Source organism: Hyla sarda, chromosome 10, assembly GCF_029499605.1.
Source record: "Hyla sarda isolate aHylSar1 chromosome 10, aHylSar1.hap1, whole genome shotgun sequence".
Taxonomy (NCBI): Eukaryota; Metazoa; Chordata; class Amphibia; order Anura; family Hylidae; genus Hyla; species Hyla sarda.
Genome location: NC_079198.1, coordinates 84,200,894 through 84,334,618, shown reverse-complemented (window position 1 = coordinate 84,334,618; position 133,725 = coordinate 84,200,894). Strand labels below are relative to the sequence as shown.

The following is a 133,725-nucleotide window of genomic DNA, read 5'->3' as shown; positions in this document are numbered from 1 at the left end:
CATCTCCTCATCAGGGTAACTAGGTAAAGAGATTGGGGTGAACCAGAGAGCTGGCAATGGACCAGCTGAGGTGAGTAAAATATAGTTTATTATTTTTCTGTTCTAACATGCAGCAGGTCTTATTTTACTGAACACCTCTTCAAAATAAGTTACCCAAGATATTAACTTCACCTTTTATTTTCCACTGCCAGGACAGTCAATCATTTGCCACGCATGTGAACAATTTACCAACGTTACAGAGTGTGACCTGCAACCTCCAGTAAACTGCACTACAGAAGAACCTTACTGTAAAATAACACAGGAAAAAACAGGCATTCCCGGAATAGAAATGTGTAAGCATGAAATGTTCTATCTGAACAGTCATAGAGTACTGTCAAGGATACATTCACTGCTGCAGCATGACCTCCAATACAGTCAATGTTAAGGTTTCATTGTTAAAATACTAGGTATCCTGAAAAAGATCCTTACATTGGCCCTAATATACTTTGTATTTTCCATTAAAAACCAAGCAAAAATATAAAAGCACATGCAAAAAGTAGAAAGTTAACAAAATGCTCATGGGTATGGGTACAGTATGTGCAGGTTATGCTTCCATACACAATAACAGAGTTTTAACCCCTTAATGATCCGGCCTGAAAAGGTCTTTACATTTGCCTGTCGTTTTATAAGATTTTTAAAGGGAATCTGAGCGCTGGATCACCCACATTGTTTTAATAAGGGTCACCTGCAGATTAATACTGCAGCTCATCCTGATTAAAACAATGTATACAGGCTAACATGCAAATTCTGCTTTCTGTGCAATGGAGGCGGAAGCTAGCATTTCTTCTCCTTTCTGTGTGTTCAGAGAATCCCTCCCTCTTGGACATATTAATGAAAGCTTTACTTTCATGATGGGAGCCATTCCCCATGTGACCGCCCTGCGTCCAGGTCACGTGAGGACTGACATTTACATCATGCAGGGGATGAAGGAAGGGATGCTAGGAATGCCACTTCCCACCTCTATTGTGCAGAATTTGCATATTAGCCATACTAATGATATCTCTGGAACAGCTGGACTAATCGTAGTAAGTTATACATTGTTTTAATCGGGATCACCCACATTATTAACCTTTATAGTCTGGGTGATTCATCTGTCAGATTCCCTTCAAAACAAAATACAAAAATAGCAAAGCATGTAAAGTTAATAGTAAAGTGAAAGGTGTCATTACAAAGTACTATTGGTCACACAAAAAAACAAGCCCTAATATGGCCTCAAAAGGCAAGGAGGCAAAAAACAAAAACACAAAAATTAAAATAGCTTGTGTCCTCAAGTCCAAAATGGACTGTACCCTTTATGCTAGGTTTCCGCTTGTTTTTATTTAGTTTTTTTTCTTTAGCAAAATGACAATAAAAACGCCCATTCTGCCGCACAGTGTTTTTTCTGTGAAAAAAAACGTGGCGGCCAGATGTTAGCTACAAAAAGGCCATGTGGGTTTTAATATTGTTTTTTTGGGGGCGGTTTTTATTCTTTCTTTTTACTTTCGTGATCAAAAAAGGGATGGAGTTAGCTTTTTTTTATTACATTTTGTAGGTTACAATTTAAAAAAAAAAAAAAAGATACAGCGGGGATGGAGAAAATTTTAAGGAACAAAATGTATATTTTTTAGTACAAAAATTGTATTAATTTTCAATCAGGGACTAATTTATGTGAGTGGGCAGGGACATAAAAATGTAACCGGCAATATTAAAAATGGATAAAGGGATCATGTAATTGTAAAAATTTATATATTTATTAATTTTGGGAAACTTTTTATTAATAATGTATTTTAATATGTTTTATGAAGTGTGTTTTATTTTTACTACTTTTCAACTTTATTTTCAACATTGTTTAGATACTACTATTACTCCCAGGATGGAACAGACTGTTCCATGCTGGGAGCTGTAGTACCTGCACTAATAGGCAGATCGCAGTGGGTGTCACTCCTGACACCCATTGCGATCGTCCTTTATAATCTGGAGAAGTGGCTGAAGTTGACGCTGAGAGTTGTGATTGGCAAGATGGTGCTGGCCAATCACAACTCTCAGCGGCATACATATGAATCTGTGATGTGAAGAGAACTTCACATCACAGCCAAGAAAAGTGCTGGGCAATCGCAACGGGTGTCAGGAGTGACACCCGGGGCGATCTGTCCTTAGTGCATGTACTACAGCTCCCAGCGTGAAACAGTCTGTTCCATGCTGGGAGAAGTAGTAGTAGTACCTAAATTATGTTTAGTAGTAAAAATCACACACACTTTATAAAACACATTATTAATAAAAAGTTTTACAAAATGAATTAAAAAAATATATATTATTTTTACAATTACTTGGCCCCTTTATTCATTTTTAATATTGACGGCCACATTTTTATGTCTCTGCCCACTTACATAAATTTGTCCCTGAAATTAATAAAAATGTTATTCTAAAAAATATAAATACATTTCATTCCCTACAATTTTTTTCATCCCTACTGCATTTTTTTTTCTTTTGGGTACCCAACAAAATTCTTAAAAAACACCGGCAAGGAAACTGCCAAAGGGGCAAAAAATGCAATTTCCACACAAAGTTAAAAATGCAGGGAAAATCAGTGGCAGTTTTTCTGGTGTTTTTTCAGGTGTAAAAGAAACCAAGTGGAAACCTAGCCTAAGAGTATAAAAACCTGCATGGTAACTGCCCTTTCTTTAGTTCTCTGGCAAGTAAAAGCAAAGCAACTACTTTATGCCATGACATAATGCTTTTAAAAGTGCTATATGAGAAAGTGAGAAATGAACCAGCAGCATCACAGTAAGAAAGGGGCTTTACTAAGCACTAAGCTGCTGCAGAAGACACGCTTGCACAGCAAGAAAGGGGTTACACTAAACACTGCTGCTGAGATAAGAGGAAAGCCTTGTTCTACCTTTCAGGGGCAGTGTAGATTCTCTGGAGTACTGACACAGCTTGCAGGTAAATAGTCTCTCTCTCTCTCCTGCCCACAGCACATACTAAGCCCCATCCAAATCTGTGTTTTATGTCTTGATCTAACACAGGCAATGAACAGCAAATTGCAGGGAAGGGAGACACCTATTGGACAATACTACAGATTTTGTTCCTAGAATAGGCCGTAATTTTTGGTAAATTAAATGATTTATAGAAATGTTAAGAATTAAAGTTGTTTGAAATGACAGTGTCAGTGAAGTGACAGTGTTTTTATGAAAGTTTTTTTTTTTTATAAATTAAGTTTTATAAATTATTTGCATGCATTTTAAGCTGTAATTAGAAAAAAAATGGCTGCAAATAAATAAATAGAAATCCAATAAATAGAAATTTTTCAAAATTCTGATTTTTGCACAGTAAAACTCCTTATGAGGGTACTCTTAACCCCTTAACGACGAGCACCATAAATGTACGTCCTGGTGACGTGGTACATTTACGTCCTAAGCATAACCGCGGGCATCGGAGCGATGCCCAGATCATGCACGGCAGGTCCCGGCTGTTGATCGCAGCCAGGGACCCGCCGGTAATGGCGGACATCCGCAATCCCGCGGATGTCCGCCATTAACCCCTCAGATGCCGTGATCAATACAGATCACGGCATCTGCAGCATCGCGGTCACTTAATTGGATGATCGGATCGCCCGCAGCGCTGCCACGGCGATCCGATCATCCAGCACGGCAGCAGGAGGTCCCCTCACCTGCCTCCGCTGTCTTCCGGGAGTCTTCTGCTCTGATCTGCCTTCCCGCAGACCAGAGCAGAAGATGACCGATAACCCTGATCAGTGCTATGTCCTATACATAGCACTGAACAGGATTAGCAATTGAATGGTTGCTTTAAATAGTCCCCTATGGGGACTATTAAAGTGTAAAAATAAAAGTAAAAAAGTAAAAAAATTAAGTAAAAAAAAAATGTGAAAAACCCCATCCCCCAATAAAAAAAACGTAAATTGCCCCATTTTCCCTATTTCACCCCCAAAAAGTGTTAAAAAAATATTTTATATACATATTTGGTATCGCCGCGTGCGTAAATATCTGAACTATTAAAATAAAATGTTAATGATACCGTACGGTGAATGGCGTGAACGTAAAAAAAAAAAGTACAAAATAGTTGCTTTTTTTTAGAACATTTTATTCCAAAAAAAAATTTATAAAAAATGTATTAAAAGTTTTATATAAGCAAATATGGTATCAATAAAAAGTACAGATCACAGCGCAAAAAATAAGCCCTCATACTGCTGCTTATACGGAAAAATGAAAAAGTTATAGGTCTTCAAAATAGGGGGATCTTAAACGTACTAATTTGGTTAAAAAGTTTGTGATTTTTTTTAAGCGCAACAGTAATAGAAAAGTAGGTTATCAAGGGTATCATTTTAATCGTATTGACCCAAAGAATAAAGAACACATATCTTTTTTACCATATATTGTACGGCGTGAAAACGAAACCTTCCAAAATTAGCAAATTTGCGGTTTTCTTTTTAATTTCCCCACACAAATAGTATTTTTTGGTTGCACCATACATTTTATGGTAAAGGAAGTGATGGAATTACAACGGACAACTGGTCACGCAAAAAACAAGCCCTCATACTAGTCTGTGGATGAAAATATAAAAGAGTTATGATTTTTTGAAGGCGAGGAGGAAAAAAATGAAACGTAAAAATACAATTTTCTGCGTCCTTAAGGCCAAAATGGGTTTCGTCCTTAACCCCTTAACGACGCAGGACGTATATTTACGTCCTGCGCCGGCTCCCGCGATATGAAGCGGGATCGCGCCGCGATCCCGCATCATATCGCGTGGGTCCCGGCGCTAATCAACGGCCGGGACCCGCGGCTAATACCACACATCGCCGATCGCGGCGATGTGCGGTATTAACCCTTTAGAAGCGGCGGTGAAAGCTGACCGCCGCTTCTAAAGTGAAACTGAAAGTATCCCGGCTGCTCAGTCGGGCTGTTCGGGACCGCCGCGGTGAAATCGCGGCGTCCCGAACAGCTGATCGGACACCTGGAGGGCTCTTACCTGCCTCCTCGGTGTCCGATCGACGAATGACTGCTCCGTGCCTGAGATCCAGGCAGGAGCAGTCAAGCGCCGATAATGCTGATCACAGGCGTGTTAATACACGCCTGTGTTCAGGATGAGAGATCAGTGTGTGCAGTGTTATAGGTCCCTATGGGACCTATAACACTGCAAAAAAAAAAGTAAAAAAAAAAGTGTTAATAAAGGTCATTTAACCCCTTCCCTAATATAAGTTTGAATCACCCCCCTTTTCCCATAAAAAAAATAAAACAGTGTAAAAAAAAAATAAAATAAACATATGTGGTATCGCCGCGTGCGTAAATGTCCGAACTATAAAAATATATCATTAATTAAGCCGTACGGTCAATGGCGTACGCGCAAAAAAATTCCAAAGTCCAAAAAAGCGTATTTTGGTAACTTTTTATAACATTAAAAAATGAATAAAAAGTGATCAAAAAGTCAGATCAAAACAAAAATCATACCAATAAAAACTTCAGATCACGGCGCAAAAAATGAGTCCTCATACCACCCCATACGTGGAAAAATAAAAAAGTTATAGGGGTCAGAAGATGACATTTTTAAACGTATAAATTTTCCTGCATGTAGTTATGATTTTTTCCAGAAGTGCGACAAAATCAAACCTATATAAGTAGGGTATCATTTTAACCGTATGGACCTACAGAATAATGATAAGGTGTAATTTTTACCGAAATATGCACTGCGTAGAAACGGAAGCTCCCAAAAGTTACAAAATGGCGGTTTTTTTCGATTTTGTCGCACAATGATTTTTTTTTCCGTTTCGCCGTGCATTTTTGGGTAAAATGACTAATGTCACTGCAAAGTAGAATTGGCGACGCAAAAAATAAGCCATAATATGGATTTTTAGGTGGAAAATTGAAAGGGTTATGATTTTTAAAAGGTAAGGAGGAAAAAACGAAAGTGCAAAAACGGAAAAACCCTGAGTCCTAGTTAAGGGGTTAAAGGGGTGCTTCGGTGGAAACCTTTTTTTTTTTTTTTTTTTTTTTTAATGAACTGGTGCCAGAAAGTTAAACAGATTTGTAATTGACTTCTATTTAAAAATCTCAATCCTTTTAGTAATTATCAGCAGCTGTATGCTACAGAGAAAATTATTTTCTTTTTGAATTTATTTTTTGTCTTGTCCACAGTCCTCTCTGCTGACACCTCTATCTGTGTCAGGAACTATCCAGAGCAGCATAGGTTTGCTATGGGGATTTTCTCCTGCTCTGAACAGTTCCTGATACGGGCATTAGGTGTCAGCAGAGAGCACTGTGGACAAGACAAAAAAGAATTCCCTCTGTTTGCAGCTGCTAATAAGTGCTGGAAGGGTAAAGATTTTTTTTAATAGAAGTTAGTTATCTTTCTGGCACCAGTTGATTAAAAAAAAAAATAATGTTTTCCACCGGAGCACCCCTTTAAGGTTGCACTAAAGCCCAGATGTATATGTTTTACATTTACTTGTTTATTTTGCTGTTTCAGACTCCAAAGTAACAACCACTAAAGGATGCGCCAGTGCAGCAGAATGCAATGGAGAAGATGTTAGTATATGGACAACGTCAAACGAAAAAATATGGTGCTGCAATTATGACTTGTGCAACATATTTGAAAACGTTGGGAAGGCGCGATTCATCAGCCCAAATTCACATGCACAGAGGAGTGACCCATTACCGATCTTCCACACTATAGCTATAGCGATATATCTTTTATGTGATGCTTAGAAATATATTACATTAAAAGGAGATTCCTTTCCACATATGGAAATAGGCTCATTTCAGCTGTTGTTCTTTCATTGAGCCTAAGATAATGGTCCACATTTACAAATACTGTTTAATAGTTAGACAGTGCAAACAATTTTTGCACATAAGCCACGCCCTCTCTCACAAAGCCCCACCTACTTCCCAAGAAGAAACACACCTTATTGAGCAGGGCAGTACAGAATTCTGGCCCCAGTGTATAAAGAAAATCTTTAACCCCTTAAGGACGCAGCCCTTTTTCACCTTAAGGACTGAGCCCTTTTTTTGCAATTCTGACCACCGTCACTTTACGAATTAATAACGCGAAAAAACTTTTACCGAATATTCTGATTCTGAGATTGTTTTTTCCGTGACATATTCTACTTTATTTTGGTGGTAAATTTTCAGCGTTACTTGCATCCTTTTTTGGTGAAAAATCCCCAAATTTCATGCGAATTTTGAAAATTTAGCATTTTTCTAACTTTGAAGCTCTCTACTTGTAAGGAAAATGGATATTCCATATAAATTTTATTTTTCTTCACAAATACAATATGTCTACTTTATGTTGGCATCATAAAATGAACATATTTTTGCTTTTTGAAAAAATTAGAGGGCTTCAAAGTAGAGCAGCAATTTTCAAAAATGTCATGAAAATTGCTAAATCTGAAGGGACAGATGTTACAGAACTACAACTCCCAGCATGCCTGGGCAGTCAAGGCATGCTGAGAGTTGTAGTTTGGCAACATCTGGAGGGCTACCGTTTGGGCACCACTGTAACAGTGGTCTCCAAACTGTGACCCTCCAGATGTTGCAAAACTACAACTCCAAGCATGCCCAGACAGCCTATGGCCTTCCTAGTGGTTGCTACAGTAAAGATCGTTTTAATTTCACTTTCAATCCCCCCCCCCCCCCCCTCCACCGTCGATTCCCTACCTGAGCAAGTATCCAGCAAAGATCCCGGGTCCCCAGGCATCTTCTCCTGCAGGTACGGCCTCCATCTTCTTCCCAGATCCCCTCGACATCCAGGGGCGGGCAGAAGGGGGGGTTGCCATGGCAACCCCCTGTCCTGCGCTGCCATTGGTCAGAACTCCGTTCTGACTAATGGCAGGGGTAAGAGGAGATCGCAGCTCTGCGACCTCACTCCTATCCCTTAGGCTGATCGGGGCTGTTGCTGTCAACTCCGATCAGCCCTATTTTCCGGGTGATCGGGTCACCAGAGACCCGATCAGCCCGGAATTGGAGAAAATCGCATGTCTGAATTGACATGCGATTTTCTCCGGTCACCGACATGGGGGGGGGGGGGGGGGTCCTGAGCGATGTGCCGGGGTGCCTGCTGAATGATTTCAGCAGGCATCCGGCTCCGGTCCCCAAACGGCTAGCGGTGGGGACCTGATTTCCCACGGGTGTATGGATACGCCCTGTGTCCTTAAGGACTCGGAATGCAGGGCGTATCCATACGCCCTGTGTCTTGAAGAGGTTAAGCTGTATTTGCTGCTAAAAGCTGCAGACACTGTTGGATAACTGTTAGGGTCTAAATGTAAACTGTACCTTTCCAGGAGCTGATCGGGGTCACTAAACGTATAAGAATTGTCTTTTTATTTCTCATCTAAGTGTCAAGGAGGTGGGTTCGAGCTGCTCAAGTGCAAGAGCTTGGCACGCCTCCTTGCTTGTCCTCACCTTCAAAATTTATATACAGAGCCCTGCACATCAATCAAGGGAAGAGCTGGAAAGTTAGTGCACTTGAGCAGCTGGGCCCCACCTCCTTGACACCTGACTGAGAAATAAAAAAGATAACCTCCAGGAAAGGTACAGTTTGTTTTATATCCTAAAAGCTATCCAACGGTGTCTGCAGCTCTTAGCTCTACTTTACTCAGGTGCCCCCTTTGTTTGCTCCCAAAATGAAGGAAGTTTCAATGTTCTGTTTTTGTTTTTTTGTTATTAAATTCAGAAGATCTTTGGTTGAGCTCAAAAAAGCAGTACTAGAAATTGTTACGGTCTAATAAAATTTCAAATTTAAAAGGTGTGTTTAAGGTGTTATTATTAGGGTACGTTTACACGTGCATATTTGAGCTGCAGATCTACTGCATATTTGCTACCCATTGACTTTAATGGGTAGCAAAATCTGCTAGAGCAAATCTGTAGCAGATCTACAGCAGAAAATATGTGTGAACATACCCTTATTATTATAATAATCATGTGAACACATAAGGCAAGCAAAAAAATAAAGAAATTGGTCCTCCAACTGTTCAACCAACAAAATGATGGTATGTTTTTATAGTAAGTGGGATGATTTATGCAGTCTTTCTTTAGGACATGCATGAGGCCTGCTGTGGTGGTACATCACATTACCAATCTTTATTAAAAAAAAACTTAATGGGGGCATTTATCATTGTTCCACAAGCAAGAGCACACCAGCTCACCCCTGAGATATGCCCCACTGCAGCACAGACTGGAGCGGACCCACTCCTAACGTTCACACAATGGAAATAGATAATTGTCCAGCGCAGAAGCTCGGTAAAATCCTTATTTCTTTATTGGAATCTGAACATAGACATACAGGAGTAACAGGTGACGCATTTCGGCTACCTTATGTAGCCTTAGTCGTACAAAGACCTAACACAAGTGAAACTCATATATTTAGTGGGTGAATCAACCCATTTTCACACCAGCCTAATTAAAGATTAACCCTTCAACCACCACATTCACATTGTACTCATCATACACATAAAGAACACAGCTTATATATATATATATATATATATATATATATATATTTTTTTTTTTTTTTTGCTTATATGCGACACATTTATCATACTATCAAGTGAGTTGATAAATTTGGTGCACATAAGCAAAAAACAATAAATTACTTCAGAACAACATTTTGTATGTTTCCTCCTATCATCTGCGACTTTTATGCACAAAAAGTGAGACTGTTTAAAAGTGCTCTCCAAAGAGACATTTTGGAGGGGTTTGCTACTTTCTGCTTACCCAAAAAGTCTAAAAAAAAAAAAAAAAGTGCTTAGGTGCACATGCAACAGTTTGTGTGCCTGGAGTAAGCAAAAAAAAAAAAAAAAAAGCTCTAAATGCAATAATAAATCATCCCCATAGTATGTGTGTTTGTTCCAGCATCACTTCCAAATGGCTGAAGATATTCCGATGAAACTTGGTACACGTTACTTATATGTCAACTCTAAATATAGGATAGATAAATTAACCCTAACCCACCCTCATTTGCAAGGGTCTGGGTTTTTGTTTAAAGTCCCATAGAGCTTCCTGTACCTTACTCCACAAGCTCCGCTCTATATCTCCTGTTGAGTGTGTTGGTCTAGCTTGGAAGCCCGCTCCCACAAACCATACCCTTTCTATTTTCAGCCTTTTTTGGCTCAAGGCCGAAAACACCATTTTCGCCCGATACGCCCACATCACAGGTCTTTCAATCACACAGGTCTTTCAACCACAATCTCTTCATCACAGATAAGCCCCACCTTGTGAGAGAACCAAGTGTTGGTTCAAGCGGCCATGATGTTCATCTTCAGCCATAATTGAATACATCTGTTAGCAACCTTAGATAAGACTTTCCTGGAAGGAATTCAAGGGGCCCCACAGGAAGGGGCCTAATAGCGTGTGGAAAGACATCTTGTATGAATTAAGTATTGTACCATGTATATGACATCACCTTGTTTTTTCTGCTTGTAACATATATAAGGAAGGGGCTCGTAACACACACACACACACACATATATATATATATATATATATATATATATTAAATAGAAACTCTGAGCCATCGCATTGAAGTCCCCTTGAAGACTTCCCCGACAAACCTGGTACCTGAACGTGTGGCCAGAAGCTGACATTGGGAGCAGAGCAGCCACTTCATCCCCCTTGACTGAGCGTAAGGCAGGAGACCCCCGGAACCACAGAAATAAAGGAACAAGCGCTTGTCAAGGTAAGACCAATCTTATCTGTGTTTCCTTTGCTTTCTGTCCCGAGGGTAGGTGTGTGCATGCTTTCTTGATACATATATGCTTCTGGCCTGTAAGAACACACAATGAGAAAGAGCCCTGTCATATGGGCTAGACATTGTAACTGCCTGTATCTGTCTGTGATTGTTCTTTCTGCTTATGGGTTATCTTATCTGGAAAATAGCACAGAAAGCTAGAAAAGGGGAAACTAAACCACTGAACCCCCTAACTGCTCTCTGGTAAAGGAATTACACTACTCAGGAATTTGGGTCAAGTCAGGAATATTAAGACTCACAGGGTGGAATTTGCACTAGTGCAGTCAGGAATAAAAGACAGTGAAGTAAGCGGGGATAGATAGCAGAAGAAAATGGGTAACTTCTTCAGCAAAAAGATACCAGTTAAGTGGAAGCAGATAGTACAGGAAAGGAAAGGACTCCAGTGGGAAAGCTTGTAAAAAGTTACTGGAGAAAGTGGGATGTGATCCAAATGGGGTCCTGGACCTGGACCTCTGGTCCAAGTTCAGGCAGCAGTATGAGGGATGGTTAAAATATGAAGGCTTAACAGATATGTCAATAGCATGGGAAGATGTAAATAAGGATGTGCAGGAAGGAAGATATCAAGTCAGAAAGGGGAAGCGTGTAGTTTACTATGCAGTCCCCGAAGAAGGGAGTAAGCAGCCCCCTCCTTACAAGACAGACAGCCTCAGGACATACTTCCTCTGCACCAAGCATTCAGTATCACCCCCAAGGATGGATCTGTGTGATCTGTGACCAACAGAATCCAGACTGGAGGATACTTGTTCCAACTGTGGAGCATTGCACCCACGTGCAAAGGGAATTTATCCTGTGCTACGGAGAGAGACTTATGTACCAGGGCAAATACAATCGATGCCACAACTAGATTGACATGAAGGAGAAGAAGCAACTAGAGTTGATACTACTAATACAATGTCTCCCCTGCAAATATCCCCAATCAGGCAAACCCCTGGAAATTTTACCATTCGAGAGATTTATAAACCTTGGACACCCCGAGAACATCTGTCTATAGTGCAACAGCTCCCTGACCCCGTAGAACGCCCTATGCCATTTGCGAGGGCAATGAAGCAGATCCAGGTAACTTTTTCAGCCACATGGAAGGATCTGCAACCTCTTTTAATCTTAAAGTGGTTATCCAGGAAAAAACTTTTTTTTTATATATCAAATGGCTCCAGAAAGTTAAACAGATTTGTAAATTACTTCTATTAAAAAAATATACACATTTCTACTGAGGAAGGGGTCAGAGGACTACAATTCCCAGTACCCCGAAATGCGTCTAGGTGTCTGGCACTGTTCACACAGTCCTTACTAGTGTCTGCCTGCAAACTCACAGGTCCCGGTAACAGAGGAGTTAACCCAGCCGTATTCCGCCCTGCCTGGCGGCAACCCTACCTTTAACTATCTCCCACAGCCTACACTTCCTGCAGCTCAGGTCTCCACGTGGGACGCCATTCCTGGATCACCCGCCGCTCCCGAGCGCACCATTGCCGCCGGACTTACTGCCGCTCCCGTGCTGACTGACACTCTTGCCGGAGAGTCAGAACAATACCATCAACAGACAGCCGGTGAGCGAGTGCAATCTACAGTACAGAACATCACATCACGCTCCCCTGCCATCGGAGCCTGCGGCATGTAACACCATACTGCGCCCCCCTGCCATCGGGGCTGCAAGGGAGACGGGAGACTGCAGTGCCCCCCTACTATCAGGGCACGAGAGGAGTGCAGGGCTGTAACCCACAGCAAAGGACTATCAAGCTGCCAGGAGCAGTGGTGAGAGATACTTTTAATATCATTTGTATCTTTTTACTGGAGATTGACTTTATGTTACAAGTAAACTCACTCTGCTACAAAACAGGACTTCAATTCTTGTTTGCGGATTAAAACTGACTTTTTTTCATCCACACCGGAGCACTAGTAAATTGGACATCTTTCTTACATCCATTCGTATTAGTTTGATATCCCACGGGGCCCAGTGGGATTATCATATGGTAGTGCCAGTCAAATGTGTTAATTCAATATTTTATCCTTATTCTATATATATTTAATTAAAAACAATTTTATAAGTAACGCTGATATATCTTAATTTATCTCCACCTTTATCATTATGCACCAAGATTGGTGAGGTCCTAGAGGTATAAGCTATTATTTTTAATTTACAAATCTGTTTAACTTTCTGGAGCCAGTTGATATATAAAAACATTTTTTTCCTGGATAACCCCTTTAAAAGCAGGAGAAGCTACGGGACAAATGCTTTTACATAGTAAAAGTAGGTCAACCTAGAGAATATAGAATGAAAGTGTTAGATTCAGGGAGAGAGTTCTGCAAGGGATTGCAGGATTGGGCAGAAGAAAAATTTAAATCTATTATATTTATAATTATATATATATTAATTAGAAACTCTGTGACATCGCATTGAAGTCCCCTTGAAGACTTCCCCGACAACCTTACTCCACAAGCTCCACATCAGTTCAGCTTACAAGTTTCGCCTCCTCCCACAAGTCACACACCCACAAAGCCACACCCCCTTCTATCATGTGATATGAGGATGAAATATGAGGTCGGGACATAAGAACGGGATACGAGAAAAGAATATGAGGTTGGGTTATGGGTGGGGATGGAAAATGAGGTCTGAATTTATTAATATATGAGGTTGGGGTATAAGGATGGGATATGAGGACAAGGGCATCATTTTTACCTTTTCTCTCCCACAAAGTTTAGATAGAAAGACCGGGTGAAGACGAGTGCTCTGCTAGTACAATAAAGACAAGGAATACAGTATTACTTGAAATAATGATTTATCCAGACTGCAATAAATGGATAAAAATAAAGCATAACAATGAGCCAGGACTCCACTGCTTGTAATGGAACTGATTAAAGGAAAACTGTCAGCTCCCCCCCCGCACTAACCAGTGCTGATCAGTTTGATACTCACCGTGCCCGGATCCGCCGAACCGTTCGGCTGTAATTCTCTATTTTCGGTATATGCTAATGAGGTGCTGACTGGCATCGGCCGGGCTAATTGGCACTCGGACGTCAGTGCCACCTGCCGCAGCGCCGCTCAGCAATATTCCTCCCCTCCCTCTTCTCCCTGCTCTGTAACGAAGAGAGGGGGGAGGAATATTGATGAGCTGGGCGGCGCTGCGGCACGTGGCACTGACGTCAGAGTGCCAGTTATCACTTCATTAGCATATACTGAAAATAGAAGATTACGGTCTAACGGCGCGGCGGATCCAGGCACGGTTAGCATCAAACTGATCAGCGCCCCCTGCACTACCAGCCAGTACCGCTGGTTAGTGCGGGGAGAGAAAGCTGACAGTTTTGCTTTAAGAACAAGGCACTATGGCACCGGCTTGATTCCCACAAAAAACAACAGGATCAGTCGACATGGATCCAGCCAAACTCCACTTCGACAGTCGTGCTGAGTATAAAAAGTCACAAATCCTCCGACCACATTTAAAAGGGATTGTGGGTGGGAAAAAAAAAAAACAGAAATACACCGTTCTAGAAAAAGCACCACCCTTGTCTATGGATCGTGTTCAACATGGCAGCTCATTCACCTTTAAAAGGTGTACTCCGGAGGAAAACATTTTTTTTTTTTTTAAATCAACTGGTGCCAGGAAGTTAAACAGATTTGTAAAACTTCTATTTAAAAATATCACCTGCTATGCTCCACAGGAAGTTCTTTTCTTTTTTAATTTCTTTTCTGTCTGACCACAGTGCTCTCTGCTGACACCTCTGCCCATGTCAGGAACTGTCCAGAGCAGGAGCAAATCACCATAGCAAACCTATCCTGCTCTGAAAAGAACTTCATCTGGAGCATACAGCAGCTGATAAGTACTGAAAGGATTAATATTTTTAAATAGAAGTAATTTACAAATCTGTTTAACTTTCTGGCACCAGTTTATTTAAAAAGAAAAAAAAAAAAAAAAAACTTCCACCAGAGTACCCCTTTAATTATGCTGATCTGCAATGCTAGACATAACGCATGGGGCAAGAGTCGTTTCTGGAAGAAACAGTCATGGTTTTACATATCATAAACCCCTTTAACACCCAATAGAGCAGTCAGTATACTAGCCTAATAGGTTATAACCTATACTTACAGAAGTTGTTAGGTTAAAAATACATTTATAATAACTTATTCACTATCCACAGGATAAATATCTGAAGATCCCATCAGAGGTCCTATCGGTCAGACCAGATGTGATCAGACTTATCCTGTTTCCTGTGGATGAGTTATTAAGTTATTATAAGTTATTTTTAACCAGACATCCCCTTTAAGATCACCATAGCACTGCATATCTAGTATTTATAAAAGATTAAGAACTTGATAGTTGTCTATACAATTCACAGTTTTAAGAATTAGCTGCAGTGATTAAAGTATTATCCAACATAAGGAATTCTTCAAGTCTTCCTTGAACCTATATTTAGGTCCTTTGAGGTACAAAAATACCATGAAACCCATACGGTATCTGTACAGGTGCTTCAGCTCTGGCAATTTCAGTAAAATCTTTGGCGTCCAAAATGAGAAGAAAGATATTTTTATTCTAAAAGAAAAAAAAAAAGGTTGAATGTTATTAAGTTACCCCAGCTCATAACATGATAAATACATGACTATCCATCGTGTACACTAAAAATAGTAAACAAATGCAAAAGATAAGTCAATATGTCCTAATACAATAGTTTTAGAATTCTTCAGGACGAGATCTCTGTCCAGCCACATTCAGAAAGACGGGGCATTGTGTGTGTGTGTGGGGGGGGGGGGGGGTTGCAGATGCTGCAGATGCTAACTATTTAGGCATTTGTAAGTTAGTTAATATTTTACCCCAATATTTTAGGGGAAAAAATATTTAATGTGGCCATCCCATTTAACAGACCAAACAGAGTCTACGATTGGTCCATTTACCAAACGTTCTTTTATTTTTAGGACCTCAAATGTAATCTACTGCATTAGTAAGCTCAGTAAAATAAAAGTATATGTTCGGGAAATGAACGATAGTCACTATTGTCGGCTCATTAAATAAAATGGCTCTGCCAAGGATGAGCTGTGGTACCTTATTGCTTGTATGCCAACCTATACTTTGGACTTTAACAAATGTTATATTTTAACTGGCAGGGAGCACATGGTAGGTGTTCCGGTGGTGCTCTGTGGCGAACATTGTTACTGTGTGGGGGGGTTTGGTCGGGCAGCAGTGGGGCTGCCTGGCCACTGGGTCATTCCCCCTGTGGGCTTAGTGTTGCCACGGCAGTGGTCGCCACCTGGTGCTACACCAGTGTCAGGTTTGGGACCCACTCTGAATAGGTGGCCTTGACATGGCAAGTGGGCTTGTACTTTTTGATCAAAATGTATACTAACAACCTGTTAGTTTTTGAAATTATGCTGTGAAGCAAGTAGATCAAAATACAAATGGTGGATGTGCGGCTAGGTTCTCTATTATTGTTGTACATAAATCAGATAGTGATCCTGGTCCCATACCTCATGAGGAGTAAGAACAGCTGAAAGAATGACGCCATCATCTTCCTCAACAGAATTTGGATAAGGCACAAATATTGGCTCTGAGGGATAATACCCATCCTCTTTCCACACCTGAAGGAAAAAAAGGTTACTAAGCTTTTTAAGCACTTAACTATAACGTATGAAGATAAGATTGAAGGTATTCTAGTGGTCACTGATAAGTGGCAGAACAGTTGTTAGCTGGTCTTTGTATGTTCAGGAAACTGTCTATATAAATATTATAGGAAGATTAATATAAGCTAAGGAAAAATTCAATTTGTCATGTATGGCAACAGTAAGGCTCATATGACTGTGACACACAAAGTTCAGTTATTTTACAAAATATAAATACACATTTCAATCCAGTCCATAAAGAATTTGTCTCAACGGGACAGAATTGCACGGCCTACAAATGGCCCCGCATGTTGTACATTCAACTTATTTTTTTACCTTTGCTTTCTTTGTCTCCACATCGACTTTAACTAAAGAATCCCCAACAAAATGCTGGAAGCCACAGCCATAGAAGAATCTATATTTCTTTGTGTTATATTTGGCATAATTTATTTGTGGGAATTCTAATCCACATGAGTCCAGTGTGTGGTCATGGAGGTTTTCATGAGTACAGAAAATCTATAAAAAATAAAAAATAAAATAAAAGTTATATATTTACACCATCGGCATGTATTCACCTAGTTTATCATCATATTCATCGGATGCCAAACATACACTGAATTTCAGCAGTAGGAAAGAGTGTCTTTTCTCTGCTTAGATCCAATATCATTTGAGGTAACAATAATAAAAAATAAACAATAAGATAAACACTTTAAAAGGGGTACTCCGGTAAAAAACTATTTTTTTTAAAACAACTGGTGTCAGAATGTTAAACAGATTTGTAAATTACTTCTATTTAAAAATCTTAATCCTTCCAGTACTTATCAGCTTCTGTATACTCCAGAGAAAGTCTTTTCTTTTTAAATTTCTTTCCAGTCTGACCACAGTGCTCTCTGCTGACACCTCTGTCCATGTCAGGAACTGTCCAGAGCAGGATAGGTTTGCTATGGCGTAGAGCTGGGCGGTATGACCAAAAATGTGTATCGCGGTATTTTTGTAAGTTATGGCGGTTCCACGGTACTTAACAGTATCCCCCCCCCCCAAATCATATGTGACCTCTGAGCGCTCCTTCTCTACCCCCCCCCAAACATATATGACCCGAGAGCGCTACTTCTCTACCCCCCAATCATGTGACCCGCGAGCGCTCCTTCTCTACCCCCAATCATATATGACCCGCGAGTGCTCCTTCTCTACCCCCCCAATCATATGTCACCCGCGAGCGCTCCTTCTCCCCCTCCCCCAATGAATATCAGCCGCTGCACTGTACTGTACTCTGTATTCCTGTGCCTGGACTGCAAATATTAAAAAACAAACTTTAACACACCTTCTTCCTACATTCCCCGGTTGCTCTGGTACCGGCCTCACGGTCCTCTGCTGCAATCCTCTTGCTGCTTTCTGGGGATGGGAACATCACAGAGCCGTCAGCCTATCACCGGCCGCAGCTCCTTACATGACAGTGTGCTCAGCCTGTCACCGGCCGAGGCAGGACATCGCTGCGGCCGGTGATAGGCTGACGGCTCTGTGATGTTCCCATCCCCAGGAAGCAGCAAGAGGCTGTTACCAGAGCAACGGAGGAACGGAGGTGAAGGGGTGTTAAAGTTTGTTTTTTAATATTTGCAGCCAGGGCACAGGAATACAGAGTACAGTACAGCACAGCGGCTGATAATTCATTGGGGGAGGGGGAGAAGGAGCGCTCGCGGGTCACATATGATTAGTTCCCCGATGTGGGTACAGCACGTTGCGACTGATAATTAATCCATTTGAGGGGGGGGGGGGGGGGGAGGGTTCTAACCGGTATTGTGGTTGGTATGGGAAAAGTTCATATCGTGCAGTAAAAAAATTTCGGTATTCGGTATGAACCGGTATACTGCCCAGCACTACTATGGCGATTTGCTTCTACTCTTGACAGTTCCTTAGACAGAGGTGTCAACAGAGAGCACTGTGGTCAGACAGAAAATAAATTCAAAAAGAATTTGGAGCATACAGCAGCTGATAAATACTGGAAGGATTAAGATTTTTAAATAGAAGTAATTTACAAATCTGTTTAACGTTCTGGCAACAGTTGATTTAAAAAAAAAAAAGAAAAGAAGTTTTTCACCGGAGTACCCCTTTAATGAAAACACAAAGAAGAGCTGAAATGAACTTTAAAGAAAATCTGTCATCAATGTCACCCATACTAACCTGTTGGTACAGGTTTGTAGTGCGGGTGACATTGATAAAAAGCTTACGGTTCCTCGTTCTGAAATTCTGCTTTTCTGTAATCCCCAGTCTTCTATATATCCTAATGTGAAGCTTGGAGCATGAATGTGGGGGCGCGTTCCTAAGCTGCTCCTGGTTCCTGGATATTCTTGGTGACACTTCATTCCTTGTGCTTTCCTTTCTCCACTGCAGACTGAATCTTCACTATGCAGAGGCACAGAGGGAAGAAGGTGTTACTATGAATATCCAGGAGGAATGTTTCCGTGCTCCACATTAGCATATACTGAAGATCAGGGATTATGGACGACCGGAGGCATGGAGCGAGAAGTGGTCAGTATGGTTGTCATCAGTTTCACCTGCACTACAAGACTGTACCAACAAGTTAGTATGGGCGATACTGATGACAGATTCCCTTTAAAGGAGTACTCCAGGATCTGAAAACTTATCCCCTATCTCCCAAATGGGACCCCGGCAGTCTACACAAAGGGAGTCCGACACGCCCCCTCGATGCAGCACTATGGCAGAGCCGGAGAGTGCCGAATGCAGCGCTCCAGTTCTCCCATAGCATCCATGCAGTGGTCGACACACCCCCTTTCTGCAGACTGCCGGGACCCCATACGGGAGATTGTGGGGGTCCCAGCGGTCTAACCCCTGAGATCTGACACTTATCACCCGTAGTCCTGTGCCCCAGTGTTCAGAACATTTTGTTTAGAACCCTTGGAGCGGGCGGCTGTGATCGTGACATCATGGTCACGCCCCTCATGACGTCACGCCACGTCCCTCCATCACAACGTCACGACCACTGCCACCAGAACCAATCGTTTGTTTAGAACGTTGGGTACTGGGGGAGATCGCAGGGGCCCCAGCGGTTGGCCCCCCGTGATCAGACCCTTATCCCCTATCTTTTGGACAGGGGATAAGATGTCTTGCAGCGGAGTACCCCTTTAAGAGTTGTTCTTCCAATAACCAATAAAGCTTCACTTTACTGTTTCACTTATAGACATCACAAAATGATGCTCCAGATTTATTCACTTCCTGTGCAGTAGTTTGTACAATAAAGAAAGATTCACATGTTTAGACTATGCAGTCTTAGTGGTTTTTGTTCGGCACATTTACACATACATGATTTTTACATGAATAGTGCAGTTAATACTCTCTTTTTAGTAGTTGTGGTGTTCCAAAGTGACATAAAATGTACAGTACATGATATTGTGTGATATAAACTACAAGTGTTTCTATTCAATACTTTAGATTGCGGGTAAAGCTGTGTATTGGGGCAAAGGAAAAATGGAGCCATAATGATAGCAACCAAGCTAATCCTAGGTCAAATCTTTTAAAGACCATCCTGAATATCAAGGAAGCAATCTGGTGGACTGCTAGTCTTTTTTTTTACATCAGCTTCAGGCCTCTGTTAATGTTTGTGTTTTGGAGGTTCTAACATATAGAAAGATTCCATCATATCTGAAAAGAATAGTAGCGCTACATTAATAAAGGTGGGCATTAGAGGCATCCATCATAAAACGGAAAAAATAAATAAATCTGACCTTGTTTTTTTTTAATTTGTTCAGATCAGTCGTTGTGCAAATAAAAATACTCAAATTAATTATTCTTAATTATTTTAATAATTATTTTAATATTAATAACTTAACATTGTTAGTAAACAAGCCTCAGTACAAAGCACATTTTGCATAAGTGTAACGTATCTGATGAGTTACCTACCTTCCCATCACCCTTCTTTGCAGCTGTGGCAGTCGAGTAGTTTAAAGGCTGAATGGCCACATTATCTTGGAGACTGCTTTCCAGGGGGAGAACAAACCTACGAGGATAAGCCTTGGCCACCTTTCTGAAGATCTACAAGGCACAACATTTTTTTTCTATTAACAAACTAATAATGGTCTAATAGCAGTATATGCGTAAAGGTAAAGTGATAGCCGACCCAAAGGAATCTATACTGATGGTCTCTTAGTAAATGATGTTCTAGACCAGTGGTCACCAAACTGTGGCCCTCCAGCTTTTGCAAAACTATAACTTCCAGCATGCCTGGACAGCCATGTTGGAAGTTGTAGTTTTGCAACAGCTGGAAGTCACAGTTTGGAGACCACTGTTCTGGACATACAAAAAGTGGTGACTTTATCATCGATATAATTCAAACAAAGCAACCAGTAAGGCTGTTTTGTAATTTAAGCACAAGTGGACGTCAGCACCTGGTACCAACTCATCAAGCGGCTGCAGACGTCACTTTGAGATCTGGTTTGTGCAGTGTGTGAATTTAGCCTTAAAGCTATGTTCACGCAGCAGAATGTTCGCACAGAAACTTTCCGTGCAGACAACATTCTGCAAACTGCGGACGCTGGCAATAACATGCCGGCGCTAGGACCGCAAGGCAATGCGCCGTCTCATAGACAGCAATGCATTCTGTGCAAAGCCCGCAGAAAGAATGGGCATGTTTATTTTTTCTGTGGACACGGAAATCGGAAACTCCGCCACGTGCACCATGCAGCAGATTCCCATTGAATTTCTGCCATGTGAGCATAGCCTCAGTCAACTAGAGCTTTTAGGACAGGTTAAAAACATCTGCTGACTTTATTATCAGCATCACCATACAAAATCAATTGAATACATCAAGATTGGTGTGGGTGAACATTTTTTTATTTTATTTACACCTTTAGTGTATGTTCCCACCTGGCGTATTTGCTGCTGCATATTTTATTTTCCCATTGAAGTCATTGGGTAGGAAAATACGCAGCAGCAAATACGCAGCAAAATAGGCCAGGTGGGAATGCACCCTTAAAGGAGATGTCCGGCGCAGACTTTTTCCATTCCGTCCTGCCCGGGCTGCAAAAAAAGACAAAACAAACTTTCACTTACCTCCATATGTTCCCCCAGAGCTCCTCAACAGCTGATTGGTCGGCCGGGCTGTTTAGTTCCTACTTCCTTTAGCCCGGTACATCACATGGCACTTCAGCCTATCAACCGTCCGAGGCAGGACATCACTGCAACCGGTGATAGGCTGAAGCGCCGCGTCACGTAACGGGCTAAAGGAAGTAGGAACTAAACAGCCCGGCCGACCAATCAGCTGTTGAGGAGCTCTGGGGGAACATATGGAGGTAAGTGAAAGTTTATTTTGTCTTTTTTTGCAGCCCGGGCAGGACGGAATAGGAAAAGCCTGCGCCAGACATCTGCTTTAACTTGTGTGGCGGAAAACGTGTATGTGCACCAAATTTATTAAATGGCACAAGGCATGTGATAAATCTGGTGCTGGTACTTATTTCTCACTTCAATCCTCCACTTCGTATGGTGCCTCTTCGGCAACTTTGTCTGTTACTTTAACTGCCAAAATGTCTGTGAATTTTAAGTGCAAAAATGTGCGACATTTTAAACATGCCCAGTATAGAAGAAACTCCCATCAGACTGAGGTCTTTCAATAGTCTTTATTCAGCTATTCTGTTAAACCCGTTGAGGCTCACAGCTGAGCATTTGTTAAAGGAGTTATCCACCATAAGGTGATTTTAATACGTACCTACCAAACAGTAAGGCTGTTCCACTGAGGTTTTTTCCCCACCAGCAAAAACGCCAGGAAAACTGCCACAGATTCTCCCTGCTTTTTGGCAGTTTTTCTGGTGTTTTTCCTGTTGTGTGGAAGCAGCCAGTTTTGTCCCCTGTGGCAGTTTTCTCACTGTCTTCAGGTACCACTCAGGGGGTCGGATGCTGAGCGCCCGGTCCACAGAGTGTAGAGAGATGAGGAGTGATGTATAGCATCAATACTCACCTCCCCTGGCCGTATAGTATACAGGGGGCATAGTGTACCTGTGCATACTATACAGGATCAGGGAATCCTGTCACTATAATGACAGGACTCCCTGCTCCTATAGCCCCTTTGGGCGGTATACAGTATATACAGCTATCTATAGATAGCTGGATATAGTGTATACAGAAGACGAGGTCCTCTTACCTTCCTTGCTCCCTGCCCCCGCTGGGTCTGTGTAGCCCCTCCCTCTAGTGATGGCATCATTAGGGGCGGAGCTACAGACAGGAGCCAGGCTGGTAATGGTGTGAGGCGCTGTTCACATTGTCCGTTTTGTATAATGTGAACAGACCCTTCTGGCAGTGTCCTCCCAAACTCCAGCTGTTGCTAAACTACAACTCACAGAATGCCCAGACAGCCAAAGGCTGTCTTCTGCATGCTGGGAGTTGTAGATTTGCCCCAATTGGAGGCTCCCTGTTTGGGAAGACATTGCATTATGGGCACTCTCCCCAGCGCAGTTCCAAAAATTTCCTAACCTATTTTTTTTGTGCATTTTTTTCTTCTCATTTCAGATCCGTGTATGCAGAGGATTGCGGCGGATTCGATGAATTACGAAGGATGAACTGGATTTTTTTTCCTTTTAATAAAATGGTTAACAAGGGCTGTGGGGGAGTGTTTTTTAAATAAAATAATTTTCCAATGTGTCGTGTTTTTTTTTATATTGAATTTTCAGGCTTAGTAGTGGAAGAAGTCTTATTGCCGGGGCTTAGCGTTAGCCCCAAAAACAGCTAGCACTAACCCCCAATTATTACCCTGGTACTCACCGCCACAGGGGTGCCGGGAAGAGCTGGTACCAACAGGCCCGGAGCATCAAAAATGTCGCTCCTGGGCCTAGGTGGTCACAGGCTAGCATTATTTAGGCTGGGGAGGGCCAGTAACAATGGTCCTCGCCCACCCTTGTACCGTCAGGCTGTTGCTGCTTGGTTGGTATCTGGCTGTGAATAAAAATACGGGGAACCCTGGAAAACACTGCCAGAAGGGTCTGTTCACATTATACAAAACAGACAATGTGAACAGAGCCTCAGACTTACCAGCCTGGCTCCAGTTTGAATCTCCGCCTCCTAATGACATCATCATTAGGGGGCGGAGCTACAATGACCCAGCCAGTACTGGAGGGAGGTAAGGGGACTTCATCTTCTGTATACACTATATGCAACTATCTATAGATAGCTGTATATATATATTGTATACTGCCCAAAGGGTTAACCTACACTAAGTTAACTCTTTCCTTGCCGGGCTTGCGCATAGCGCACAGCTCAGCAAGGGGTTAAGTGAGCCAGCAATGTATATACTGTATACACATTGCAGGTACACTAAGTTCTTGCTGGGCAGTAGATATAGGACATATATCTACTGCTCAGCATCAGCTGTTCTCCCGGATCTGTAGCCGTGAGCACAGCTGAGTCCCGAAATTTGCATCAGGACGATCGCAACGGTTGTCAGGAGTGACAATTGCTGTGATCTGTCTATTAATGCAGGTACTACTGCTCCCAACATGGAGAACACTCTGCTTCACGCTGGAAGCTGTAGTACCTACATTAATAGACAGATCGCAGCAAGTGCCACTCTTGACACCCATTGTGATCGTCCTGTATAATGTACAGTACAGACCAAAAGTTTGGACACACCTTCTCATTCAGAGTTTTCTTTATTTTCATGACTATAAAAATTGTAGATTCACATTGAAGGCATTAAAACTATGAATTAACACATGTGGAATTATACACATAACAAAAAAGTGTGAAACAACTGAAAATATGTCATATTCTAGGTTCTTCAAAGTAGCCACCTTTTGCTTTGATTACTGCTTTGCACACTCTTGGCATTCTCTTGTTGAGATTCAAGAGGTAGTGACCTGAAATGGTTTTCACTTCACAGGTGTGCTGGTGTGGAGGAGGAGGTTTGATGGTGTGGGGGTGCTGTGCTGGTGACACTGTTGGGGATTTATTCAAAATTGAAGGCATACTGAACCAGCATGGCTACCACAGCATCTTGCAGCGGCACGCTATTCCATCCGGTTTGCGTTTAGTTGGAGTTCATCCTCAAACTACAAATCCCATAATTCCTTGCTTGTAAGTGTGAAGTCACTTTTTTCCCTCCCACACATCAGCCACCCCACCGATTGAAACACACCTGTACTACCTTCAATGGAATAGACCAGTGTTTCTTTTCTAATTGGGGTGCCTCCAGCTGTTGCAAATTCTAGCAGAATGATCTACCACCCAGCACCCATTAAAGCAAAGACAGGCTCCCCAACTGACTAGTGATGTAATGTCTCGGCACGCACTGCAATCTGAGAAAACCTGAGACGACACTTTGTATGCTGTTAAAAATAAATGTTGGAGCAAAAATTACATAATAATTGCGAGACTACCATGAAACACAAGTACAGACTCTATATTATGAACTACACTAACTTTACAGCCCCTGTAGCATAGTCAAATAAAATTTAAAAAAAAATCACGGAATAGCCCTTTAACAGGTGTGAGACGCAACGCATTTAGCAATATAGTTGAATAAAGCTTGTTGAAAGACATCAGTGTGCTGGAAGTTTCTTCTATATTGGTTTTGTCTTCATCCACGTGCACCTCATCTGTACTGAGTGCCCACCGATTCTATATTGTATCCTTTTTTAACAATGCTGTCCACTGCCAGACTTGTAAGCCAGGTCAGGGCTGGTGTAGATTTGCAACAAATTGAGGCCTTTGCGACAAATCGTGGGACAAATCACTTGACCACTGCAATAAGTTAACCAGACTATGGCATAGCTCCACAATTTTTGAAAAAGTCTCTAAACTGTAACAGACAAATTGTGTGACAAATCTACACCACAAAAACAGAGTAAAAGCCAATGATAAAATCCCCCCTAAGGGTACATTCACACATACAGTATTTGGTGCATATTTTGTGCCACTGATTTTGCTACCCATTAACTTGAATGGGTAGCAAAATCGGCTACACAAAATATGCAGCAGATCCTGTATGTGTGAACGTGGCCTTAACGTGTACACGAAATAAAAAAAGAAAACTTTTCACATGTCAAGAGTGCAGAGACCCCAGAAGAATTAGTGGGGAGAGGTGTGCAGTAGCCCAGGTCACTCCTTGGCCCACGCAGATATCCATCCGGCTTCTCTCGACATCCCCAGCATTCGGCACTCAAACCTTTTGACAAGTTTCATATACAGTGTGCCAAGCCATTATTTCAGTGTAGTGAAATATGTTTAATAGAGTAGACTTAAAATATTTTCATTTGCTGATCTAGAATGTTGTATGGCTAATCTATGGGTTATATGATATTTCTATCTCCAGATACATTATTCTGTATTTTCTGTACATAGCTCCCAAGTGAGAGGCCTTTATTTAGGTAGCTAGCTTTCCACTCACAATTCCATTCAACCCACATTTCTCTTTTGGCCAAATCTGACCAGACAATAAAGTGCTTACTCCCCACCTCAGCATCCTGTATTGTAAGGCTGAACTTTACCAAGCATCAGTTTACTCCCTCTTTACCTCATTCAGATCATCTCCCGATTTGCGCAGATTCTGTAGCTTGAATAATTCCACAGCTCCTCCATCATCCTGGCAACAAAGATCAACCACAATGCAGCCCTGGTCCTCAAAGGCATTGATTTGATGAAATGTTGAAAAAGCCTTCGCGTCAAAAGTAGCAGAATGTTTCTAAACAAAACATTGTAAGTACCATGAAGGAACAATGGAATGAGATTTAGGTCAAATTACTCTAATACAGTATTGGAACTATCAAAACTTAACTTCCAGAGGCTAACATCAGGGTCTGTACGACCAGGAACTGGTGCAGATCCATAATATGGAGATGTATATGAGGCTTATCTATTTTCTATTGCTGCTCTGCATTCCCTTATCCCCTCCTTCTCCTAGCTAAGATGCAATGAACCATAACCAATGAATATGTAGAGATTCTGGGTGTACGGACAGTACCTTTCCTGTATGTTTATTAATAACATGGAATACAGTATTTTGTTCAGGTTCCCAGCTCATGCTTCCTGAGAAGGCCTTTCCTTGTATCTGACTGAACAATAACTTCATGATGTTCAGTTTAAGGGGTTGTTCAACAAACACCACATAATTTTCACTCATTCCTATAGAAAAAAAATTGGAAAAAAAAAAATCACATATGTAATATTTATACTACAGAAATTCCAACTAAATAATACATTGTTAGGCTAGGTCAATAATGCATTTTGAATCTTCATCATAGGTATTCGTCAGCACCCTGTCAAGAACAGGATGCTGACATCTGCGGACACATTGATATATGCTCAGTACAGACAGGGACAGACACAAATGCTGAGTAAAGACAGGAACAGACACTCCTGTACACTAAGTACAGGCAAAAATGGACATGTATGTTCAGTACAAGCAGTGACAAACACACTCATTTACGCCCAGTACAGGCAGTGACAAAACACACTCATGTATGCTCAGTACAGGCAGTGACAAACACACTCATGTATGCTCAGTACAGACAGGGACAAACACACTCATGTATGCTCAGTACAGGCAGTGACAAACACACTCATGTATGCTCAGTACAGGCAGTGACAAACACACTCATGTATGCTCAGTACAGACAGGGACAAACACACTCATGTATGCTCAGTACAGGCAGTGACAAACACACTCATGTATGCTCAGTACAGGCAGTGACAAACACACTCATGTATGCTCAGTACAGGCAGTGACAAACACACTCATGTATGCTCAGTACAGGCAGTGACAAACACACTCATGTATGCTCAGTACAGGCAGGGACAAACACACTCATGTATGCTCAGTACAGGCAGTGACAAACACACTCATGTATGCTCAGTACAGGCAGGGACAAACACACTCATGTATGCTCAGTACAGACAGGGACAAAACAAACTCATGTATGCTCAGTACAGGCAGGGACAAACACACTCATGTATGCCCAGTACAGACAGTGACAAACACACTCATGTATGCCCAGTACAGACAGGGACAAACACTCATGCGTTCTCAGTACAGGCAGTGACAAACACACTCATGTATGCTCAGTATAGGCAGGGACAAACACACTCATGTATGCTCAGTATAGGAAGTGACAAACACACTTATGTATGCTCAGTACAGACAGGGACAAACACACTCATGTATGCTCAGTACAGACAGTGACAGACACACTCATGTATGCCCAGTACAGACAGGGACAAACACTCATGCGTTCTCAGTACAGGCAGTGACAAACACACTCATGTATGCTCAGTATAGGCAGGGACAAACACACTCATGTATGCTCAGTATAGGCAGTGACAAACGCACTCATGTATGCTCAGTATAGGCAGTGACAAACACACTCATATATGCTCAGTACAGACAGGGACAAACACACTCATGTATGCTCAGTACAGACAGGGACAAACACACTCATGTATGCTCAGTACAGACAGGGACAAACACACTCATGTATGCTCAGTACAGACAGGGACAAACACACTCATGTATGCTCAGTACAGACTGGGACAAACACACTCATGCGTTCTCAGTACAGGCAGGGACAAACACACTCATGTATGCTCAGTACAGACAGAGACAAACACACATGTATGCTCAGTACAAACAGGGACAAACACACATGTATGCTCAGTACAGACAGGGACAGACGCATGTATGCCTTGTACAGGCATGGGTGGAAACTCATGCACAATTGCTATAGGCAGGGACGAACACACATTAATGTACGCTTGGTACAAGCAGGGACTGAGAAACTCATAAGTACCCCTACTATATATAGAGTCATGGCCGTAAATGTTGGCACCCCTGAAATTTTTCTAGAAAATAAAATTTTTCTCACAGAAAAGGATTGCAGTAACACATGTTTTGCTATACACATATTTATTCCCTTTGTGTGGAACTAAACCAAAAAAAGGAGGAAAAAAAGCATATTGGACATAATGTCACACCAAACGCCAAAAATGGGATGGGCAAAATTATTGGCACCCTTAACTAAATATTTGGTTGCGCACCCTTTAAAAAAAATAACTGAAATCAGTCACTTCCCATAACCATCAATAAGCTTCTTACACCTCTTAGCCGCAATGTTGGACCACTCTTCCCTTGCAAACTGCTCCAGGTCTCTCTTAGGGTGCATGCACACTACGTTTCTTAAGATACGGGACCGTATACGGCTGGGGAGAGGGGGGGCGGAGAGTCGGGGGCGGGGCAACCGCATGCTGCCGTATGCGGTCCCGTATCTAATGTATTTCAATGAGCGACCGGAGGGATACGCTGCCTCCGGTTGGCTCCGTTTTGCCCCGTATATGGTTTCCCGACCGGACCTAAAAACGCTGTTGACTAAGTTTTTAGGTCCGGTTGGGAAACCGTATACGGGCCAAAACGGAGCCCACCGGAGGTAGCGTTTTACTCCGGTCGCTCATTGAAATACATTAGATACGGGACGCATATGGCAGCGTGCAGTTGCCCCGCCCCTGACTCTCCACCCCCCTCTCCCCAGCCGTATACGGTCCCGTATCTTAAGAAACGTAGTGTGCATGCACCCTTATTGGAAGGGCGCCTTTTCCCAACAGCAAGTTTAAGATCTCTCCACAGGTGTTCAATGGGATTTCATGATGCCTTGCACACATCCAAGGCACCCAGTGCCAGAGGCAGCAAAACAACCCCAAAACATATATGAACCTCCCCCATATTTCACTGTAGGTACTGTGTTCTTTTCTTTGTAGGCCTCATTCCATTTTCAGTAAACAGTAGAATGATGTGCTTTACCAAAAAGCTCAATCTTGGTCTCATCTGTCCACAAGACGTTTTCCCAGAAGGATTTTGACTTACTCAAGTTCACTTTGGCAAAATGTAGTCTTGCTTTTTTATGTCTCTGTGTCAGCAGTGGGGTCCTCCCGGGTCTCCTGCCATAGGGTTTCATTTCATTTAAATGTCAACGCATAGTTCGTGCAGACACTGATGTTCCCTGAGCCTGCAGGACAGCTTGAATATCATTGGAACTTGTTTGGGGCTGCTTATCCACCATCCGGACTATACTGCGTTGACACCTTTCATCAATTTTTTTCTTCCGTCCATGCCCAGGGAGATTAGCTACAGTGCCATGAGTTGCAAACTTCTTGATAATGTTGCGCACTGTGGACAAAGGCAAATCTAGATCTCTGGAGATGGACTTGTAACCATGAGATTGTTGATATTTTTCCACAATTATGGTTCTCAAATCCTCAAACGGTTCTCTTCTCCTCTTTCTGTTGTCCATGCTTAGTGTGGCACACACAGACACACAAGGCAAATACTAATTGAACTTCTCTCCTTTTTGTCTGCTTTCAGGTGTGATTTTTATATTGCCCACAGCGGTTACTTTCCCCAGGTGAGTTAAAAGGAGCATTACATGCTTGAAACAATCTTATTTTTCCACAATTTTGAAAGGTTGCCAATAAATTTGTCCAGCTTATTTTTGGAGTTTGGTGTGACATTATGTCCAATTTGCTTTTTTCCTCCCTTCTTTATAATCACCAGCTGACCATTACCAGTGAAAGAGGTGCCTAAAAATTACCTTTTATTTCCATTCTTAAAATTAATAAAAGCAACATATATGTGAATATTGTGCTTGTATTATGTCAGAAAGTACCAAAATAAGGAAAAGAGAGCTGTTAAGATATATCAAGGGAGTGCTATATTGCTGAGACATAAGCACTTCCCCTTCTTTTATTTGAGTATGATAGTTACAACTCAAATAATAGGAATTACTCCCTTAGTCATCCATTACTGGTGACTAGTTCACCCAACGCGTTTCTGTCGCCTATTTAAACAACGTCATCAGGGGAGTTTAACAGAACATCAAGAGTTACTTAAAAATAATGTATATGCCAGAGTCCAATGACCCATCAGACAGTCAGAGATTATTTATAATTCTTCTCCACTACTGCCACATATGCTCTCAATACAGGGGATATGATAAACCAAATGGGTATGCCCCTTTAAGAATTGAAGTCCTCAGCCAGCGGGGGTTTAACTTATAACCCTCCAGCTGGTATCCAGTTCTGAGTCTTCATATAAAATATGTCGGCAGCGCGCACTCTCGCAGTCTCTTCGCCACTGCGAGAGTGCGCTCTGCCGACATATTTTATATGAAGACTCAGAACTGGATACCAGCTGGAGGGTTATAAGTTAAACCCCCGCTGGCTGAGGACTTCAATTCTTAAGGGGGCATACCCATTTGGTTTATCATATCCCCTGTATTGAGAGCATATGTGGCAGTAGTGGAGAAGAATTATAAATAATCTCTGACTGTCTGATGGGTCATTGGACTCTGGCATATACATTATTTTTAAGTAACTCTTGATGTTCTGTTAAACTTACCTGATGACGTCGTTTAAATAGGCGACAGAAACGCGTTGGGTGAACTAGTCACCAGTAATGGATGACTAAGGGAGTAATTCCTATTATTTGAGTTGTAACTATCATACTCAAATAAAAGAAGGGGAGGTGCTTATGTCTCAGCAATATAGCACTCCCTTGATATATCTTAACAGCTCTCTTTTCCTTATTTTGGTACTTTCTGACATAATACAAGCACAATATTCACATATATGTTGCTTTTATTAATTTTAATAATGGAAATAAAAGGTAATTTTTAGGCACCTCTTTCACTGGTAATGGTCAGCTGGTGATTATATTGTTTTGTTGCAAAGAGGATTTATGAATATTTCGGTCGTGTACAGGACCATACCTGTTGTGTACAATAGGATTCCTCCCTTCTTTGGTTTAGTTACAATACACACAAAGGGAATAAACATGTGTATAGCAAAACATGTGTTACTGCAATCCTTTTCTGTGAGAAATACTTCATTTTCCTGAAAAATTTCAGGGGTGCCAAAATTTATGGTCATGACTGTATACACACTTGCCCTTATTTTCAAATGTTTAGAGTCAGAGTCTGGTGTTTGAATCCTGTTGTTCTGCTTTTATTGCACTATATAGATAGAAGCCAGCAGACCTACTAACCCTTCTGATGGCAGCCCCCCCCCCCCCCCCCATCATCATCACAAGAGTTGAGGGTATATGGGTAAAGGATTATGTCATTCCTGTAAGTGAAGGACCAGTTCAAGTCCTCTCAGACTGCTGAAATACTTGCGGGCATGGGACGAATTAAGTATGTTGCAGGAGGTTACATGCTATTACTGCAGGTCCTCCTAATCCCACGCACTCTCGCACAGCAGTAAACACTGTTATATGTCAAGCCACTGTCCCTTATTTTACCTCTCCCTGCATCCAGAGTGAAGCAAAACTAGAGTCATGCTGTGTGCAACCTCTAGTGTCTGACATTTTGGATACGCTGCTGACTTATCCTGTCATAAGAGTGCAATGCATATTGCATAGTATAGCTGCAGGTACACAGTCTTCATTTCAGCTGGTGGCACAACAGGGCCCTCTAGAGAATCTGAAAATGTAGAGCCCAGGGGGCAAAACTTAAAGGGGTACTCCACCCCTAGACATCTGATGACTGAGATGTCTGATCGCGGGGGTCCCACCGCTAAGGACCCCCGCAATCTCTCCTGCAGCACCCACTTGTCATCAGCTGCACGGAGCAAAGATTGCTCCATGTCTGATGACGAGCGATACAGGGGCTGGAGTATAGTGACGCAGGGGTGTGGAAATTTGAAAAAAAACTACTTGTCCAAGGGACTAAAGAGGAACACAATCTACTTGTCCCTCAAGAAAATCCACTTGTTCTGGTAGATGAAATAATTTCAACCAAAATAGTACGATCCCCCCCACTAGACCACCAGGGATGGTTACAAGATCCCTTTAGACACTGCTGTCAACTCAGACAGCGGTGATCTAAAGGTTAAATAGCCGGCCATGGTGATCGCAGCATGCTGGGCTATTAGCGGCGGGAGAGCTGTAGCTAGCTCCTTCTACACGCAAGCCCCCCCCCCCCCCCCCCATCTGACCCCTATAACTCCAATTTCTCCATATACAGGGATGTATGAGGTTAATCTTATGTGCCGTGATCTGTAGTTTTTATCGGAACCATTTATTATCAGAACTTTTATTAGGAAAGGGGCTTATTCACATTTATACGCACTTTTTAAAATATTTTAATCACTATTTTTCAGTCTTCATAGGGACTTATATATGGAGTCTTTTGATTAGATAACAGTGAACGCCGCTGTGTTACGGGGCAGGGGTGTGTGTGTGTGGGGGGGGGGGGGGGTGTTCTGCTTCTCCAGTTTGTGTGGTGCATTTTATTTACTCTAATTTATGTGTCAGAAAATGCTGGAAGTTGCATTTAGTTAGTAGATAACTACAACTCCCAGCATGCCCTGATACAGCCTATGGTTGTGTGGGTGTTGCAGCATGTTGCTCTGTATAGTAGTACAGTTAAGGTTATTGTGTAACATGCTGGGAGTTGTAGTTTTGGTTCGTGTCAGCTGCAGAGTGTCAGCTGCAGAGCCATAGTCAAGGCCGTGTCAGCCGTGTCAGCTGCAGAGCCATAGTCAAGGAATGCTGGGAATTACAGTTAGTAACTACAACACCCAGCATGCCCTGATGCAGCCTATGGCTCTGCAGCTGACCCGAACAAAAACTACAACTCCCAGCATGTTACACTTTATAGTTCTACAGTTTAGGTCATAGCGCAACATGCTGAAAGTGGTAGTTTTGGTTCGGGCAAGTTTGCGTCCATCCGTGGGGCTCTTGGTCGGCGGGTGAGTATGAAGGGTGGGATTCTAGTGGTGCAATTTAGTGCGGGTGGCCAGAAGCACTTGTCAGTCCGCCCCTGTACAAAACATACATGCATACACATATCATACATACACCGGCCACTATATTATACAGTATATACATACATCATACATACACCGGCCACTGCCCCCTATATTATACAGTATATACTTATAAAGACACATGATACATACATCGGCCACTGTCCCTATATTATACATAACACACACCATACATAGACATACATCAGCCACTGCCCCCTATATTATACATTACAAACATACATCCATACATAATACAGACACATCATACATACACCCGCCGCTGCTTCCCCATCATACATTACATACACAGACATCATACACACATCATACATACACAGACATCATACACACATCACACATACTCAAACCATACATATACACCATGCACATACACCATACATATGAACACATCATACATACAGCCGCCTCTGATACACCCCCCCCCCCCAAATTATACATTGCATACATATACAACCACCCTTCCCGCCGCCTCCATGCTCGGCCTCCTCATCTGAGCTTCACACTCACTTGCTTCTACATTACACAAGAAGCAGGGGGAGACACAGCTCCATCCCCTTCCCCCTCCTCTGTCTCCTCAGGACCTCATCTACCACGGAGAGGCTGCAAGTTTGCACGGGGAAAACACAGAGAGGGGGGGGGGGGGGGAAAGAGTATGTCTGTGCACAGCTACTGACCTCCATAATGACTGCTGTGTGTGAGGAGGACAGACTGCACTGTGAGGATTTCTGTGTGTGAAGGAGGACAGACTGGGGCACGGGGTGTGTTCTCTGAGCAGCGGCCCCGGGCTACTGAAATCAGCTGGGGGCCGCCGCCCCCTCCATACACCCTGAGCGCGGGTGTGAGGTGAGATTTCTGAAGTCAGTCCGGCCCTGCTAGCCCGATACAGGGCTAAATCTATGAAAAATTCACCTGCCCGGTGCCCAAAACTACTTGTCCCGGGCGTCGGGCGATAGGATTCCCACATCCCTGGTGACGTCATGGCCCTGCTCCCTCATGATGTCACACCCTGCCCCCTCAATGCAAGTCTATGGGAGGGGGGCGTGGCGGACGTTAAATAATTTTAGTGGTTTTTATTATCAATTTTATATTTTCTACTGTTGTATAGGTATATATATTTTAATATGAATATCTCTTAGTGTTGTATGTTTTTCTCATTTGTGCAGTTGTCACTCCTTGCTTGATTGACCTGCAACCAGTTATAATGTGTAGAATATATTGTGAAGTTGCTTGTAAAGGGTACATTTTTTATCCCATTTAGGGGTTACAAATCCTCCCTATATAACCTCTGTGTTTAGTCTAATCCTGTATGCCTGAGGAAGCGGATTTTCCACGAAATGCTTTGCATTGTTGGTAATAAAATTCCCTCATCTTACCTTGGTCTCAGCGTCTGATTGATCCCGCCGTGTGTTACCTTGGTCTTGCCTGGTACCATGACATACCTCAAATGGAGATTTTGCTGCACATCAGTGAGTGTCAGCTACTGTTAATAGCCAGGCACTCACCTCTAATGATGGGGCGTTTTTATGTTTCACCTGTGCTTGTTCATACATGACCGCACTGTCTGAACAGTGCAGCCCACGTACTGAAGTCCACAAGTGTACTGAAGTCCCCATCATTAGAGGTGAGTATCCGGTTACTGACAGTAGCTGACACTCACTGATGTGAATCAAAATCTCCATTCGAGGTATGTCGTAGTATTAGGCAAGGCTGTCTTTGTCCCAGTTATGATTTAGTTTAGCCTTAAATCCCCTTCTTTGAGTACTGGACAGTTTACCCAGATTCAGGGGCTTTAAAGGTTGGCCATTCTCAGTTGAAGACTCTCGATTTCATGGAAAACATTTTATTGTTAATGGCCAACCTCAAGGAAGCTATACTGGTTGTCCTAGAGGTGATAGATGAATTCCATCAGGTTTCAGGGTTTCTCATCAATTATGCTAAATCTTAGGCCCTCTCTATTTATAAAATGACCCGGGGGGATGGACTGCAAGGTTCCCGTTTAAGTGACAGGCTGCTGCTCCTACTTATTTAGGTGTGCAACTTCCTTCTCATCCTCACAATTTTTACAAATTCAATATCAACCCTCACTAGGCTCAATTTCCCAGAATTTAAACTGGTGGAGATCACTGCCGCCAATCATCGTACGGAAGGTAATTTATATGGGGGCCTACTTGGGGAAACCACATTAGCCTTCTACTCCCATTATGTTTGTTTGATAGAGAGCGCCACTGTTCCTTATTTGCTTTGTCAGCTGTTATCTGTGTTCATATTCTGTTATTTGTTATCTGTGCTCATATTATATTCCTGACTTATTGTCTGTATTTCTTTGTTAATGGTAAATAGAAAACAAAAATATACAGCCCATTTTTAAAACCTTTTTACTGCAGTTCTCAACTATCAATGACAAGCTTCCAAATGCTGTGCTGTGGTGATATATGGCTTGTACCTTTTCCCTCATCAAAGGGGTTGTCCAGTGGAATGAGTTAATTTACTATTGTCCCCAGGCTGCCTAAAGAAATAATAAACCTTTAACTCACCTTCCACCTCTCCCTTGTAGCTCTGTTATTGGGGCGCCTCATCCATGGTCGGTGACAGCTTTGCCCCCCCCCCCCCCCCCCGAGCTGCAGAGCATAGCGTCTATGGCTGGGGAAACTGACACTGTCGTCCACCCATCATTGTCCGAGGCAGGACACCACTGCAGCCATTGATTAGCAGAACGGCACTGTGACGTCATGTTTACAGCCCCGGCAAGCTCTGATGAAGCAGACTGTCAGCGCAGAACGGCCGGAGATGGGGCGAAGGAGTGGCAGAAGGCGAGTTAAATGGTTTATTATTTTTTGTAGGCAAGCTGAGGACAATAGTACATTAACTCGTTCCACTCAATAACCCGTTTAACGTTAGAATTATCATAGGGATATTGTAAGGATTTACATCAGCACACAGAAGAGAATATAAATAGTGTCACATGACTATTTAACCTTATAATTTGGTGCTTTATTTTTACATTCAAGTGCTGTATGTTGAGTATAATTCTCACCAAAGCTGTGATAGTAAGCAGGCTTCATTTTCTCCTCTGGTTCGATGGAACAAATAACTTGAGCCCCTTCCAGAGTCTCTCCTGCACTGGACTTCTGAGGAGGAACCCGAATAATGTTGTAAAGTGTTCCTGCAAAGCACCAGACATATGGTTAAAGGGACACTGCAGGCAAAATAAATTCACTGTATTATGCCTAGTGCAAGGCCTAAGGGGTGTGGCATTACACAGGTTTCAATAGACAAAATAATCAATGTTAATATCCTACACTTACACCCTAGATCTCAGGAAATCCAGCAATCCATCCAATTTGACCCTAGTGATCCCTCATAAGGACTCTCGACCAAAAATACCATCTTCAGGGTAAATACACACTAGATGAATTATTTGCAGAAAAAAATCCACAACAAATCTAGCTAAAAATTTTGGTGCAGATATTGTTGGGAATTTGCTGTAGATCTGGTGTGGACATGCTGTTGATTTGCTGTGCATTTGGTGCAGATTTTCCCTTCCCCTGTAGGTCAATTTACTTTGCTGGTACTGTACTGCACTTTGCTGAAAATTTGCTGAACGGATTTCCACACAGAAAAAAAATCAGTAAATCCGTCTATTAAGGGTTTTTCCAGAGACATGAAATCTTTTACAAACAAGGGTAAAATACAGAATAAACTAATAACCTTACCAAACCCCTGCTGCTCTACTGTCTGTCTCATAACAAATGCTGCACAATCTAGTCCTGCCTCAATCACTTCTTGTACAGTTTATAGTAAAGCCATACTGAGTCTTAATGGGTCCCCATCCTTCCTCATCAAGGCTTTTATTCATTGTGCACACACAGATTATGTCAAAGAGCAGAACAGCTTACCCTGTTTTCCATATGAATTTCCCATATTGTACACCGTCCCGTCTGGGTCATAATGGGGATGAGCTGTGGCCCCATTTACAGCAATATATTTGCTCCAGTCAACCTGTGTACAAAGACAGTACAAGTCTAGACAAAGTACAAGGTAAGGCTGATGTGACATGCAGCGTTTTATTTTTTTTAAGGAAATATTTTTTTGTTGTTTTCAATGTTTTTTTTTTTTTTTGTTTTTTTTAAAGCTAAAGGCAGAACTGGATCCAAGAAGAAGGTTAAATATAAGTATTTCTTTTATATATCTTATTCCGTGAGAATCCACTCCTATCTATCAGCCTTACCCTGCTTTTGGCACATAGCACTGCAATGTTTTTTTCTCTCCCAAAAATGCAGTGTGTGTGTGTGTGTGTGTGTGTGTGTGTGTGTGTGTGTGTGTGTGTGTGTGTTAAAGCACAAAATATTTGGATGGCAGTTTAAGTAAAATTTTATGTGGGATGTGATAGGGTTAAAATATAAACAGGAAGACAAAGGAGAGAAGCTCTTCTGTTCTTTATGGGCTGTAAATATAGGATCCAGGATCATGTCTGACCATTAGGAAGTGATGCCTTTATCTGATGCATAGTCGGGACATAGGGGTTCAATCCCCTAAATGGGCATCACTGGCATACACATAGAACGTCTGTAGACAAGATATACATACACAGTGAATGCCAGTGACTGTGGACCTACTAGTACCTTTGGCCATCGGCCACTTTATGGACCTGGACAATCTGTCTCCGTAACTCCCAACAGAGTACAATATACAGACAGTCGCCAGAGGGGCTTTTTTCCTAGTTTCTTTATCAGGGCATTGCTTGGATTAGACAGCTCCTACTATCATCTACCCCGTTATTGTTGTAGTGCTGCCTGCCTGGTCTCTTGGTGCAGCCCCTGTTGCTTGTGAATTCGAGGACACTTTCCAAGCACTACACATATCCTTTATATTACGTCTGTGGCGGAAGCCTTACTAACATTTACAACTGGATTGTTTAACCTCTTGTCCACACAATTTCTTACATTGCATCATATTGTATAGGTCATACTTGACCCAAAGAGTGTAATAGACCCCTGATGAGCTGGCTGTTGAACTACAGTGCAGTGAAACACGTTAGACATTTTCATTGAATGATCAGATACTCTGTGGCATCAGTAGGGGGACACCCTCGGATATATCGTTATTTAATTTCAATGTATATTTACCTTGTATGATTTTTACATATCTCATTGTGTGTCTTGAATGAATTGTGGTTATATTACTATCTATAATATCAGTCGATATCAGCCTGCCAATAACCTGGAGTATACTGCTTATCATTACCCAGTCCTACAGAGGGCATAACACGGTTTAATCCTCCTTCTCGTAGTCTAGGAGTAGCGAGGAGGATCCGGTGTAGGCCCAGGTCACAAGAACAGGGGACCTACAGTTGCTAGGCAGGACTATCTAGTGGAGGGCAAGACAGGTCCTTATCAATACATTCCCCAATCACCCCACTTTAACAAACACTACTGTATTTACTTATTCACTGGTCACGGATTGCAATAATTTATTTTGTAATTTTTTTTTGTGATTAATAAATGCTCACGTTTGGAGAGATGTTCTTCTTGATTTTAAAAAAAGGCATAAAGTCGTATTTTTCTAAATTCCTGGCCACTGCAAAAACCTCAAAACACATGTACCAAACACAGGAATGCGCGTATATGAAAAGTCGCAAAAAACACACTGTGCCAAAATATTGAGACAATTTTACCCAACAAAACAAGTGTAAAATGATTCATAAATATTCCTCATAGACTGCTTGTTTAGATAAAAAGGAGATTTTTATGCTTACCGTAAAATATTTTTCTCGGAGGATCCATTGGGGCATACAGATCATGGGTATATGCTGCTGCCACTAGGAGGCTTGACACTAAGTAACAAGAAAAGTCAGCCCCTCCCTGCAGGGTATACCCACCCACAGGCAGCTGGGCAAATCAGTTTAGTCCCAGAGCAGTAGGAGAGGACAGACAGGTCAGGAAAAAAAAACAGAACCGTCCGAGGAACCACAGAATAAAAATTTACTGAAAGCACCCTCGGACAGGCAACGAAACCAGGAAACCAGAACAAATGGGAGGGAGCTGTGTCCCCCAATAGATCCTCTGAGAAACAGATTTTACGATAAGCATAAAAATCTCCTTTTCTCTATCAGCTCCATTGAGGACACAGACCATGGGACATACCAAAGCATACCCCGGGGTGGGTAAATGATTCCCAACTCATGTGGGAGGCTGAGCCACAGCCGCCTGCAACACCTTGTGACCCAGACTAGCATCAGCAGATGCAAAGGTATGTACCTGGTAGAATTTTGTAAAAGTGTGTCAAGATGACCAGGTGGCCGCTTTACAGATTTGCAAGGCAGAAGCCTTGTTGCAGAGAGCCTAGGTGGCTCTGACAGAACGAGTGGAAAGAGCTGAGACCCTGAAAAGAGGAGTCTTCCCTTTGCAGTGGTAAGCTTCCGAGATGGCGAAACAGATCCACTGCGAAATGATGACTTTGAAGCAAGAAGTCCCATACAGATTGAGATCCCAGGGAGGAGCAGGTGACCTGTAAAGCGGGGTAGCATGAGCTACGCCTTGGAGAAAGGTCCAGACATGAGGATTGGATGCCAGGGGACGGTGAAAAAAAATTGAGCCAAAAAACTTGTCTCATAAGGGAACTGAGAGCCAAGTGTTGTTCTAACCCCAACTGTAGGAAGGAAGGAAGTCGTGGGAGAGAGAACACAACTGGAGAAAAGGAGCGAAACTCACACCAATGAAAATAAGAACGCCAAGTATGGTGGTAAATCTTCGCAGAAAAGGGCTTGCGCGCTCTGATCACAGTGCGAATTACTTGGGGAGAGAATCCCCTAGCTCTCAATACCTCGGTCTCAACCAACATGCCGTCAAATGCAGGGACTGTAAATTGGTGTGGCAAGAGGACCCTGAGAGAGCAGATCTCATCGAATTGGAAGGCACGGTGGCACGTTGTCCTCCAGGCGAATCACGTCTGCGTACCACGCCCGCCTGGGCCAGTTTGGAGCCACTAGAATGGCGGAAACGCCCTCTGCTTGAGTTTCCTCAGGACCCTCGAAGAAGGGGAAGAGGAGGGAAAAGATATGGGAGGATGAAGTGGGACCAAATAATCACCAGGGCATCCAAGGCTAGAGCCAGGGGGTCCCGGGAGTTTGCCACAAACCGAGGAACTATGTGGTTGTGGCGAGATGTGAAAAGGTCCACGTCTGAAGTGCCCCAGAGGTTGCAGATTTTACGCAAACACTTCCGGAAGAAGAGACCATTCATTGGGGTCGGCTGAGAAAGTCCACCTCCCAAGATTTCACACCTCTTATGTGAATAGCTGATATGGAGGGGACTCTGAGCTCCGTCCATGGAAGGATCTTGGAGACTTTGGCCATAGCCGCAAAGCTACGTGTGCCGTCCTGACGATTGACATATGCCACAGCTGTGGAGTTGTCCGTCTGTACATGAACAGGGGGTCCTGGAGAAGGCACTCTCAATGGCGGAAACAAAAAGGTAGATTGCTCTGAGCTCCAGAATGTTGATGGGAAGAAGAGCTTCCTGAGTGGACCAATGTCCCTGGACCTTCCGGTCTCTGAAAACTCCTCCCCAACCGCCAGTAGAGGGGCAGAAGGATTTTCCCTGATGAAGAAGAGAGGACCGAAGCCACCATAGGAGGGACTGGCGAGTCTTGGGAGGGAGAAAGATTCTCCAATCGAGGGTCAGTGGAGATTTGTCCCATCGGGACAAAAGAGAATTCTGAAGAGGTCGATAATGAAACTGTGTGTAAGGAAAGCTTCCATAACCGCCACCATTTGACCCAGGACTTGCATGCAGACTCAAATGGAAACGGGAACAGGACATTGGAGACTCCGAACCCCTGATAATAGGGCAAGGCCTTCGTCCGGCAGAAGAAAAATCCGGGCGGACACCAAGCCAAATTGCAGTCCCAGGAAGATTAGGGACTTAGAGGGAATAGATAAGACTTGTCCTGATTGACCAACCAGCCGACAGGGTCTGAAGAAGGAGACGGAGTCTCTCCTGATTCTGGGCCCAGGTTGGTGCCTTGGCCAGGATGTCGTCCAGGTAGGAAATGACCGACACACCCCGTGCTCGCAGAATGGCGATCACTGCTGCAAGGACCTTGGTGAAGACCCTCGGAGCAGTGGCTAGTCTGAAGGAAAGAGTCACAAACTGAAAATGGCCCTCCAGGAGAGCAAAGCGAAGATATCGCCGATGTGCTGGAAAAATAGAAATGTGGAGGTAGGCATCACGGATGTCTACCAAGGAAAGAATCTCCCCTTGATCCATGGACACCACCACTGAACGGAGGGACTCCATACGAAAATGACGGAGAAGTAGGTGGCGGCTGAGGCACTTCAGATCCATGATCGGGCGGACGGAACCGCCATTTTTTTGGGGACCCCAAACAGGTTGGAATAGAAACCTGAAAAATGCTCTGCTGGAGGAGCTGGGATGATAAAAACATCTCGCACCCAAGAGTCCTGCAGTTGAGCAGACCAGACTTCCTGGAAGAGTGAAAAACGTCCTCCCACCCGAGAAAAATCTACGGGTGGGGTGACCCTTCAGGCAGAGGTAGTCTTGTGGACGCATGCCTTGGCTGCGAAACGGCCAGAGCGATTATACAATTTCCAGGAGGGATGGGCTTTAAAAGGAAGGGACCTTCTTGCCCCTAGATTGTGCCGGTCCGGTCATCCTATTGGAGCCATAGGTCCGAAAGGAACGAAAAGAGGTCGACTTACTTCGGGAGTCGGTACTGCGAGATTCATTTAGCGTCAATAAAGAACACTTACTGCCAGTCGCCTCTGAGATAATCTCATCGAGGAGTTTTCCAAACATTCGAGAATCAGTAAAAGGAAGCTCCGTGAAAGATTTCTTAGAAGTGGCACCAGCGTTCCAAGCCTTGAGCCACATTGAATTAGGAAGAGCCACCAGATTACCTGTGGCAAAAGCCGTACCACGGGCCGATTGCATAGAAGCAGAGCACAAGTAGTCCCCAGCATTGGAGAGTTGAAGTACAAGGGCTGCCAATTCCTCCACAGGGGACCCAGATAGAATGTTCTGGCAGAGTTGGGAAGCCTAGACAGAAAGGGCTGTTGATACCCCAGCAGAAGCGAAGGCAGGAAGTAAGGATGAACCTGCTGCTTCAAAGGCAAAATTTTGCTAGATTATTAATCCGCTTATTCGCCGGGTCCTTGAAAGAAGCCGCATCTGCCAAAGGCAGAATAGTTGCTTTAGAGAGGCGGGACACAGGTGGATCCACAGCTGGTGATGTCAACTTTGCAATAAATTCCTGGGAAAAGGGAAATTGAGCTTGAACCGTCTTGGTTCCTTGAAAGTGCTTGTCAGGATGCTTCCATGCCATTTCCAGTAAGGCAACAAATTCAGCGTGAGAGCTGAACACCGTAGGAGAGGGACGAGAGTGGTGAAAGAAGACTCCTGGAGCTGGGTTCGAAGTTCCTGGGTCCTTTAGATGAAATGTGTCCCTTATGGCCGAGACCAAGGTGTCCACCATGCCGGCCATGTCGGTTCAGTCCTCTGAGTCAGAGGCAGAAGCTGAAGCCTCATCTTCCAGTTCCTCAGGAGAGTGGGAGCAGGTGGAGGCAGCCTTGGATGAAGGCGAAACTGACCTAGTACGCAGATCTGGAGACCCAGAGCGGCGACCAGGAGAGCGACCCCTGCTTCGGGGTGCAGAGGAAGAGTGGCGATACCTATGAGGAGAGCGCCTATGCTTGCTTCCAGACTCCAGAAGGAGAAACCCCTAGGACTCTTATGAGAGCGGCCAAAATTGGGGGAACGTCCTGGGCAGATATACCAAGAGGTCCAGGACGCATACTGGTGCAGGCAGAACAATTGGGTTCAGCAGAACCAAAGGGCAGTTTAGTGTTGCACGTTAAACAGGCATAATAGGTGACCAGGGCCATGTCTAGAGGGTGGGTTAGTTCTGTGTTCTGACATAGTGCCAGCCAGACTGTATAGCAGCAAAAACCTAATTTCTCAGAAAGAGGAAGGGGGAAGGCCTCATGAAGGAGAGGGCCAGAGCTGTATGAGCCAAACTCTCATTGGAGGAAAAACAGTCCACAGCTGCGCACAAACCGCTCTGATAGGAGGAGAGGCAGATCCCTCAACCTCTGCAGCTGTAGTGTCCGAAATTCCAGCCAGAGAGGACTGGCCGGGGCTATGCCTCTGAGGAGAAGCCCGCAGCCATAGAAAAACACCCCCCACTGCCCTATAAGTAATACATACAAAAGGAGTATGACCAGAAGGAGTGGAGCTATCGGCGTGCGAAATGAGCGCTGCCGACAGTACAGGCGCTCCTGCGATATATATATATCTGCACCAATATGCGCCGATGCGAAAAGCCTGCACGATGAGCTCAGGCGCCATTACAGAAGTTCTTGCGCTCCGGAGCATCTGAAGAATCATGTTGGCGCGAACATGCACCGATGCGCTCGGAAGCATTACCTGTGCACCAGCCGCATCAGGAGATGCGATGGCGCAAAAACCCGGCACGAACATGAACCTGTACCGGAAAACCTATGCTCAAAAAGGCACATAATGTACAAAAGAAACACTTAAAGTAAGACAAAACCACCAGGGAGAAGACCTGCACCACATAAGTTGCCCCCACACATCAGAATGGCCGAGCAAGGAGCCTATAAATGAGAGTGGGCTCCAAACAGGGGGGCTACAGAGGTTGAAAATTCCTGAGGGAGGATGGGAACCTGAAGGAATAGGGGGGAGATACTCACCTGCCCTTAGCAAACTTACATCATGATGTCTTCAGTCAGCTTTTAGTCACCTGCATCATGCCGGGCTGAGACGAGCAGGGAAAGTAGGGGGACCCGTAACAATGAGGTACAACCCCAAGTGCTGACCATTGGTGAGAAGGGGTTGACAGTACATCCACGATGTCTGTGCCCCTTCAATCGCAAATGGGGAAACAGTGAACACTATCTTCCTGAGTCCCCACCTGAAAATAGAGAAAGAAAGGGAGAGAAAAATCTAACTAAATATCCCTAATATCAAAAATAAGAAAAGAATAGACCAGGTCTGGAGAACACCAGACCAGCATCTGCCTCCTACAGACACTAAGCTAAAACTGATTAGCCCAGCTGCCTGTGGGCGGGTTTATCCTGCTGTGAGGGGCCGACTTTTCTTGTTGCCATAGTGTCAAGCCTCCTAGAGACAGCAGCAATTACCATGTTCTGTGTCCCCCAATGGAGCCGATACAGAAAACCCAAATAACCCATTTTAAGAATCACATTTATTTATTGGAGCATCTTAAAAGAGTTTAAAGGAAACCTGTTATCAGATTTTACCCTATATAACAGATGTAAACAGGTTATATAGAATAAAAGCTTGCTCACCATATCTGAATGTCTTTAGGGCTGGCAAAAATACTCCTGAAGTAGTCATGATGCCTAGGGCTGTAATCACTCCTACTCTGGTGTGATTCACAGCCCGGGCCTCGTTGATGTCACCGTTCTGCACTGAAATCTTGTGCAGGCCCAGAAGCAGTGCTATCCCTCTGCTATTCCAGGGCCTGCATAAGAAGTTAGGCAACAGGGCAGTGGTCAGCAGTGCCTGGGCTGTCAATCACACCAGAGTAGTAGTGATTACAGCCCAAAGCGCAGTTACGACCTCAGGATGAAAAACACCTCAGGGACTACTTATACCTGGTTTACATGCAGCAAAAGCAACTTTCAAACTCCAGTATCACTGCTGGCCCTAAAGACATCCAGATATAGTAAGCAAGCCAATTGTACTCTATATAACACATTTCCAATGGTTACAGAGGGAAAAAATCTGATAACAAGTTCCTTTTAAAAGGGACTTTCCATTAATATGCATTGCTCTGGAGGAAGTCCGGGAATATATCTACTAGAACTAGCTGTTTAAACCAACTTTCAGAAGACATATGCACGTGTATGAAGAGTAAATCATGTCTGTAAATCTATATATATATATAAAACTCAACGTGTGTATGTTCCAGCATCACGTCCAAACGGCTAAAGATATTAACATGAAACTTGGCACACATGTTACTTATATGTCAACAGCAAACACAGGATAGGTGATTTAACCCTTACCCACCCCCATTTGCCAGGGGCGGGATTTATGTATAAAGTCCCATACAAGTCAACGGGAAATAAATGTTACTGCAAAACTTCCAAACGGCTGGATATATTTTGATAATACTTGGTCACATGTTACTTATATGTCCACTTAAAATATAGGATAGTTAATTTAACCCTTAACTACACCCATTTGTGAGGGTCGGGGTTTTTGTTTAAAGTCCCATGCAAATCAATGGGAAATGTATTTTTTTCCACATAACTTCGGTACAGCTGGAGATATTTCAATACATGGTACACATATTACGGGTCGGGATAGGAGGACGGCATAGGAGGACGGGATAGGAGGACGGGATAGGAGGTCGGGATAGGAGGTCGGGATAGGAGGACGGGATATGAGGACGGGATATGAGGACGGGATATGAGGACGGGATATGGGGTTGGGATATGACAACAATATATGAGGACGGGATATGAAGTCAAAAGCTTCCTCCTTTGTTTATTTTCCTCACCAACAAGGATGAGGAAGGAAAAACCGGGCAAGGCCGGGTATTCAGCTAGTAGTTGTATAAAAATAGCCATAGTTTATTTTAATGAGACATGATATGGCCCTTAAGATCTTCTAGTGACTTGTGACAAGAGGATGGAGGTTGTCAAATCCATAAAATAAAGGAAGTACATTTTACAATAGAAATCAAACAGCACTCATAATCTCTTCTGAGGTTACATGTAATTCTTTAATGTCACTGAGCATTACCTTATCCAGAGTGTTCAAGGTTTCAGGATCCACCATACGCATGAAATTGGTTTCAGTGCTGACATAATAGTCACCTTTATAGAGTACATAGTTCACACTGCAGTTATCTGTTGAAACTAAAGAATGAATGAGATAAACACTAGATTAAATGCTAAAACTGTACAAAACAGTTTGATAGGCTGAAAAAAAAACATACACCCATAAATTCTTATAAATACCCCTTCTGGCATCCTCCTATCCCAATCCTACTGTAAAAGTGATAACTCCTGCTGTTTCTTCTTAAATAAAATCGAGGGACCTTGGTTGAGAAACACCAAGTAAAAGCCAAGATATGTTATGTGTATTCTAGCCCAGACAAACATAACCACTGATTTTAAATTGTTTCTAAAATGGAGAAAATATTACAAACTGACAGCAAGATCACCCGCACTGACCTGAATATAGAGGTATATAGTGTGGGTGATCCCCTTTAAAACGCTTTTTATCTGGTTCCGATATGTTCAGGCAGTCTCGAGAAATCTCCCTTGATGCTGGTAAACTAATTTTTAGTTGTGCGCAATGGAGGATTTCAGCAAGCTGTTTCCTGCCCTCTGGGTCTCGCTCTCAGCTGACGTGAAGAAGTGTATAGTCATGAAAGGCAAGGAGAGTGTGAGACCCAGGGGATGGGAAACAGCTTTCTGTAAGTGTAGGAGCCCGCCTCCATTGAGCAGAACAAAAAATTTGCATACCAGAAATGAGGAAGATTTCTCAAGAATGCCTGAATCAGAACCATGTAAAGAGAGTGTTAAAGGGGATCAGCCGCACTATATACCTGTATATTCAGGTAAGTGCGGGTGATCGTGCTGTCAGCTTCCCTTTAAACTTACTGAGTTTGAATTTGGACATAAATCGATCAAACGTAGATTTGCAGGGGTCCGGCATTGCCAAGGTACCGAACTCTGAGACAACAATTCGATTTGCACTCTTATTCTTGGTGTAAGAATCACTTTGAAGGAACTTGCTCATGTAGGTGACAGAGCCATTCTCGATCCTGAAATTGTGCATTAGAGCCATTCCATCGAACCAATGATTGTATCTGAAACACAAGATAATATACTGAAGGAATCTTTTCACCGAGAGAGACGAATATATAAAAATAAAAAATATATATAGACGAACCATACATTAAAAAACAACGCGTTTCGACATTTCTTGACAAAGGAATATCGAAACGTGTCGTTTTTGAATGTATGGTTCGACTATTTATATTTTTTAAAAGGACGTGGATTAAAGGTTAAATTTTTATATATTTTTTCTACACTTGGAGTGCTGGATTTTTGTTTTTCCCAAGAGTCTATCTCGGTGAAAAGATTCCTCCAGGATCATTGCTCACACAATGGCTGTGCTGATTTTAATCTCTCATTTACTTTCTAGAGAGCTATAAAGTTACATGTACAGCAGTTCTGACAGGTTATTTTAACCAGGTTTCTTATTATCCCAAGCTACACATGGCCGGCAGTAGAAGGCCAACACCGTTGTACCAGAATATCAACATGTGCAGCAGAAACCGGTTATGGGTGCCAATTGATTCCCAATGTAGCTATGTGAATGTGACAATAGAGTGGAAAATACAATCTAATTCTCATAAACATAAAGCAAATATATAATTACAAACATTTATGTAACACAAATAAAAAAAAACTGCTGAAAATGTGGGAGACTGGTGACAGTGAAGAAGAGTGTAAGGGAGAGTAAGTGGGAGAGATGGTAGGAAGAGTATGTGAGAGTTTATGAGAGAAAGTGGGAGAAGTGAGTAGGGACTTTAACCCCTTAAGGACTCAGGGTTTTTCCGTTTTTCCACTTTCGTTTTTTCCTCCTTACCTTTTAAAAATCATAACCCTTTCAATTTTCCACCTAAAAATCCATATTATGGCTTATTTTTTGCGTTGCCAATTCTACTTTGCAGTGACATTAGTCATTTTACCCAAAAATGCACGGCGAAACGGAAAAAAAATAATTGTGCGACAAAATTGAAAAAAAAACGCCATTTTGTAACTTTTGGGGGCTTCCGTTTCTACGCAGTGCATATTTTGGTAAAAATGACACCTTATTATTCTGTAGGTCCATACGGTTAAAATGATACCCTACTTATATAGGTTTGATTTTGTCGTACTTCTGGAAAAAATCATAACTACATGCAGGAAAATTTATACGTTTAAAATTGTCATCTTCTGACCCCTATAACTTTTTTATTTTTCCATGTACAGGGCGGTATGGGGACTCATTTTTTGCGCCATGATCTGAAGTTTTTATCGGTATGATTTTTGTTTTGATCGGACTTTTTGATCACTTTTAATTCATTTTTTAATGGTATAAAAAGTGACCAAAATACGCTTTTTTGGACTTTGGAATTTTTTTGCACGTACGCCATTGACCGTACGGTTTAATTAATGATATATTTTTATAGTTCGGACATTTACGCACGCGGCGATACCACATATGTTTATTTTATTTATTTTTTTACACTGTTTTATTTTTATTATGGGAAAAGGGGGGTGATTCAAACTTTTATTGGGGAAGGGGTTAAATGACCTTTATTAACACTTGATTTTTTTATTTTTTTTGCAGTGTTAGAGGTCCCATAGGGACCTATAACACTGCACACACTGATCTCTCATCCTGATCACAGGCGTGTATTAACACGCCTGTGATCAGTGTTATCGGCGCTTGACAGCTCCTACCTGGATCTCAGGCACGGAGCAGTCATTCGCCGATCGGACACCGGGGAGGCAGGTAAGGGCCCTCCCAGTGTCCGGTCAGCTGTTCGGGACGCTGCGATTTCACCGCGGCGGTCCCGAACAGCCTGACTGAGCAGCCGGGTCACTTTCGCTTTAGAAGCGGCGGTCAGCTTTGACCGCCGCTTCTAAAGGGTTAATACTGCACATCGCCGCGATCGGCGATGTGTGGTATTAGCCGCGGGTCCCGGCCGTTGATGAGCGCCGGGACCGACGCGATATGATGCGGGATCGCGTCGGTCGCTTCATATCGCGGGAGCAGGCGCAGGACGGAAATATACGTCCTGTGTCGTTAAGGGGTTAAAGAGTACCTGTCACCAAACTAAACTTTTAACATAATTTGCTTTATGTAATTATTAAGACACTTTGCTATGTACTCAATGTTGAAATTCTCAACCTTTATATGTTTTTAATGTTATTGAAAAACGGCCACTAGGTGGCTCTGTTCTGTTCCCTGACGCAAGTCAGTCAGTTAGTCTGGTCTCCTTAGAGAGTGCATGCGGGGCATGGCGAGGCACATCTCTTGCAGGCTTCAGTTACGTTGCGACTACCGGGGAGCGCTCACTTTCTCCTGCCAGGAGCACACACAATGTAAGCAAGGGGAAAAGGTATAATACACAGCTTTTTGAAGCTCAGAAAAAAAATTTAAGGGCAAAAGGAATGTTAGGAGTAATTAGGGAATATAATCTGATTTAGTTTAGAAAATATGGTTTGATGACAGGTAGTCTTTAAACTGGATACTGGCTCAAATAAGCTGTGGTGCTATGAGAAAGCACATCATGTAAATGTGAATACATATAAAGATTAATATATTCTTACTTGTCATTGCCAAATTCGAACTTGCCCGGCCCATTCCTCAGCAGACTTCCTCTGATCCATGTTGGGATGGACCCTGTGACTTTGGTTGGTATGGGCTGAGGAGTTTCTTGCACAGTTTGGAACAGAGGAGCGATACATTCTACTCCTGCCTGAGTGGAGAAGCTTGTCTTTTTGCAAAACTTCTTTATGGCTGAAATAACAAACAATGTTTTATTTTTTATAAAAAATATAAAAAAAGACAAAGCATCATATTTTTGGACGATAAAATGCACTTTTTTGAATGATTAAACCTTGCTAAAAAGTCTCTATGTCTAATAGTCAGTATGGGTTGGCAGTGCCAGGACACAACAGTGATGAAGAAAAATTACTTAGGTCTAAATTGGGTGCAGAAGTGGCTGCTTGAACTAAGTGCTTGGATGGGGCAGGAGGGTTGGGCTGAGCCCAGTGACATGGACGCAGATGTCACTATTGAACCTTAGACTATAGCATTTTTGAATCCCCTAATCACCAACACCCCAGCTGCCCCTCCAGTGCCCTTTGCAGGCAGGTTTAATGCATAAATAACTGAGGCCAACCCGAGCCTTTTTCAGGTTGCAGCCTACACTGGCCTGAAAACCCTGAGCTTTCCTGAGGCTCTCCACCCAGGGAAGGGTAATCTGGCCTGGGACAGTACACAGTGGCTTTTCCTTAGGCCCGCATCCTCCTGCTGAATTTACTAAAAGGGGTGAGGGGAAGGCTGAGGCCCTTGGGGCACAACAAAGGGAAGGTTGCATAATAAGATAGCGGAGAGGAAGGTGGGAAGCCTTGTGTGGTGTCTACAGTGAGGAGAACAGGAACAACCTGCTACCCTACACCTACAATACAGTATATATTGGGCCCATGGCTACTGCACACCACCTATAACCTTACATATGTCTGTGTGTCAAGTATACAGCTACTGTATAAAGCAGTGGTCTCCAAACTGTGGCCCTCCAGATGTTGCAAAACTACAATTCCCAGCATGCCTGGACAGCCTACTGCTGCCCAGGCATGCTGGGAATTGTAGTTTTGCAACATCTGGAGGGCCACAGTTTGGGGACCACTGGTATAAAGGGTAATCCTTAGAGTATACATGCAGCCAAGCTCTAGTGTGTATATATAAACAATTCATATGCCAGATTACAATAACCTGTAAGGGTAAAGTCGCATGAAATTTGCTGCTAAAAATGAGTGGTGACGTCCAGAACAAAGCAAATGGATAAGATTTTAACAAGTCTCATCTATGTATAAAACTTCTGTGCCGAAACGGATCTGAAGTGCAGATTTTGACAACCATGAAATGTCAACTTCTGTAATGTATTCTAGCAGATGTTGCTGCGGACTACCCACAACCAACGCAAGATCCACAGCAAAATTATCAAGTGCATAGTTTAAGATCTTAAATAGAACTGGTCATCTGTTTCATGCTGCCTGAAGCACAGGATAAAATGTTAACAGGCCCACTCTGTGCAATGATGTAGGATTCACTATGAACACTGCAGCATTTCAGAGGAATCATACCTCCAAAACCTACCAGAAACAGCCTTAAAGGGGTATTCCAGGCAAAACCTTTTTATATATATATTATATATATGTTATATATCAAATTAAACAGATTTGTAAATTACGTCTATTAAAAAATCTTAATCCTTCCAATAGTTATTAGCTTCTGAAGTTTTCTGTCTAAATGCTCAATGATGATGTCACGTCCCGGGAGCTGTGCATGATGGGAGAATATCCCCATAGGAACTGCACAGCTCCCGGGACATGAGTCATCAGAGAGCAGTTAGACAGAAAACAACAACTCAAATTCAGAAGCTAATAACTATTGGAAGGATTAAGATTACTGTCACTGAAGAAAAGGCCCGCAGGCCTTGAAACGTGTCTGACTTGCAAAAGCACCTTATACCACTTCTAAAGAGACTATATCCACACATTTTGGCTAGCAACTGCTGGATGCTCACAGAACTGGGACCACTGCAACACGCGCGCAGCTAGCGCATCATTCAGACACGCAGCTGCTCCCAGATCTCCATTCACAGCCCCGGACGGCAGAGTTCCTGGACACGTTCTCCCTAGGCCGGACGCCTCCCCGTGCCAGCCCAGGATACTTACAGCCTACCGGAGAACCACTCACCTAGGCTACGATCCAGACCGGCAATACAAACAGCTTTTATCACCTACAGGACATTGCGGTCTGCCGAAATCGCTACCTGTGAACATCATTGCTAGCCGAGATCGCTAACAGCCGAGAAGAAGGGTGAGTGGTGCTGTGCACCGATACTCTACAAACTACTGCCATAATTGCTACAACTGTTGCTATTATCGCCACTATTGCTATATTTGGCTACAGTATCATAGGAGTTGATTACTGAACTGTGACTCTTTTAATTGGATATCCTTGGACTTAACTGTGACCAAGACTGACTACTAACCAAAAGAGACACGTTGCTAACCACCGTAGTGGACATTGGTGCATTTCTGCTATATTATTTTTATCTGCATTTTCATTTGCATTTTTATTTATATATTGATTATTTACCAATTCATTCCTGCAAGGGCCCTGCAGAGTGATTGGTGATTTATTTTCATTTACTTACACATATACATATATTAATAAATCCTTATTAGATCCACTATTTTCTTTCCTCTTTATTCTACACATCCCTAGTGTTCTTGAGGACTGGTATATACATATAATTTACAAATCTGTTTAACTTTCCGGAGCCAGTTGATATATAAAAAAAAAGTTTTGGCCTGGAATACCCCTTTAAAGTCAACAGGAAGGACCCCTCGAGATTTTCTTTGAGATCTATCAACCCAGGCCAACAGGATGGGCAGAAGCTCTACACCACTGCACAGAGGGAGACTGACAGTGTTGTATGCTGCCTTTGGATTGGACATTATGAAATTGACGACAGATGCCCTTTAAGATTTTCTAATGCAGTGGTCTTCAAACTTTGGACCTCCAGATGTTGCAAAACTGCAACTTCCAGTATGCCTAGACAGCCAACGGAGGTCTACAGGATGGAGGCCACTGTTCTAATGTGTATGGCCACCTTAAAGGGGTTATCCAGCTTCGAAAAATGTCAAACTGCAGGGGGTCTAAAAGCTGGGACCCCCTGCGATCTCCTGTCTGGCACTCTGGCTTTCCTCCTGCACGGAGTGGAAGTTGGCGCACGCGCCCTCCATTGATCTCTGTGGAAAAGCTGAAGCACTGTACTCGGGTATCTATGGCTCTCCCAGAGAGATGTATGGAAGAGGCTCCTGAAGACCCCGCCCGTGCCAGTTACAGCCACATGTAACTGCATATATAGAAAAACTAAGATTGCGGCCGAACGGATCGGGGCAAGGTAGGGATCATATGAATCAGCGTCCCCCACACTTTCCAATAATCACGATTTTGGGCATTATTGGTATCGGCAGTTACCTTGCCGATAATGCAACGCAACCCCCCCCCCCCCCCGACCCGCGTACGCCCCCCCGACCCACCGCGTCGCACCCCCCACCGTAGTGCTGGGTGGTATACCGTATGAACCGGATACCTTTTTTTTTCTCTCCCACGGTATGGATTTTTGCCCATACCGCTATACCGGTCGGGCCCCACCCCCACCCTCCGAGTCAATAAAAAAAATGTTTACTTACCCGTAATGGGGGTGGTCCGGGCCATCCATCCTTCCTGTAGTGTCCGGCGGCATTCCGGGTGGAGGGTGAACCGGTCCAGGCTGTCCTTCTCCGGGGGGTCCTCTTCTCTCCGGCCTAGTAACAATGCATAGACGCCGCTACGCCGTGACGTCAGGGGCGTCGCTGCGCAGCGGCGTCTATGCAGCGTTACTAGGCCGGAGCCTGCCCAGAGTGGAGAAGAGGACCCCCCCCCCGGAGAAGAAGGACAGCCCGGACCGGTTCACCCTCCACCAGGAATGCCGCCGGTCACTACAGGAAGGATGGATGGCACGGACCACCCTCCCCAGACGGTCCCTGCAGCAACTGCGAAGGTGAGTCAGGGTTCTGGGATGGACAGGGGGTCTGTATAATATACTATACCTACAGTAGGCCCTCCAGCTGTTGCAAAACTACAACTCCCAGCATGTCCTGACTGCCAACGGCTGTCCGGGCATGCTGGGAGTAGTAGTTTTGCAACAGCTGGAGGCACCCCTAGGCGCGGTGCGGCACGGCGGGGGGAGCGGTGATAGGTCTCAGGACCCCCGGACAGGCAGGGGGAGAGAAGCGGGTGGCGGCTGCGGCCTATGGCACCGCAAAAGCCACTGCAGTGCATTGATTTAAAGCGCCCGCTTTAAATCAATGATCTGCAGCGGTGTCGCAGTGGGATAAATAGCCGATAACTTATACCGGAATATCGGTATAAGTTATCGGCTATCGGCCCTAACCTCCCCAGATTATCGGTATTGGCCCTAAAAAACCGATATCGGTCGATCCCTATTCCCCGTGTCCTCAAGAGCAAAATGGACTGTGTCCAAAAATAGTGTTGAATATGTTTTTTTTTTTTTATATATATATTATATTGTTTGCATAGTTTAACATATTATCAAAGATATACCAAAAACAAAAAACGTATACCCCAAAAACGTATGCAACATTGAGCCAACTGGTTGGATGTGTGCGGTAGAGATGTGAACCTACCCTAATGTGCGGCGTAACTATATACAATGTATATAAGGATAGTGCCCAATATATAAGTATACTGCCAGCTTCTCTATATAAAGGTGGGTTCACACCACGATTTTTTATACAGTTTTTGGATACGGTTTAAAAAAAAAAAAAAACACGTATGCAACTGTACAGAAAACCGTGCCCATAGACTTTCCATTCAAAACCGCATACGGTTGTCTCCGTTTTTCACACCACACGTTTTTTTTACTTTTTTTTTTTCTGGACAGAAAACCGTGGCCTACCACGGTTTTTGGTCCAGGTGAAAAAACGTATTAACCCGTATACGTTTTTTTAACATGGGAGTCAATGGGAACCGTACAGAACTGTATGTGTGTACGGTTCCATCCAGTTTTCACCATACGGTTTTTGACTTTGCACAGTTTTTTTCTTGGAATTTCAATCAAACAAGTGAAACTTTATTCATAATAGAGTGAAAAGTTCAAAACAGTAATGATCTAGATATCATTTCCCCCTGGGTAGAGGCAGGGTTGTTTCACTTTGCAGATCTAGTGGACCCGATGAAAAGAACATTCCTAACCTTTCAAGCCCTTAGTGACAAGTTTAATCTCCCTAATGACACACAAAACTTTCTCCAAACCGTCACTTCACATGCAGGGTTAAGCTCACCTGAAGCTGCTTTCCCTAAACCAACATCCTTTGAGTTGTTGTGTAGGGGTGAGACCACCACGAGAGGTTTGATATCCTCCATTTACAATATTTTACATTCTTTCATATATCAAGATGATTGGAAACACCCCTACATGACAAAATGGGAAGAATATTTAGGCTATGAAATTCCAAGAGCCACATGGCAAACTATATGGGATAGAGCAGCGAAGTCTTCTTCCTGCGTAATACATAAAGAAAATCAATACAAAATTCTCTTTCAGTGGTATCACACACCGGAAGTATTAAACAAACTTTATCCACAAAATAATTCTAGTTGCTGGAGGTGTAGTATGGAGTTAGGTACACTACCACACATATTTTGGGATTGTCCCTCCCTGCGTCATTTTTGGTTGGAAGTGCAGTCTTTAATAGGGAAGATACTGAAACTGAAGATACATCTGAACCCAATCAATTATCTCTTAAATGTGCCCCCCCCTGGTATTAGAAAAAATAAACTCAGATTATTCCAATCCATACTCACGGCTGCAAAGTGTTTGATAGCCAAAGAATGGAAAAAACCTACCCCTCCATCCGTACAAGCCCTAACCAATAGGATTCTGGAAGTTAGGCGGATGGAATATCTCTCTGCAATGACAGAAAACAGGCTTTCTCATTTCTACGAAACTTGGAAGGAATGGGATGAATATATAGAAGACGATAACCAACACTGAATGGAGGAGAGTCGGAAGAGGTCGCATAGGCATGGACTTATTCTATAGTTCACATCTTGGTCAAACAGGTACTTTATTTTTATTATTTTTATCTTTTATTTTATTTATTTTTTTCTCTTTCTTTTCCTTCTTCTTTTCATTTTCTTTATTCCGTTTCTGGAATCTAACCAAAATAATATAGATTGCTATGTTCCTATCTAATACACACTCACGGATTTGAATGTATTGTAGATAATCTATAAATCTGCAACTCAATTCCTATAGAAACATGGCAACTGCTTCAAGCTACCTAGTTGTAGGGTTCTTGTTACAATATTGCATATACGCTTTGACAATGAACTCTATTCTTGCTGCCGCAAGATTTTTCTTTCTTTGTTATTTTTATTTTTCTATTTTACTGAATTGAAAATTGTATTGATAAAACGATAAATAAACAGTTAAATAAAAAAAAAGAAAAGTTCAAAACGTATGCGTTTTTTTTCTTAAAAAACGGATGCAACCGGACATCACTTATCAAACCGTATACAGTTTTCAACCGTATACAGATGAAACTTTGTACACACGTTTTGATAAAGTTTAGTCAGGTTTTGAGGAATCCGGTTCTTTATCAAAAACCTGAAAAAAAAAACTGTATTGCAAAAACGTGGTGTGAACCCAGCCTAAGGCAAGTACAAGGCAGCTGCAGTTTATATACATTCATAGAAGGTGTAATCTTAGTTACTGGTGACATGCTGAGCCTTGTAGTGCCGCAGTTACATAAGTCAGTCATGCACTAGTTGTGTAACACGCATACATTGTTTACTACGCCCGGAAGCAGAGGGGCGGGCAGCAGGTGCCAGGGCTCTATTGGTCCGGTGCCACTTACCTGCCACCCGCAGCGCCCGACCAGTGCCCAATACCCGCATCTTCCTGCTGCTAGATCTCCGCTTTGGCTCCTTGTGGCATAACAACCCTGCTGTTTTAATTGGCCCCCGCGGCTGTCAGTCGCTTCCTTCTCTCTTCTGATTGGTGGCTGAGGTGGGCGGGCGTCTGCACGGCATTCCATTACTGAGGTGACTGTGCAGACAATAGGCGGGAGTGTGAATACTATATTACTGCCACAGTACTGCACGGGGGAAAGTTATGAAACTATCTAAAAGAAACATTGCCCATAGCAACCAATCACATGGCAGCTTTCATTCTGTAGACTGCTATTGATAAATGAAAGCTGCACGGTGATTGGTTGCTTGGGGTAACATTGTTTTAAGAATTATGTAAGCAGTGGGGCCTTCCACAGAATAAACAGGCAGTCATAAAAGGGTTAAAAAAACACAATAACAGCTTGCCCTGAAAATGGGGTTGCCGCCTGGATGGTATTTTACCGGCACATCTGGTATTTTGGCCACCCTGCCAGTATTTTTATATCAAAATGCAATGGCTGTTATTTATCCAACCAATCCCCCAACTCTCAGAATGTTGCGCCATATACTTCACCATTGTTTCCCAACCAGATCGCATCCAGCTGTTGAAAAACTACAACTCCCAGCATGCCCGGACAGCCGTTGGCTGTCCGGGCATGCTGGGAGTTGTAGTTTTGCAACAGCTGGGGGCACCTCTGGTTGGGAAACACTGACCTTTACTTTATACTACTACGTAGTCCAACATGACGGGAGTTGTAGTTCTTGTTTGGGGCAGCTGCTGAGCCACAGGCTGTATCAGGGCATGCTGAGAGTTGTAGTTAGTAACTAACTGCACTCCCGAATTTAATAAAAAAACAATCAAAAAGTCCCATCAAAAATGGCACTTTTAAAAACTGCAGATGGGGGTGCAAAAATGATCCCTCATACAGGCCCATATAAGGAGAAAAAAAAAAGGTATAGGGGTCCGAATAGAACAAAATTTCCTCCGCATATGTGTATCCTGTGATGTCACGCATATATAATGAATTATGCAAATTAGCGCATGGCCGTTATTTTTGGGCAAGAAAGGTGGCAACCCTACCTGACATTAATTAGAAGTCTTGTGTTAAGCAAAATTCCACCACAGACTCTATAAAGTGCATTACAAAAATCTACCTTAACCTCGACTTCACAAAAGTGGAATAAAAATGATCGAAAGGTAGCCCTGTATTAGAGCCCTGCGTTAGGATTGGGATCGGTTGGGACCCAATGAAAATCGTGTGGGTAGTAAGACGCTATGCTTGCAGGTCCCACAAATTCTGCACACTCCCGCACCGCAGACCCAGCCTCCAAGACAGGCTGCAAATTGGTTGACGCTATTGATTTAAAGTGGTTCTCCGGTGCTTACACATCTTATCCCCTATCCAAAGGATAGGAGATAAGATGCCTGATCGCGGGGTTCCCGCCGCTGGGGACCCCCAGGATCTTGCACGCGGCACCCCGTTTGTAATCAGTCCCCGGAGCGTGATAGCTATCACGCCCCCTCCCGTAGGCTTGCATTGAGGGGCGGAGGCGTGACGTCACACGCCGCCGGCCCTGTAGTCGCCCGTAATCAGACCCAGAGCGAACACGCTCCGCGGACTGATTACCAACGGGGTGCCGCGTGCATGATCCCGGGGGTCCCCAGCTGCAGGACTCAGGCATCTTATCCCCTATCCTTTGGATAGGGGATAAGATGTGTAAGCACCAGAGAACCCCTTTAAAGTGCCCCTTAAGGACTCAGCCCATTTGGGCCTTAGAGCGCAACTGTCATGACATTTTAGTGTAATAACCCTCACACAGCCTTTGTACTCTGTGCAGGTGTTGTGTACAGCAATTATTTTACCTCATATTTGCAGCCTTTCGTGACGCTAAAAAGTGCTTTTAATCAAATCCACTGACGGTCGGATAGGCGTGGTGTGAGGTACGCGATGCCCCGCCACCGCTACGCCCACCCACACGCCCACTTTGTATCTCAGTGCTGGGACCGCTGTGTGATTGACACACAGGTCCCAGTGCATGCACCCTTCAACTAATGTAATGTGCGCGCCGCTGTGTGACATCCAGCAAGTGCTTGCTCCTCCAGCTCGCTCGCTACCGCCGCCGTTGTCCTCCTCAGTGCGCCTGCGCAGGGCTAGGTGCAGAGAGCGCGGGAGCGAGCGCTCGCTGGAGGAGCGAGCTCTTGCTGGATGTCACGCAGCGGCGTGCACATTACATTAGTTGAAGGGCGCATGCGCTGGGACCTGTGTGTCAATCACACAGCGGTCCCAGCACTGAGATACAAAGTGGGCATGTGGGTGGGCGTGGTGGCGGCGGGGCATTGCGTACCTCGCACCAAGCCTATCCGACCGTCAGTGGCTTTGATTAAAAGCACTTTTTAGCGTCACGAAAGCCTGCAAATATGAGGTACAATAATTGCTGTACACAACACCTGCACAGAGTACAAAGGCTGTGTGAGGGTTATTACACTAAAATTTCATGACAGTTGCGCTTTAAGGACTCAGACAATTTTATTTTTACGTTTTCGTTTTTTCCTCCTCGCCTTCAAAAAATCATAACTCTTTTATATTTTCATCCACGGACTAGTATGAGGGCTTGTTTTTTGCGCGACCAGTTGTCCGTTGTAATGCCATCGCTCACTTTACCACAAAATGTATGGCACAACCAAAAAAATACTATTTGTGTGGGGAAATTAAAAAGAAAACCACAATTTTGCTAGATTTGGAAGGCTTCGTTTTCACGCCGTACAATTTACGGTAAAAATGACGTGTTTTCTTTATTCTTTGGGTCAATACGATTAAAATTATACTAATAATAACATACTTTTCTATTACTGTTGCGCTTAAAAAAAATCGCAAACTTTTTAACCAAATTAGTACATTTAAAATCCCCCTATTTTGAAGACCTATAACGTTTTCATTTTTCCGTATAAGCGGCGGTATGATGGCTCATTTTTTGCACCGTGAGCTGTGCTTTTTATTGATACCATATTTTCTTATATAAAACTTTAATCCATTTTTTATACATTTTTGGGGGGAATAAAATGTTATAAAAAAGCAGCGATATTGGACTTTTTTTTTACGTTCACGCCGTTCATCGTATGGTATCATTAACATTTTATTTTAATAGTTCAGATATTTACGCACGCGTCGATACCAAATATGTATATAAAATATTTTTTTTAACACTTTTTGGGGGTGAAATAGGGGAAATGGGACAATTTACATTTTTATTGGGGGAGGGTTTTTTCAAATTTTTTTACTTAATTTCTTTACTTTTTTTTTTACTTTTATTTTTATACTTTAATAGTCCCCATAGGGGACTATTTATAGCAATCATTCGATTGCAATACTGTTCAGTGCTATGTATAGGACATAGCACTGATCAGTGTTATCGCTCATCTTCAGCTCTGGTCTGCGGGAAGGCAGATCAGAGCAGAAGACGCCGGGAAGGCAGTGGAGGCAAGTGAGGGGACCTCCGGCTGCCATGCTGGATGATCGGAACGCCATGGCAGTGCTGCGGGCAATCCGATCATCCATTTTAGTGACCGCGATGCTGCAGATGCCGTGATCTGTATTGATCACTGCATCTGAGGGCTTAATGTCGGACATCCGCGGGATCGCGGATGTCCACCATTACGGGCGGGTCCCTGGCTGCGATCAGCAGCCGGGACCTGCCGCGCATGATCCGGGCATCGCTCCGATGCTCGCGGTTATGCTTAGGACGTAAATGTACGTCCTGGTGCGTTAAGTACCAGCTCACCAAGACGTACATTAGCAATCACAAGTGACGCCACTGATGTCGCGCCGTGGCATAACGTCACTCGTCAGTGCAACACAGAGGATGTTGAACCCGCCAAGATCCTGCACCTGAGCAAAGTAGAAAGCATGTGTGGTGACCCACGATGATGGCGGGACCACTGGGTGTAGCAGTGTAGGTGGATGGGGCAAATTGGTATTAACCCCAGGGGCAAGGTGTTATTAACCCCTAATGTTAGGGACGCCAGAGTGGTTTTTGGGCACTGGAACCACCCAAACGGTATCTCCGCTATTCCAATAGCTAGGCAGTGAAAATGAGAGTCCACAACTAGGTTATGGTTTAACAGAGGCTTTACTGAGGTCAGATAGGTGTTATTATCTTCACAGCTGGGCCAGAATCCCGGAGAGGTGGTCAGGAACACAGAAGGACCTTGCAGCTTGCTGGGACCAATTATACTTGTAATTGTATACTTTAGGTAATTGACTTGAGGCTTGACTAGACTGTAGATAGTGACAGCAGACATAGATTTGACTTACTGGAATGACTGTAGATTTGAGGCCTTCCAGGTACTGGACACAAGCACTGAGATCTCTTGTGTTCGCTGGTCTCAGTAAAGTGATGATGATAGAAGAGAGAGAATTGTAATGGCCGCCTCCTTATATAGAGTGGGGATGAGCCAAAGCCCATTGGTCAAGCTGGGCGTCATGTGTTAAACTGGTGCCCTCTGGGTAACATGTGAGAACATAAACATAACATCTGACATTTCCCAGGTTCTTTAGACATTTACTGGAGTCCTCCAAAGGTCCTTTATACTGACTATACATTGGCATACTGACTATAATCCTATTACATTAAATAACACTATAATAACAGCAGGGGAGACACTGCAGGAGAGCCCCCTAGGTCACCGAGGGACTCAACCTGACAGGGCCTAAGTGTAGTGCAGGACCATGTCCTGTACTGGGACATCACACATGTATCACCTGTATGGTACCAATGAAAAGTACAACTCGTTCCGCACAAAAAAGCAGGTAGGCTTATCGTCAGTTTTTACTGTAGATCAGCAATAGTCTGTGTCAAATTTCCCAGCCTATGATCACCCACCTAGTCATCACCCTCCATGTGATCACCTACCCTGTGGGTACATCAAGTACGCCAAATAAATAAAAAGTATACATGTGTTGAAGCACCTCGTATGATAAAATATGTCCCAAGGTGTGTATTTTGCTGAGAAGGCATATGAATATCTGGCTTCAAACACATCAGAGTCTGCAAGTGAGGATGATGACCCCACCTTCCTCCTGTCATCTTCTACATCCTCTAGTGACTCTGAAGAGACCCCAAGAATGCATTGCAGAATGGTCACTTAGCCCAACAGATGGACCCCTGTACTTGAGGGAAATAGTGCAACATTCCGGTGCAATATAATGTGCATGGGGCTGGTGAAGAAACCTATAAATACAGCCTACTGGAGCACAGATATTTTTTACCGCACCCTGGTGTTTTCTCTTTTTTAACCCCCCCTTTTTTTTAAATAAAAAACTCTAATTTTCTCTGCCCAACTTCAACTGAGCCCTGCCATGTGCCCATCCTGCATAGAACATGCAACTCTCTGGTTCCGGGAGGACCCACATAACAATTCCTGGGGTGTATGTGTGGTGTCCCAGTACGGGAGGCAGCCTCCTGCAATGTCCCCTGCCCCCCGCTCCTGCATCTGTTCTGTTTATAGTAATTGTATATAATCCCTATGTTATATATGTAAGAGTGTTATACCCTTAAGACTGTTTACCATGTGATTTGTCATGTGATTGTTTCCCAGGAGGTATCAGTGACCAGGAGGTGACCAATGGGACCCCACCAGTGCCTCCCCCATATAAGCTCTGGGTGGAGCCTCTGCATGCTCTCTTAGTCTTTGCTGATTTCCAGTCAAGTCGTGCCTAAGTGTGTGTCCGGAGTCATAGGAGTGTAATCCAAACCATAAAGGCAAAGGGATGTGTTTAGGCAGAATACTAGTATCTAGTGTGCTATATATATATCAATTAAATCACCTATTAAACACACCAGAGAATGTATAAGATGCAAAATCACAAATAAGCTTTACTGACATACATAGATAAAATTTACATTAAAAGGGCAACAACAATCAGAAAAAATCCTGAGCACTGCAATGGGCAAGGAAAATAATTGTATAACACCGGACCAGAGCGCCCACACCCTTGTCCCGCTGCGGGTGCCACGGTCAGACGTGCTGACCGGGAGCGCACCGCGGTCTCCCCGTCTGGTGGGGAAGCGGTTTGCGTGGCGGGACGCTCCCGCACCGCATCCCATACTCCTTACCACGCTTCCGTTCCTGCCGCGCCTCTTAAGTTTAAAGGGCCAGCGCACCAAATTGGCCCAAATTGTTAATTAAGGGCCATACTATTTAGCTGTCTAGCCCCTTCCAGCCCTCGCCGGATCTTTGTTGGCATAGTGCCCTAGAGTAAGCGTTTTGTGTGTATTCCCTGCCTGTTGCTGAACCCGTTGCTATTGACTACCACCTGAGAAATGTTGCCGCCTGCCCTGACCTTTTGCTACGTCTGACCTCGCCTCTGCCTGACCCTTCAGTACCGTGCCTATCTCAGCTGCCAGAGAGGTTGAGTCGCTACTGGGGGGAACGACCTGGGGGTTACCTGCCGCAGCATGTCCATCCCGCTTTGCGGCGGGCTCTGGTGAAAACCAGTTATCCCTTAGACTCCGTTCCCCTGGTACGGCCCACGTCATCAGCTCTCTGGCACAGCGGATCCACCACCAGCCTCCGCTACCAGCTACCAGCCCAGATCCTGATAATAATCAAACATAGATCCGCATAAAGTGACAAATGCAATCTATACCGCTGCTCTATATAGGAACAAGCAGCAAACAATAGATAGATGCAAAATGAACACTTCAATACCGGGGACTTAATCCTAATAATGGATTATGGCAAGATCATACAAACTAGGAATAAATGTGATAGGTCACTTGGTCGCAGTGGTATACCGGGATGTGAAATCGATCCAGGAGGATGCAGAACCTGCAGCACATATAATATTCCACCCAGAGTCAGCAAATTAGCAAATGAGCAATATCCACAGCATAGCACCGGAGCAGTGACAAACCCTCACACATACCCATGCAGCACGACAGACTTCAATACCATTTCACCGTTAAGGCTTCCTCAGGGAGTGGTCTAACAGAGGGTCAGAAGGTCATTTTATATCAGTCTCTACCAATCAGATCACATAAAAACATGGAAGCAGGTGTATATATTTGACTCACTGTTCGGAACACTGTCTGGAGCGTGTCTGGATGGCGGACACCATCTTGGTTTAAACTGCGCATGCGTGACATCATCCCGCATCACGGGAAATTAGCGCATGTGCAGTATGGGCCAGTAAAGAAATCAGCAGCTGAGAGATCCAGAGACTCTGGCATTCATCTTCGTCGCTGATTCTGTCCATATATAAAGGCATACATAGCCCAGAACCCTGCGCTGCTTGCGCATGCGCACAAGAGAAGACCAAGTAGGAAGGATGAAATAGGGAGACTCTCCCAGAAAACGGTATAGTTTCCAAAAAGGGAGGGAAGTGTGAGGGGGGGGGGGGGGGATAATACAAAGGATCACAAACATAAATAAAAGCAATGAAAAGAGAAAAGTTAAAATTATGACCAAAAATATAATATAGGATCAGAAAAGAACTGCAATAACCAAATATTGGACTATACAGCTAATAATACAGGTTCTCAATTTGAAGATCCACTGGGTCCCCTTTTGCGCCAGTGTCTTCTTCCAATTCCCACCCCTGGTTCCTAGGTAAACTCGGTCAATCCCTCTTACCTTCAACATTCTGCTGTCCGAGTTATGATGTTTCAAGAAATGTCGTGGTAGAGTCTTCAGGTTTGTGATGTCAACTGTCACGATTCGGCTAGCTAGTTGTGGATCCTCTGTGTCAGCGAGGGATTGGCGTGGACCGTGCCGGTGGACCGGTTCTAAGATGCTACTGGTATTCACCAGAGCCCGCCGCAAAGCGGGATGGTCTTGCTGCGGCGGTAGCAACCAGGTCGTATCCACTAGCAACGGCTCAACCTCGCTGACTGCTGAGAAGGCGTGGGACAGAAGGACTAGGCAGAGACAAGGTCAGACGTAGCAGAAGGTCGGGGCAGGCGGCAAGGTTCGTAGTCAATATGGCAATAGCAGGAGGTCAGGAACACAGTATGGGTAAACACAGTAATAGCTTTCACAAGGCACTAAGGCAACAAGATCCGGCAGGGGAGTGCAGGGGAAGTGAGGTATAAGTAGGGCAAGGAACAGGTGCAAGCTAATCAAGGTGATTGGGCCAGGCGCCATCATTGGTGCACTGGCCCTTTAAATCTCAGAGCGCTGGCGCGCGCGCGCCCTAGAGAGCGGAGCCGCGCGCGCCAGAGCATGACAGCCGGGGACCGGGACAGGTAAGTGACCTGGGATGCGATTCGCGGGCGGGCGCATCCCGCTATGCGAATCGCATCCCCGCCGGCCATGTCAGTGCAGCGCTCCCGGTCAGCGGGTCTGACCGGGGCGCTGCAGGGAGAGAAACGCCGCGAGCGCTTCGGGGAGGAGCAGGGACCCGGAGCGCTCGGCGTAACATCAACTTCATCTTTAGCAGCTTCAATTCCTAAGACATGCTCTCGCACTCTGCGCCAAAGCTCCCTTGAAGTAAGACCTATATAGATTAAGCTGCAAGGGCAGGTGGCAAAATAAACAACACCATACGTTCGTACATGTGATTGAACGTGTAATCCGATATTTTTTCTGTCTGCTGGAATCCCAAAATTCCTCAGTTCTCTCAACATTTGCACAGGCTACACATCCCCCACACGGTTTACACCCCCATTTGAGGCCTTTTAAGCTGAAGATTTTGTTAATGTTTGGACCTTTATGATGGCTATGCACCAACATGTCTTTGAGTGTTTTTGATCGTCGGTAAGTGATAGAAGGTTTCTCCGTCAGGTATTGTGAAAGTATGGGATCCATCTGTAGAACAGACCAGTGTTTGTTTAATGCACGTTGTATCTGGCGCCATCTGGTGTTAGAAGTGGAGATACATCTCACCTGATTGTCTTGTTTCCGTTTCTTCTGTTGTGTGAGGAGTAAATCTCTAGATGTTTCCTTAGCTCTTGTATATGCCTTTAGGATGTCTCTTTCTCTGTAACCCTTCTCTTTAAACCTCTGGTGTAGATCTATTGCCAGATCTTCAAACTGATTGGCACCTGAACAGATCCTGCACATACGAAGGAACTGACCTGTGGAGATATTAGAGATTAGGAGCGAGATGGGGGTGAGAAGATGAGGCATGTAGGAGACAGGTCGTGGAAGTTTCTTTCTGGGATACGTTAGTTGATATGTAACCATCATAATCCACATCCAGTAAAACATCAAGAAATTCCCTTTTGGAGCAGCCACATTTAGAGGTAAGTCATAGGAGGCCTCAAGTGCAGTCTGCAGCCACAAGCTGCAAACCTGCAAGTAAGCCGCAGTCACAGTCTTGTCAGTCACAAGTCAGTCAAGTCAAAGTCATCTGTCTAATCAACGTAGCCTGCACTAAATTGTCCACCTCTACTACAAGTCCCAGCAAGCCCTTAAAGGGGTACTCCGCCCCTAGACATCTCATCCCCTATCCAAAGGATAGGGGATAAGATGTCAGATCGCCAGGGTCCCGCTGCTGGGGAGCCCCGGGATCCCTGCTGCGGCACTGCGCTATCATTACAGCACAGAGCGAGTTCGCTCTGCACGTAATGACGGGCAATACAGGGGCCGGAGCATCGTTATGTCACGGCTCCGCCCCTCGTGACGTCACAGCCTGCCCCTTTCAATACAAGTCTATGGGAGGGGGCGTGGCGGTCGTCACACCCGCTGCCATAGACTTGCATTAAGGGGACGGGCCATGATGTCACGAGGGGTGGAGCCATGACGTCGCGCTGCTCCGTCCCGGGGCTCCCCAGCAGCGGGGCTGCGGCGATCTGACATCTTATCCCCTATCCTTTGGATAGGGGATAAGATGTCTAGGGGCGGAGTAACCCTTTAAGATCTCTGAAGTCACTGGTCACCTCCGTTGGCCCTGGCTGAACTGTATAGACTTTTCCACCTGTCTAACCTCAGTAAAGCTACCATTGTCCGTAACTTGGCATTGGAGTCAATATTGCCCCCACATAGCCCAGGATCCAGCGGTATACCTTCGGGTGGTATTGAGGATAAACCACACCCTGGCATCACAAATACAGGGGGTTAATGCCATCTGCCCCTAGGGTAATTCCATCTGCCCTGCATCACACCCCATACCACAACGAACAGGATATGGGTGTGTGCCTTATGCCTAAAGTCTTCCCCCAGTCTGAATTGTATCCAGTGTTCTTAGAAAATCACATGCCGATGCAAAGTTTGTGCCAGAAAGTGTATGGGACTTTATTTGCGAAAAGTTTATGTCAAGAGGCGCTTGTAAAATAGAGGGGGAGGTGAAGAAAAGACTGTTATCCGCCATTGAGGATAGTTCTGAAGTCGTGAACACTATGAGCAAAATTCGTGCCAAGGCAATGTTACGTGCAAGATGTCTGCCACCATACCTGAAAGGGTTAATTTGTTGGAAGAAAATCGTACGAAAGGTTCCCGCCAAAGCCAGCGTCCTTGGGCATGGAAGCCAAGTCGCAGTTCCTAATCCTAAGGGGGAACTTGAAAGGTCCGCCCCTTGTTGGGGTAGCGGAAGAAGAAGACGCACTGTTGAGTCATTTCCGGTCCCAGGCCCTGCTGATGACGAAGTTCCGGACGGCAGCCATTTTGTTGGAGACCAGTATAAGAAGCAGAGCGGAGCCGGACCTCTTCAGTCTTGCAAAAGTTCCTGGTGAGAGCAAGAAGATGGCGGATGCACAGCAGAGCACGAGAGAAGAGAGTCCCAAGATGGCGCCAGAGGCTCGGCAAGTTGCCGCGGCTGCAGTGCAGATGTTCCAGGAGTTAGCAGATCGTCTGCAGCAATTCACCACCGAAGCCGAAGATGCCCACCTGAAAGTTCCTTTGGCTGAGAACAATGGGGATTGTCATGCAACTCCAGCGAGGGGGGGACGTCTGCATCATAACAAGGATCATCACCGGTGAAGCTGTCTCCCCATCACCGGACCTGGGGATCCTGGACGGAGATCCACACAGAGAAGTCAGAAGTAAGTACCCTGGCTGAGGCCACATTCTCTACCCCTCCATCTACTCCCAGTCCAGAGCCAGGGCTCCAGGTCCAGCAACCCCCAGCACGTCTCCGGTCACCACCATTACCTAAGTGGCTATTCGGCAACGAACCAGCACTAGTCCAGTTCATGAGAGACCATCTCCTACCCCTGCCAGGGAAGTCCCATCCTCCCGTCCCAGCAGCCCAGGCCAAAAAAAGGCCAATGTGAGGCCGAAGTGGCTGCCATAATGGAAGAGTTCAGGGCACAGAGGAGAAGGGAGTATGGTCCTAAAGTTATGCCATATGAAGTACGTCAGGTCCAGCAACAGGACACCAAGAGCCTTGAGGCCTTATATATATATCAGGAGGCTAGAACAACCCTGAGAGGGGGAGGGGGTATGGCACATTGATGGACTGTCACCACAATGGTGCTATTCTGGTCAACAGGAGAGTGGTGAAGAGAGACTACCTACCTCCACCTCTACACTTCCTAGAGAGCGGGGAGATTGTAGAATACACTCCTGTACAGGGCCTTCGAGGGGAATGTCAGCAGCTGTCACCAGACCCAAGAATCACACACAAATCCCCTTTGCCTACTTCCGCTCTGAAGATTGGGTACTCAGATCCATTTGGTCTCCTGCCACCAAGCGTCAAGGGGAAAGTCGTCCAAGAAGAATGGTATCCTGAGTCCCCTATTATGGATCCCAAGTGTCTGCATCAAGGATCGTCTACAGATTTGCCCAGGCCTACTTCTGCTGTTGTGGAGGTTTGGCCTACCCAGCGGGCACCTACACCTGACCCCCCAGTGGCGCAAGCTGCTGCTGTTCAAGTGGTGGTCACCATGAGCATGACGATAACTGAATCCAGTTTGTCCCATGTGTTGAGGGATACCCATGTCAGCCCCATTGAGGGGGCACAGTCTCGTGGTCCTAGGTACATGTCCCAGCCTAGAAAACAAGGTGACCATTGAGGTTGGGATGGAAAGTTGCCTGGCCACAGTGCTTGAATCTTGCAAGATGTTTGCTACTATTTGAGTCGAAGAGACTAACTGTGTTTTATGCGGAAGCATTGTTGTTGTTACAGGTTATGCAACGTTCAAAAAGAGGTGCCTGATGAACTTGTCAAGAAGTTTATTTGTAACCATATGCGTAAGTGTAAGTGCCCGGCTTTTAGCTGTGACCATTCACTGAGAACTCAAAATGTACCAGAACTGTAGAGTAAATACTCTCAATATATATATATATATTCAGAGTAATATATTTTGTCTATATTTTTGCACAGGTGAATGCACACGTTACTGTACTATATTGTTTATGGAGTGTTGTAATAAAATGTCTAAGATGTCTCTTTGTGTCTAAGGCGATTTATATAGGAGGTATCCTGACCAGGTCAGGAGAAAAGTAACTGCCTCATCGCCAGTACAAAGAGTAAGTCACAGTGTATTGTATAAAGTTGTACCACAGTCAGTCTAAGTACAACTAATTTAGTCTAAACATATGTAATGTCTAGATTAGGACTGTAGCAAAACGTATACTCCCAGTCCACAATAAGCAAATGTATATATGTCTAACATTTCTTCCTGTCCACACGTACAGGGTACTGGCCAGAGGGTTTCCCTGAGGTATAAGTCAGACACGAATAGTGACAGAGTACAGCATGGAAAGGTAACTTCATTGTATAGTATAAAATTACCAATCGAGCTCCGGGGAGAAGTGGTTAGTGCCGAGGGGCCCCAGCAGCTAAGGCATTGGGTAGATAACCTCCGGCAGCCCAGTCCACAAAAATGTGTTCAAGTATCGTAATTGTGTTGAAGTTGCAGTTACAGGGGTAAAGAAACTCACATGTTTACCACAAAGAGCATGTATGGACAATTTCCGTTAAGTGCCACATGGACTCGTTTTTTTTTTTTTTCCCACAATCAGACCTGTGAAGGACATTACATCAATATGCCCCAGGAACTATTCTCACTAGGCCCTAGTGACCACTGTTAGTCATCCGCCCTCCAGGACTAAGCGCTGAGGGAATGGCTGTGTTTAAGAGGGGGAGTTTGTGGTGGTCCAGTACGGAAGGTATTACCCCGTACCCTTCCTGCCCTGTCAGGCAGCCTCCTGCAGTGTCCCTTGCCCCCCCCCCCATGCATCTGTTTATTGCAATTGTATATAATCCCTACGTTATATATGTAAGAGTGTTATACCTTTAAAGGGGTACTCTTTAGTATACAGCCCCTAAAAAGTACTGGAACGATTAAGATTTTTAATAGAAGTGATTTACAAATCTGTTTAACTTTCTGGCACCAGTTGATTTAAAAAAAAAAGTTTTCCACTGGAGTACCCCTTTAAGACTGTTTACCATGTGATTTGTCATGTGATTGTTACCCAGTGACCAGGTGACCTAGGGGTGACCAATGGGACCCCACCAGAGCCCTGGGTGGAGCCTCTGCACGCTCTAGTCTTTTCTGAGGTCCAGTCAAGTCATGCCTAAGTGTGTGTCCAGAGTCACAGGAGGCCTCAAGTCCAGTCTACAGTCACAAGCTACAAACCTGCAAGTAAGCCACAGTCACAGTCTTGTCAGTCACAAGTCAGTCAAGTCAAAGTCATCTGTCTAGTCAACGTGGCTTTCACTAAATTGTCCACCTCTACTACAAATCCCAGCAAGCCCTTAAAGGGGTAGTCCAGTGGTGAAAAACGTATCCCCTATCCTAAGGATAGGGGATAAGTTTGAGATCACGGGGGGTCCGACCGCTGGGGCCCCCTGCGATCTCTCTGCACGGGGGCCAGGCTCTCCGGCCAGATATCGGGTGTCGACCTCCGCACGAAGCGGCGGCCGACACGCCCCCTCAATACATCTCTATGGTAGAGCCGGAGATTGCCGAAGGCAGCGCTTCGGCTCTGCCATAGAGTTGTATTGAGGGGGCGTGTCGGCCGCTGCTTCGTGCGGAGGTCGACACGCCCCCTTCCCGCGGACTGTCGGGGCTCCGTACAGGAGATCGCAGGGGGCCCCAGCGGTCGGACCCCCCGCGATCTCAAACTTATCCCCTATCCCAGACTTATCCCCGATCTCAGACTACCCCTTTAAGGGCTTGCTGGGATTTGTAGTAGAGGTGGACAATTTAGTGAAAGCCACGTTGACTAGACAGATGACTTTGACTTGACTGACTTGATAAGTTGTTCACCACTGGGTTCACCACTGGACTACTCCTTTAAGGTCTCTGAAGTCACTGGCCACCTCCTTGGGCCCTGGCTGAACTGTATAGACTTTTCCACCTGTCTAACTTCAGTAAAGCTACCGTTGTCTGTAACTTGGCATCAGAGTTATTATTACCCCCTTGCCTAGCCAAGGATCCAGCGTTGTACCTTCAGGTGGTATTGAGGATAAACCACACCCTAGCGTCATGAATACAGTGGGTTAATGCTATCTGCCCCTAGGGTAATTCCATCTGCCCTGCATCACACCCCATGCCACATACATCTCCAGTGGCGCAAGCTGGGCACAATTTATTAGGCAATAAAAAGGCATTTTTGTAGAGAAAAAAGTCTAAATTGTTACTCTGCACTATCCCCAAAAGCATTAGCTTTTGGAAAACATCTGTTGGGTCAAAATGTTCAATACTCTCCCCCCCCCCCCACAGAAAAAGCCAGGAGAAGTTTTCATTAAGCATGTTCTATCCTGGCTCTGTGTCACATGACTGAGACAGACTTGCAATGTCTATTGGACCATATTACAATGTGGTAACACTTACGTAGATCCGTTGTCCGGTTCTGGAGAGAGCTGTTGTATAAGCCTCCAGTGCTATTATGTAAATTGCTGGCTTTGCACAATGAAGGTGGGACCTGACATGCCGGGTATGCAGGTTCCTGCCTCCATTGTTCAAAGTCGGGCACTTTTAAGATTAGCAATAGAAGCTAATAGAAGGGGTACCTTTGATACCTCATTGTAATCCAAATCACCCGAACAATAACAATGTGTACTGGGTTTGTGCACGTGAACCAGCTGTCAGTTTCCTTTTAAGGCCAGGTTCACACATTAGGAAAATGTGTAAAACATGTGCGGACATTCCAAACGTTTGCCTGATCCGGTGGGCGCTGGGATTGCTCAGAAATGTGCTGGTGCTAGCGTCAGCCGGTGCAGAAATTCTGCCTTGTGAACAGAGCAGCAGAATCCCATTCAAATCAATGGGACTCTGCTGTAGCGGAATATCCATGCAGAAAAAAAATCTGCCGCGTGAACATATCCTAACCCAGGGAAATCAGGGAACAGGACAGTGGGACAGTCGCTCTACTACAATTATGGTAGTTTTAAATATGCTGATACCCATGTTTCTTTGATTACTTTTTATTTAATTATTTCTGGGAAGTGTGGCCGGACTTAAAAGGGGTACTCCGGTGAAAAATCAATTTTTTTTTTCATTTTTTTAAATCAACTGGTGCCAGAAAGTTAAACATATTTGTAAATTACTTCTATTAAAAAATCTTAATCTTTACAGTACTTATTAGCTGCTGAATGCTACAGAGGAAATTCCTTTTTTTTTGGAACACTGATGACATAGCAGATGTATGCTAAGGGCAGTATGGTGGCTTAGTGGTTAGCACTGCTGCCTTGCAGTGCTGGGGCCTTGGGTTCAAATCCCACTAAGGACAACAATAAATAAAGACTAATTATTATTATTATAATAACTTCATCAGAGAGCAGTGTGTTCGTGATGTCATCAGAGAGCATTCCAAAAAGACAAGAATTTCCTCTGTAGTATTCAGCAGCTAATAAATACAGGAAGGATTAAGATTTTTTAATAGAAGTAATTTACAAATATGTTTAACTTTCTGGCACCAGTTGATTTAAAAAAAGAAAGAAAAATTGTTTTTCCACCGGAGTACCCCTTTAAGCAGAGCTAGGGGGATGCCATCATGACAGGGTTAGCCAGGGAGGGAAGGGTTAATGAGAATATAGTAGGTGAAAATGGTTGGGGATGCTGGGGTGTCAGGTTACAGAGAGGGGAGAAAGGGGGCCGAAGGGCTAGTGGGGTACGGGGATAGTGATTGGCACAGTGAGGGGTATGGCATGGAGGGGAGGAGAAGCTTACCTTATGGATCCTGTAGAGATTCTGATGGCCCAGCTCAGGAGGGAGGCAGAAGGTCATGGCCCAGGGTGGATAGAGGGTCAGCTTCAGAGTTTTCTGGGTGGTTCTGGAGCAGGGGGTCGGGGGCTGCTACTGCTGCGGTGGCCCCTGCTGTCCGCCAGTTGGGGAGAAAGAAGGCTCCTGTGCGCCTAAGTCCTGAGGAGACCCCCCGGGTCAGGCGCCGTGTACTGAGCCCCTCTAGGGACCCTCGGGGTGATGGGGCGCGGAGGTCTGCTGCCTCCCGCAGCTCTAGGAGGAATCCGATCCTGGTGCGTGGCCTACAGCGGGGGGAGGAGTCGCCTCCCCTGCAGGCGCAGAGCAGCAGTGGTTCCGGACCTGGTGCGGCTGCAGGAGCCCGGCGTGCGGTGAGCGGCGAGACTGATGACCGCGCAGACCAGCTACATCTGGATTCCGGATCGTCGGCTGCTGGGACCACAGCACCCAGGCGGCCAGGTGAGCACATACTTGGTGTTTCAGAATTTTTGCCCGGGGATGGGTGGGGGAGGGGGGTGACGGACAGGGGGATGTCTGAATTTTTAGCAGGGTCGAGGGGTTTAATAGCGGGATTGGGGTCTGTGGTTGGGGGCGGGGCTCCAGGTAGTGGTCCTGGTAGTGTCCCTCTGGCATCTAGTGGTTTGGCAGTGGCAGGCTCGCCGGTGGTAGCATGGGGGGTAGCATGGGGGTTTTGGGGCAGCGGTCAGTGGGTCCCAAGGAGGGGGGGTGTCAGTTTCGGTGCAGACCCAGAAGCCGGGTAGATGTGGTAGTGAAGATGGGGTGGTGACGAGATTGGCGGATGCAGCGAAAGGGGAGGTCTATGTCTGCTTTGAAGGGCCACTGGGGGCGCACTTGAAGCAGGATGTAAAGGAGCAGATATGGAAAGGGGAATACCGTATTTATCGTCGTATAACACGCACTTTTTAGGCTAAAATTTTTAGCCTAAAGTCTATGTGCGTGTTATACGCCGATACACCCCCAGGAAAGGCAGGGGGAGAGAGGCCGTCGCTGCCCGCTTCTCTCCCCCTGCCTTTCCTGGTGTCTAGAGCCCTGCTGCCGGCCCTTCTCTCCCCCTAGCTATCGGCGCCACTGCCCGTTCTGTCCCCCTGACTATCGGTGCCGGCGCCCCACTGCCGGTGCCGATAGCCAGGGGGAGAGAAGCGGCGCCGACAGCCAGGGGGAGAGAAGGGGCAGCGGCACCCATTGCCGGCGCCGCTGCCCCGTTGCCTCCCCCCATCCCCGGTGGCATAATTACCTGGGTCGGGTCCGCGCTGCTGCAGGCCTCCGGCGTGCGTCCCCTGCGTCGTTGCTATGCACTGTGCGGCGCACTGACGTCATGCGCCGCGCCGTGCAGCGCATAGCAACGATGCAGGGGACGCGTGCCGGATGGCCTGCAGCAGCGCGGACCCGACCCAGGTAATTATGCCACCGGGGATGGGGGGAGGCAACGGGGCAGCGGCGCAGGCAATGGGTGCCGCTGCCCCTTCTCTCCCCCTGGCTGTCGGCGCCGCTTCTCTCCCCCTGGCTATCGGCGCCGGCAGTGGGGCGCCGGCACCGATAGTCAGGGGGACAGAACGGGCAGCGGCGCGGATAGCTAGGGGGAGAGAAGGGCCGGCAGCAGGGCTCTAGACCCCAGGGAAGGCAGGGGGAGAGAAGCGGGCAGCGACGGCCTCTCTCCCCTGCCTTTCCTGGGGGTATATCGGGGTATACACGCGCACACACGCACCCTCATTTTACCATGGATATTTGGGTAAAAAACTTTTTTTACCCAAATATCCTTGGTAAAATGAGGGTGCGTGTTATAGGCTGGTGCGTGATATACCCCGATAAATACGGTATGTTGAGATATTCTCCTTACTACCTTTGGAGAAATTTAATTTGGATGGGCGAAGGATTGAGGAAAAAAACGGAAAAGGAGGAGAAGCGGTGCTATCGCCTAATCCCTCTGACTTTTCCCAATTGGTTGCAGGCTTTTGCCATTTTAGCCAGTGTGATTGGGGAAAAGGCGACGGAGAATTGTTCGGCCTTGTTTTGCTATATGGATGCTATTGGGGAGGCTTATTGGGTATATGGGGGTCAGGCTTGGCTCCGGTATGATGAGCAGTTTTGGCAGTGGAAGGCAGCTCGTCCGCATATTGGATGGCATAATAAGGACATCAGTTTGTGGTTGCGGTGACTTTCTTGGGGGGGCGGGGGTTCGGGATCATCTTGGTGCTAGGCTGCGGTGCAAAATGGCCTTTGTTTCCTCTTCAGTGAGGGAAACTGTAAGTTTGGAGCAAAATGTAAGTTTAAGCATGAGTGCTTAGGCTGTGGAGGTGGTTCCCACGGGTCCCGCTGCTTTAAGGGGCATCTGAAGGGGAGTGGGGATGCATTTGGAAAAGGGGGTTACGCGGGTAGGGGAGATGCGGCCATTCCTAAATAGGTATCCGGATAGGGTGGCTGCGCTGTTGTTGGAGGAAGGGTTTTCAAGGGGTTTTCGTATTCCATTTATTGCGGGGGAGAGGATGTTAAAGGTTAAGAATTTGAAGTCAGCGTTGTGTCATCCTGGGGTAGTGAGTGAGAAGTTGGCTAAGGAAGTAGGGCTAGGAAGGATGTATGGGCTATTTCCGGATCCGCCTGTTCCTGGTTTGCGGGTGTCACCTTTGGGAGTGGTTCCTAAGAAGGAGCCTTTTAAATTTAGGCTTATCCATCATTTTTCCTTCCCCAGGGGGTCATCTGTTAATCATGGGATTGACCCAGAGCTTTGTTCAGTGACCTATACTTCCTTTGACAAGGTTGTTGGTTGGGTTAGGACTGATGGGGTGGGGGCTTTGTTGGCGAAAACGGACGTTGAGACGGCTTTTCGCTTGCTTCCGGTCCATCCTGACTGTTTGCACTTGCTTGGGTGTTTTTGGGATGGGGGGTATTTTGTTGACCGTTGCTTGCCCATGGGATGTTCATTTTCTTGTTCTTATTTTGAGTGTTTTAGTACTTTTCTAGAGTGGGTGGTGAGGGAGTTGGCGGGTGTCAGTGGTTCATACATTATTTGGACGATATTTTGTGTTTTGGCCCGCCGGGTTCTAGTGTGTGTTCGGTTTTGTTGCATACTATGGAGGCAGTGTCGCAGCGCTTTGGGGTTCCCTTGGCCAAGGATAAAACGGAAGGTCCCTGTGAAGTTATGAGTTTTTTAGGCATTTAAATAGATACAACCTGAATGGAATGCCACCTGCTGGCGGACAAGTTGCAGGGCTTAAAGGACACAGTGGGCATGGTGTGGGGGAGAAAGAAAATTAGGTTGAGGGAGCTCCAGTCGTTGTTGGGTAAGTTTAATTTTGCATGCCGCATTTTACCAATGGGGAGGATTTTTTGTTGGAAATTGGCTCAGGCTATGACTGGGGTGTCTTCACCTCACCACTTTATTCGGCTGACCGGGGAGTTGCGGGATGACTTGGAGGTGTGGGCTTTTTTGGAACAGTACAACGGTCGGTCACTGGTTATGGAAGGGGTGGTGAATGCGGCTGATTTTGAGTTGTACACTGATGCGGCTGGGGGAGGGGGATTCGGAGCCTACTGTCAGGGCAGCTGGTGTGCAGGGCCTTGGGCAGAGTTGTGGGCTAAGGAAGGGGTTCTTAAAAATTTGGTTCTTCTCGAATTGTTTCCCATTGTGGTGGCAATGTCCGTATGGAGAGACAGATTCAAAAACAGAAAAATTTGTTTCCATTGTGATAATATGGGGGTGGTGTTAGCTATTCAAAATTTGTCTGCTTCTTCACCTCCGGTGGTGCGGTTATTGCAGCATTTGGTTCTTTTGTGCTTGTCTTTAAATGTATGGTTGGTGGCGGTGCATGTTCCGGCGGTAAAAAATGAGATAGTTGATGCCCTCTCTCGTTCACAGTGGTCACGGTTCCGGTTGCTGGCGCCTCAGGCAGATGCAGAGAGAGTTCTGTGTCCGGAAGAATTGTGGGTCCTGCCGTTTCGGCTAGTTCCACGTGGGCCTCTTATTTGGCCGCATGGCAACAATGAGAGAATTGGGTGAATTTGATGACGGGTGATGTGACTTCGGATGTGCGGTTATTGTTATTGCTGGGTCATTGTAGGGAAGAGGGTTGGTCAGTGTCTAAGGTTAATAAACTGGTGGCTGGGATTGGGTTTGGGTGTAGGCTTAGAGGGTTGGTTGATGTTACTAAGTACTTCTTAGTTTTGCAGGCCTTACGGGGGTATAGAAGAGGGTGGCGGTCGCAGGATGGACGTAGGCCGGTATCTTTTGACATGTTGCAGTTGTTGTGTTCCCAGCTGCGGAGGGTTTGTTCTTCAGAGTGGGAGGTGTTGCTGTTTAAATTGGCTTTTTCTTTTGCTTTTTTTGGAGCTTTGAGGTTGGGTGAAGTAGTGAGTCCTTCTTCATGTAGGGCGGGGGGGGGGGGGGGTTGCAGGATGACGATATAGAGTTATTTCCAGACAGGGTGGAATTTTTGTTGAGGAGGTCAAAAACGGACCAGTTTGGTAGGGGGGAGAGGGTGGTTTTGTTTGAGTTACGTGGGGTTGAGGTATGCCCTGTGCGGTGTTTGCAGGATTATAGAGCGGGTAGCTTCCGGAGGGAAGGGCCCTTGTTGCAGCATGTAGACGGTTCTTTTCTGTCTAGATATCAGTTTTTGGCGGTGCTTAGGAGATGTTTAGAGGCAGGGGGGGTTGATAGTGGGCGTTTTAGTGGCCATTCATTTCGGATTGGGGCAGCTACAGAGGCAGCACGGTGGGGGCTAGGTGAGGATATGATTAGACATATTGGGCGGTGGGAGTCCATTCGCTTTAGATCATATGTTAGGTTGGATAAGTAGTCGGTGGTGGTGGTGCTGTGTGGTAATTTGGTTGTTCCTTTTTTCCCTTTTGTTTTTCAGGTCCGCCCTGCCTGGTCTGGATCATGGGGCACTCATATGTTTATTGGGGGGCAGTGAGGGCTTCAGTTCACCCTAATGGGATACAGTTGGGGTTTTTAAGGGAGGAGGCGGTTTTAAGATGGTTGGGAAAAAGGGGGATGGTATGGAATGGGGTGCTGCCTGAATATAATAAGTTTGTCAGGCTTGACAGAGCGCCGGAGATTTTGGTGCTACACGTAGGGGGGAACGATTTAGGGGTGCACCCATTCAGAAGAACTGATTAGGGATATAAAGTTCGATATCCTGAGGGTGCGGGCCATGTACCCACGCACGGTGGTAGTCTTGTCGGACATTGTGCCGCGTAGGAAATGGTCATGGGCGCGATCTATGGACAGACTCAATAAAGCTAGAATAAAAGTGAACAGGGCAGTGAGAAAATTTGTGACTCGTAATGGGTCAGTCGCAGTTCGAAATGTGGATCTGGAGGATGGCCAGGGTGGGTTTTGGAGGAGGGATGGAGTGGATTTATATGCGATTGGGACTGATATGTCGAGCTTGGCTTTACAGGAGGGGATTGAGTTTGCCATTAAGGTGTGGAGGGATGCAAATTCCTAAGGGGTCACAAATTTGCATGGCGGCAGGGGGGTCCTCGAAGTTGGTGAAATAAAAAGGTGGAAAAACGGAAAGGGAGGGAACCGACTGGGTTCTGGACTCCTTTTCGGGAGAGGTGGTTAAATATTGGGGGCTGGCGGTTCCGGTCAGGTTATGGGGAGATGGGAGGCTTAGGCCTCTGGGGAGCTACGCAGGCCAGGATTTTCCTGCCTCCGAGCCAGTGGATTCGGCTGGAGGCAAAATAGGGCCTGCATGTGATAAAATGGAGGGGAACCGCCAGTGGAAGGATTTTTGGGCTTCGAGGACCATCTTTTCTGCTGTTTTTTTTTTCTTATTGATAGAATGTTTGTTATATTTTGTTTAATAAAAAATGGCTGCTGTGGCCAATTAATTCCATCACGGTATATGTCTTTATTTAAGGAAGGGTTAGGAGACGGACTTGGCAATACCCTTGTCATTTAATATGACCAATCATCACCAATTTGGGACTTGAGATTTATTTGACATTTACTCCGTTCACCATGTGGCATCATTAGCATTACATGTTAATGGTTCTGAAATTTATGCACGCAGTGATACTAAATATATTTATTAAATTTTTTACATCTTTTTTGCACAATGGGAGAAGGGGATGATTTACATTTTTATTGGGGGAGGGGCTAATTTACATTTTAAATAGAAAACAAAACTTGTTTTTTTACTACTTAAAGGAAAACTATCATCAGTGTCACCACACTAACCTGTTGGTACAGGCGTGTAGTGCAGGTGACAGTGATGACAAACATACTTACCTGTCCATGGTCCCATTGTCCCGCTATTTTCCTTTGTATCTTTCATTCTGGCTGCGGGCTTGGGGCATGGGTAGAGCTTCCTGACGTCAACGCTGCTGTTTCCCCAGGCCTGCTCACAATGGGGATCAGCAGAGAAGCAGCAGCAGTGATGTCAGGAAGCTCCGCCGTGCGCCAAGCTGGCTCCGGAACGGAAAATAAGGGAGAAGATAGCGGGACAACAGGACCACAGACCGGGGACAGGAAAGTATGGTTGTCATCAGTGTCACCCACACTACATTACAACAGGTTAGTGCGGGTAACACTGATGATAGTTTTCCTTTAAGGGTAGGGACACACAGAACGGATCCACAGCATATTTTATGGTGCGGATCCGCCAGTGACTGACCCTACAGTGTGCCTCCAGCTGTGCCTGTGTGCTCGTAGCAGCAATCCGCTGCTACGAGCAGACACACACTGATCTGTGAGTCTCCGAGTGCAGACATCACGACTGCTCCCCCTGCTCCCTGAGCTAGGCCAAGAGCAGCCCTGATGTGTGTGAGTACACTGCACAAGCAGGCTGCGACTCACTGTACACTGTGTGTCTACACGTAGTGGCGGATTGCCGCTACAAACAGGCACAGCTGAAGGTACACTGTAGGGTCCGTCATCAGCGGCCCCGCAGTGTAGAATGTGCTGCGGATCCGTTACATGTGACCCTATCCTAAAGCAATCTTTGGATTGCTTTTACTGTTCAGTGCTATGCATAGGCATAGCACTGATCAGTAATATTGGCTATCTACTTGTTTAGCTTGTCATTGGGTAGACTATACAACAAGATCCCGGAGCAGCACACAGCAGATAAGGAGAGCTCTGGTCTTCACTTTTACTCATCGGCAGTGGCGTCGCTGGGGGGGGGGGGCATGGCCCCCCCTAGATCAGGCCGTGCCCCCCCCCCCATTTAAAATAAATAGGGCTGTCCCAATACTAGTATCGGGGCCAGGGGGGATTGACCGGCTGGGTGCTGCTGAAGGTATCCCTGGCTGCTCCTGGTCTGCGTATCATTAGCAGAGACAGGCAGAGCAGGGATGAAGGTCCTGATGATGGCTCCGCCCCCAGCACAGGAGAGGAGGGGCCGAGAGCTGACAGGCCTCCGGAACACAGAGCAGCTTCATGTGAGGTGAGTGATGTCCCATGTCCTCCCTCTCTCCCCCCTGATCAGCAGTCTATCTTGGGGCTGGGTGATGTGTATAGTAGCAGTCCAGTGGGGTCACTTTCCCTCCTTCAGTGTCCACAGGTCACATTATCAGGACAATTTTTTGGAAAAATCGCGGCAAAATTTACGAAAAATCGCAATAAAAAAATGCGCAATTTTTGCCGCGATTTTTCCATAAATTGTTCTGGTAATGTGACCTGTTGGTGACCCGTGGACACTGAAGGAGGGAAAGTGACCCCTCTGGAAAGACAACATGTGAACACACTGCTTGTTTATCATTAACCCCTTAAGGGTACATTCACATGTACAGGATCTGCTGCATATTTTTGCTGCATATTTTGTGCAGCTGATTTTGCAACCCATTAGCTTCAATAGGTAGCAAAATCAGCTGCAGAAAATATACAGCAGATCCTGTACGTGTGAACGTACCCTAAGGGCTCATTCAGGGGTGGATCCACAGTGTATTTTATGCTGCAGATCCACCGAAAATGGACCCTACAGTGCTGCCTCCATCTGTGCCTGCTCATAACGGCAATCCTCCGCTACGAGCAGACACGCTTTGATGTGTATACTCGCCCACATCATGGCTGCTCCTCCTGCTCTCTGAGCTAGGCCGAGAGCAGCCGCGATGTGTGCGAGTATACACATCTAAGCATGTCTGCTCGTAGCGTAGGATTGCCGGTATGAGCAGGCACAGATGGAGGCAGCACTGTAGGGTCCATTGTCGGGGGATCCACAGTGTAAAATATGCTGGGGATCCATTCGTGTAAATGAGCCCTAAGGACACAAGGCGTATGTGTACGCACAGTGCCTGCTCCCACTGTGTTGTATAAATCATTAGCTAGATTTATAAGTTTTAACGCCTTAAGGACCAAGCGTTTTTCCGTTTTTGCACTTTTGTTTTTTCCTCCTTACCTTTTAAAAATCATAACCCTTTCAATTTTGCACCTAAAAATCCATATGATGGCTTATTTTTTGCACCACCAATTCTACTTTGTAATGACATCAGTCATTTTACCCAAAAATCTACGGCAAAAACGGAAAAAAATAATCATTGTGCAACAAGAATGTATGAAGATTTTTTATTAATTTTTTTTTGTGTATGTGTTTATATATATATATATATATATATATTTATTTATGATATATATGAAATAAAATAAATATATATATATACACACACACAGACACAAACACACACGTTTTAAAATTGCCCCCCCCCCCCCCACTTTTGTCACTGGCCCCCCATGTGCCCCCCCTAAATATGAACACTGCTCATCGGACCACCACAAACACTCTGCAGGTGATCTGATGAGTGTATCCAAGTACCACAGCTACTTTAGATGCCATCATCAGTATTGATCATGGCATCTAAAGGGTTTATGGCGAGCATCAGCATGAGCGCTGATGTCCACCATTACTGGCAAGGTTGCAACTGCTGAAAGCAGATGGTACCTGCCAACTATGAAGCAAGCGCAGCTCCTGCACTCGTCTTATAATCGGAATGCTGCTTAGGAGGTAAATGTATGTCCTGGTGCTAGGACATCAGGATGTACATTTATGTCCAAAATTAATTCTGACAGACAAAAGTAAATGCAGCTGAGGAAGATGATATTTGGCTGCTATACATCATTTACGTCAGGTTCTTCTAAATGACTGTTGTTAATATAAAATTATAATCCAGACATATACAGACATCATATACATATAGATAAATACACACAGAAACATCCTTCATAACACACCCTGTAATGTAGAAACTGTGAGACTACACATGTCTGTGATGTTATAATATAGCATCCTGATAGAAAGGGCCCGCACCCTGCCTGACAACAGTAAGGGTCGCTCAAATTAGTTGGATAGGGGATGACATGTCTAGGGGTCTAGAAGCAGAGTGCCTCTTTAAACGTACCCCAGATAAACGATAATAAGTTACATACAACCATACAAGAGTGTGGCCGTTGACCAACACTGGTTGACACAAAACAGCAATACTTAGTTACATAGTTACATATACTGTATGGGGGAGATTTATCAAAACCTGTGCAGAGGAAAAGTTGCTCAGTTGCCCATAGCAACCAATCAGATCGCTTCTTTCATTTTTGACAAGACCTTTGCAAAATGAAAGAAGCAAACTGATTGGTTGCTATGGGCAACTGAGCAACTTTTCCTTTTCACAGGTTTTGATAAATCTCCCCCATAGTTCTTAAGGCTGAAAAAAGACCATCAAGGGTCCATTAAGTTCAACCTAAAGCCCTGATCTGTTGATCCAGTGGAAGACAAAAAACCTCCATGAAGCTGATGCCAATTGTCCAATGAGAGGAAAAATTCCTTCCTGACTCCAATATGGCGATCAGAATAAATCCCTGGATCAATGTTCTATCCATATAAATCTAGAATCCATAACTTGTAATATATTTCTCTATAAAATTCCTTACCTTTGAGGTTCTAGCACATAAACATTTTAACCCATTGTGTTTTCAATAAAGATGCTAAAGTTTTGAGTTGTGTGAAATGTAGGGTTATTTTGGATCACCTCTTAGGGTATGGTCACATGGCGGAACTCTGCACGGACTGTCCGCTGCAAATCTCCCCCAATATGTCTAATCTGAGGGGATGAAGCCTTATGTTAACTTGTATGCCCTGTGTTTTCGGTCTCCTGTATGGTCAATACATTTTAAGTTCCATAGCACAGATTTTTGTAACTTTACACACTATGATCATCACTACAAATGCAAACATTCCCCCAAAATAAAATCTGCATCTGATGGTGCCTCCTTATCAGTCAGGCACTGCCTTTATAAATTCCCCCATTGCCTTTTCTTTACAGTATAATAATAGTGCAAGAGCAAGATCAGGGGAATGGCTAGCTCTAGGCATCTAGTACCCGAATCTCTAGGAGACCACCTTCTCAATTACATCTGTGTCCTCCGGATGCAGCTGCAGTGAGGTAGAATGGCAGACCAGGAGCTTTCTGCTCCACCATTCAAAAATAATAACCTAGTCCTGGGTCCCATGATGAATGAAGCTTCTGGCTTGCAGCCTTTGCCAGAATAGTTTTAAAAAGATGGGAAAAAACATTGCAGTCTGCAAGGATAGCTGCATCATGATCACATCTGCAGCGGGTGCACAGTCACTATTTTATCCGGTTGTATTACACTGACCTCTAGAGTATTTTAAAGTGTACTGTAATTTTTTACCACGATACTTCAGTACTCGGCTATCTGTAAAACCTTCCATCTGTTATGTGGTGATATTTGGCATGTACCCTGACCCTTTTTTCAACTTAACCCCTTAAGGACGCAGGACGTAAATGTACGTCCTGGTGCGGTGGTACTTAACGCACCAGGACGTACATTTACGTCCTGTGCATAACCGCGGGCATCGGAGCGATGCCCGTGTCATGCGCGGCTGATCCCGGCTGCTGATCGCAGCCAGGGACCCGCCGGCAATGGCAGACGCCCGCGATCTCGCGGGTGTCCGCCATTAACCCCTCAGGTGCCGGGATCAATACAGATCCCGGCATCTGCGGCAGTGCGCGATTTGAATGAATGATCGGATCGCCCGCAGCGCTGCTGCGGGGATCCGATCATTCAGAACACCGCACGGAGGTCCCCTCACCTTCCTCCGTCCAGCTCCCAGCGTCTCCTGCTCTGGTCTGTGATCGAGCAGACCAGAGCAGAAGATAGCCGATAACACTGATCTGTTCTATGTCCTATACATAGAACAGATCAGTATTAGCAATCATGGTATTGCTATGAATAGTCCCCTATGGGGACTATTCAAGTGTAAAAAAAAATTTAAAAAAATGTAAAAGTAAAAAAAAAGTGAAAAATCCCCTCCCCCAATAAAAAGTAAAACGTCCGTTTTTTCCTATTTTACCCCCAAAAAGCGTAAAATTTTTTTATAGACATATTTGGTATCGCCACGTGCGTAAATGTCCGAACTATTAAAATAAAATGTTAATGATCCTGTATGGTGAACGGCGTGAACGTAAAAAAAAAAAAAAGTCCAAAATTCCTTCTTTTTTAATACATTTTATTAAAAAAAAAAATATAAAAAATGTATTAAAAGTTTTTTATATGCAAATGTGGTATCAAAAAAAATTACATATCATGGCGCAAAAAATGAGCCCCCATCCTGCCGCTTATACAGAAAAATAAAAAGTTAGAGGTCATCAAAATAAAGGGATTATAAACGTACTAATTTGGTTAAAAAGTTTGTGATTTTTTTTAAGCGCAACAATAATATAAAAGTATGTAATAATGGGTATCATTTTAATCGTATTGACCCTCAGAATAAAGAACACACGTCATTTTTACCATAAATTGTACGGCGTGAAAACAAAACCTTCCAAAATTAGCAAAATTGCGTTTTTCGTTTTAATTTCCCCACAAAAATAGTGTTTTTTGGTTGCGCCATACATTTTATGATATAATGAGTTATGTCATTACAAAGGACAACTGGTCGCGCAAAAAACAAGCCCTCATACTAGTCTGTGGATGAAAATATAAAAGAGTTATGATTTTTTGAAGGCGAGGAGGAAAAAATGAAAACGTAAAAATTTAATTGTCTGAGTCCTTAAGGCCAAAATGGGCTGAGTCCTTAAGGGGTTAAAGGGGTACTCCGGTGGAAAACTTTTTTTTTTTTTTTTTTTTTTTTATCAACTGGTGCCAGAAAGTTAAACAGATTTGTAAATGACTTCTATTAAAAAAATCTTAATCCTTCCAGTACTTATTAGCTGCCAAATACTAAAGAGGAATTTTTTTTCTTTTTGGAACACAGTGCTCTCTGCTGACATCTCTGTCCATTTTAGGAAGTGAGCAGAGCAGCATATGTTTGCTATGGGGATTTACTCCTTCTCTGGACAGTTCTTAAAATGGACAGAGATGTCAGCAGAGAGCACTGTGTTCCAAAAAGAAAAGAATTCCCTCTGTAGTATTCAGCAGCTAATAAGTGCTTTAAGGATTAAGATTTTTTAATAGAAGTAATTTACAAATCTGTTTAATTTACTGGTACCAGTTGATTTAAAAAAAATAAAAAGTTTTCCACCGGAGTACCCCTTTAAGTATTATGATAGGGACATTGGAGATTTATCAAAACCTGTGCAGAGGAAGTGATGCAGATTCTTTCATTTTTTCAGAATCCTCTTTAGAAACAAAAGAAGCGATCTGATTGGTTGCTATGGGCAACTACTCCACTTTTGCTTTTTACAGGTTTTGATAAATCTTCCCCATTGTGTACATTGATTTTGTATGCCAGTGTTTCTCAGCCAGGGTGGCTCAGCTCTTACACCTCCCAGCATGCCCGGTCAGCCACAGCTTACACTCACTACATTAATTCATTCATCAGCTTCCCACCATGCAAATCTGCCTTCCCTGCCTACTGAGCTTGGTCAACTTGACTTGACTTAGTCTGCCTTGATTAAAGGGAAAAAGTAATTAAAATAAAACAAACCATTATAACATACCAGCATAAAACATGTCTACCTTAATATAGAAAGATACAACACTAGAGCAACTCACTTCCAGGTTTCAGGGAAAAGAGGGAAAGAGAAAGCAAAAGGGGCGCATTTTAGTAACCAAGTGGGAGGAGTGATAACCCAATTGACTCTACCTCAAAGCCCCTGCTATATAACTGTGTCTTTAAGGCCCAAAATAACTATAGGGAAGATTTATAAAGCCAATTAGAAGTTTTTAAAAATGTTGCACAAGAAGTTACACTTTTTGTGCAGAAAAGTCGCAGAGAATAGATTTATAGTTTTCTGCTTATGTGCCCCAAATTTATAAAGGAAATGCGACTCTTTTTTTTATTTTTATTTTTTACATTTGGTGCACATAAAGAAAAAACAAAGCAAAAAAAAAATGTGCTAAAAATAATGTGGTGGCCCAGTACGGGGTGGTGTTTCCCCGTACCTTTCCTGCCCTGTCAGGCAGTGTCCCTCAGTGTCCCTGCAGTTGTTTCCCCCATGTAAATATGTTGTGTATTATATTATGTGTTGTATCTTTAATAAATGTACCATGTGATTGTTACCCAGGAGGTACTAATGACCAGCTGACCCCAAAGTTGACCTATGGGCTCCCTGCTTGTCTCCCCCATATAAACCCTGGGTGGAGCTAGCTTTTCTCTCTTGTTCCTGAGGTCTAGTGCAGTCAAGTAGTCTTAGTGTGTGTGTCCAGAACATTGGAGGCCTTAAGTCAAGTCCTGCAGCTACAAGTCAAGTCCTGCAGCCTCAAGTCAAGTCCTGAAGCCTCAAGTCAAGTCATGCAGGCCACCAGTCATGTGCCAAGTAAGCTAAAGTCACAGTCTTCTGTCTATCCAGCGTGGCCTGCACTAAATTCTCCTGTCTACTACAAGTCCCAGAAAACCTGTGAGGTGTTACCTCATTGGGCCTTAGTTGTATTGCATAGACTGTAACAACTTTCTACCCTTAGTACAGCTACCATTGTCCATAACTTGGTGTCTGTGTCTTTATTGCCTCCTGTGCCTAGCCCAGGATCCAGCGGTATACCTTTGGGTGGTTAAGGCTAAACCAGGCCCTGGCATCTTGAACACAAGGGGTTAATACCACCTGCCCCTAGAGCAACAACATCTTCCCTGCACCACACACCCCACCATTACTACAATAACTTACCAAAGACAACCTTTTTAAATCTCCCCCTATGTCTTTAAAGGGGTTATCCACCATAAGGTGATTTTAGTACTTACCTGCCAAACAGTAATGGACATGCTTAGGAAGGATCTGTGCATTTTTTGGGGCTAAATGGCTATGTTGTGAGATTGCTATAGCCATAACGCTGTGGCTATATTTTTGTGAACTGGGTATTTCCTGCTATAGAAACACAAAATAACTAGCGCTCAAGGTCTATAAATATAAGGCACATGCAATATTGAAACAAGATGAAATTTATTAGTATATGTATAAAAATGCAGTGATCAAATATTCACAAAACATCCATGTGTAAAATAAAATAAAATCTGAACTTCCTCAGTAAAAATATAAAAAAAATAAATAAAGTCATAAGATCTGACGCAAAGTCAAGACTGATGGAAAAATGATAAAGTTATAAAATGATAAAGTTCTCTTTTCTGCATATAATCAGTAACAAAGAACTACAGCTCGTAGTATAGTAAGATGATATCGCTGACCCGATCCTACGCAGGTCCCCTGGTTCATGCTGCCGGATGTGTTGAGAACAGCGCTCCGGAGCAGACCTAATACTCAAAGGGACATGGAGCGCTGCAGCGCTGGTAACATTGTTCTTCTCCTGTGTTTCTGCAAACCTCCTGGTTCTTGCACATGGATCCTAGGTGCGGTGCAGACCTGGATGTTCTTGGAGGTAGCAGTGGTGATGGATAATGGTGATAAATAACAGAGGTTGTGGTAGAGGTGATGAATAGCGGGGTTTCTGCTGACCTTGGATCTGGGTGGCTTGTGGATAATGTGAGTAGAATGAAAAGAAAGTCGGCTGGGGTCCTCGTGGTAGTATGGCTGATTTCAAATGCATACTACCACGAGGACGCCAGCCAACTTACTTTTCATTCTACTCACATTATCCACAAGTCACCCGGATCCAAGGTCAGCAGGAACCCCGCTATTCATCACCACCACCACCACCTCTGTTATTTATCACCGTTATCGATCACCACTGCTACCTCCAAGAACATCCAGGTCTCCACCGCACCTAGGATCCATGTGCAAAAACCAGGAGGTTTGCAGAAACACAGGAGAAGAACAATGTTACCAGCGCTGCAGCGCTCCATGTCACTGTGTGCATTAGGTCTGCTCCGGAGCGCGGTTCTCAACACAGCCGGCGGCAAGAACCAGGGGACCTGCGTAGGATCGGGTGAGCGATATCATCTTACTATACTACAAACTGTAGTAACTTGTTACTGATTATATGCAGAAAAGAGAACTTTATCATCTTATATCTTTATTAATTTGCCTTCAGTCTTGACTTCGCATCAGATCTTATGACTTTATTTTTTAATATTTTTTGACTGAGCAAGTTCGGATTTTATTTTATTTTACCCATGGACGTTTTTTGAATATTTTATCACTGCATTTTTATTTCACTCTCTGACAAGGGTCCTGTCAGTTGAGATAGCATATGCATTTTTATACAACTAATACATTTTATCTTGTTTCAATATTACATGTGCCTTATATTTATAGACCTTGAGTGCTAGTTATTTTGTCTTTCTTACCATTTTACTTTTACACTTATGGTTTAGTGTGTCACTAGCTGCTCGGTGTGCACATTGTTTTATCAGGATCAAAGAGCCGTCCTGCTTCTCCTTTCTTTTTATTTCCTGTTATAGTTTGTTCTTTAAAACTACAAATCCCATAGTTCCTTGTTTGTAAGTGTGAGGTCACTTTCCCCCTCCCACACATCAGCCACCTGTTACGCCGAGCGCTTCGGGTCCCCGCTCCTCCCCGGAGCGCTCGCAGCGTTCACCTTGTCACAGCGCCCCGGTCAGACCCGCTGACCGGGAGCGCTGCATTAATGTCACCGGCGGGGATGCGACCCGCAAAGCGGGACGCGCCCGCTCGCGGTTCGCATCCCAGTCTCCTTACCCGTCCTGTCCTCCGTCGGTTCAGTCCCTGCGCGCGCGGCCCCGCTCCCTAGGGCGCGCGCGCGCCGGCTCTCTGGGATTTAAAGGGTCAGTGCACCTGCGCTGCAAGTCCATCCCGCTTTGCGGCGGGCTCTGGTGAAAACCAGTAACCCCTTAGACTCCGTTCCCCTGGTACGGCCCACGTCATCACCCCACTGACACAGAGGATCCACCACCAGTATCCTCACAGTATCCGGATCCTGACACCACCCCATCCATTCAAACACAATGAGCTACATTCCATTCAAAAGACCAGGGTTTTCTAACCAGGGTACCTACAGCTGTTGGAAAAATACAATTAGTTGCAGAATGATCTCCCACCCAGCAGTCACTTCACCCTTTGAAGCGGGACAGGCTCCCTTTGAACACCTGACTAGTGATGCCATGTCTTGGCTGCACTGCAACTTGGAAAACCTGAAACCTGAATAATTTTGTATGCTGTTAAAAATAAAAATTGGGGCAAAACTCACAGAAGAAATGCAAGACCACTGTCACACACAGGTACAGACGATATCTTATGAACTACACTAACTTTACAGCCCTTGTAACATAGTCAAATAACAAAAAAATCCTGGAATATCCCTTTAGGGCACGTTCACACGTTCAGGATCTGCTCCATATTTTAGCTGTATATTTTGTGCAGCTGATTTTGCTACCTATTAACTTCAACGGGTAGCAAAACCAGGTGCACAAAATATGCATCAAAATATGCAGCAGATCCTGTATGTGTGAACGTACCCTTTAGGGGTTAATATAATGCCATAAAAAGGCAATGTAGAGCAGCACACTGAGCATTTATGACTCCACAATATGAGATGGCAGAGACTCATTAGAGGCTCTGTGGCCTTTCTCTGATGTAAAGGTACCATAACATAATATTAAGGATAATATATTATAATTTCACAGAATGATATTGCTGTTATTTGCAAACCAGAAATAAATAGTTCAGCACAAATTTCAATAATTCAATTATATGACTACAAAAATATACAGAGATTTTTTTTTTTTATTGAAAGCTAGTTACAAATAGTCAGATCATATATATACATTTAAAAGAATGGAAATAAATCAAAAATATAAAATTGTAACAATGAAAAGTTGGAGTCACTTAAGGCATCCTTATAAAACCAGTGAAAAGTGAAAGCAAGAAAAGAGCAAGTGGTACTGTCATTTAAAAAAAGGTTTTGATATGTTATAGAGACATATACCGTAAGTTTTGATCAGACCAATTGCTAGATAGAGGAGGAAGAAGTGCACGGTAAGCACATTATCTCCTTGTTTTAACTCAAGTGACAGAGAGCTTAGCAGCATGTTCCTTTCCCGCTTGTTCTAGCGATAGTTGGGGTCTCGGCACAACGATCCCGACCAACATTTGACATGTCCCTAAGACAAAGGTACATTTTAAGATTTGCGTTGCATAGTATTTTTATTAACTATGTTGGATGGGAACTGAATAAAGGATCATGAAGAAGCAAACAGCATTTTGAAAAATCCTTAGTCATGTATCACGCAACGATTTTTTAGCTCTTATGACAAACATTTTGGTAAATTTGTACAATTAAAAACACTACTGTAGGTAATGTTAGGGTTAAAAAAAAATACTTGTCTGTATAGCTATTGTAAGATAAGGATGGTGCTCTCATTAGAGGTTGTCCTCATCTTAATCTCTGAGGCCATGTTCACGTGGTGAAACTTCTGCTATTCCGTTCTAATTCCACTCAGAAAAGCAGACTGTGGAATTATTGCAGTTTTGTGGAATTTGAGCAGAATTTCTGTGCTTTCAAAACTTCCCGCTCAAATTTAGAGTCCCATTCACTTCATTGGGGCTCTGAAAGGAATTCTGCACAATTTTAAGACATCTCTTATAATTTTGCAGAATCCAGAATGTGGAATTTCGGCTGCGGAATGGTCGCTGCGGGAAATCTGTGTGAATGGAACAGTGGAATCCCCATTGAAGATAATGTGCACTAAAATTTGTGGAATTTCCAAGCGGTATGATTCTACAAAATTCCTCTAGGAAATTCTGCCGTGGTGGGAATGTAGTATTAAAGGTATTTCCCAACTTAAGAAGTACTCCCACCACTGGGACAAACACTTAACATATGATTGTAGGCCCCTAGCCCTCCAACCTGGTAGTGGCAGCTGGAGGTGTCTGGGCAATTGAAAAATAACCAAACTGGCAGTTTTACCCAGTTTGCATTGGCATTAAGTATGCATGGACTACGGAGCTATGCCCTTGAAACATAGCATGGCAGGTTCAAGCTCAGGTTGGTGAAGATGGGACCGAGGCTGTAACATTTAAAACGTATTGAAGGTCGGAGAGAGCTGGGGGTTTCTCCCAGAGGTGAGGCTCGTATAATTTAGAAAGGGGTTATGTTGCTCAATGAAGGTCTCTATCATTTCAGCTGAAGTGTATGGTATTGCAGCTACTGTACTTGTCCCCAAAGAGCCAACCTCCAGGGTGGGGAGATATTGGCCCTTATTTACTAAGAGTGGAGTGAAGGTTTCTTTGTGGGTTTTAATTCCCTACAATTTATTTTCCACGGTATTTACTAAGGTTTCCCTACAGTTTCCACTTTCCATACATTTTGCTTTTTTTACACATGCTGTGACCTGTAGGGTTTTCCTCAACTCCAATCCACCACATTTTCTATGGAAACCTTAGTAAATATGTTGGGATTTTGTGAAAATGTCGGGAACACGCCCCTTTTCGGTGACCACGCCACCTTTTCCCTGATGACCACGCCCCCTTTTCAGGTTTTCTTAGCAAAATGGAGAGTTAGTTGGGGTTTTTTCAATTCTGGCACAAATTCTGGCGCAGACAGAATCTCTGGCGCAATGTGACAGAATCTGGCGCACAACCCGACAAAACATGTCGGGTTTGCAATAGTAAATGAGGGCCATAATGTTTACTGGTACATTGTATTGCATTGACCTGGAAACTACATTCTTAACTGTTGTAAAAATTTAGAAAATAATAGCATCTGTTAGCACAAATAGTCAGATAACAATTACATTGATACCAGGTTCTAAACCTTGGCTATATACTTACAATATGTTTTGGACAATATTACAGAGTTTGGATCCAATAAAAATGTTTGCCATAGAGCTCCCAACCATGTTCCAGGTAGGATAATATAATAGACACAGAATTCTATGGGGCCCTGCTATACCTAGGTAAGCAACACATTGCTCTATTCCAGGAGAAAAATATAAACATTATAAACTCAATTTCAAAAGGATTTACTGTTAGCATTTTGTTTTAAAGAGACAGAGTGATTAAAAAAATAAAATAAAACAAGCCTTATTTACATTCTTTGCTCCACCTGCCACTGTCCATGGCCCCGCTGAGCTCTATCTATGAGTTACAGCTGGAGCCAGCGCTTGGCTAAGCCAACATTCTCAAGGAAAGGAGGTCTGTGGACTAAGGCATATTAGGATGTGCAGAGGCAGGAAAGTTAGGTAGTAAAACATGCCTAATTTTTACTACCAGTTTGCCCCTTTATATTAAATAAATGCTGCCGGATAACCCCTTTCATCAACACAAAAGCAATAGTGTTCATTTGCATATGAATTAAATGTCAATATTGGCAATGTCGGGGGCTCATTTATTTTGTGGCAAGAAGATTCCATGGAATCCATAAGGCATTTGAACTGGTACTTCAGCTCGGCCAATTTCCTTGAAATTTTTGGCATCCAAAATAAGTAAAAAGGCTGTTTTGTCCTAGAAAGTAGAAAAAGAAAAAGAAAAAAGAATGCAAATTAGTAAGGCTCATATGCAGGAGTCGAGCAAGATTATTTGGTGCTCAAGGCAGTGGATAGAATGTATCTCACCAACCCAGATCCCTACAGTTGAGCGTGATAGTTGTGTAATATACAATAATTTACTTCATTGCAAGTAAGGGATGCTTCCATCAGACCATGAGGATTACTGGATTGTCACATGCTATGACACAGCATCTAATTGGTTGTACTAATAAACTTAAAGCCAGGATTTTGTATACAGTTGTATTAAGAAGCACTGAATAAAGGTTTCCATCACCCATAGGCATTTATAGAATCCATTTAGTCAACTATTGTCTACTATGCTTTTCAGTACTTTGTCTCGCTGGTATATTTCAGCAGTCAAACCTAAAACCCAAGTGTTTGACTGCTGGGACCCCCGCGATCTTGAGAACAGATTCCAACTACTTTTCTCAAGTTCACAGAGGGGGAAGGGGGGGGGGGTCCCAGCAGTCAAATGCTTTGCAATCAGACACTATATCCTAGTTGGAATACCAGTTTTAACGATGAAAACATATTCTCTATCCACATGGCAGAGGAAAACTATATGATCGGTGGGGTTCTGACTGCTGAGACCACCATCTATCCTGAGTATGAAGGACAGTTGTCCCTTGAACAGCGCATATGTGCAGCCAGCACCCTTTTCATTCTCTATTGGGCTTTCAACATTACGTTCTACTGCTCCATTCATTCCAGTGACTATTGCCCTCCATTCTTAGGATCAGTAGGGGTCCCAACAGTCAGCTAACTTTAGACCTTGGGATCACCCCTTTAAGAGATAAGTTTTTGGTTGGATTATGTAGTCAGGCTCATTCTTTGTCATGTATGTTCATGAATCAGCAAAATGCTATGTCAAAAAAGTTGACTTCATGGTATGAATATAGAGCTCTGCATCTCACTTTTAATAATCCATTATACAGTACAGAGTATGAATATGTAGCACTTTTTACACAGGGGCACATTCTGCATGACATTTGCACAAGCGTATGTTTGTACCATATGCTTCCCGAACTAATTCTAGTAAATGCCTACCTGCCGCGGTGAGACTACTGCAGAGAGGAGCACGCCATCATCTTCATCACATGAATGTGGGCTGGCAACAAACACTGGCTCTGAGGGGTAGAAGCCATCTTCCTGCCAAACCTTTAACCAGTAACATATGCATGTCAATAAGAATGGTTCATGGTGCAGACTGGGAAATTCTAAAGTCTCATTTTATGGCATGAGATGAACCTTTGTAATGATTATCCATTTAGTGTACATTATGGAAGCAATGAATCTGTTTTCACCACATGGACAATTTGCAATAAATGTTGTATTTTTAAACTTTTTTTGAAGATTATCAGGAACCTGTACCTTGTCTATGGCAAAATAAGGCCAACAACACACAGGTCCTATAATGCCTATTGGGGAATGCTATTTTCAGCAAATGTTTAAAATTCTAAAACAAGATTTTAGTTCACATGCACTTACTTTTAACTGCTTTGTGTCAACATCCATTTTAACCAGACAGCTGCCTACAAGATGCTGTAACCCACACCCGTAGAAATAGCGATACTTCTTAGTGTTGTATTGGGTATAGTTGATGGCAGGAAATTCAAGGCCTCCAACATTCTCAATTGTGTGATCATATAGGTTCTCAGGTGTACACCATACCTAGTAAAACATAACACACACATTCTGTATAACAGGGTTATTTCTAGCCCCTCTGCTGCCTCAGGTATAATACTCTCGCTACCTATGTTCAAAATTGGCCCTGTTTCCTGAAGAAAAAAAGCCATGTTTTTTTAATTTCCTACAACCCCTTTAAAGAATATGTGTAGAAGCAAATATACCTTCCCATCAGCTCTTTTCTCCACTGTTGCTGTAGTATAGCTCAGAGGGTTGATGTTTACGTCATATGGAGTTTCAGAGTTTATAGTCAGAGGGAATACAAACCGTCGCGGAAAAGACTTTTTAACTGAATGATAGATCTGTTAAAATGAAGAAAGAACATATGTTCCTCATATCATGACAGATATTATTTAATTTTACTTATAATTGTACAATAAAAGTATTTCCAAATGCCTGTCAGAAACTTTACCTATTAAAGGGGGTGCCTAGTGCCAAAAAAAGATTAACATGGAGTTGGGTGATACAATAGTAGAAAAAGATGTCATACTGACCTGCCCCTATCCGCTTTAGCTGCTCTTCAGACATCTCCCAATGACTGCTCATTGCTGCTTCCTGGTTCCTGTTAAATGGTGACCCACTCTGACCAGTCACTAGGGTCAGTTCCTATAGAGTTAAAGGGGTACTTTGCTGCTCAGCATTTCGAACAAACAGTTCGGAACGCTGAAGCCGGTGTCGGGAGCTTGTGATGTCATAGCTCCACCCCCTCGTGACATCACGCCCAGCCCCACAATGCAAGTCATAGACTTGCATTGAGGGGGCGAGACGTGATGAGGGGGTGGGGCTATGACATCACAAGCTCCTGGCACAGGCTCCAGCGTTCGAAACAGTTTGTTCCAAATGCTGAGCAGCGGATTACCCCTATAATGTTTCACAGGAACCAGGAAACAGAGGTGAATGGAGGGGATCAGGCTACATCATAATGGCAGCTAGGGGATCAGCCTGACTCAGTTTTAAAGGGGTTATCCAGGAATAGAAAAACAGAGCTACTTTATTCAAAAACCGCTCCCTGTCTGTCTCCAGGTTGGGTGTGGTTCTGCAGCTTAGTTACATTAAAGTTATTGGAGCCAAGTTGTAATACCACACCCAACCTGGAGACAGACGTGGAGCTGTTTTTGAAAGAAATTAGTTGTGTTTTTCTATTCATGGATAACCCCTTTAAACATCTTTTCTGGGGCTGGACAACCACTAATAAAATTTCATTAGGAAGATTACAATAACGGATGTCTCACAACACAAACCCCTGTCCATATTCCCTGTTAGGGAATATGAACGTCACAGATAAAGGTCCCCCAGTTGGCACCCCTCTCTCAATACAGATGTATTCTTTCTCTAAATTTTGCATATCTTGAGATGTAGAAGAATTGTGTGAAATTACAAACTTTCTACAACATTGTGAGAGTTAATGACACACTGTCTGAGATGCTTACACTATGTATGTGTGGACACCCAGGGATTTTTATATAAATAAAGCCTTTTTGAATGTTCTAAATGCATGTTCTTATATTATGATCTTTACATTCATAAAAAAAAACGCTATACTTAAATAAACTGAATGAAAGGTGAGGGTGGACATATATGTGTGTGCCACAATTGAGAGTGGCCCTGTAAGAGTGGCCCCAACTCTGGTGGATCTAATGCATCCACCATGCGCCCATCCATGCATTTACACTTTCATTTTCACCTTCACTGATCATTTTGAATACTCTGGGACTCTAAGTCCATGTGTTCAGCAATATGATACCTTGTTCAAAGCTTCACCAGATTTGCGTAGATTTTGCAAGTTAAATAACTGAACAGCGTCACCATCATCCTGGCAGCAGAGGTCAAGGACAATGCAGTCTTGATCTTCGTACGCATTGATCTGATGAAACATCGCAACTCCTTGTGCGTGGAATGTCACAGAGTGTAGCTGGATCAGAGAAGAGTAACATGATGTCAGAAGATAGTTATATGTCAAGTATATACAAATATGTACATAGAAAAATGAAGTTTCACTGCTAGTTCAAACTGATACTGTGAAGCATGGTATATACTAGATGCAGGGCTGGACTGGCCTACCCGGATACCGGGAAAATTCCCGGTAGGCCGCTTGGCCCAGTGGACTGGCAGTGGCCGGCCCGTGCTTGGCTATATAAATGTGGAAAGCAGCGCGGGCCGATAGCCGCTTAACTAAAGCATACAAGGTCCTGACACCTGTAACAGGACCTTGTATGAAGGCCGCAGAGTGACTGAGCTGAGAGCTATAAGCTCCCAGCCCCGCCACTCACTCCACTCAACAATTCAGTGAGTCCGCGCAGGATGTCAGTATCATGGCTCAAGCGGCGCAATGATATAACATCATCACGCTGCCTACGCGATGACGCAGACATTATATCACTGGACAGAACAGCTCTGCGTGGGTGCGGGGGAAGATAAGTTGTTGGTGTTTTTTTAGTTTTTTTTTTAGAAATAGCACAGCAAAATAGGGGGCGGGGTGAAGCCTGCCTAAAGGGGGGAAATCTTCCTAATATGGAAGGTGGAAATGGGGGAGCCAGTCTACCTATCTAATATTAAAGGGGGGAGATATATAGCTAATGTGAAGTGACGGTGAGGGTGGGGTACAGAAGCCTACCTACCTACCTACTATAAGAAGATGGAAAATTTACCTAGCTATAGATGAAGGGAGGGAATGGGAACCCTGCTTACCTGCTTAATATAAAGAGGCTTGGATCTAGCTAGTTAATATGGAGGGAGGGGTCTGTGTACCTTTCTAAGGGGGGGGGGGGGATAAATCTATCACCTAGTAATTATGATGGGAGAGAGGGGTGGGGAGAAGCCTACTTACCTAATATAAAGGGGGGGGGGTCTACCTGCTATAACTGCTATATAGGGGAACAGAAGGGTACCTAAGTGCTATATGGGGCATAAAGGGGGCCTAACTGCTAAATGGTGGCACAGAAGAAGACTAACTTCTCTATAGGGGCACAGAGGGGGCCTAACTGCTATATGGGGGCACTGTTACCATTTGAGGCAATATTGATGAGAAGTGTGTAGTGAGGTGAGGATGGCACTGAAGCAAGGAGCCTAAAATGTTTGTTATGCAGATTCTGCTGTGACAAGTCTTGGCCTGGAGAATTCTTCATGATGCCCAAGACAAATGGAGAAGAAAAGTAAAAGTGAACGACTCTGATTAAAGAAGATGAGACCTGTGAACACTTATGTAGTCTTGGTGCCCACCTGTATATGGTCACTGTATGGGGTAAACCTTGGTATTTGCATAATGGAGTCTTAGCAGTGTGGGGGTATTAGTCATTCTGTGGTGGTAGTGGTCATGGTGTGGTGGTATTATTTGTCCCTTGTATACTGGTATTATTGATAATATCGATCTCAGTATACAGGATTTGGTCACTAACAGTATGATGGTAAGATGTATGGTGATAGTGTTCCTAATGTATAGCCATATACAGTGATACACCTGCGCACACGGTGGCCGTTGGCTAGCACAATGTGTTGTGGGGCAATCATTTCCAGAGCTGTTTTTTAACCCCAACCCAACCCTGACTAGATGTAGGGGTAAATTGTCTTGATTACAAAACTGAACCTTTTAGGACATCCACTATAAAGCCAAGAAGCCTAAACTGATGGTTGGGTCCTGTTGCTCCTAATGAATGCTGTTACATGTGTTGTATTGTAACGTACCGGCAGGACTGGTAGTGGATCCTCTGGACCAGAGAGGCGATGAAGTGGGTTGTACTAGAGGACCGGTTCTAAGTGGTTACTGGTTTTCACCAGAGCCCGCCGCAAAGCGGGATGGACTTGATGCGGCGGTAACCACCAGGTCGTATCCTCCAGTAGCAACTCGACCTCACTGGTAGCTGATATGGCGTGGTACACAGGGAGCAGGCAGGAGCGTAGTCGGACGTAGCAGAGGTCAGGGCAGGCGGCAAGGGTTCAAAGGCGAGTAGACGGTAGCAAGGGTACGGCAACAGGCAGGGCAGTATACACAGTATGGAACACTTTCTCAAAGGCACTGGGGCACAAAGATCCGGCAAGGGCAGGAAGGGACAGGAGACTTTTATTAGGGAAGGAGGCAGGAATAATTAGCCAGCACACCAATCAATGGTGCGCTGGCCCTTTAAATTTACAGAAGTTGGCGCGCGCGCGCCCTAGAGAGCGGGGCCGCGCGCGCCGGAAGGCATAGCCCATCTGCGCCGGGAACGAGGAGCCAGGTAAGTCAGACAGGGACGCGGCGCGTGAGCGGGAACCAGCCGCCACGGCAGCCGCGTCCCCGACACAAGGGATCCCGTGCTCCCGGTCAGTGTGACTGTGAGCATGGGATCCCTTGGGGGAGCGAGGAAGCGAGTGCTCCGGTCCGGAGGCGGGGAACGGAGCGCTGGCTGTGACAGTACCCCCCCCCCCCCTTTGGTCTCCCCCTCTTTTTGGTACCCAGAAAACTACGGATGAGGTTGCGGTCCAGAATATTCTCTTCAAGCTCCCAGGATCTCTCCTCCCAGTCAACCAGAAAAAATATTTCCCCCCCGAGAGACCTTGGTAGCTAGGATTTCTTTAACCGAAAAAATATCTGAGGTACCAGTGACAGGGGTGGGAGAAAGAAGTTTAGGAGAAAAGCGATTAAAGATGGCAGGTTTGAGAAGGGAGATATGGAAAGAGTTATGAATTCTGAGGGAGGGAGGAAGATGGAGCTGGTAGGACACCGGATTAATGCGGCTCTTAACTCTGAAGGGACCCAAGTAACGAGGGCCCAGCTTGTAACTTGGTACCTTAAATCTGATGTATTTCGAGGAAAGCCACACCTTGTCACCAGGATTGAATTCCGGAGGAGCTCTACGACTTTTATCGGCCCTGAATTTCATACGGGTCAAGGCCTTGAGGAGGGCTGAGTGGGTCTCTCGCCAAATGGAAGAGAAGTCTTGAAGAAGGTCCTCTACAGCTGGTACAGAAGAGGGAGCGGAGGTCCAAGGTAGTGGTGGCAGAGGGTGATGACCATAAACCACAAAAAATGGAGACTTATTGGTGGCGGAAGATTGTTTGAAATTATAAGAGAACTCTGCCCAAGGGAGTAAGTCTGACCAATCATCTTGGCGGGAGGACACAAAATGGTATAGATAATCTCCCATAATCTGGTTCACCCGTTCTATTTGGCCATTAGACTGAGGGTGACACGAGGAAGAAAAGTCCAGCTTGACCCCGAGCTGTCCACAAAGAGCCCTCCAAAATCTGGAAATGAACTGCCCCCCACGGTCAGAGACGATGTGTCTGGGAAGGTGTGTAGGAAAAACTGTTTGGCCAACTGAGGCGTGGACGGGAGACCAGGCAGAAAGTGAGCCATCTTAGAGAATCGGTTCACCACGACCCAAATAACCGTCATACCATGAGAGGAAGGGAGATCAGTTATGAAGTCCATGGCGATGTGCGACCAAGGGGTCTCCGGAACTGGAAGGGGCAGAAGAAGACCCGCCGGTTTTAGATGAGGAGTTTTGTCACGGGCGCAGATCGCACAGGACTGGACGAACTCAGTGACGTCTTTCTCCAGCGAGGAACACCAATATCTTTGGGAGATTAACTGAAGAGACTTCTTAATCCCAGTATGACCGGCAAAGAGGGAAGCGTGACCCCACTTGAGAACCTGTAACCGCTGACGAGGAGGAACATAGGTTTTACCCAGGGGAAGAAGTCGCAAGTCCACAGGTGCAACTGAGATGAGACATTCAGGTGGAATAATGTGTTGAGGAGTAGGTACGTCACCCACCACATCTGAAGAGCGAGAAAGGGCATATGCTCTGACGTTCTTGGCAGCAGGACGGGAATGAATTTGGAAATTGAAGCGGGCGAAGAAGATGGACCAACGGGCTTGGCGGGGATTGAGTCTCTGAGCTGATTGGAGGTAGGCTAGGTTCTTATGGTCCGAGAAAATGGTCACAGGGTGAGGAGCACCCTCGAGAAGATGTCTCCACTCCTCCAAAGCCAATTTAATTGCCAACAGTTCTCTATCCCCAATAGTGTAATTCTGCTCGGCGGGAGAAAAGGTTTTAGAAAAGAAGCCACAAGTTATGGATCCACTTCAAGATAGAATGGCTTGGAAGGATCAGGCCGGGAAAGAACAGATGCGGAAGCAAAGGAGGCTTTCAGGGACTGGAAAGCTTCTTCAGCTTGAGGAGGCCAGGTTTTGGGATTAGCACCCTTCTTAGTCAAAGCCACAAGGGGGGCCACCAGGATGGAGTAATGAGGAATAAATTGTCTGTAATAGTTGGCAAAACCCAGGAACCTCTGTATGGCTCGGAGACCAGAGGGGCGTGGCCAGTCAAGGACCGCAGAAAGCTTGGCAGGATCCATTTGGAGTCCTTGGGCAGAGATTATATACCCCAGGAAGGGCAAAGAGGAACGCTCGAACAGTCATTTCTCAATCTTGGCATAGAGGCGGTTCTTTCTGAGCAGAGTGAGAACTTGTCGGACATGAACTCGATGTTGATCCAAATTAAGAATATCATCAAGATACACTACTACACAAGTGTAACGAATTCTTGGAAGACTGCAGGTGCATTACAAAGTCCAAAAGGCATCACTAAGTATTCAAAGTGACCGTCTCTGGTGTTAAAGGCGGTCTTCTATTCGTCGCCTTCACGGATACGGATCAAATTATAGGCCCCTCGAAGATCCAATTTGGTGAAGATCTTTGCCTCTCGGAGACGATCAAATAACTCAGAGATTAGGGGCAGAGGGTAACGGTTCTTGATGGTGATTTATTGAGTCCTCTGTAGTCAATACAGGGATGAAGGGAACCGTCCTTCTTGGTCACGAAGAAGAAGCCAGCCCCAGCAGGAGAAGAAGACTTCCTTATGAATCCTCTCTGGAGGTTTTCACGAATATAATCGGACATGGCAAGCGTCTCTAGAGGTGAGAGAGGATAAATTCTTCCCCGAGGTGGAGTGGAACCAGGCATTAGGTCAATAGAACAATCATAGGATCTGTGAGGAGGAAGGACCTCGGCTTGTTTTTTGCAAAAGACATCCGCAAAGCTGTGGTATGGTTTTGGCAGACCGGGAGGCGGAGAAATTTGCGGAAGTTGCTTGACTGGAGCAGGCTTGAGACACCGGTCTGAACAGGAGGTAACCCAACGCAGGATCTCACCGGAGGACCAGTTCAGGACAGGACTATGACGTTGTAGCCACGGCAGGCCCAGGAGGAGTTCGGAGGAGCAGAAGGGAAGGACAAGGAACTCTAAAGTCTCTGTAGGAAAAATTCCAATGTCCATCTGCAGTGGCAGGGAGTCTGCACAGTGGCAGAGAGTCTCTCACCGTTAACCGTAGAAATGATGAGGGGCTTGGTTAGACGGACAACCGGAATGCGGTACTTGTCGACCAAGGAGGCGTGAATGAAGTTGCCAGCTGAACCGGAATCCAATAAGGCTGCTGCGGTGAAGAAGGACTTGGAAGGGAGGAACAACTGCATTGATATGATGAGACGTGGAGAGGAGGGATCCACACCTAGCAACGCCTCTCCCGCGTTTACTAGGTGCGAGCGTTTCCCGAACGCGGTGGACAGAGAGGACAATCACGTAGGAAGTACTCAGTACTGGCGCAGTACAGACACAGGATCTCGTCTCTGCGACGGCTTCGTTCTTGTGGATTCAGGCGTGACCGGTCCACCTGCATGGCTTCCACGGCGGGAGGCCAAGAAAGGGGTTGAGGTGGACGTTGAGAAACGGGAGCCAGACGAGGGTAGCATCTACATTGAGCCTTTCCCTTTTCTAGAAGGAGTTCCTCTTGTCTCTCGGCGAAACGCTTGTCGATTCTGGTGGCCAGCAAGATGAGGTCACTAAGGGAGGAAGGAAGTTCTTGTGCAGCCAGAACGTCCTTTACTTCACTGTTTAGTCCCTTCTTGAATGTGACACAGAGGGCTTCATTATTCCAGTTCAGCTCAGAGGCTAGGGTGCGAAACTGAACGGCATAGTCACCCACGGTAGAGGCTCCTTGGTTCAAGTTCAGTAAGGCAGTCTCTGCGGAGGTATCCCAAGCAGGTTCCTCGAAAACATTCCGGAATTCTTGGCAGAAGTTTTGGACGGAGGAGGTGGCAGGATCAGAGCGGTCCCACAGCGGTGTAGCCCAGGCCAGGGCCTTCCCGGAGAGTAGACTGAGAATAATGGCTACCTTGGCTCGCTCAGAAGGAAATTGGTCAGACAGTAGCTCGAGGTGGAGAGAGCACTGCGACAGGAACCCTCGGCACTGCTTAGGATCTCCGTCATATTTGTCAGGCAGGGACAGACGGATTCTGGAACCGGAGGCAACTGCAGGCGGAGGAGATGCAGCAGTTGCAGGCGGAGGAGCTGGCTGTTGCTGAGACGGCAGGAGCTGCTGCAACATGGCGGTTAACTGGGCCAGCTCCTGACCTTGCTGGGCCACAATGGTGGTGAGGTCCGCTAGGCTTGGCAAAGGAACTTCAGCGGGATCCATGGCCGATTTTACTGTAACGCACCGAGGCACCGAGGATCCTGGGAAGGGGGAGTGGGGAACCTCTTAAAGACCTTTTAAATAAATTAAAGCTGGAATCTGATTGGTTTCTATTGGCAACTGCACACCTCTTCCTCTATACAGGTTTTCAAAAATCTCCCCCAATATGCCCTGTTTGTAGCTGTATCAAGGGTCACACAGACAGACCCATCAATGCAGTGCTACAGGTGGCTACAATTTTGGTAAAATCTGGCCCTGACCACACAGATGTGCCAAATAAGTAGGCATGGCATGTGACTAATTCCATCCCTTTTTTTCAAAAAGACGGAATACAATAGGGGAGAGTCATTGCACATTGTCTTATGGTAAGATTCTTTTTGTTGCCCATAGCAACCAATCAAAGATCAGCCTTCAAATACTTATTGGTTGCTACAAAGAGAATCTTACTATAAGGCTATGTTCACACTGAAGAAATGTTGAGGAAAATTTGATTGCTGAAATTTTGGCACAGAAAATTCTGTTCCTGCGCCATGCTAAAATGAAGGAGAAATGAAGTGCAAAAGGCGCTTATTTGGCCCAGAATTGGAAGCAAAACTTGGTGCAGAAATATAGTCCCATTGGACATATCAATTCTTCTAGCGGAATTTGGATCCTCAGCGGATATGACACTGTGTGAACCTACTCACTGATATCCCATTAAAATCTATTGTAATCTGATTCAAGGCGGAATTTAACACAGAATAAGCATCAAATTCCTCAGTATAAATCAGGCCTTAGGGTGCGTTCCCACAGGGCGTATACGCAGCGTATTTGACGCTGCGCAAATTTTACGGCAGCAGCGGGAAATACGCTGCGCATCCCTTGCTCACTATACACACAGGGCTTTCCGGCAGCAGCCCTATGTGTGTAGGGAGTTTTGGAGGCGGGGCCATGTGCGGTGTGTCTGTGACACGCGGCCCCGCCTTCAAAACTCACTACACGCATAGGGCTGCCGCCAGAAAGCCCTGTGTGTATAGTGAGCAAGGGATACGCAGTGTATTTCCCGCTGCTGCCGTAAAATTTGCGCAGCGTCAAATACGCTGCGTATACGCCCTGTGGGAACGCACCCTTAGACAGATAATGTTTTTACCCATGCAATAGACAGACAGTAACTATACAGAATATATCCAGAAAGTAGACTTACCTCCCCTGTGTGTTTATTTGCGACATGAAAAACAGTGTCACATTTGGCATCCCACCCTAAGCTACCAGATATAGGTGACCCAGTTATATTGCCTGTAATAATTTTTAGCACATTAATCTTGATAGGTTGTTCTATAAACACAATGTAGTTTTGTGTCATTCCTGTGAGAAAACAGAAACAAAGTTATAATATAAATCTGCTCAATCTACAGTAGATTCATTTCTCTTCTTGTATATTTTATGAGCTATAGTTCTGCAGTTTGTTTAGTAGCCTCTTAATTTTGTGCAGTGAGAAATACGCTGTGTATACGCTATGTGAGACACTACTATAAGTCTATTTCAATTCCAGTGAGTATGTTTATATACTGAATGTTTTCTATACTAAGCATAGCTAGCAAAAATGGCTGATTCTGAGACAATCCTTTATTGAGGCAGACCAGCGTTGCTATCCATAACTTGCAGTGTGCATTATACAGGGTGGGCCATTTATATGGATACACCTTAATAAAATGGGAATGGTTGGTGATATTAACTTCCTGTTTGTGGCACATTAGTATATGTGAGGGGGATGGGTGGTGACCATTGCGGCCATTTTGAAGTCGGCCATTTTGAATCCAACTTTTGTTTTTTCAATAGGAAGAGGGTCAGGTGACACATCAAACTTATTGGGAATTTCACAAGAAAAACAATGATGTGTTTGGTTTTAATGTAACTTTATTCTTTCATTAGTTATTTACAAGTTTCTGACCACTTATAAAATGTGTTCAATGTGCTGCCCATTGTGTTGGATTGTCAATGCAACCCTCTTCTCCCACTCTTCACACACTGATAGCAACACCGCAGGAGAAATGCTAGCACAGGCTTCCAGTATCTGTAGTTTCAGGTGTTGCAGAATGGACAAAACAAAAATTGGAACAGGACCCTCAGTTTACGCAGAAGATTTTGTTCAGTGATGAGGCAAGCTTTTATGTGAATGGTGAAGTTAACAAACAAAACCACCGCTATTGGTCTGACACTAACCCATATTGGATTGATCCCTCCAAGACTGTTGGAACACAAAAATGTATGGTATGGTGTGGTATATGGGGTACAAAGATAGTGGGGCCATTCTTCATCAATGGAAACATCAAGGCCACTGGATATGTGAAATTACTACATGATGATGTATTTCCCTCTTTATGCACTGAAGCTGGCACGTTCCCTGAGTTTTTCCAGCAAGATGGTGCACCACCACATTATGGGTGTCAGGTCCGTGCATTACTAGATGAACAGTTTCCTGGTAGGTGGATTGGTTGTCGTGGGCCAGTTGAATGGCCCCCAAGGTCTCCTGATCTGACCCCCTTAGACTTTTATCTTTGGGGTCATCTGAAGGCAATTGTCTATGCTGTGAAGATACGAGATGTGCAGCACCTGAAACTACGGATACTGGAAGCCTGTGCTAGCATTTCTCCTGCGGTGTTGCTATCAGTGTGTGAAGAGTGGGAGAAGAGGGTTGCATTGACAATCCAACAAAATGGGCAGCACATTGAACACATTTTATAAGTGGTCAGAAACTTGTAAATAACTCATGAAAGAATAAAGTTACGTTAAAACCAAGCACATCATTGTTTTTCTTGTGAAATTCCCAATAAGTTTGATGTGTCACATGACCCTCTTCCTATTGAAAAAACAAAAGTTGGATTCAAAATGGCCGACTTGAAAATGGCCGCCATGGTCACCACACATCTTGAACCACACATCTTGAAAAGTTTCCCCCCTCACATATACTAATGTGCCACAAACAGGAAGTTAATATCACCAACCATTCCCATTTTATTAAGGTGTATCCATATAAATGGCCCACCCTGTAGAATGCTGCTTAATATAAACTCTTCTTGCAGGTAGGAGAAGTGTGGTTTCTGGGGATCGTGGGGTCCCAGTGGTCAGCCCCTACCAAATGAAATACGCCCTGTATAACATAGGTTATCATTTGATATTAGAATACTATTTCTTTATTGTTTTTCCTAGCTTACTCTATGTAAACCAATTAAAAACACTATCCCAGGTAGGAAGTCCACCTGTATGTCCGTGTAAGGTTACAATATTTGCTTCATTTATTTTTATTGCAATCTTCACACCTTGTACCATACATTACATCTTCATTTACTAAAGTACTCACCAAAACTATGGTAATATGAGGGATTCCATTTGTCACTTGCTGGTATAGAACAGATAACCTCCGCACCGTGCAGTGTATCTTCATCCTCTAATTCTTGGGCAGGCACCCTAATAATGTTGTACAATGTGCCTGCAAATTGAAAATAACAGTTTAACACTGGAAGGATAGAGCAGCCAGGAACAAAGGACTTGGTGCGTCCTGCTTTAGGATGAGAGAGAACAGGACCCCGCTATGCACTCTGCTGTTTTTTTCACCTTAAAGGGGTATTCCGCCCCTAGACATCTTATCCCCTATCCAAAGGATACGGGATAAGATGTCAGATCACCGCGGTTCCGCTGCTGAGGACCCCCGGGATCGCCGCTTCGGCACCGCGCTATCATTACTGCACAGAGCAAGTTTGCTCTGTGTGTAATGACGGACAATACAGGGGATGGAGCAGCGTGATATCATGGCTCCGCCCCTCGTGACATCACAACTCGCCCCCTTAATGCAAGTCTATGGCAGGGGGCGTGACGACCGCCCCTCCCATAGGCTTGTATTGAGGGGGGCGGGCCGTGATGTCGCGAGAGGCGGAGCTGTGATATATCGATGCTCCGGCCCCTGTATCGCCCATCATTACGCACAGAGCGAACTCGCTCTGTGCAGTAATAATAGCGCAGTGCCGCAGCGGCGATCCCGGGGGTCCCCAGCAGCAGGACCGCGGCGATCTGACATCTTATCCAAAGGATAGGGGATAAGATGTCTAGGGGCGGAGTACCCCTTTAAGGCTGGAATTTCACTGAGGTTTTTTTTTTTGCAAAAATGCTGCGTCCAGATGTTAGCTGCAAGTTAATAGTAAACTGCAAAATGCCAGATCCACTTGGTGTTTTTCAGTTTGCCTTTTTTGGAAGTAGTAGTACTATGTAAAAAATTTTAAAAAAGAGAAAAAAAAGTGAAACACATACACACTTTAGTATAAATTATATAAAAAATAAACATTTCGTTTATTACATTTTTCTCCATCCCTACTGCATTCTTTTTTATTTTTTATTTTGGTACCCAATAGAGATGAGTGGAACTTACAGCAAATTCGATTCGTCACAAACTTATCGTCCCAGCAGTTGATGACTTTTCCTGCGTAAATTAGTTCAGCCTTCAGGTGCTCCGGTGGGCTGGAAAAGGTGGATACATTCCTAGGAAAGAGTCTCCTAGGACTGTATCCACCTTTTCCAGCCCACCGGAGCACCGGAAAGCTGAACTAATTTATGCACGAAAAGTCATCAACTGCCGAGCCGAGAAGTTTGTGACGAATCAAATTTATTGTAAGTTCGCTCATCTCTAGTACCCAACTAATTTTGAAAAAAAAAAAAAACGCCAAAGCGACCAAATTTCACACAAAGGTAAAAACGCCAGAAAAATGCCAGAACAGTGGCAGTTTTTCTGGCGTTTTTTCTGGCATTTTTAAGCCTAAAAAAAACGCAGTGCAAAAACCTCAGTGGAATTCTAGTCTTAGTGAGAATTACCTCTAGTTATTACTGATTCTTATGGCTTGGTTTGGGGAAAAACATTTTTTTGCTCTGTTCACTAGAAAATCCCCTGTTTTAGTTAAAAAGTAGTCTGCTCCTAGACATCTTATTTCCTATCCAAAGCATAAGGGATAAGATGTCTGATGGGGGGTCCAGCCAATGGGACCCCCGCAATCTTCGTGCCAAAGATGTCTTCGTGCCAAAGATGTCCGATCTCCGTGCAGCGCCTGGCATTATAATAGTTATTTTCAGAATGCTGGGTTTGGGCCTCCCCCTTGTAATGTCACGCCCCTCCATTCATTTCTATGGGAGGGGGCGTGACGTCACGAGGGGTTGTGCCGTGATGTCGTGACCTCGGCCGCCCAAACCCAGTGTTCTGAAAATAACTTTTAGAATGCCAGGCGCTGCACGGAGATCGAACATCTTTGCCTAGGTGATAAGATGTCTAGGGGTGGAGTACCCCTTTAAGCCATTCTTTTCTCCACTAACTAAGAGTGTTAAAATCTAAATAAGTCTTCTTTTGGAAGCTCTGCTGCTGAAATACATATTAAGTTTTATAAAGTTGGTGACTCAGGGACAAAAAGAGGATATATTTACTCAGGAAAAGTGGATTATTGAATTTATCCATTAAGAATTTCTGAAAAGGATGACAATAAATGATCATATTAGACAGATTTTGAAAGTGTACAACCTACTGTACAAACAACTGTCTAATGAATAAATAAACAATAAGCATGATAATGGTGAATACTTCGATTGTATAAGAAATAAATAATCAAATATAACAATAGAAATCCCCCCTCCCCCCTAAAAACATAAACACACGAGACACATTAAAAACAAAATGGTGGGGGAACACTGCATGATTTCATACTATATAGTAATTCATATACAACAAGCCTACTGCATACACAAAAAAAATATTCATATGGATGGTGGATATAATTAACAATATAAAGTACCTGATAGTATAAAGATATGGGCAAAGATAAAGTCACTAGTGTGATAGGCAGTAAGTAATACACATTAGTACACCTTACAAAATATTGCAATTTAACCCTTGAGGAAGCTAGGGCGAAACGAGTGTGAGGCAGAGGAACACCTTGGATGCCACTGCATCTGCAGTTTGGCTGGTTTGTTCATATATTTAATTGGGCAATTTTTATCTGTGTTTGACACTAGTGTGTGGTGCCAGATTGGATTGCTGTACTATTGTGTACCATTAGACATGTGATTGGGTGAGCATTTATTGTTTATTGCCTAAGCACTAGTCACTTTATTTGGCCTATATAGGGTTAAATTGCAATCTTTTAGAAGGTGTACTATTGTGTATTACTTACTGCCTATGGCATTAGTCACTTTATCTTTGCCCATATCTTTATACTATCAGGTACATTATATTGTAAATTATATCCACCATCTATATAAATATGTTGTTGTGTATGAAGTAGGCTTCTTGTACAGTATATGAATTATGATATATTACGAAATCATGCGGTGTTCCCCAATCATTTAGTTTTTTACTTGTCCCATGTATTTTTGTTTTTTAAGGGCGGATATTGTTGTATTTGATTACTTATTTCTCATAAAAATTTAGGTATTCACCATTATCATGCTTATTGTTTATTCATTAGTGAGTTTTTTGTAGGTTGTGCACTTGGTGTAGCTTGCTATTATGTTGTTCATTCCCTTGTGATAGGGATTATTAGTAGTTCTACTTTTATAGGTTGTGTATAATTTGGAAAGTGACATGGATAAATGATCTACCACATCAAGCAGAGGTAGCAGTCCCTGCAAGAGACTAGAACATATATATGTTATGTGTGAATCCACACTTACCATCTATTAACTATATACAGTACAAACAAATATACAGTACACTGCCCAAACATACACCATGTGGATAATCTTTGAATAAGTTGGTAAATTTTTGTTAAAATGTTTATAGAATGTAGATAATAACAGTATATGTGTATTTGTAATATACATGTGATGACGGGTTCTGCCAGAACCCGTAGGGTTAATGTTTTCTAGCCCTGTTGTTTGTTTTGGTTGCTGGGACGATGCCTCTGTGCTCCCGGGTGTGGTTCAGCTTGCTGAGCCACTTAGAGTCCTCCTGGTTGCAGCTCAAGCATATTTAAGGAAGCCCTTTTCAGTCACTCCCTGCTTGTGATAGTTTGAGTAACTGACCTAGCAACCTCTTACTCTTGTCTGTTTATACTGGTTTTATACTGGTTTTCTGTGACTCTTGGCTCGGCTTTTTGACTTCCCTTTGTGACTATGTTATTGTACTTTGTTCTATCTTGGCTTGGACTCGGCTCGTTGACTATGATTTAGTGTGTGTGCGTGTTAAGGTTTTTTTCTGTTAGATTGTGTGAATCCAGCTGTTTTTACTGAATAGTAAGGAAGGAAGTTCCCACATGAAATGTGAGGGTAAGCTAGGGAACGCCCCCTTCTCCTCAGTAAACTGCATGCAGTATGAGCAACAAAACTATTGGAATGAATTGATTTTTTTTTGTCGTGACAGGTACACTTTAAGGGTACGTTCACACGTGTGGATGTGTAGTGAGTTTCCCACTGCAGACTTGAGTTGTGGCAGGTGTTCCGTGGTAAATTTTCTACAGTGGAAAATCCACAGCAGATTACATTGACTACATTGGGATCTGCTGCCAAAATTCCAATGTGGAATCCCCTGTGCTCAAACACACAACAGGAAACTCGTTACACATCTGCCCTTGTGAAAAAAAACTTTTGACATATCTCACAGAATTTGCAGTATTTTGGTTGTTTTTCTCATTGACATTTGCATTTGAATAATTGAAAATGCAGCCTATTGTTACTTACCCTGTTTCCCATAGGAATTGCCCATGTTGTATACAGTCCCATCAGGGTCGTAATGAGGATGAGCTGTTGCCCCATTCACAGCAATATATTTGCTCCAGTCAACCTGTAAGGAAATGTTATCCAGGTGACGGAAGGTTTCATCATCTTACAAAAATTTTAAATGGAATTTGACAACACAAAAAGTTAGGCTCCTTTAAGATAATGATAATACTGATAATAAGAATAACTGCTAAGCAAATCAAATAACATATGACAATAGCTCAATGGGGGAGATCAACTACTTTAAGGTCCACTTACCTGGGTCTGATGTCAGGTGAAGGCCCAAGCTGAAAGTGTAACAGTCACCTAGAATAGGTTTGTGATGCTGCTCACAAAGTGCAGTAGGGCTATGTTAGGCACACCTTTGCTGAAAAAAAGGCTGCTATAAACTTACAATAAACAGGTTTGTAATCCAGTCCAGGAATTGTCCGAACAATGGGAGATGTGGGGCCCAAGGTCCTCTCTGCTTCGGGGCCACACTACCTCTCTCCGGCTAGGTCACTTAGTTTATTGACATGCAGGGCTTGGCTGGTGCATCAGCTCTGTGTACAGCGCTGTCAATTAACAGAGTGACATAGCCATAGAAAGGCGGGTCCTTGGTCCCTGCTTCTCCGACTGTTTAGACAGCCCTCTTTTTCAGAAAATGTATGCCTAGATCAGGCTTGTGAAGCCCTAGTGCCCTGTGCGTGCAGCTTCACAAGCCTATTCTAGGCAACAGTTTCACTTAGACACCAACACCTAGGCTGGAGTGTGGCTTAGCTGGGAGGGCAACCCTGGCCTTAGTGAGTGTTCATTTATGTCTGTCAGAAAGTTACAGCTTTCTGACAGACATAAATGTTGGGAGTACTACCGATGTGACTCCTATGCTAAAAAGAATATGCTAATACCTTTTTTGTTTAAAGGGGTACTGTGTTGCAAGACATCTTATCCCCTATCCAAAGGATAGGGAATAAGATGTCTGATGGCGGGGATCTGGCGCGGCTGGAACCCTAATGTTCAGAACACTGGGTGCCTACACCAAGATCGCGGAGAGTACCAGTGGCCGGACCCTCGCGATCAGACATCTTATCCCCTATTCTTTTGGATAGAGGATAAGATGTCTAGCAATAGAGTACCCCTTTAAGCTGCTACATAGAAAGATGTCATTGACTATACTTTCTATACAGTATACAATTGTATACTGACCCAATAGATTAAAAAAGGACACGCTTTTTGGCCTCTGTTGGATGAATGGAACACTGGTTGCTTGCGTGGAGATCGTGGGAAGACCCAGTGGCCGGACCCCCACGATCAGACATTTTATGCCCTATAATTTGGATAGGGAATAAGATGTCTAGCAACGGAGGACCCCTTTTTAAGCTGCTATATAGAAAGATGTCATTGACTATACTTTTCTATACAGTATACAATTGTATATTGGCCCAATAGATTCCTCCTTTAGTCCATCCTCCTGCTCCTTTCTCCCCCTCTCCTGAAACGCTCTACTCCAAGTTTCCTCATGCTTATTGCCCCATTCTGCATTGTCTAGTAATGGCCAACCACTGTGGTTTAGGCCCTACAATTTGAGAACGTAGGTTCACCCCAGTGCCTCTATATATTTCCCATGATAACATACTGTCCTGACTCTCCTGGTGTACGTCCTGAACACATTGGAGCTATTCACTGAGGTTGCAGTATGTTTGGAACATCATCAGGAGAGTCTGGACATCGCATTATCAGGGGAAGTAAACAGAGGGATTGGGGCGAACTGGAACGCCAGAGATGGAAAAGGTGGTTATAGTTTTATTATTTTATACCCCTAGCAGGCTGTTGTTATAATTTTTTTTTATTTTGCCAGTCCACTTTAAGAATGAAATATCATTATGCATGTTAGAAATATGTTAGAAACAAGGTAACTCACCTTTTCTGCTGTCTCTAATGTTGCTAAATCCACCTTACGGATCAAAGCTGACTCTGTGCTAACAAAGTAATCCTTCTTGTATTTCACAAAATTAACATTCCCATTATCAGTTGCTTCTAAAAATAAAATAAAATGAAAATATAGAATTAATAGATTAATACACCAGGGTTCAGATTTTCTTTTAAGTTTTATGTATTCAGCAATATTTTCATAAGGCTGGGTTCACACTAGTGTAATACAGATGCCTTTTTTTGTTTTTATTACGGCCGCAGTTTCTGTAAAAAGTGAAAGGTGTGAATTTATCAAAACCTGTGTAGAGGAAGAGTGGTGCAGGTGCCCATAGCAGATGGCTTCATTAATTTTTCAGAGGCCAATTTAAAAATGAAAGAAGTGATCTGATTGGTTGCTATGGGCAACTGCACCACTATTCCTCTACTCCGGTGATAAATCTTCCTCCAAATTTATTGTGAAATCTCACTTTACATGATGGGTAGCACAGAAATCCACAAGGCATAAAATTAATTGATCATCTTACAACATTATAATAAAGGGAACAAAGGACAAGCTAAAAAAGCAACTTTTCTTCTACACAGATTTTGATAAATCTCCCCCAATATGTTTAGGTCCATCTTTAGTTATGATTGAACCCTGGGCAAGCATTCTTTTTCTCCCAATTGTAAGGGTGCATGCAAGATTATTTCATGGGTTGGTGTTGAAAATATTTCATCCACACCAGGACAACATATTACTACTGCAGTGACTAGATAACACCACTATACTGAATAAAAAAAAACACTGTACACAGACCAATATCCCCCTTGTACATTGACCACATGGTGCTGATCCCAGTGGCGGATCCATGGGAGGGGGGCAATGGGACAACCGAACCCCCCCCCCCCCCCCCCCGAGATCGCTGCCCCACTCGCCTCCCCATACTCTAGCATGGTGGAGCGGAAGCTGTAAGCTCCCGTTCCACCATTCACTAACCTTCCACACACTGAGTGAGTACACAGCGTGTGAGCCGCAGGGATGTGATCCATGGAAGGCCGGCGCGATGAGGTAACATCATCACACTGGCGTCCCCGCGGCTCGCATACTGTATGCTCAGGGCCCAGGGGAACAGAATATGTTACACTGTTAGGGGCACTATATCGTACAGGAGGAGGGGTGGGGGGATTTAACTTGGAATTTTACTTGGGGGGCAGAGATAAGGGAATATTTAATGTGAGGGTTAAAAGCACAGGGGGCATTATGTGTGAAGAGCACATGACAGGGGGCCCCCTGTGCTGTGCCCCTCACATATAATGCCCCCAGTGCTGTGCCCCTCACATATACTACCCTCTGAGGGAACAGGACAGGGGGTATTATATGTGAGGGGCACATGACAGGAACATTATATGTGAGGGGCACAGCACAGGGGGCATTATACGTGAGGGGCGCATGATGGGGGCATTATATATGAGGACCGCATGATGGGGGCATTATATATGAGGGCCGCATGATGGGGGCATTATATTTGAGGGGTGCATGATGGGGGCATTATATGTGAGGGGCAAAGAACGGGGGCATTATATGTGGAGGGCACAGCACAGAGGGCCTTATATGTGAGGGGCGCATGATGGGGGCATTATATATGAGGGGCCCATGATGGGGGCATTATATTTGAGGGATGGATGATGGGGGTATTATATGTGAGGGGCAAAGAACGGGGGCATTATATATGAAGGGCACAGCACAGGGGGAATTATATTTTAGGGTTACAGGGCAGAGGGGATGATTATTATTTAGAGGGGGAATAGGACGGACATAATTATTATGAGGGGGGCACACAGGACGAGTCAAAATTATTAAAAGTGGGGGCACAGGATGGGTCATTATTACTATATGTGAAGGCACAGAGTGTTTTGCATTTCAGAGGTATAGTGTATATTATGAGGAATTTCTGGGATGGTTTTTATGGGCCACAATATATTACGGTGTATTGTATTCAGAGGGTGCACTGCACAGCAAGTTATATTCAGAGAGCCCAGTGTGTGGTAGTATTAAATTTAGAGGCACAGTGTGTTGTAGTATTATATTCAGAGGGTGCAGTGTGTGTTAGTATTATATTCAGAGAGTGCAGTGTGTGGAAGTATTATATTCAGAGGGAACAGTGAGTGGTAGTATTATATTTAAAGGGTGCAGTGTGTGGTAGTATTATATTCAGAGGGTACAGTGTGTGGCAGTATTATATTCAGAGGGTACGGTGTGTGGCGGTATTATATTCAGAGGGTACGGTGTGTGGTGGCATTATATTCAGAGGGTACAGTTTGTCAGAATTATATTCAGAGGGGGTGTGCCAATATTATATTCAAAGAATACTGTGTTTGCTATATTATAATAATTATTGTTTTCAGATAGAGGATCAGAATCCGTTGACATAGTGAGGAGCCATTTGGGCATCAAGTTCTGCAGAGAGAAGATTTAGCTGGAACAAATACTGGTGGTATGTACCATCTGAATTAGATTAGAAAAGACTATAGAGAAGACGTCACCTGTAGTCACTGATATCACTGTCTATGCTGCCTGACTGTCCCATCAGAGCTGTAGTCACTTGTAAGTTCTGAAGTTATGATGGGTGAGACAACTACTCCCAGCATAACCTTACCGCTGCTTAGGTCATACTGGGAGCTGTAGTTTTAAATGGTAAAAACTTCTTTAGCACTTTCCCATTCTGTGGCAATTGGTATATTTGATTATTATTCTGACATGTGAGCAAGGCCTTAGGGTCTTAAACAAGGTTAGGACTGTATGATACATTTAATAATATTGTAAGTTCCTTAAGCAACACCTTATTTTCTGTCCGCCAACACAAAGTACTCTAATAATGCCCCTCCCAAGACTAGACTCTGGATCCGCCCCAGCTGATCCCAGCTTTACACAGACGCTGCAGACCGTATCACATCAGGAGAGATGACAGATCTGTCATTCACTCTACTTTTCCTTCTCCATCAGGCCCAGACTGTCATAAAAACTCTTGACAACTGCAGAGCTTGCTGCTTAGACATCATTGGTCTCTCACTTCTGAAGTCATCCCCAGTCTCTGTAGCAACACAAATAAATTCAGATGACAGGCCCTAAACTAAAACAGACCACAAACCAGACCCAGACGCACTCGCTCTCTCCCTCTCTGTCATTGTTTCTCTGTCTCTCTCTCTGGGGGGTAATGTGCTCAGTCATCCAATGTTTGGTGGAGGTCTAAACACCAAGGCCCTGACTGATGAAAACTTTTGACATGTCTGTGTGACATGTGAAAAGTTTTTTAAAGTGACAGGAATACTTTACATTTTGAAGTTAAAGGGGTACTTCACATTTTTTTTTAAATCAACTGATGCCAGAAAGTTAAACAGGTTTGTAAATTAAAATAAAATATTCACAGTCCTCAATGTTCTACCCACCAGGGGTATATGAAGGAAATCAATGCCAGTATGCAAGTTATAAAAGAGGAAATATTTATTTCTTTCCTAAAATATTAAAATATTTTATGCAGGGCCCTTGCGTTATTAAATGATATAAAAACACAATCATACATAAGTCATAAAATACAATGCAATATCAATAATAGTGTGGGGTGTCCACCTGCAAGAAAAATACAAATAAATGGTGTGTCCACCTGAAATAAAAACGTCCACCTAAAAGGTGATAGTGTCTACTCAAATACAGAAAGATCCGCCTGTAGAGGGTAAGATTCTATCACTCAATCTCAGGGTGTCAAGATGCACAGTTCCACAAGATGGCAATAGAAAATGTGAACATAGGCAATTCCCACTAGTTTCCTCAATTCCACTCGCTACTTAGATGGATAAGAACAAATCTCTAACGGAAAATACTAACGCCCTGTTTTGGCACAATGGGCCACTCACCGCTCCATGCCGGGGCTGCGGGTCCTTCACCGGAACTCTAACCAGTAGTAGTAGATGTCACCAAACAGCCGTGACTCTCCGCTCCTGCAGGCGCACGGCTGTTTGGTGACATCTACTACTGCTGGTTAGAGCTCCGGTGAAGGACCCGCAGCCCCGGCATGGAGCGGTGAGTGGCACATTGTGCCAGAACAGGTTGTTAATATTTTCCGTTACAGATTTGTTCTTATCCATCTAAGTAGCGAGTGGAATTGAGGAAAGTAGTGGAAATTGTCTATGTTCACATTTTCTATTGCCATCCTGTGGAACTGTGCATCTTGACACCCTGAGATTGAGTGATAGAATCTTACCCTCCACAGGCGGATCTTTCTGTATTTGAGTAGACACTATCACCTTTTAGGTGGATGTTTTTTTATTTCAGGTGGACACACCATTTATTTGTATTTTTCTTGCAGGTGGACACCCCACACTATAATTGATATTGCATTGTATTTTATGTGTTACGCCGAGCGCTCCGGGTCCCCGCTCCTCCCCGGAGCGCTCGCTACACTCTCGCTACTGCAGTGCCCCGGTCAGATCCACTGACCCGGTGCGCTGCGATACCGCCTCCAGCCGGGAAGCGATTCGCAATGCGGGTGGCGCCCGCTCGCGATGCGCACCCTGGCTCCCGTACCTGACTCGCTCTCCGTCGGTCCTGTCCCGGCGCGCGCGGCCCCGCTCCCTAGGGCGCGCGCGCGCCGGGTCTCTGCGATTTAAAGGGCCACTGCGCCGCTGATTGGCGCAGTGGTTCTAATCAGTGTGTTCACCTGTGCACTCCCTATGTATACCTCACTTCCCCTGCACTCCCTCGCCGGATCTTGTTGCCATTGTGCCAGTGAAAGCGTTTCCTTGTGTGTTCCTAGCCTGTGTTCCAGACCTCCTGCCGTTGCCCCTGACTACGATCCTTGCTGCCTGCCCCCGACCTTCTGCTACGTCCGACCTTGCTTCTGTCTACTCCCTTGTACCGCGCCTATCTTCAGCAGTCAGAGAGGTTGAGCCGTTGCTAGTGGATACGACCTGGTCACTACCGCCGCAGCAAGACCATCCCGCTTTGCGGCGGGCTCTGGTGAACACCAGTAGTGACTTAGAACCGGTCCACTAGCACGGTCCACGCCAATCCCTCTCTGGCACAGAGGATCCACCTCCTGCCAGCCGGCATCGTGACAGTAGATCCGGCCATGGATCCCGCTGAAGTTCCTCTGCCAGTTGTCGCCGACCTCACCACGGTGGTCGCCCAGCAGTCACAACAGATAGCGCAACAAGGCCACCAGCTGTCTCAACTGACCGTGATGCTACAGCAGCTACTTCCACAGCTTCAGCAATCATCTCCTCCGCCAGCTCCTGCACCTCCTCCGCAGCGAGTGGCCGCTTCAGGCCTACGACTATCCTTGCCGGATAAATTTGATGGGGACTCTAAATTTTGCCGTGGCTTTCTTTCACAATGTTCCCTGCACTTGGAGATGATGTCGGACCAGTTTCCTACTGAAAGGTCTAAGGTGGCTTTCGTAGTCAGCCTTCTGTCTGGAAAAGCTCTGTCATGGGCCACACCGCTCTGGGACCGCAATGACCCCGTCACTGCCTCTGTACACTCCTTCTTCTCGGAAATTCGAAGTGTCTTTGAGGAACCTGCCCGAGCCTCTTCTGCTGAGACTGCCCTGCTGAACCTGGTCCAGGGTAATTCTTCCGTTGGCGAGTACGCCGTACAATTCCGTACTCTTGCTTCAGAACTATCCTGGAATAATGAGGCCCTCTGCGCGACCTTTAAAAAAGGCCTATCCAGCAACATTAAAGATGTTCTGGCCGCACGAGAAATCCCTGCTAACCTACATGAACTCATTCATCTAGCCACTCGCATTGACATGCGTTTTTCCGAAAGGCGTCAGGAGCTCCGCCAGGATATGGACTTTGTTCGCACGAGGCGTTTTTTCTCCCCGGCTCCTCTCTCCTCTGGTCCCCTGCAATCCGTTCCTGTGCCTCCCGCCGTGGAGGCTATGCAAGTTGACCGGTCTCGCCTGACACCTCAAGAGAGGACACGACGCCGCATGGAGAATCTCTGCCTGTACTGTGCCGGTACCGAACACTTCCTGAAGGATTGTCCTATCCGTCCTCCCCGCCTGGAAAGACGTACGCTGACTCCGCACAAAGGTGAGACAGTCCTTGATGTCAACTCTGCTTCTCCACGTCTTACGGTGCCTGTGCTGATATCTGCCTCTACCTTCTCCTTCTCTACTATGGCCTTCTTGGATTCCGGATCTGCAGGAAATTTTATTTTGGCCTCTCTCATGAACAGGTTCAACATCCCGGTGACCAGTCTCGCCAGACCCCTCTACATCAATTGTGTTAACAATGAAAGATTGGACTGTACCATACGTTTCCGCACGGAGCCCCTCCTAATGTGCATCGGACCTCATCACGAAAAAATTTAGTTTTTGGTCCTCCCCAATTGCACTTCCGAAATTCTCCTTGGACTACCCTGGCTTCAACACCATTCCCCAACCCTGGATTGGTCCACAGGGGAGATCAGGAGCTGGGGTACCTCTTGTTTCAAGGACTGCCTTAAACCGGTTCCCAGTACTCCCTGCCGTGACCCTGTGGTTCCCCCTGTAACCGGTCTCCCTAAGGCCTATATGGACTTTGCTGATGTGTTTTGCAAAAAACAAGCTGAGACTCTACCTCCTCACAGGCCTTATGACTGTCCTATTGACCTCCTCCCGGGCACTACTCCACCCCGGGGCAGAATTTATCCTCTGTCCGCCCCAGAGACTCTTGCTATGTCTGAGTACATCCAGGAAAATTTAAAAAAGGGCTTTATCCGCAAATCCTCCTCTCCTGCCGGAGCTGGATTTTTCTTTGTGTCCAAAAAAGATGGCTCCCTACGTCCTTGCATTGACTACCGCGGTCTTAATAAAATCACGGTAAAGAACCGCTACCCTCTACCTCTTATCTCTGAACTCTTTGATCGCCTCCAAGGTGCCCACATCTTTACCAAACTGGACTTAAGAGGTGCTTATAATCTCATCCGCATCAGGGAGGGGGATGAATGGAAAACGGCATTTAACACTAGAGATGGACACTTTGAGTATCTGGTCATGCCCTTTGGCCTGTGCAACGCCCCTGCCGTCTTCCAAGACTTTGTTAATGAAATTTTTCGTGATCTCTTATATTCCTGTGTTGTTGTGTATCTGGACGATATTCTGATTTTTTCTGCCAACCTAGAAGAACACCGCCAGCATGTCCGCATGGTTCTTCAGAGACTTCGTGACAATCAACTATATGCCAAAATGGAGAAATGTCTGTTTGAATGTCAATCTCTTCCTTTCCTAGGATACTTGGTCTCTGGCCAGGGACTACAAATGGATCCAGACAAACTCTCTGCCGTCTTAGATTGGCCACGCCCCTCCGGACTCCGTGCTATCCAACGTTTTTTGGGGTTCGCCAATTATTACTGTTACGCCTAGCGCTCCGGGTCCCCGCTCCTCCCCGGAGCGCTCACGGCGTCTTTCTCCCTGCAGCTCCCCGGTCAGTCCCGCTGACCGGGAGCGCTGCACTGTCATGGCCGTTGGGGATGCGATTCGCACAGCGGGACGCGCCCGCTCGCGAATCGCATCCCAGGTCACTTACCCGTTCCCGTCCCCTGCTGTCATGTGCTGGCGCGCGCGGCTCCGCTCTCTAGGGCGCGCGCGCGCCAGCTCCCTGAGACTTAAAGGGCCAGTGCACCAATGATTGGTGCCTGGCCCAATTAGCTTAATTGGCTTCCACCTGGTCCCTGACTATATCTGACCTCCTCCCATGCACTCCCTTGCCGGATCTTGTTGCCCTTGTGCCTAGTGAAAGCGTTTTGTGTGTCTAAAGCCTGTGTACCAGAACTTCTGCTATCCACCCTGACTACGAACCTTGCCGCCTGCCCCCGACCTTCTGCTACGTCCGACCTTGCTTCTGTCTACTCCCTTGTACCTCGCCTATCATCAGCAGTCAGAGAGATGAGCCGTTGCTAGTGGATACGACCTGGTCACTACCGCCGCAGCAAGACCATCCCGCTTTGCGGCGGGCTCTGGTGAAAACCAGTAGTGACTTAGAACCGGTCCACTAGCGCGGTCCTCGCCAATCCCTCTCTGTCACAGAGGATCCACTACCTGCCAGCCGGCATCGTGACAGTAGATCCGGCCATGGATCCCGCTGAGGTCCCTCTGCCTTATATCTCTAATATCACCACGGTGGTCGCCCAGCAATCCCGACAGATCGCCCATCTAACCCACCAGCTGTCGGAAATGTCCACCATTGTGCACCAACTTCAGTCGCAACTTCAGCAGCAATCATCTCCTCCGCCAGCTCCTGCACCCCTTCCGCAGCGAGTGGCCACTCCTAGCCTCCGCCTGTCCTTGCCGGACAAATTTAATGGGGACTCTAAGTTTTGCCGTGGCTTTCTTTCGCAATGTTCCCTGCACATGGAGATGATGTCGGACCAGTTTCCTACTGAAAGGTCTAAGGTGGCTTTCGTAGTCAGCCTTCTGTCTGGAAAAGCCCTGTCATGGGCCACACCGCTCTGGGACCGCAATGACCCCGTCACTGCCTCTGTACACTCCTTCTTCTCGGAAATTCGAAGTGTCTTTGAGGAACCTGCCCGAGCCTCTTCTGCTGAGACTGCCCTGCTGAACCTGGTCCAGGGTAATTCTTCCGTTGGCGAGTACGCCATACAATTCCGTACTCTTGCTTCTGAACTATCCTGGAATAATGAGGCCCTCTGCGCGACCTTTAAAAAAGGCCTATCCAGCAACATTAAAGATGTTCTGGCCGCACGAGAAACTCCTGCTAACCTGCATGAACTCATTCATCTAGCCACTCGCATTGACATGCGTTTTTCTGAGAGACATCAAGAGCTCCGCCAGGAAAAAGACTTAGATCTCTGGACACCTCTCCCACAGTCTCCACTGCAATCTGCGCCTAGGCCTCCCGCCGAGGAAGCCATGCAAGTGGATCGGTCTCGCCTGACCCTGGAAGAGAGGAATCGCCGTAAGGAAGAGAATCTTTGTCTGTACTGTGCCAGTACCGAACATTTTTTGGTGGATTGCCCTATCCGTCCTCCACGTCTGGGAAACGCACGCTCGCACCCAGCTCTCGTGGGTGTGGCGTCTCTTGATGCTAAGTCGGCTTCTCCACGTCTCACGGTGCCTGTACGGATTTCTACTTCAGCCAGCTCTTCCCTCTCAGCCGTGGCCTGCCTGGACTCTGGTGCCTCTGGGAATTTTATTCGGGAGTCCTTGGTGAATAAATTCCGCATTCCGGTGACCCGTCTTGTCAAGCCACTCCACATTTCCGCGGTCAACGGAGCCAGGTTGGATTGCACCGTGCGTTACCGCACGGAGCCCCTCCTAATGTGCATCGGACCTCATCACGAGAAAATTGAATTTTTGGTCCTTCCCAATTGCACTTCCGAAATTCTCCTTGGACTACCCTGGCTTCTACACCATTCCCCAACCCTGGACTGGTCCACTGGGGAGATCAAGAGTTGGGGTCCCTCTTGTTCCAAGGACTGCCTTAAACCGGTTCCCAGTACTCCCTGCCGTGACCCTGTGGTTCCTCCTGTATCCGGTCCCCCTAAGGTCGTTAGGGACTCTGCCTGCCACAGAAAATGCCTCTCCCCCCCTCCCAGTCCCTTCAGGCAAGCCTCTGTGTCCCCTCATGGCTCCCGTCCTTGTGTCTCCCTGCCCCGTGCCAAGCTTCACCCTCTGCCCTCCCTCCCCATTCCTACTCCTGCTGTACTGCCTGCCATTGAGGAAACCATCCATTCCTTCCCGGTGTCCTCATCCCAGGGGAGGCAGTCACCGGACAAAAAAAAGGGGAGACCTAAGGGGGGGGGTACTGTTACGCCTAGCGCTCCGGGTCCCCGCTCCTCCCCGGAGCGCTCACGGCGTCTTTCTCCCTGCAGCTCCCCGGTCAGTCCCGCTGACCGGGAGCGCTGCACTGTCATGGCCGTTGGGGATGCGATTCGCACAGCGGGACGCGCCCGCTCGCGAATCGCATCCCAGGTCACTTACCCGTTCCCGTCCCCTGCTGTCATGTGCTGGCGCGCGCGGCTCCGCTCTCTAGGGCGCACGCGCGCCAGCTCCCTGAGACTTAAAGGGCCAGTGCACCAATGATTGGTGCCTGGCCCAATTAGCTTAATTGGCTTCCACCTGGTCCCTGACTATATCTGACCTCCTCCCATGCACTCCCTTGCCGGATCTTGTTGCCCTTGTGCCTAGTGAAAGCGTTTTGTGTGTCTAAAGCCTGTGTACCAGAACTTCTGCTATCCACCCTGACTACGAACCTTGCCGCCTGCCCCCGACCTTCTGCTACGTCCGACCTTGCTTCTGTCTACTCCCTTGTACCTCGCCTATCATCAGCAGTCAGAGAGGTGAGCCGTTGCTAGTGGATACGACCTGGTCACTACCGCCGCAGCAAGACCATCCCGCTTTGCGGCGGGCTCTGGTGAAAACCAGTAGTGACTTAGAACCGGTCCACTAGCGCGGTCCTCGCCAATCCCTCTCTGGCACAGAGGATCCACTACCTGCCAGCCGGCATCGTGACAATTACAGACAATTTATTCCACATTTTTCCACCATTGTGGCTCCTATCGTGGCTTTAACCAAAAAGAATGCCAATCCTAAGTCATGGCCTCCTCAAGCGGAAGACGCCTTTAAACGGCTCAAGTCTGCCTTTTCTTCTGCTCCCGTGCTCTCCAGACCTGACCCATCTAAACCCTTCCTATTGGAGGTTGATGCCTCCTCAGTAGGAGCTGGAGCGGTTTTTCTACAAAAAAATTCTTCCGGGCATGCTGTTACCTGTGGTTTTTTTTCTAGGACCTTCTCTCCGGCGGAGAGGAACTACTCCATCGGGGATCGAGAGCTACTGGCCATTAAATTAGCACTTGAGGAATGGAGGCATCTGCTGGAGGGATCAAAATTTCCAGTTATTATTTACACCGATCACAAGAATCTCTCCTATCTCCAGTCTGCCCAACGGCTGAATCCTCGCCAGGCCAGGTGGTCTCTGTTCTTTGCCCGGTTTAATTTTGAAATTCACTTTCGCCCTGCCGATAAGAACATTAGGGCCGATGCTCTCTCTCGTTCCTCGGATGCCTCGGAAGTAGAGCTCTCTCCGCAACACATCATTCCTCCTGACTGCCTGATCTCCACTTCTCCAGCCTCCATCAGGCAAACTCCTCCAGGGAAGACCTTCGTCTCTCCACGCCAACGCCTCGGAATCCTCAAATGGGGTCACTCCTCCCATCTCGCAGGCCATGCGGGCATCAAGAAATCCGTGCAACTCATCTCTCGTTTCTATTGGTGGCCGACTCTGGAGACGGATGTTGTTGATTTCGTGCGGGCCTGCACTGTCTGTGCCCGGGATAAGACTCCTCGCCAGAAGCCCGCTGGTCTTCTTCATCCTCTGCCTGTCCCCGAACAGCCTTGGTCTCTGATTGGTATGGACTTTATTACAGACTTACCCCCATCCCGTGGCAACACTGTTGTTTGGGTGGTCGTTGATCGATTTTCCAAGATGGCACATTTTATTCCTCTTCCGGGTCTTCCTTCAGCGCCTCAGTTGGCAAAACAATTTTTTGTACACATTTTTCGTCTTCACGGGTTGCCCACGCAGATCGTCTCGGATAGAGGCGTCCAATTCGTGTCAAAATTCTGGAGGGCTCTCTGTAAACAACTCAAGATTAAATTAAACTTTTCTTCTGCTTATCATCCTCAATCCAATGGGCAAGTAGAAAGAATTAACCAGGTCCTGGGTGATTATTTACGGCATTTTGTTTCCTCCCGCCAGGATGACTGGGCAGATCTTCTACCATGGGCTGAATTCTCGTATAACTTCAGAGTCTCTGAATCTTCTTCCAAATCCCCATTTTTCGTGGTGTACGGCCGTCACCCTCTTCCCCCCCCTCCCTACTCCCTTGCCCTCTGGTTTGCCCGCTGTGGATGAAGTAACTCGTGATCTTTCCACCATATGGAAAGAGACCCAAAATTCTCTTTTACAGGCTTCATCATGAAGCTTTACATGAAGAAGTTTGCTAATAAGAAAAGAAGAGCTCCCCCCATTTTTTCTCCCGGAGACAAGGTATGGCTCTCCGCTAAATATGTCCGCTTCCGTGTTCCCAGCTACAAATTGGGACCACGCTATCTTGGTCCCTTCAAAATTTTGTGCCAGATTAATCCTGTCTCTTACAAACTTCTTCTTCCTCCTTCTCTTCGTATTCCTAATGCCTTTCACGTTTCTCTTCTTAAACCACTCATCATCAACCGTTTCTCTCCCAAACTTGTTTCTCCCACTCCTGTTTCCGGCTCTTCGGACATCTTCTCCGTAAAGGAGATACTGGCCTCCAAGAAGGTCAGAGGGAAAACCTTTTTTTTGGTCGATTGGGAGGGCTGTGGTCCTGAAGAGAGATCCTGGGAACCTGAGGACAATATCCTAGACAAAAGTCTGGTCCTCAGGTTCTCAGGCTCCAAGAAGAGGGGGAGACCCAAGGGGGGGGGTACTGTTACGCCGAGCACTCCGGGTCCCCGCTCCTCCCCGGAGCGCTCGCTACACTCTCGCTACTGCAGCGCCCCGGTCAGATCCACTGACCCGGTGCGCTGCGATACCGCCTCCAGCCGGGATGCGATTCGCAATGCGGGTGGCGCCCGCTCGCGATGCGCACCCCGGCTCCCGTACCTGACTCGCTCTCCGTCGGTCCTGTCCCGGCGCGCGCGGCCCCGCTCCCTAGGGCGCACGCGCGCCGGGTCTCTGCGATTTAAAGGGCCACTGCGCCGCTGATTGGCGCAGTGGTTCTAATCAGTGTGTTCACCTGTGCACTCCCTATGTATACCTCACTTCCCCTGCACTCCCTCGCCGGATCTTGTTGCCATTGTGCCAGTGAAAGCGTTTCCTTGTGTGTTCCTAGCCTGTGTTCCAGACCTCCTGCCGTTGCCCCTGACTACGATCCTTGCTGCCTGCCCCGACCTTCTGCTACGTCCGACCTTGCTTCTGTCTACTCCCTTGTACCGCGCCTATCTTCAGCAGTCAGAGAGGTTGAGCCGTTGCTAGTGGATACGACCTGGTCACTACCGCCGCAGCAAGACCATCCCGCTTTGCGGCGGGCTCTGGTGAACACCAGTAGTGACTTAGAACCGGTCCACTAGCATGGTCCACGCCAATCCCTCTCTGGCACAGAGGATCCACCTCCTGCCAGCCGGCATCGTGACATTATGACTTATGTATGATTGTGTTTTGGGTTTTATATAATTTAATAACGCAAGGTCCCTGCGTAAAATATTTTAATATTTTAGGAAATAAATAAATATTTCCTCTTTTATATCTTGCATATTTTATATCTTTTATATTTTTATTATTTCCATCATATACCCTTGGTGGGTAGAACATTGAGGACTGTGAATATTTTATTTTTACTTATTCCATGTGTTCCCTCTTCCTGGGTGAGAGGGTCACAGTTAACCTTGTGTTGTGTGTATTGTGAGCTCCACTCCCTCTATATATATATATTCAGGTTCTTAAATTACTTCAGTTTAAAAATCTTAATCCTTCCAGTACTTATCAGCTGTTGTATAATTCACAGGAAGATCTTTTCTTTTTTAATTTCCTTTCTGTCTGATCACAGAGCTCTCTGCTGACACCTCTGTCCATGTCAGGAACTGTCCAGAGCAGGATAGGTTTGCTAAGAGGATTTGCTCCTACTCTGGGCAGTTTCTAAAATGGACAGAGGTGTCAGCAAAGAGCACTGTGGTCAGACAGAAAGGAAATTCAAAAAGAAAAGACATTTTTGTAGAACATACAACAGCTAAGTACTGGAAGGGTTCATATTTTAAAATAGAAGTAATTTACAAATCTGTATAACTTCTGGCACCAGTTGATTTAAAAAAAAATCAGCAGGGTATCCCTTTAACATGCTAAGTAGAGCTGGCATAACTGGTAAACCATTTGTAGATGTACACATGGGGAAGATTTATTTAGACAACATAAGTGTGCTAGAGCAAAATGCAGCGAATCCAATAAAAGGTGCACACGTTTTAATAAATTTGGCCCATCTGTGGCTGTCACACAATCTGTAATCTACAGTAGCTGGTGTAGATTTACAGTATACTTTAAGTCCCTTTCTGGCATTATTAAAGTAAAACTGTGGACAACACTCTCCTTCCAACTAGGATCCAGAAACTTTTATGAAAAGTGGCAAAAAATAAAAATAAAAAAATAATTACCGTATATACTCGAGTATAGGCCGAGTTTTTCAGCACGATTTTTCGTGCTGAAAACACCCCCCTCGGCTTATACTCGAGTGAACTCCCCCACCCGCAGTGGTCTTCAACCTGCGGACCTCCAGAGGTTTCAAAACTACAACTCCCAGCAAGCCCGGGCAGCCATCGGCTGTCCGGGCTTGCTGGGAGTTGTAGTTTTGAAACCTCCGGAGGTCCGCAGGTTGAAGACCACTGCGGCCTTCAACATCATCCAGCCCCCTCTCACCCCCTTTAGTTCTGAGTACTCACCTCCGCTCGGCGCTGGTCCGGTCCTGCAGGGCTGTCCGGTGAGGAGGTGGTCCGGTGAGGAGGTGGTCCGGGCTGCTATCTTCACCGGGGAGGCCTCTTCTAAGCGCTTCGGGCCCGGCCTCAGAATAGTCACGTTGCCTTGACAACGACGCAGATACGTCGTTGTTAAGGCAACGGCTCTATTCCGGGCCGGAAGCGCGGAGAAGAGGCGCCCCCGGTGAAGATAGCAGCCCGGACCACCTCCTCACCGGACCACCTCCTTACCGGACAGCCCTGCAGGACCGGACCAGCGCCGAGCGGAGGTGAGTACTCAGAACTAAAGGGGGTGAGAGGGGGCTGGATGATGTTGAAGGCCGCAGTGGTCTTCAACCTGCGGACCTCCGGAGGTTTCAAAACTACAACTCCCAGCAAGCCCGGACAGCCGATGGCTGCCCGGGCTTGCTGGGAGTTGTAGTTTTGAAACCTCTGGAGGTCCGCAGGTTGAAGGCCGCAGTGGTCTTCAACCTGCGGACCTCCGGAGGTTTCAAAACTACAACTCCCAGCAAGCCCGGACAGCCGATGGCTGCCCGGGCTTGCTGGGAGTTGTAGTTTTGAAACCTCTGGAGGTCCGCAGGTTGAAGACCACTGAGGGCGAATGATGAGAAGAGGATGATGAAGGGGGGGGGTGTGGGGATGATGAAGGGGGGGGTGTGGGATGATTACAAGGGGATGATGAAGGGGGGATGTGTGGGATGATAAGGGGATGTGTGGGATGATGACAAGGGGATGATGAAGGGGGGATGTGTGGGATGATGACAAGGGGATGATGAAGGGGGGATGTGTGGGATGATGACAAGGGGATGATGAAGGGGGGATGTGTGGGATAAGGGGATGTGTGGGATGATGACAAGGGGATGATGAAGGGGGGATGTGTGGGATAAGGGGATGTGTGGGATGATGACAAGGGGATGATGAAGGGGGGATGTGTGGAATGATGACAAGGGGATGATGAAGGGGGGATGTGTGGGATGATAAGGGGATGTGTGGGATGATGACAAGGGGATGATGAAGGGGGGATGTGTGGGATGATAAGGGGATGTGTGGGATGATGACAAGGGGATGATGAAGGGGGGATGTGTGGGATGATGACAAGGGGATGATGAGGATGTTAATGACGGGTCTGGATGATGACAGGGGGGGATGAGGTATTTCCCACCCTAGGCTTATACTCGAGTCAATAACTTTTCCTGGGATTTTGGGCTGAAATTAGGGGTCTCGGCTTATACTCGGGTCGGCTTATACTCGAGTATATACGGTACATTTTTGAGCAAAACAGACTGGTGTAATACCAATAATACATTTCACAGTAATCTCTTATCTGAGGGCATGTAATGAATACTAAAAAGCTCCAAAAACCAATGTGAATTTGCTATGACAAGGCTGCTTGGGAACTAGTTCTCATGTTCTTTCATTAAATGTTCTTAAATTTAATTGATCCAAACAAAATGTTCTTGCTCTTTTTACAGTAATCTGATTCTCTGTCCCATCAGTATTTACAGTAGGACATGTGAATAGTAATCTAATAAGGTTATTACATTTCATATACAATGTTCCATTCAAACTGAGTAGGCACACGGCAGCACAGCTTCTAAAGATGACCCACTCACTTCAATCTTCAGCCCACTAACCATCACCATAACTGTCCCTCTTCACCGCATCTGCATCCTCTGTTGGGGCACAGGGGACATTATTACTATATGGGGTCACATGGGTCAGTATTACTATATAGGGACATAGGAGATATTATCACTATATGAAGGGACAGGGGACATTATATGGGGACACAGGGGGCATTAATACCGTATGGAGGCACAGATGGCATTGTTACTATATACGGGCACAGAGGCCATTATTTCTATATAGGAGAACCAATATTATTTCACAAGGGCACAAGGGGCATTTTTACTGTATGAAGGAACAAGGAGGCTTAAAGGGGTACTCCGGTGGAAAACTTTTTTTTTTTTTTTTTAATCTACTGGTGCAGAAAGTTAAACAGATTTGTAAATTGCTTCTATTAAAAAATCTTAATCCTTCCAGTACTTATTAGCTGCTGAATACTACAGAAGAAATTATTTTCTTTTTGGAACACATTGCTCTATTTTAGGAACTGACCAGAGCAGCATATGTTTGCTATTGGGATTTTCTCCTACTCTGGACAGTTCATAAAATGGACAGAGATGTCAGCAGAGAGCTCTGTGTTCTTCTGTAGTATTCAGCAGCTAATAAGTACAGGAATGCTTGGACCTGAAACCCATAATGTGGTGGTGCACCATCTTGCTGGAAAAACTCAGGGACTGTGCCAGCTTCAGTGCATAAAGAGGGAAACACATCATCATGTAGCAATTTTGCATATCCAGTGGCCTACATGATGATGTGTTTTCTTCTTAATGCACTGAAGCTGGCACGTTCCCTGAGTTTTTCCAGCAAGCTGGTGCACCACCACATTATGGGTGTCAGGTCCGAGCATTCCTAGATGAACAGTTTCCTGGATAGTGGATTGGTCGTCGTGGGCAAGTTGAATGGCCCCCAAGGTCTCCTGATCTGACCCCCTTAGACTTTTATCTTTGGGGTCATCTGAAGGCAATTGTCTATGCTGTGAAGATACGAGATGTGCAACACCTGAAACTACGGATACTGGAAGCCTGTGCTAGCATTTCTCCTGTGGTGTTGCTATCAGTGTGTGAAGAGTGGGAGAAGAGGGTTGCATTGACAATCCAACACAATGGGCAGCACATTGAACACATTTTATAAGTGGTCAGAAACTTGTAAATAACTAATGAAAGAATAAAGTTACGTTAAAACCAAGCACATCATTGTTTTTATTGTGAAATTCCCAATAAGTTTGATGTGTCACATGACCCTCTTCCTATTGAAAAAACAAAAGTTGGATTCAAAATGGCCGACTACAAAATGGCCGCCATGGTCACCACCCATCTTGAAAAGTTTCCCCCCTCACATATACTAATGTGCCACAAACAGGAAGTTAATATCAACAACCATTCCCATTTTATTAAGGTGTATCCATATAAATGGCCCACCCTGTACTGTTATAAATGGTGTATCTCAAGGTTCAGTGTTAGGACCATGATTGTTTAACATACAATTAAATGGTATAGTGCAAAAAGTTAAAGGGGTTACCTGGGTTTTAAAAATCAATGGGCTATCCTTAGGATAGGCTATCAATATAAAATTGGTAGGGGTTCAGCTCTTAATATCCTTGCACATCAGCTGTTTAAAGTGGTTGCAGCACTTAAAGGGGTACTCCAGTGGAATTATTATTTTTTAAATCAGGTGGTGCCAAAAAGTTAAACAGATTTTAAATTACTTCTATTAAAAATTCTTAATCTTTTCAGTACTTATTAGCAGCTGTATACTTGCATGGGAAATTCTTTTCTTTCCTTTCTGTCACGACCACAGTGCTCTCTGCTGACACCTCTGTCCATTTTAGGAAATATCCAGAGCAGTATATGGCTGATATGGGCATTTTCTCCAGCTCTGTACAGTTCCAAAAATGGACAGAGTTGTCAGCAGAGAGCACTGTGGTCGTGACAGAAAAGAAATCCAAAAAGAAAAGAATTTCCTCTGTAGTATACAGCCGCTAATAAGTAGTGGAAGGGTTAAGATTTTTTTTTTTTTTTTTTTATGAAAGTGATTTACAAATCTGTTTAACTTTCTGGCATCAGTTGATTAAAAAAAAAAAAAAAAAGTTTTCCACTGGAGTACCCCTTTAAGCGAAGCACTGCATTCATGCACTCATACTAGGACACAAAGTACTATTCGTTGCGGCTGTGTTAGGTACTGTAGCTGTGTCCCATTCAAAAGTCCTATCTATGCCAAAATGGTACAGATAGAAACTACAGATCTTGGTGCAAAAAATGATCCCACAACTCTGTAGATGAAAAAATAAAAAATATTTATAGGAGTCAGAATAGTGCAACTTAAAGCATTGTATTTTTTGTTTGTTTTTTTAAGTAGTAAAACATAATAGGGTGATTAAAAAAAGAGCCGGTTTTCCTACTTAGCATGTAGAGGTCTGTAATTTTTATCATAGGTACTCTTTAACTGGGAGAAACTGAATCTTTAAAAAAAAATAAAAAAAAATTAACTGGAAATCACTTTGTATTATTTAAAAGAAAAAAAATAGTTTGCATTTTATTGCATGACATACTGTGAGTTTTTGATCGCCTACCAACCAGTAAGATTTCCAGCTCTCGCAGACCTGTTATTTTTTCTTTATGAAGCCCTCCTCTTCTTTATTCATTACCTGTATTAACTGCACCTGTTTGAACTAGTTATCTGTATAAAAGACACCTGTCCACACAATCAAACAGACTCCAACCTCTCCACAATGGCCAAGACCAGAGAGCTGTGTGAGGACATTAGGGATAAAATTGTAGACCTGCACAAGGCTGGGATGGGCTACAGGACAATAGGCAAGCAGCTTGGGAAGGCAACAACTGTTGGCACAATGATTAGAAAATGGAAGAAGTTCAAGATGACGGTCAATCTCCCTCAGTCTGGGGCTCCATGCAATATGTCACATCCTGGGGCATCAATGATCATGAGGAAGGTGAGGGGGGTAAGAACTACACGGAACGACCTGGTCAATGACCTGAAGAGAGCTAGGAACAAAGTCTCCAAGAAAACCATTAGTAATACACTACGCCGTCATGGATTAAAATCCTGCAGTGCATGCCAGGTCCCCTTACTCAAGCCAGTTCATGTCCAGGACCGTCTAAGATTTGCCAATGACCATCTGGATGATCCAGAGGAGGAATGGGAGAAGGTCATGTGGTCTGATGAGACAAACAATAGAGCTTTTTGGTGTAAACTCCCCTTGCCGTGTTTGGAGGAAGAAGAAGGATGAGTACAACCCCAAGAACACCATCCTAACCGTAACAAATGGAGGTGGAAACATCATTCTTTGGGGGCTGCTTTCCTGCAAAGGGGACAGGATGACTGCACTTTATTGAGGGAAGGATGGATGGCACCATGTATGGCAAGATCTTGCCCACAACCTCATTCCCTCAGTAAGAGCATTGAAGATGGGTCGTGGCTGAGCCTTCCAGGATGACAACGACTTCAAACACACAGCCAGGGCAACTAAGGCATGGCTCCATAAGAAGCATTTCAAGGTCCTGGAGTTGCCTAGCAAGTCTCCATCCCTAAACTCAATAGAAAATCTTTGGAGGGAGCAGAAAGACCCAGCAAAAGCCCCAAAACCTGAAGGATCAGGAGAAGGTCTGTATGGAGGAGTGGGCCAAAATTCCTGCTGCAGTATGTGCAAACCTGGTCAAGAACTACAGGACACGTTTGATCTCTGTAATTGCAAACAAAGGTTTGCAAATATTAAGTTATGCTTTTCTGATGTATCGAATACTTATGTCATGCAATAAAATATACATTTATATTTTTAAAATCATTCAGTGTGATTTTCTGGATTTTTGTTTTCGATTCCATCTCTCACAGTTTAGAGTACCTATGATAAAAATTACAGACCTCCACATGCTTTGTAAGTAGGAAAACCTGCAAAATCGGTACTGTATCAAATACTTGTTCTTCCCACTGTAAGTATGACTGTTGTACAAATAATCACATGACAATCACCACAATACTGTATGTGTATAATGTTTATGGATGAATTTTACTTTTAGATTGATATTTATCTATTTGTCATATTATTTTAACATGTGATAAACTACACCCATTGGCAAAAAATGCGCACAGATAAAAATGTCAGATTGCAGGATAAGGCTTGCTCACACACAGATATGGTTTCCCAGGAATGTCTTTGCCAGATTGTAACACTTCCATTGCTAGATTTATCACCAATCCAGCATTTAATGTGAGTACGGTTTTTCCCAATAAACTTATCCTTTTGTCATAATATTGTACAGTGATCCCTCAACTTACAATGGCCTCAAAATACAATAGTTTCAACATACAATGGTCTTTTCTGGACCATTGTAAGTTGAAACCAGACTCAACATACAATGCTACGGACAGTCCAGATCTGTGAAACGTGTCAATGGCTGGAAGAACCGACCAATCAGAATGAGCATTCACTGGTAAAACACCTGTATTACTGAAGCATATGCACTGACAGATGTCTGGTAGCACCCCCTACAGTACAGGGAAGTATTACATGTTCTGTACTCTTTACCTGTATTACTGAAGTGTATGCACTGACTGGTGTCTGGTAGCGCCCCCTACAGTACAGGAAGGTATTACATGTTCTGTACACTTTACCTGTACCTGGGTTACCTGCTCCTCTGGACACCATGTAAGGGCGACTCCATGTTACTTTTTTAGGACATTGCGTGTACTGTACAGGACCCCGAAGAATCTCCTGTCCTCTACATAGACCAGTGTTTCCCAAGCAGGGTGCCCCCAGCTGTTGCAAAACTACAACTCCCAGCATGCCCGGACATGCTGGGAGTTGTAGTTTTGCAACAGCTGAAGGCTCCCTGCTTGGAAAACACTGACATAGACAGTGATTACAGCTCCCAGCAGATCTTTATTACTTTTATATGTAAGGATTTGCTTTATCTGTATTAGTTATCTACTTATTTTTCTTTAATTCTCACTTTTTCCTATTTTTTGGATGACCTTTTGGTGCCTTTAGAACCAATTAACAGGTTTCCATAGAGTTCTGGTCTCAACATTCAATGGTTTCAACATACAATGGTCGTCCTGGAACCAATTAATATTGTAACTTGAGGGACCACTGTAATCACTTACATATATCATAATTACATTCACACATATAAAGTTTCATTGGATTCTAACAACTCCTTATCAGTGCTTTATTTTCATTCTTAATAAGTGTACTATTTTTTTGTCATTATATCTTATGTGATGAATTACTAATCTCTTGCTGCCATATTCCCCAACAAATTCCAGCTGATGCACATCTTCTTTACCATACTAAGAAAATGGTTTTCTTGTATAAGCTACAGACTACTGTATACCTTCTCTGCTGCTCCAGATAAATAGAGAATCACATGCCAGTCATTCAAGTTAATGGTCATCCATGAAACGGAA

At 44.8% G+C, this 133,725-nt stretch overlaps 3 protein-coding genes across 6 annotated transcripts in view; all 3 read right to left on the bottom strand.

Annotated features, from left to right (window-relative positions):
• Window positions 1-13,534: 13,534 nt before the first annotated feature.
• BCO2 (beta-carotene oxygenase 2) lies at window positions 13,535-63,594 on the bottom strand. 2 transcript variants are annotated; one of them, XM_056542009.1, is made up of 12 exons: window positions 63,574-63,594; window positions 49,572-49,761; window positions 46,845-47,053; window positions 45,979-46,094; window positions 37,063-37,165; window positions 36,201-36,329; window positions 26,316-26,476; window positions 25,869-26,036; window positions 20,273-20,404; window positions 16,694-16,873; window positions 16,226-16,336; window positions 13,535-15,296 (listed from the first exon to the last, which is right to left on the bottom strand). In XM_056542009.1, the coding sequence occupies exons 3-12, from the start codon at window positions 47,029-47,031 to the stop codon at window positions 15,177-15,179; spliced, it is 1,407 nt and encodes a 468-aa protein (XP_056397984.1). In that variant the 5' UTR covers window positions 47,032-47,053; window positions 49,572-49,761; window positions 63,574-63,594; the 3' UTR covers window positions 13,535-15,176. The 2 variants fall into 2 exon arrangements, with proteins under 2 accessions (XP_056397984.1, XP_056397983.1); XM_056542008.1 differs by lacking the exon at window positions 63,574-63,594 and adding an exon at window positions 56,466-56,657.
• A 1,222-nt stretch (window positions 63,595-64,816) lies between these two features.
• LOC130293388 (uncharacterized) lies at window positions 64,817-65,710 on the bottom strand. The gene is made up of 2 exons (XM_056542010.1): window positions 65,384-65,710; window positions 64,817-65,305 (listed from the first exon to the last, which is right to left on the bottom strand). Exons 1-2 carry the CDS (start codon window positions 65,705-65,707, stop codon window positions 64,940-64,942), a joined length of 690 nt encoding a protein of 229 aa, XP_056397985.1. The 5' UTR covers window positions 65,708-65,710; the 3' UTR covers window positions 64,817-64,939.
• Window positions 65,711-89,628: 23,918 nt separating this feature from the next.
• LOC130294631 (carotenoid-cleaving dioxygenase, mitochondrial-like) overlaps window positions 89,629-133,725 on the bottom strand; it is a 151,032-nt gene continuing 106,935 nt past the window's right edge. For all 3 annotated transcript variants that reach the window (XM_056544779.1, XM_056544778.1, XM_056544780.1), the window contains 9 exons: window positions 112,182-112,297; window positions 110,243-110,345; window positions 105,894-106,022; window positions 103,737-103,897; window positions 95,848-96,015; window positions 94,268-94,405; window positions 93,906-94,088; window positions 93,465-93,575; window positions 89,629-92,373 (listed from right to left, as the gene is read on the bottom strand). In XM_056544779.1, coding sequence (XP_056400754.1) covers window positions 92,254-92,373; window positions 93,465-93,575; window positions 93,906-94,088; window positions 94,268-94,405; window positions 95,848-96,015; window positions 103,737-103,897; window positions 105,894-106,022; window positions 110,243-110,345; window positions 112,182-112,297 — 1,229 coding nt within the window. In that variant the 3' untranslated portion in view covers window positions 89,629-92,253. The remainder of the gene's footprint in view (window positions 92,374-93,464; window positions 93,576-93,905; window positions 94,089-94,267; window positions 94,406-95,847; window positions 96,016-103,736; window positions 103,898-105,893; window positions 106,023-110,242; window positions 110,346-112,181; window positions 112,298-133,725) is intronic.

Excerpts from the sequence above, each read along its gene's own strand:
- BCO2 (XM_056542008.1), bottom strand. The coding sequence starts at position 56,505 with ATGCGGGTATTGGGCACTGGTCGGGCGCTGCGGGTGGCAG. Across the intron at positions 36,330-37,062 it reads AAATTCATATGGAAAACAGG|GAACACTTTACAACATTATT; the intron begins GTAAGCTGTTCT and ends GGTGCTTTGCAG. Across the intron at positions 26,477-36,200 it reads TGCTTACTATCACAGCTTTG|GAATGAGTGAAAATTATGTG; the intron begins GTGAGAATTATA and ends TTTTTTCTATAG.
- LOC130293388 (XM_056542010.1), bottom strand. The coding sequence starts at position 65,707 with ATGTTTTACTGGATGTGGATTATGATGGTTACATATCAACTAACGTAT. Across the intron at positions 65,306-65,383 it reads AACGGAAACAAGACAATCAG|ATGGATCCCATACTTTCACA; the intron begins GTGAGATGTATC and ends TCTGTTCTACAG.